Raw genomic sequence first — 144,179 nt, forward strand, 5'->3', positions numbered from 1 at the left:
TTCTCTCCACTTCTATTCAATATCCTACTTGATATTGCACTAACTGGTACAGTAAGGCAAGAAGAAGAAACAGCAGGTATCCAGACTGGAAAAAAAATAAACAGTCTTTATTTTCAAATGCCATGATCCTGAATGTAGAAATCCTATAGAATCTAAAACAAACAAACAAAACACAAAAAAACAAACTACTAGAATTAATGAGTAAATTTAGAAAAGTCACAGGATACTAGCTCAATATATAAAAATCAATTATATTGCTACACGGTAATAATGAATAATCCAAAAACGAAATTAAGAAAACAATTCTGTTCACAACAGCATTACTTAGCAATACTTAGGAACAAGTTTAACAAGAGAAGCACAAGGCCTGCACACTGAAAACTATAAAACATTGCTTAAAATTTAAAGATGACCTAAGTGAACGATGAGGTTGACCTTCTTCATGGGTTGGAAAGCTCATTATTGTTCAGATGGGAGTTCTCCCCAAACTGATCTATAGAGTAAATGCCATCTCTTTCTAAATCTCAGTAGCAGAAATTCTAGCAAACAATTTGCTTAAAGACATTTTTACGTCAGGGAATATATCAATTGGCCCTGAAAACATTTCCCTAAAAGAGTCTACAACTCTAAAAACTGCTTTTGTAAATATGATACTTGGAAGTAAAAGTATGTAAATATTAATCCCCTTTGACCCAGAAACCCCACACCTGGGAATTGATTGATTCTAAGGAAATAATTCAAATGAATGTTTTCATAGAGTAATTTGCTATAGAGACAAATCTGAAACAAACTCAAAGTCCATTGTTTAATAAATCATAATACACAAACCCAGTTGACTATTATGCATCCATTTGTAAATATGGTAGGTGAAGCAACATGGCAATGTATTTACAAAACAAAAATGAGAATCCATATAACAAAGCCTGGGAGGGAACTCAGAGAAGTGGAAATAATGATAATGCTGAGCATTAGGAATATGACCATGTTGACTTCTACCCTGGTTTTTTCTTAACCAGTAAATGCACATATTTTTCATATAGTGCCCAAGACTCAGGGTGGAAGGGGACTACACAAGGGCATAAACACAGAGGGAGAGAACTATGTCTACAGGAGAGAAGAGAATGGAAGCAAGAGGAAATGGGCGTATGGGCAGATGGATGAAAGAAAGTGAAGCTACTAATACATGAACAAGAAAGGGAGGCATGGAGGTAAGTCAGGACTATTAACTGTGTGGATCATTCATCATCACAGGAAGTGGGTCATTCAGATTTGTCAGTCTACGAAAGGAGCAGTTTAATTTGAAAGAAGAAAATTTCCTGGCATATAATTATGGAAACTCAGAGAATAAAAGAACAATTTATCCATGAGTTAAAAGAGACCTACTATATTTTAAAATAGCAAAAGACTAAGGAAAAATAGGTTGGTGCTTATGCAACTATGGTGGAAGCTTAGTAGGACATGCCCTTCGCATGGGATGGATGTTTCGGGGCACCACTGGGTGGGTGGACAGGATCTCCTGGATCTTGTCCTGGAAGTTCTTCTCTGCTGCTATTCCCGCTTCAAACTCTCGGCGCTCCTCTTCCTTTTCTGCTTCCCGGGCCTGCTGCTGGGAGCATATCTGCATCTGAAGTTGCTTCCTGTACTCCTGAGCTAAACTGCAGCGTCTAACATGTTAGAAATATCAAAGTATATAAAATTATCAAAGTAAGCATTTGGATTTATATAGGGCATTACAATTAAAATGTGATTTTCGAAGTCAAGTAAAGTTACCATTAAAATCAGGGTGAGTGGGGAAGAAAGATGAAAAATTCAATACTGTGTTTATCTCACAATAATAATTATGACAGTCTTAGAACAAATGATTGATTTTAGTGAGGGAATGTCTCTTTCCCATTCAAAAGATTTACTGAGAGCCCTTGGCCTCTCTGCATTCCCCGCCCCCCCCACCCCTGCACTCCCCTCCAAGAAGAAGTGACACCTATTGGTAAAATGGAACAGGCTGCTCTGCCTGTTTCTTTTCTGCTTTCTATCAAAAGGCGGCATGTTCTCCTTGCAGTGGGGCTTCCAGTGGTGTGGTACTGCTGGTGACTGGATTGGTAAGTCCACCTCATTCTGTTTAGTATTAACTAGATGATTTCCTCTATATGTTAGCTACATTTAAATTTTTATAGTGATTTTTTTCCCTTGTGGTAAAAGACACGTAATTTACCATCTTAACCATTTCTAAGTGAACAGCTCAGTTGTGTTAAGTATATTCACATTATTGTGAAACAGATCTCCAGGACTTTTTCATCTTGCAGATCTGAAACTTTATACCTATTAAACAACTCTTTCCTTGACCCTTCTCCCTGGCCTTCGGTAACCACCATTCTACTTGTTATCTTTAAGAATTTGACTACTCTAGGTACCTCAGGTAAGTAAAATCATACAGCATTTGTCTCTTTGTGACCAGCTGATTTCACTTCGCATGCTTCAAGGCTCACTCATGCTGTAGCATCTGAGAGGATTCCCTCCCTTTTTAAAGTCTGAATCATATTTCACTGCATGTACCTACCACACTTAATTTATCCATTCATCTGTTAATGGAGATCTGGGCTATTTCCACCTCTTGGCTATTATGAATAGTGGTGCTATGAACATGAATATGCAAACAGCTCTTTAAGGTCCTGCTTTCATTTATTTTGGATAGATACCCAGAAGTGAGACTGCTAGATCATATGGCGGTTCTAGTTTTAATTTTTTTGAGGAAATTTCATATTGCTTTCCACAGCAGTTTTATCATTTTATAATCTGTAAACCATATTATTACCAAATTTTATCAGAAATAAAGATTACAGCATGCCTATGCCTCTGTGGCAGATTCTATTTTCAGAGATGGCCACAGTGCTATCCTGCCTACCGTACACTCTTTGCAGTGTGAACCTCTACCCCTCTACCAGGAAACAGAGCGTTTCTCCATTCCATTGAAGGCAGATGGGCCCTGTGCGACGGAAGTGGTGTTAAACCAGCCCTAAGTGTAGTCCTTAATGGCCTGGCAGCTTCCTCGTTCTGTCTCTTGGAATGCTTGCTATTGGTACTCTTCCTCTCAGAACAAGACACCAGTCCATGAGAAGCCGAAGATGCATGGAGAGGGCACGTGTAGGTGTTCTGGCTAATACCAAATGAGATCTCCAAGCACAGTCAGCACACTCTACCAGCTGTAAGGTTAGGTATCTTAAGTGTCCATTCTAGCTGAGCCTTCAGATGAATGTAGCCCCAACCAGAACTGGCTTGAACCACATGAGATCCCAAGCAAGAACCACCCAGCTGAGCCTTATCAATAACAGAAGCATGAGACATCATCAAAACTCGCTTTAAACCACAAATTTTGGGGTGTTTTGTTACACACCAATAGGTAATTGTAGTAATTATAATACTTTCTGCTCACTCCTTTTTTTTTCTTAGTTGATTCAGAAGTTGGGTAGGGAAGAGAGCTGCTATTAAGTTCACCTCACATCTCCAACAAAAGGCTTTTCAAACGTGAGAAGGAATGACCTTCAGAGCAGAACAAGGAGCAGGAGGCCAGATGTTAGTGCCCAAAGAATTGATGCTTTTAAACTGTGGCGTTGGAGAACACTCTTGAGAGTCCCTTGGACTGCAAGGAGATCAACCAGTCCATTCTAAAGGAGATCAGTCCTGGGTGTTCTTGGGAAGGAGTGATGCTAAAGCTGAAACTCCAAGACTTTGGCCACCTCATGCAAAGAGTTGACTCATTGGAAAAGACTCTGATGCTGGGAGGGATTGGGGGCAGGAGGAGAAGGGGAGGACAGAGGATGAGATGGCTGGATGGCATCACCGACTCGATGGACGTGAGTTTGAGTGAACTCCGGGAGTTGGTGATGGACAGAGAGGCCTGGTGTGCTGTGATTCATGGGGTTGCAAAGAGTCGGACACGACTGAGCGACTGAACTGAATTAGCTCACATTATATTTCAGGATTTATTTCATGAGGAAAAAAATCTTATTACAATTTAGGGTTGGTGCCTATTTTACAAAAATTGTGTCAAATATATTTTAAGATGTTTGTCCAGTTTAACACTTAATGTCTGTAATCAGAATCTATATAATGGCAATAGAGTTGAATTTTACTAAATGGTTGGTGCTTATTTTTTTTCCTTTTGAACTAGGTGTTTATTTTTTATATGAAATTTTATAAACTGAATTGAGCTTTTGGGACAGATGGTCTACAGGTTGCGTTGGCCAAAAGATTCATTTGTTTTTTTCCCTTCAGATGGCTCTAGTAGCACTTAGTTTTCTCTAACTTCATTAAAAACAATTTTGTTAGATTGCATTGTGATGGTTGTCATATCAGTGTGCATTAAAAAAAATTATCAAGTTCAGTGAATTTTTGTATAGCCATTTTAATATTGAAGATAGAAGAAAAAAAGCAATATTTTTGGCATATTATGTTTACTTCAAGAAAGGTAAAAACACAACTGAAATGCAAAAAAAGATTTGTGCAGTGTATGGAGAAGGTGCTGTGATTGATAGAATGCATCAAAAGTGGTTTGTTAAGTTTTGTGCTGGAGATTTCTCTCTAGATGATGCTCTACAGTCAGGCAGACAAGTTGAAGTTGACAGCAATCAAACCGAGACATTGAGAACAATCAATGTTATACCAGTGTTATACCAATCAACATTACACCATGAGATAGCCAACATACTCCAAATATCCAAATCAAGTGCTGAAAATCATTTGCACCAGCTTGGCTATATTAATCACTTTGATGTTTTGCATAACATAACATAAGTTAAGCAAAGAGAAAAAAAAAACAAAAAAACCCTCTTTGACTGTATTTCTGTATGTGATTCTTTACTTTAATGTACAAAAGCATTCTGTTTTTAAAACAAATTGTGACAGGTGATGAAAAGTGTTCCATACAATATTATGAAATGGAACAGATATGGGGCAAGCAAAATGAACCACCACCAACACCAAAGGCTGGTCTTCATCCAAAGAAAGATGATGTTGTGTATGTGGTGGGATTGGAAGGGAGTCCTGTGAGTTCCTCTTGGAAAACCAAATTAATTCCCACAAGTACTACTCCCAGTTAGACTAACTGAAAGCAGCACTCGACAAAAAGTACCTGGAATTATGTGTTTTCTGTTGAAAACACATAATCTTCCGTCAGGATAATACAAGACTGCATGTTTCTTTGATGACCAGGCAACAATGGCTACACCTTGGCTGGGAAGTTCTGATTCATCTACCATATTCACCAGACACTGTACCTTCAGATTTCTATTTATTTCAGTCTCTACAAAATTCTCTCAGTGTAAAAGATTTCAGTTCCCTGGAAGACTGTAAAAGTCACCTGGAACAGTTCTTTGCTCAAAAAGATAAAAAGTTTTGGGAAGATGGAATTATGAAGTTGCCTAGAAAATGGCAGAAGGTAGTGGAACAAAACAGTGGATATGTAGTTCAATAAAGTTCTTAGTGAAAATTAAAAATGTGTCTTTTATTTTTACTTTAAAACTAAAGGAACTTTTTGGCTGACCCCAAAATACTGATGTAAAATAATATTAATAATACATGAATTCTGGCACATTGTCCTTTATGCTAAAAATCTCCCTTTTTAGGTAGTTAATAATCATGAAGAAAACAAAGCCATACCTTGTGAAATTCTCCCTCTCTTCACAGTTAAGCTCTCTAAGACCTTCATTCATACGTTCCTGTTCCATACTACGCTCTTCCTGTTCTTTTGCTTTCCGTTGCACTAAGAAAGACAAAAGTAATTTTTGCTAAATGACTTTTTTCATGAAAGACTTTGCCAGCATCATCTGGGCATCAATGCCATACTGTCTTTAGAAAGGCAGAGCTTAGAATCACTGGATTGGATCTTAGTTCAATAAGGTAGAAATAGTCATCCCCATTGGGGTTTGCCAGGTGGCATAGTGGTAAAGAACCTGTCTGCCAATGAAGGAGACACAAGAGACATGGGTTGAATCTCTGGGAAGATCCCCAGGAGTAGGAAAGGGCAACCCACTCCAGTATTCTCGCCTGGAAAATTCCATGGACGGAGGAGCCTAGCAGGACACAGTCCATGGGGTGCAAAGAGTCAGACACGACTGAGTGGCTGAGCACGCACAGCCATCTCCATTAAGGAGGGAAAAGGCCTTAGGCTCCTATGCACTATAATCTTCAGAGCTTTTCTCTTAATCATTTGCTACTGAAGTCTATGAACAGCCTTTTGCATAGCGGATTACCACTGTGAGAATACTTCTTACCTTTCTCTTCTTGAGGACAAACAGTTCTGTTACCATTCATGTTAATAGGAGAGTTTCTATGTTACAAAAAAAAAAAAACTACTGGAAAAGCAGTATATAAGGCTTTTATAAACTAAATAAGAAAAACCTAACCAATCCAGTAGAAAAAGATTGACAAAGAAAACAGAGTTCACAAAGGAATAAATAAATAAATAAACCAGGCAATATACATCTGAAATGCATTTATCTTTGGCCTCCAAATCCATTTACAGGAATTTATCTTAATTATATATGAGCCAAAATACCTATGTACAGAGATAGTAACCCACAATGCTACAACAGCAAGAAAAATTTCAAAACAAGTTGAAGGTGCATTGGTTGTGTTTAGGTAAAATAAATTATGGTCCATTTTTATAATGGCTTTCTAGCCAGCATTACAGATTTTAAAACTGAAGAAAAATGACCTGGAAAAATGTTATGATAAGTGGGAAATGCAGGCTGTAAAACAATATATACAACAAGATACTAATTTGTGAGAGGAAATTATATACATAGTAAAAATACTGGAAGGAAATGCAGGAAGCTGTGAACAATAGCTATTCCTGGGTGGTGAATTATGGTTGATTTTTACTTCCTTGTTTATGCTGCTGCTGCTGCTGCTACGTCTCCTCAGTCGTGTCTGACTCTATGCGACCCCATAGACGGCAGCCCACCAGGCTCCCCCATCCATGGGATTTTCCAGGCAAGAGTACTGGAGTGGGTTGCCATTGCCTATAAGTGGTTTCAAATACTTAAATTTTTCATGTTTTCTCAATGTATGCCAAAACATTTATCATGGTGGAATACAGAAATCTTTTCAGTATAGAAGCTTTCTTCTCATTTCTTAAAACTCAATCTAACACTAGCTTAACAATTTTCAACTGATGTTATAATTCCTGGAGTGGAGAATTAATCAATGGAACCAAGATGAGCTTTCTCTTACAAAGGCAACTAGTGTCAAGTCCAGTGGTATCCTACTAGTAAATGTGTCCATCTGGACAAAGAATGGTGGAAATCTTCTCAGTGATTATTTCCTTTTGTGAGCAAGCACTGTTTGAGGGAATTCAATGGTGTCCTAAGACAGAGATGTGAGCAAGAAATGATGAGAATCCCAGAAAGAAAATTATTTTATGAATAAGAGAAAGAAGGTTTATCATGAATAGGGGAACAGAGGGGGCCTCTCAAGAAATGTGACATTTGAGCTGGGCTTGAAGCATGTCCAGGATTTTCTCAAGATCAAAAGCATCATAGGGAGAGAAAACTACCCAAGCAAAAGGTATGCAGGTGCAGGCGTATGGAGACACTTGCCGAAAGATATTTAAGTATTTAATTAGGTAAGGTCCACAAAGCAGGGATCTTGCCTTAATCCCTTCTTCACGCCTCATGGTATTTCATACATGTGATGTGATGATGTGAAGTAGCTCAGTCGTGTCCGACTCTTTGTGACCCCATGGACTATAGCCTAATAGGCTCCTCCACCCATGGGATTTTCCAGGCAAGAATACTGGAGTGGGTTCCCATTTCCTTCTCCAAGAGATCTTCCCGATCCAGGGATAAAACCCGGGTCTCCCACATTGTAGGCAGACACTTTACCAGGGAAGTCACTATTTCATACATAGTATCTATTTAATAAATACTGAGGTTGCTACTTAAATTGAATTAGGCCCAAGTATAATATAACTGTAATTCATTTCCTTACACTTTTCTTGAACTTGAAGTTTTCTGGTACACATGACTTCATTCAGAAGTTGTTTTCTTGCCTCCTTTTCAAGTCTCAGCTCTTTGTCCTTCTCAGCAAACTTCTTTTCCTTCTCTTTCTCTAACATTCTATCCAATTCTTTCTCCTGAGCTTTTTCTTCTTCATGCCGCTGTGCCAAGTACTGATAATATATCTTCTGTTCTCTTCTCATATCCTCCTACATAAAATAAAAATTACCTCATGTTATTAAAACTTTTAGGTGTGATAATACTAGGGAGCATAAGTTTTAAAATCTTTTAGAACCATAATTCCTTAGAATTACATACCAAAACATTGACAGATGATGTATTATTTTTAGGGTTTACTTTTTAAGTATTCAATTAAAGTAGTAAACCCTAAAAATAATATATCATCTCGGGAAGATCTCCTGGAGAAGGAAATGGCAATCCACTCCAGTATTCTTGCCTGGAAAATCCCATGGAAGGAAGAGCCTGATAGGCTACCGTCCATGGGGTCGCAAAGAGTAGGACACAACTGAGCAACTTCACTTTCCCTTTCTAAAAATATTCAAGATGACTGTGGGGAATGGGTGGGAGGAATAGATAAAACAGGAATGGCCATTGGCTACTGGTTGTTGCAGCTAGGTAATGGAACCATGGGGATTCATTGTACTATTTTTGCATCTGTTTGAAATATTTTATAACACATTTTGAATAGTTCAAATAGTAATAATGCAAACACTTTCTCAAAGCGTTCCTCAAAGAAGTTCTCAGATAATTTTCAGTTATACAACTTTATTTTCATTTGTTTAAATTTAGGTAAATAAAGTGTTAGCATGACAAACAAAATATGTCACTATTATTATAGCACTGTCTCTGACTAGAAAATGATACATCACCAAATCTCAGTCTTAGCTACACTTTGGAATCACTTAGGGAGCTTTAAAAAGTACTAAGGGCTAAGTCTCACACCTAGGGATTCCTTTCCAATGGATAGCTTTTAAGTTCCCTAGGTGAGTTGAATGTGCAGCTCAGGCCCCAGACTGGCTTTATAATACAGTCATTTTCAGGTGGCTTCTGTCTTTCATGGTAGTATACTTGTGTTATTCCATCCAACCTCTGATATGATCTCTTTTGAGAATATCATAGATCTGAGGTAGAACTCTCAGAACCTAGCAAGGTCTGAGAGTGTAGCTGCACCCTCAGAATGGCTTGTATACATAGCTTCATACTTTTGGGAATAATTTAACAAAAAGTACATACCTTATACTCTGAAAACTAAAAAGTATTGCTGAAAAAAATTAAAGAAGACCTAAATAAATGGAAAGACATCCTATGTTCATGGGTGGAAGACAATATTGTTAAAATGGCAACTGTTCCCAAACTGGTCTATAAATTCAAAATATTTCCTATAGAAATGCCAATTTATTTCTTTGCAGAAATCAACAAACTGATCCTAAATTCATATGGAAATACAAGCGAGCCAGAACAGCCAAAACAACTTGAAAAAGAAGAACAAAGTTGGAAAATTCACATTTCCTGATTTCAAACTTACTACAAAGCTATAGTCATTGAGACATATAGATTAATGAAATAGAACTGAGAGTCCAAAATAAATTCTCACGTTTATTGTCAATTGATTTTTGACAAGAGTTCCAAGACAATTCAATAGAGGAAAAATTCTCTCTTCAACAAATGGTGCTGGGAAAATTGGATATCTACATGCCAAAGAATGAAGTTGGGCCTCTACCTCATACCACATACAAAAGTTAACTCAAAATGGAGCAAAGGCCTAAATGTAAGAGCTAAAACTATAAGACTTTAAGAAGAAAACATAGGACATCTTCAAGACCTTGGGTGTAAGAAAAGTGTTTCATTAGATAGGACACCAAAAGCATAAGCAACAACAGGAAATACAGATAAATTTTACTTCATCAAAATTTAAAACTTTTGTACTTCAAGGGACACCCACAGAATGAGAAAAATATTTACAGATGACTTATGTGATAAGTCACTCCATTATCCTTGCCTGGAAAATCCCATGGACAGAGGAGCCTGGTGGGCTGCAGTCCACGGGGTCACAAAGAGCTGGGCACGACTGAGTGATTAACACTAACACTATGTGATAAAGGATTTGTATCTAGGACATATAAAGAACTCCTACAACTCAATAATAAAAAGACAACCGAAAGACAACAATCGAAAACTAGGCAAATAACTTGAAGACTTCTTAAGACTTCAGCAACCTTTAGATAGATTAGTCCAAGGAAGATATACAGATGGCCAACATGCACAGAAAAAGAGGCTCAACATCATTAGTCATTAGAGAAATGCAAATGAAAACCACAGTGACATACCACTTCAGACAAACCAGGATGGTTAAAGTAAAAAAGACACACAACAAGCATGTGGAAAAATCAGAACTCTTGTAAGTGTTCAGTTCAGTTCAGTTCAGTTCAGTCGCTCACTCGTGTCCGACTCTTTGCGACCCCATGAATCGCAGCATGCCAGGCCTCCCTGTCCATCACCAACTCCCAGAGTTCACTCAGAGTCACGTCCATCGAGTCCGTGATGCCATCCAGCCATCTCATCCTCGGTCGTCCCCTTCTCCTCCTGCTCCCAATCCCTCCCAGCATCAGAGTCTTCTCCAATGAGTCAACTCTTTGCATGAGGTGGCCAAAGTACTGGAGTTTCAGCTTTAGCATCATTCTTTCCAAAGAAATCCCAGGGCTGATCTCCTTCAGAATGGACTGGTTGGATCTCCTTGCAATCCAAGGGACCCTCAAGAGTCTTCTCCAACACCACAGTTCAAAAGCATCAATTCTTTGGCACTCAGCCTTCTTCACAGTCCAACTCTCACATCCATACATGACTACTGAAAAAACCATAGCCTTGACTAGACGGACCTTAGTCGGCAAAGTAATGTCTCTGCTTTTGAATATGCTATCTAGGTTGGTCATAACTTTTCTTCCAAGGAGTAAGTGTCTTTTAATTTCATGGCTGCAATCACCATCTGCAGTGATTTTGGAGCCCAAAAAAATAAAGTCTGACACTGTTTCCACTGTTTCCCCATCTATTTCCCATGAAGTGATGGGACCAAATGCCATGATCTTCGTTTTCTGAATGTTGAGCTTTAAGCCAACTTTTTCACTCTCCTCTTTCACTTTCATCAAGAGGCTTTGTAGTTCCTCTTCACTTTCTGCCATAAGGGTGGTGTCATCTGCATATCTGAGGTGATTGAGATTTCTCCCAGCAATCTTGATTCCAGCTTGTGTTTCTTCCAGTTCAGCATTTCTCATGATGTACTCTGCATATAAGTTAAATAAGCAGGGTGACAATATACAGCCTTGATGTACTCCTTTTCCTATTTGGAACCAGTCTGTTGCTCCATGTCCCAGTTCGAACTGTTGCTTCCTGGCCTCCATACAGATTTCTCAAGAGGCAGGTTAGGTAGTCTGGTATTCCCATCTCTTTCAGGATTTTCCACAGTTTATTGTGATCCACACAGTCAAAGGCTTTGGCATAGTCAATAAAGCAGAAATAGATGTTTTTCTGGAACTCTCTTGCTTTTTCCATGACCCAGTGGATGTTGGCAATTTGATCTCTGGTTCCTCTGCCTTTTCTAAAACCAGCTTGAATATCAGGACGTTCACGGTTCACGTATTGCTGAAGCCTGGTTTGAAGAATTTTGAGCATTACTAGTGTGTGAGATGGGTGCAATTGTGTGGTAGTTTGAGCATTCTTTGGCATTGCCTTTCTTTGGGATTGGAATGAAAACTGACCTTTTCCAGTCCTGTGGCCACTGCTGAGTTTTCCAAATTTGCTGGGGTTCCCTAGTGGCTCAGAGGGTAAAGCGTCTGCATGCAATGTGTGGGAGACCTGGGTTCGATCCCCAGGTAGGGAAGTTCCCCGGCGAAGGAAATGGCAACCCACTCCAGTATGCCCCGTGAGGGTGAAGGGTGCCAGTCTGTCGTCCCCAGTGGTGCCGCGGGACCGCCCCTGTGCGGGGAGGGCCTCTGGCGGTGAGATCCCTCCCCTGGGTCGCTTTGAGCCGCTCCCCTCGCGGTGGCGCGCGCCCTCCACACCTCCGCCGCCGGTTCCATGGCGCTGGCCTCGCGTGGCCGCACCCTGTCGGTGCCCCTCTCCGTCTGTCCGTCCGCCTCAGTCCGCTCTCCGTCTGCTGCTCCCCGGGGTGTGTCCCGCTTCCCGGGCGCGCCGCGGCCCCGATCCGTTGCCCGTTTCGCCGCCGCCTGTCCGCCGCCGCCGTCGCGTGCTGGACGAGGGGAGCAACCGTGATCCCCGCCGCGCCCCCGCTCCGGTGCGCTCGCCCGAGCACGGGTCGGGTCCCCGGTCTTGCCCCCCGCGGGCCGGTCGCCATGTCCTCGCCGCCCGGCATCCCCCGCCCCACTCTGGGTTGTGGCCTGGGCCGGGGTCCCCCGCCCCGGTGCCGGGGCCGCCGCCGGGGCGGGCGGGGCGGAGGGGGGTTGGTGGGAGGAGGGTATGAGAATGTAAAACAGTGAAGCCACTTTGGAAAACAATTTGTAGATTATTCACAGGCTTAAACATAGAGTCAGTAATTCTACTCCTTGGTATATGCACAAGAGAAACAAAAATATATGTACAAAGAAATTCACATATGAATGCTCATATTAACATTATTCAAAATAGCAACAATGTAGACACAAATCAAATGTCAATGAAGGACAAACATATAAACAAAATATGATATATCCATACAATGAGATATTATTCAGTCATACAGTCTGCTGCTGCTACTGCTGCTAAGTCGCTTCAGTCGTGTCTGACTCTGTGCGACCCCATAGACGGCAGTCCACCAGGCTCCCCCATCCCTGGGATTCTCTAGGCAAGAATACTGGAGTGGGTTGCCATTTCCTTCTCCAATGCATGAAAGTGAAAAGTCAAAGTGAAGTCGCTCAGCGGAGTCCAACTCTTAGCAACACCGTGGACTGCAGCCTACCAGGCTCCTCCATCCATGGGATTTTCCAGGTACTGGAGTAGGGTGCCATTGCCTTCTCCAACTCATATAGTCTACAACATGGATAAACCTTAAAAACATTATGGATGTGAGAGTTGGACTATAAAGAAAGCTGAACACTGAAGAATTGATGCTTTTCAACTGTGGTGTTGGAGAAGACTCTTAACAGTCTCTTGGACAGCAAAGAGATCAAACCAGTCAATCCTAAAGGAAATAAGTCCTGAATATTCACTGGAAGGACTGAAGCTGAAGCTGAAACTCCAATACTTTGGCCACTTGATGCAAAGAACTGACTCATTAGAAAAGACCCTGATGCTGGGAAAGATTGAAGGCAAGAAACCTGGTGTGCTGTAGTCCACAGGGCTGCAAAGAGTCAGACATGACTGAGCAACTGAACTGAACTGAAGTGAAAGAACCCAGTCAAAAGATCCCATAATATATAATTTCATTCATATGAAAGTCCAGAATAAGAAATCAATAGAAACAGGAAGGCTATTAGTAGTTGCTCTGGTCTAGGGGTGAAGAGGAAGAGAGAAAGTGGGATAACAAAAAACGTTCTAAAATCAACTGTGGTGATGGTGGCACTAAAATCCATTGAAATGTACATTTTAGATGGATGAATTGTATGTTTTATGAATGATATCTTAATGAAGCTGTTAAGTAAAATAAGATGATCCAATTGAGAACAAAAAGCTGAACAACAAAAATAGTAAGAAAGAAAGGAACAGAGGAAGGGAGGAAGGAAAAGAAAGAGAAATAAACAATTCAATTAGAAAACTGGGCAAAAGATATCAGAAGATATTTCACTGAAGAGGATACAAGCAAGCATATTAAAAGTTGGTCAACATCATTAGCTATTATTGAAATGCAAATTGAAAACAAAATGAGGCTGGTTGGAAGGTCAAGTGTGGACAATTCTGAGTTAAAAACTCTAAGGGGACCCAGTGGCCCAGGGAGACCCCACAACTTTTGTGAATATTACCTTCTGGAGTTCTACCAGTTTCTCACAGTAAATATCTGAGAAAAATCCCTTCGTGTGTATGGCAAGCGGAGGGGAAAATGTACTATTCTGAAATACACTAGAGCATTCTATTCTTCTTAATGAGGTTTGCCCTCAGGGGAAAGTATTTAACCAAAGATTAACCCGCTGGGGTTTTATCAGAGCTTCACTCATCTGAGGGATCAAGCCTGGGCAACCTCTAGTCTTCCATGCAGGAAAAGTGAAATACCATAATCAAGGTTTCCAGTGACTAGTAGCAGTAGTAGTAGTAGTGAAAGTCACTCAGTCGTGTCTGACTCTTGCAACCCCATGGACTGTAGCCCGCCAGGCTCCTCTGTCCATGGAATTCTCCAGGCAAGAATACTGGAGTGGGTTGCCATTTCCTCCTCCAGTCCAGTGACTAGGAAGAGTCCAAACCTAAAGGTACCATCCTAAAGTTACAGAAAGAGAATACCTTCCCCTGTTTACTGGGATTCTTAAGGCTTGCTGCTGTTGCTGCTAAGTCGCTTCGGTCGTGTCCGACTCTGTGCGACCCCATAGACGGCAGCCCACCATGCTCTGCCGCCCCTGGGATACTCCAGGCAAGAACACTGGAGTGGGTTGCCATTTCCTTCTCCAGTGCATGAAAGTGAAAAGTGGAAGTGAAGTCGCTCAGTCTGCTGAGCTTACCCTTTACTGCGGTTATTACTACAAAGACTCAAAGCCAGTGGGAAATACTAGATGAGGCCTGACTCCCTCTCTGTAAGACAGGTTTTGTCCAATGAATCTATCACTTCTTTGAATAGAGCAACCCAGATGACCTAGATTTCATCTCCAGTCTTGAAGAGGCTCCAATTGACCCCCAATCCAGATAATTCTTCCTACAGAGAATCCCCTCAAAGTACAAGGCCATGCTTTTCCACGTTTTGGGGATTCAACCCAGCAGAGGTTCAATAAAGCCACTGAGGCCTTACTGTTAAAATAGAAATGGCACCTTCAGAAAAGGACTAAATCTGATGTCAAGGGTCTTTCCAAACTACAGGAAAATGTAATTTCCCCCCACGCCCAGCCCTTTGCTCACTGACAGCAAGGTGCAGCTAGTGGCACACTCATGCCAGTCCCTCTAGCCCCTTGGGGAACCCCTTACAACCAATTTCCTGCCACAGAAAGGGAGTTGATGTTCTTCACCATTGGAAGCACCACCATTGTAAACACAGGCCATGGTGCATCCCTAGTATAGGACAGCTCTCGTGGCTCAGCTCAGTTGGCAGAGTTAGGGGCAGTGTACCTGGATCTATAACAGGCCATAAAAATGAGACTCATAAGGGCACACATTTTTACTCACATCCGAGAGGTAGCCAAAGGATTCGCAGTCTAGTCTGGGCAATGGCAAAAGGATAATTTCACAATTTGGGGAAAGTATATACGGGGCGCCTCCATTTGGAAAGAAATAGCCAACTCACGCATGTCAGTTATGATCACCCAGGTCAATACACACAGATACGAACAACAGCAAACACCAGAAGCTTATAGTAACATGACAGACTCATCCAAATTACATCCCTGGACACAAAGTATCAAGAACAACCCTGGACATAACTATTCCTCAGTGCCATACCCACTAACAGAGTGGACCCATATTCTATAAGGCCACAGGGGACTGACAGCACTTATTGACAGGCAGGCAGGTGTAGCATGCCCTTTATCCCAGCTCTAACCAAAGTGGCGGTAGATAATTGCTTCCTTTGTCCCCCCAGAATGTCTGGAAATATCCTTGGTGGAGACATATGCCCTGGATGACAGACTATTCCAGATGGCATCTCGATTTTATCAGGCTGCTGTTGCCCTTCACAAGATCTAATAGGTATGCACCACCATCATCCATACCTTCACTGAAGGCCTGCTGGCTACTTTGCATTATGTAATCTCCTTCTTAATCAAGTATGTGCTCATCCCCTTTGACACACCAATGTAGATTCAGATCCAAGTACCCATCTCACCTCCCAGGTTGTTCTGTCATGGGCTCTAGCATATGGAATCTTGTGGAATTCTACTTAGGTTCAGCCTCAAGAGGTTAGACTCACAAAAAGGCACAATGGCCTCAGTTCAGTTCAGTTCAGTCACTTAGTCGTGCCCGACTCTCTACAACCCCATGAACTACAGCACGCCAGGCCTCCCTGTCTATCACCAGTTCCTGGAGTTTACCCAAACTCATGTCCATTGAGTCGGTGATGCCATCTAACCATCTCATCCTCTGTTGTCCCCTTCTCCTCCTGCCTTCAATCTTTCCCAACATCAGGGTCTTTTCAAATGAGTCAGCTCTTCGCATCAGTGGCCACAATGGCCTAATCAAAGACATATTCCTCAAGCTTTTATACAGTTATATATTGTGCCCCAGACAGAAATTTGGCCCCAGGCTGTGCTGCTGCTGCTGCTAAGTCGCTTCAGTCGTGTCTGACTCTGTGTGACCCCATAGATGGCAGCCTACCATGCTCCCCCGTCCCTGGGATTCTCCAGGCAAGAACACTGGAGTGGGTTGCCATTTCCTTCTCCAATGCATTAAAGTGAAAAGTGAAAGTGAAGCCGCTCAGTCGTGTCCGACTCTTCGCGACCCCATGGACTGTAGCCCACCAGGCTCCTCCGTCCATGGGATTTACCAAGCAAGAGTACTGGAGTGGGGTGCCATTGCCTTCTCCAATATGTACTTACCAGTCATCTCCAAAGACTTCCCTGTTAGTACTGAAAGCAAACCCCCACTCCTTTGACGTTAGAGAGGATGGCATTCACATCCACTCACCAGATGAGTACTCCCTTTACCATTTTGATTATTCAGTGTCTCTCTGTCTTCCACATGCTGGTGGTCCAGTCAAGGGTGGGTTGTGCATGCAATATGATTGAAAGCCTGAGAGGACAAACTCCCACCAAATTGCTTAGAATCATTTTACAGATTTTGTTGACCCAGAAGATAACTAGGGCCACTGGCTATGCCTCACTATTCAGGTTATAAAAGACTAGTTAATTAAAAATTCATCACAAGCTTTGCGAGAGATTGAAATTATAGCTCCAGGACCCCCTAGCTGAACTGTGTGGATCTCAGAGTGTGGAAAAGTGGCCCTCAACCTAGTGGTTGCCAACCACATTAGGATATGAAATCCAAAAAGGACCCTGGGATCTAGCTGTCTCTATCAGCAGGTGTGGGTTGGGCCCCTACTTGACATTAGATGAAGAGATAAATGACCTCTTGCTCCAAAGCAACTATCTCCTACCTTTGGCCAGTATCCAAATTGCTGGTCCAAAGAAGACCCCTTTGCATGGACATAAAAATATTTTAGTCTGTTTGTGTCTCTAGGTCTGAAGAGGGTCTCTTGTAGGCAGCAATGAGTCTTGTTTTTATATACATTCAGCCAGTCTGTGTCTTTTGGTTGGACCATTTAATCTATTTACATTTAAGGTGATTATCAATATATGTGTTTCTACCGCCATTTTCTTAATTGTTCTGGCTTTGTTTTTGTAGGTCTTTATTCCCTTCATCTTTTGTTCTCTTCTCTTCTGTTTCCTGCAGAGAGAATCCCTTCAGAATTTGAGGTAAAGCTGGTTTGGTGGTGCTGAATTCTCTTAGCTCTTGTGTAGTCTGTAAAGTTTTTGATTTCTCTGTCAGATCTGAATAAGAGCCTTGCTGGGTAGAGTATTCTTCATTGTAGGTTTATCCCTTTCATTACTTTAAATCTATCATGCCACGCCCTTCTGGCCTGCAGAGTCTCTGCTGAAAAAACAGCTCACAACCTTATGGGAATTCTCTTGCATGTTATTTGGTGCTTTCCTCTTGTTGGTTTTAATATTTTTTTCTTTGTTGTTTGATTTTTGTTAGTTTGATTAATACGTGTCTTGGTGTGTTCCTCCTTGGCTTTATTCTGTATGGGACTCTCTGACCTTCCTGGACTTGGGTTACTATTTCATTTCCCATGTGAAGGAAGTTTTCAACTGTAATCTCTTCAAATATTTTCTCAGGCCCTTTCTCTTTCATCTCTTTCACTTCTTCTGAGATCCCTGTAATGTCAATGTTGGTGCATTTAATGTTGTTCCAGGGGTCTCTGAGACTGTCCTCATTTCTTTTCATTCTTTTTTCTTTATTCTGCTCCAGGGCAGTGCTTTCCACCATTCTGTCTTCCAGCTCACTTACCTGTCCTTCTGCGTCGGTTATTCTGCTATTGATTCCTTCCAGAGTGTTTTTCATTTCAGTTATTCTATTGTTCATCTCTGTTTGTTCTATAGTTCTTCTAGGTCTTTGTTAAACATCTCTTGCATCTTCTTAATCTGTGCCTCCATTCTTTTTCCAAAATCTTGGATCATCTTTACTATCACTATTCTGAATTCTTTTTCAAGTAGATTGCCTATCTCCTCTTCATTTAATTGTTACAGATTTTTATCTTACTCCTTCCTTCATCTGCAGCAGATTTCTCTGTCATCTTATTTTGTCTAACTGACTGCTTGTGGTCTCCTTTCTGCAAGCTGCAGGACTGTAGTTCCTCTTGCTTCTGGTGTCTGCCACCTGGTGGGTGAGATGGTTCCTGAGCAGGGTCTCCCCTTCGCCCTGTGGTTGTCACTGCCCTGTCAGGCGCATGATCTGCTCATAGTTGTTGAGACAGAGGCCCTGAGATCTGTTTCTTAGCTGTGTTTCTTATCTGCAGTGCAAGGTCGGTGGGCTTGGAGCACTCCGCTGGGAGAGGGGCCTCTGAGAATTCCTGCTCTCGAGCTGTACACCTGGGAGTGTGCTCTGTTGTGTCGCTTTTCACACACTTGCAGGCTCAGAAAGTACACTGTTGTTGGCACTGTTCTCTCTTCCACCTTAACCATGGCTATGCTGACAAATGGCCCTGATGACTCTCAGGTCATTTTCACTAGGCCACTGGTGCAGATCTGCTGAGGTCATGTCCCAGAACTGCAGTAGTCACGTACCTGGACCCATTCAAGGGTCCCTAGGACCTATGGGGCTAGAGGAGGCTATGGCAGGGGTGGCGCTTAGGCCCACTGGGGCCAGGGCAGCCAAGGGAGGCTTTGATGGGGGCAGCGCTTGGCCCTACAGGGGCCTGCTTGGCCTGAGGATCAGGCAAGCACCCCTCTTAATGCCCACAGAGGCCAAGGAGAGGACAAAAATTAAGATCAGAAATGAAAGCCTGGACATCACTATATTTACAAACCCCAGGGCCATTAAAAAGGATAAGAAATACTATGAACAACTCTATGCCTACAATTTGATATCCGAAAGAAAATGAACCAATTCTTTGAAAGATACAATCTGCCAAAATTCACACAAGAAGAAAAGGACAATCTGAATAGGCCTATATCTATTATTAAAAAGCTGAATTAATAATTAATAACTTTCTGAAACAGAAAACACTGGTCCCTGATGAGTTCACTGGTGAATTCTACCAAACATTTAAGGAAGGAATTATACCAAATCTCTACAACCTCTTTCACAATGGAAGCAGAAGAATATTTCCTAACTCATCCAATGAAGCCAGAATTACCCTAATACCAAAAGTGAAAAAAGACATTATGAAAAAAGAAAATTATACACTTATCTTTCTCATGAACATAGATGCAAAAATTCTCAACAAAATATTAGTAAATTGAATCCAACAATGTGTAAAAAGAATTATACAACATGACCAAGTAAGATTTATCCTAGGTAGCAAGGCTGGTCCGATATTCAAAAATCAATTAATGTAATCCATCACATCAACAAGCTAAAGAAGAAAAACCATATGATCATATCAATAAATACAGGAAAAACATTTGACAGAATCCAACACCCATTCATCTTAAAAAATTATATATTTGATCTTTATCCTCGTTTCTGGCAGAGCTCCTAAAATCCTTAGAATTTCCTATGTAATGAAACCAATAAAGTTGTCTTTTGTTATGTTAATGAGGTGACTTCTGGATCACACCTAAGTTTGCCAGGAGAACCAACTGTGTGGTTATTGCACTGAAACTTTCAGTCCCACTTCCCTGATCTCTGGGCCGAGGAGAAGGTTTAGAGAGTCAATCACCCACCCAATGGCAATGACAATCATGTCTATGTAATGAAGCCTACATGAAAACCCAAAGGAGAGGGTTCAGAAAGCTTCAGCTTGGGGAACAAGGATGATTTCACCAGGCCATGCCCCAAACTCCGTGAGGACGGAAGCTCCTTTGTTCAGGACCTCCTCATCTTATATATCTCTTCATCTGGCTGTTTATTTGTATCCTTTAATATCTTTTGTAATAAACTGGTAATTTAGTGAGAAAACTGATTTCCTGAGTTCTGTCAGGTGTTCTAGCCAATTAATCGAACACAAAGAGGGGTCTGTGGGAACTTCTGATTTACAGCTAGTCTGTCAGGGAGAAACTTGGATTTGTAGTTGGCATCCTGAGTTGGAGGGTGATCACCTGAACGTTCAGTTTGTAGCCAGGTGGTCAGAAGCACAGGTAGCTATCTAGGCTCAAAACCGGCATCTGAGGTGGGGGGCAGTTTTATAGAACTGCTCCCCGTACTGTGGAATCGGATGCTACCTCCAGGTCGACAGCACCAGAACTGAGCTGAGTTATAGGACACCCTATGGATGTGAGAGTTGGACCATAAAGAAGGCTGAGCACCGAAGAACTGATGCTTTTGAACTGTGGAGAAGACTCTTGAGAGTCCCTTGGAGAGCAAGGAGATCAAACAAGTCAATCCTAAAGGAAATCAACCCTGAATATTCATTGGAAGGGCAGATGCTGATGCCTTTGGCCACCTGATGTGAAGAACTGACTCATTAGAAAAGACCCTGATGCTGGGAAAGATTGAAGGAGGGAGGAGAAGGGGACGACAGAGGATGAGATGGTTAGATGGCAATACCTACTCAATGGACATGAGTTTGAGTAAACTCTGGGAGCTGGTGAAGGACAGGGAAGCCTGATGTGCTGCAGTCCATGGGGTTGCAAAGGGTTGGACACAACTGAGTGACTGAACTGATAGGATACCCAGCTCTTGTCTGAGTATTGCCTGAAGTCTACTCCACACACTGGAACTGGGTTTGGAACCCTTAATCCTCAGTATCACATGACATCAGGGAAATTAAAATTAAACAGCAATGAGACACCGATACACACCTATTGGAGCAGCCCAAGTCTAGAAAACTGACAACACAAAATACTGATCAGGACGCTGAGCAACAGGAGCTCTCATTCATTACTGGTGGGAATGCAAAACAGTATAGACCATTAGGAAGACAGTTTGGTAATTAGAAAACTACATGTGTCTTACTACATGCTTCAGCAAACATGCTCATGTTATTTACCCAAATGAGTTGAAAACTTATGTGCACATAAAAATCTGCATAAGAATGTAAATAGCAACTTTTCATGTGCTGTGCTGTGCTAAGTCACTCAGTCATGTCCAGTTCTTTGCAACTCCATGAACTACAGCCTGCCAGGCTCCTCTGTCCATGGGATTCTCCAGGAAAGAATACTGGAATGGGTTGCCATCCAGAGGATCTTCTTGACGCAGGGATCGAACCTGCATCTCTTAAGTCTCTTGCATTGGTAGGGGGATTCTTTATCACTAGCGCTACCTGGGAAGCCCAACTTTATTCATAATCACCAAAACAATCAAGGATGTCCTTCAGAAGCTAAATGGATAAATATACTGTAGTACATTCCTACAATGGAATATATTCAGTGATAGAAGAGCTATGAAGCTATGAAAAGATATGGAGGGAACTTAGAAGTATATTAGTTAGTGAAAGAAAATATGAAAAACCTATAAACTATGTAATTCCAAAGGTATGACTATCTGGAAAAGGCAAAACTCTGGAGACAGCAAAAATATCAGGTTTCCGAGGGTTTGGGGTAGAAAGAGGGAAGAACATGGGGAACACAGAGGATTTTTAGGCTGCTGAAATTACTCTGTATGATACTCTCATGGTAGATACACGTCATCACACATTTGCCCAAACCTATAGATATACAACACCAAAGAGCAGACCTACTATAAGCTATGAACTTTAGGTGATCATGATGTGTAGGCTCATTGACTGTAACAACTGTACCACTCTGGTGGAGAATGTTGTGAATGGGGAAGGCTATGCATGTGTTGGGGCAGGAGCATATGGGAAATTTCTGTACCTTTTGCTCACTTTTGCTGTGAACCTAAAACTTCCCTGAAAAGTAAAGTCAACTGAAACAAAACAAAACAAATCGTAATATCTTTAGGAAAAATACAACACCCTAAAGAGTTCAATATAAATTTCAGAGGAACAGCTAAATAAATATTGGAATGATTTTCTCTACTCTCTTTGCTGTCAAAACTATACATCCTTCAAAGTCTAGCTTGAACGCCCGTTCTTCAGTGAAGTCTTCCCCAGTTTCTGGACATACTTAGTCACTCTACTTCCTGTGACACCATCCTGCTATCACAGTACTAACACCATGCTATAGAGTAGGAGTTCTCAAAATAGACTGAGCATCAGAATCACCTGAGAGAGCTTGTTAAAACACAGGCTTCTTATCCCTGCCATAGACCTGAATATGGGGATTCTGATTCTGGAGCCGATGAATTTCTGACATCCTTCTAGATGACACTGATGCTGTGGTTCATGGACCGCACTTACAAAAGCAGTGTTACGGTTTATTCTACCCGTGGCTGGCTCCCATAAGACTGACCCAAGGAACCTCTCCAGCACATAAAAGGCATTGAGTAAGCGTCTTACTTTTTTTTGCTTCTTTTTATCGGTCTCATCCTGTAAATTTTGAAGGGCATTTTGCATGAGCTTCATGTTCAAATCCTGCTCTTCTCTGTATTCCTGCTGCATACGCTCCATCTTCTCTTGGAGGGCTTTTTGCAAAGCAACCCTTATTTCCTGTTTTGTCTTCTGTTTCTTTAGCTTATCCTGTTCATTCTCAAGTTTCACCCGTGCATTTTCATTTTCCTAAGGCAGAACAATAATGAAGATAACGCATCAGGACAGTTGGACAAAACAAAAAAGTTCATGCATTTCATTTAAGAGGTGAGAATAAAGAGTTTCTTGGAAAGCATACACTCCTGGGTGTAAAGGGACTATGAGACATAAAACTTGACTTTTCATTGCTGAATCAACAATAAGGCTTTGTGAAATTGCTGTGTGTGATTATAAAGTAATAAATAGTGTGGAGTTCAAAATGCAGAAAAGTATAACGATAAATCACTTTTATTCTTAGTAACCATTCACCTACTACCATTCTCAACATTTTGGCGTGTTGACCTTCCCGACTTTAGTCTTCCATGCGTATCTGCATATCGAGATTTGGATACATTATTAACCAGCAATTAGAGTCTAAGAATGGAAATGTGCACATCAGTCAAATATACAAAAGTAAATTAAGCATTTTTTTCTTTAAAAGTACTTTCCATTCCTCTCATTTTCTTATCTATCTGACCCTCCTGGCTGGCTTACCTGCGTGACTAATCAAGCAGTTTTAACTGGGGCACCAACACTGCTGGGTGTTGGGAGTTTGGTAGAAAATCTGGGTATGGTATAAAGTGAAGCATTAATCCTCCCACCAAAGGCATTTGAACTCTCCTGGAAGGATAAGTCCTTTCTCAGCTGGGACAGGAGATGACACAGTTATAGTGAGGAGAGATACAAGTCCCAGCTGACTTGATCTGAGACTCACAACAGCCATGAATACCACGATTTTTGGCTTTCCATTAATGCCATGAGCAGTAAATCCACACTGAATTGTGAGAGTCAAATGAGGTAATATAAGTGAAAATGCTCTGCAGTATTTAAGGCAAAACAGTGGACATCAAACATAAAAGCCAGTGGTATAGCAGGCCACATTTTTTAAAAAGTAAGATTGACTACAGGAAGCAGCAATCATCCAACTCAAACTATAAAACAGGCAGAGATGGAAATAGGAGAGAATTGTTCAAGACTAAGAAACCGACAAGTAGTTTACTATGTCTTGGTTTCCCCAGGTTAGTTCTGATTTTACACTGTTATGCTGAGGCACTGAATTAACTACACCCCCTTTCAATCTCAAATATGCCCAGATTTGAATGATAAATAGTCACTCTTTCAAAAAGACTTATGACAGGACAGTAATGTTTGGATTCCAATTTAAACGTCAAATAACTTAGACAATAGTGGAAATTTGATACTGATTTTCGATGATAACAATGAATTATTATTAATTTTTTTAGGTTTGAAAATGTATAAGAAAAGTCCTTAATTATATTGTTGTTGAGATGCATACTCAATAACAAGAATGTATTTAAAGGGGAAATGACATGTGTGGGGCAAATTGTAAGTCAAAAATGGAAGGGGGTAGAATACAGGAAATCAATATATCAAAATATAACAGCTGTTGAAACTGGGAGATTGGTACACAAGGGCTCATGGGACTCTCCACTTCTGTTCATTTGAAAATGTTCATATTATTACCATTTAATATAACAGTATTGCTATAACACATGTTATTATTATAACATTTAAAGGGTGAAATTTATATAACATATAAATTACAAAATAATAGTGTTAAAGAACCTATCAGTGGCTGCTAGGGGTTATGGTTGAGGATAGTGTTTTTCTTTTAGAAAATTTATATTTTGAGGCTAAACAAGAAAATTTAAACATAAAACTCTCTGCCAGTTAGGGCCTCCTCCCTCCCTCTTTACAGTGCAATATGCATCTTCATTACACATTAACCAGACCTCCTCAAAGATGAGAATGCCTTCTTCACAATAAAGATCAATTTTTATTTCCTTTCTTCTGACACTAGTAATGGAACTTCTTAGATTAGTATTCTTTCCGAATTCTGTAAGGGGCCATGGTGACTTACTGCTTGCTTTGTATGTGCTTATCTAGACTATTTATATTTGATGAACTTTATGTAAAATACCAGTGTGTCATTTTGATGTATGACCCTTTGACTTGAAAAGGTATATGAATGTGCCTTCAACCACTAACAGGCAGAGCAATTCTCAGAGCTTCTGAGAGTCTGTCTCCCATATTATAATCCTTGGTTTGGCTTGAATAAAATTCTCCTTTTCTTCTTAAGCAGGCCTGCAAACCGGGTATTGTACCCACTGAGTTCACCATTCTACCACAAGCAGAATTTGAAAAAACCCACCACAAGGCGTGCCTCTTCCTCCCTCAGCCGCTGCGCGGCCTGCCTTTGCGCCCGGATGCTAGTGACCTGGGCGTTTAGCCCCAGGCGCGTGTTCTCCACGAGCTCCTTCTGCCTCCTCTCCTCCTTAGCCTCTCGCCTTTCTTTGGCCAGGCGGTCTTCCTCCCAGAGCTTTGAGAACATCTGCTCTTCCACCACCTTCTGCCTTTTCAGCTCCTCGTTAAACGCTATCTGAGCTTTCCGATCCTCGCACACCGCCTTCTGATGGATACAAAACAGCTCAGCGCGTAGCTCCTGGCAGCGTTCCCTGAAAGGGCAATTTAAAAAAGAAATCGGGCCTTTCATAAGACATTGCTCTCTTTAGGCACAAATCTGCACTGTCAGACACTGAAGTGAGCAAGTTAAAGAACTGGATATACGCCATCTGAGCGCGGATACACATCGGGGAGCAGCAAGGAGGAAGATGCCAGGATGCCACAGACAAAATCCAGGCTCTGGAGTCAAGCGGAGCAGCCTCTGAATCCTGGTTCTGCCGTTTCCTGTGTGACCTTGGGTCACAAACTCTATCTATCTGAGCTTATTTTTATATCTGGAAAAGAACTGTCTTTAAAGGTTCTGCTAAGGTTCAGAGATAAATGGATGTAAATACCTGGTAGATAATAGGAACTCAGTAAACGGTAATTACTGTGATTACTATGGAGGAAACAGGAGAGGAACAAGTCCCTGCAACATTACAGTTAGATTAAGGCTTTGGTAGAAAGAGACCCTGCGTGTACACCCAAGAAGAGATCCAAGGATAGAGTCTGCATGACCACGGTGACGCTTCCCTATTGCCTCTGGATTCCAGGCAGGACAGGACACATGTCCACTAAAGGGCTTACTGTTAGAGTTGAGAAAACAGTCCTATTCTTGCCTTTTGGCAACCAGGTTTATGTCACTATTCAAGAGGAAATGTTATTTCAGTAAGTGTTTAGACTTATCCTTTCTTCAGCTTTCTTCAGATGTTCTTCATTGAGCCCATTTTTAATATAAGAGCTGTAAAATTCAACACTGACTGTACTTTAGAATTATTCAGCTATATTTTCTAAACTTCACTCTTCCTTTCCTCCAGATCAGACTTGTTAAACTAGAATATCAGGGGATAAGTCCCATCTGTAATTTTTTAAGAGTGCCTCATGTGGTTCTGACATTTAGACAAGTTTGAGAGAACATTTGATGGGAAGGCTTTAAAAAAAAAAATCAATTCTTCCTGTCTTCTAAATCAAATTCTACATGAAGAAGCTAAAGTCTGGAAAATGAGCTCAACAAAGAATTTTAAAGAAATTTGAATTGCTAAGACTGAAAGAAAGGATGAGCTCTAAACTCTTATTACCCAAGGGTGGCCAATGTCACACAAAATGACATTTATCAGATGCAGTTGAGTATTGTTTACCATTTGATGAGGATTAGTCTCATTTCTTTAAACGAATCTCTGTGAGAGCTGGGATTCAGGATATATTTCAGAAACATGACCCATACTACTTACCCAATGGCCAATAAATAATTGTTGGTTTAACTGATACATAATTATACTGATTAGCAACATACCAGCCATCCACATTCTGCGGAAGGTGCAAAAGGCAACAGAAGCTGAAATTACTAGGTTACAAAAAAGAAAAACAAACCACACACTTTAACACTGAAAAAAAAAATTCATCTGTCTAGAATTCATCAGTGAAATTCTCAGATTTGGCCATGATAACTTACTAAAGTCCTTCTCAATCCCATGATTCATATTCTAACAAAGCTATTCAATTAATGGAAATCTAAAACCTAAGAAATATGGCTTATATTTAAAATTATTTAAAATAAAATAAACTCTTTATTCCTAAGTATAAAACTAATACATGCTCATTGCAGAAAAACTATAAAATAAAATTATGAAGATACTATAAATAATGCTAGTCCTACTATCAAGAGATAAACACTATTAGTATGTTAATATATATTTCTTTCCTATGTATGTATCTTTTTACTAGAATTGGGGTCTTTCTGCATATCTATATCTCCTGTATTTTAAATTTTCCACCTATCATTTTATTGGGAGTGTTTTCTCATGAAATATTCTTTAAAATATTTTCTAACTTCAAAACTTTATTATAGTTTAATAAGCTGCATAGTAGAAACTAGAGTCTATAAATACATCACAGTTTACTTAAACACTCCCTTGTTTGATAAGCATAAATGTTACTTCTGGCTTTTATTACAATGTTGCAACAAACATGGTTTCTGTCACTCTTTCTGTTTATTGCTAATGCTTTTTTTAAGGTAATTCCTTCCTTAATATAAAACCAGAGTACAAAAACATTCTTAAGGCAGTTAGTTGATGATACCTGCTGCCAAGAAGGCCAGAAGTGATACCATATGAAAGAGCTCATATCATATTCATTTTTTTCGATCAGTAGGTCTTCAAACTTTTTTGATTATTCATGTCTTTCAGTAAAAAAATTCTAACCACCCATAATATTATTTATAAATTATATGAGGTTATTAATATGTAACTATATCATATAAATTAGCTAGCTACAAAAATTAAAATGAGCTGAGCTAAAAAGCATCATAGAATACTTACCTATTTTAATGATAATAATTACTGATAAGAGGAAAACTTTTTGTCAGTGCTTTACATGGTACTTTTACATATAAAATCTTATTTCATCCTCATAAGGACCTTATAACTTAGATGGGGCAGCAAGTATTATCCCCATTTCAGAGTTAAAGAAATCAAATATCAGGAAGCCAAAATTTCTTTCCAAGTCACAAAGCCAGGAGTAATAATATTATAAACTATAGTTATTAAGTGCCTATTATTTGCCAGGCACTGTTCTAAGCAGTTTACATGTCTGAACTCTTACAATCTTCATAACAACCAATATTGCAACAAACACTATTGTAAGCTCATTATAACTATTATTTTATCTTCAGTTTGCAGATGAGGAAATGAAGGCACAGAGCAATATTGGGTAGCAAAGGTATCCACTGACAAAATGAAGGGAAAGCTACTGAATAGAGAAAACATTTGCAAATGGCATGACTGATAAGGGGTTAATATCCAACATATAAAAACAACCCATACAACTCAATTAAGAAAAAACCAATTTAAAATGGACAGAGGAACTGAAGACATTTTTCCAAAGAGGACATGCAAATAGTCAACAGGCGCATGAAAAGATGATTAGCGTATCATCAGGGAAATGCAAATCAAAACCACAGTGGGAGAACTCCTTGGCAGTCCAGTGGTTAGGACATCACGTTTTCACTGCCGAGTGCCTGGTTTCAATCCCTGGTCAGGGAATTAAGATCCCATAAGCGACACAGTGTGACCGAGAGAAAAAGGAACAAAACAACAATGAGATTCCAGTTGCACTTGCTTGTCCGAATGGCTATCATGAAAAAGAACACAAATGACAAAGTTGGCAAGGATGTTATGCCGCCACGGAGGAAGACAGTATGAACGCTTCTCAAAAAACTAAAAATAAAACTAGCACATGACCCAGCAATTACACACCTGTCTACAATATCAGAAAAAAACAAACAACAACAAAAAAAATCCAAAAGCTAAAAACACTAATTCAACACATGCACCACAATGATAGCAGCATCATTTATAATCGTCAAAACATGAAAGCAACGTAAGTGTCCATTAACAGATGAATGGACAAAGACGTGGCACAGATAGACAACAGACAACGCAGCCAGGAAAAGGAGTGGAGTTTTGCCGTCTGCAGCAAAATGGATGGACTGGAGGGCATTATGCTAAGTAAAATAAGTCAGAGAAAGAGAAATACTGTATGTTACCACTTGTATGTGGAATCTAGAAAATACAACAAGCTAGTGATTATAACAAAAAAGAAGCAGACTCATGGATATAGAAATCAAACTAGTAGTTACCACTGGAGAGAGGCAAGTGGGAAGGGGCAATACAGGAGGAGGGGATAAAAACTTTTTTTTTTCACAATGTACTCAAAAGCATGATCCGTAAAAGAAAAATCGATAAATTGGATTTCATAAAAATTAAAAACCTTTTCTATGTGAAAGACCCCACTAAGAGGATTTAAAAAAAAAACAACAACAATAACAAGCTACAGACCAGGAAAAAATATTTCAAAACTATATATCCTACAAAGGACTCATATCTGGAATATACAAAGAATTCTCACTATTCAATAGCTAATCCAATTAGAAAATGGGCAAAAGACATGAAGATATATTTCACCAAATTGAATATACACATGGCAAATAAGCATATGAAAAGTTGTTCAACATCACAACCCATTAAGAAAATGCCAATTAAGACCACAATGAAATATCACTGCACACCTCTGTCCTAATAATGACAGTATCAAAAACTGGCAAAGATATGAAAAAAACTTGATCTTTTATACATTACTGGTAGAAATATAAAATCATACAGCCATATTGGAAAATAATTTATTAGTTTCTTACAAAATTAAGCATACATATAAGACCAGCTCATGGCAATTATGTGAGAGAAAGGAAAACTTATGTTCACACAAATATATGAACACAAATGTTCATATTAGATTCATTCATAATAGATAAAAACTAGAAACAATCAAAATGTATGTCAATGAGTGAATGGTTTACAGAAGTTTAAATACATCCACACAATGGAATACTACTCAGCAATAAAAATGACTATTAACACATGCAACAATTTAGATGAACTTCAAAGACAATTCATTGACTGAAAAGGCCAATTTTGACAGGTCACCTACTGTACAAGTTCATATATACAATGTCAGGAAATTATGAAGATGAGGGTAAGCATGGTAGTTGTGACTATAAAGGGAAGCACAGGAAGACCCATGTGCTGACTGGATAGTTCTGTATCTTGATTGTGTGGGGTATTAGATGGATCTACATAGATGATAAAATGGCACAGAACTATACATATACATTATGCCAATGTCGATTTCCTTGTATGATATTGTGTTGTAACCACTGAAGGAAAACTGGGGTAAGAATATATGATATTTCTGTACTATCTTTGCAATTTATATGAATATCTAATCATTTACAAGTAAAAAGTTTTAAAAGTCACTGGTTATCTTGTTGTTATTATTCATTTCCTTTCATTATTGTTACTGAAAGTAATTTTGCTGTTTAGAAGACCTGGACCAATAAAAATGATCCATTCTAATTATCAAATATTTCAGGTATGCCACTAAATATACTGAAAGAAATGAATGTACTTATCTGCCGGAAAACATGTACAAGAATGTCCACAGCAGCTTTATTCATAAGGATCCCAAACTGGAGATACATGAAATGCCTATAACCTGGAGAATGAATAAACTGTGGCATATTTACACAATGGGATACTAAAAGGAAGAGGAAGGGGAAGCAGAGGAAGAGGGATAATTTCATCTTGCTTTATATGTACATTAAAGCTTCAGTTATATTTGCAGTAATGGGGCATAATTTAGTATCCTTGATCAAAATTTAATCCTGGCCTTTCACTTTTATAATGAATTTAAACTGTATTTATGTTGCAGTTCTGTTAGAAGCACTGCATTAAAAAACACTGAAAATGGTTTGCTTTCAAGTAAATTATGGTAGTCTCCCTTATCCACCATTTCACTTTCTACAGTTTCTATTACCCATGGTCAGCTGTATTCTGAAAACATTAAATGGAAAACTCCAGAAATAAGAATTTAAAATGTTTTCAATTGCACATTGTTCTAAAGTGTGATGAAATTTTGCACCACCCAGCTCCATTCCGCTTGGGATCTCCAGCAACTGACATCCTCTGCTCCTGACATTCAGTCATCAGCTTCATCACAGATCAGTGATCCAGAATCACCCAAAGCAGGTGACCTGTAGTCAGGTCAATAGCCTAATGCTACATCACAATACGGGACTTCCCAGGTAGCACTAGTGGTTAAGAACCTGCTTAAGAGGCTTAAGGGACCGGAGTTTGATCCCTGGGTCAGGAAGAGCCCCTGGAGAAAGGTATGGCAACTCACTCCAGTATTCTTGCCTGGAGAATCCTATGGATAGAGGAGCCTGGCAGGCTATGGGCCACAAGGTCACAGAGTCAGACAACTGGAGCAACTTAGCACACACACGCGTGCACGTCACAATACATCATTCATCTTACTTACCATATAAACATTTTATTGGGCTTCCCTGGTGGCTCAGATGGTAAAGCGTCTGCCTACAATGCAGGAGACTTGGGTTCAATCCCTTGGTCAGGAAGATCTCCTGGAGAAGGAAATGGCAACCCACTCCAGTACTCTTGCCTGGAAAATTCCATGGACAGAGGAGCCTGGTAGGCTACAGTCCATGGGGTCGCAAAAGTTGGACACGACTGAGCAACTTCACTTTCACTTTTAGACATTTTATTAATCTCACATCATCACAAGAAGAAGGGTGAGTATAGTACAATAAGATATTTTGAGACACAGAGACAGAGAGGGAGACCACATTTATAAGTTTTATTACAGTATATTGTTATAACCACTCCATTTTATTATCCTCAATTGTTACTGATCTCTGAAATGTAACTAATTTATAAATTAAACTTTGTCAGGGATGTATAGGAAATGTATAGGATGCATAGGAAAAAAACAGTGTATACAGAATTCAGTTTCAGACATTTACTGGGTATCTTAGAATGTATGCCCTATGGATAACATGGGTGACTGTTGCAGCATATAACTATTTCTTCTAAAATTCTAATTAATTCACCTAATAGCAAAGTATACAACATGAAGTTGTATACTCAGTTGTATAAGATTTCTTTATAAAATCTTTATAATTGTTACCAAATTAATAAGCATTTTAAGAATCCAAACCACTTATGAAACTTCATTTTTCTTATTGTGTAAAAAAGAAAAAAAAAAACCATTTACTAGAAAGTGGGAAATATACTAATGGTCCATTGAAATTCACTTCCTAGTTTCCCTTTTGCCCCTTACAGCATTTTCTCCTCCAGTAGCCAGTAGGGAGTATCTAGATCCTAACAAAGACAGGAGGTGAGGCGATGCTTTACATGGGTTACAGACAACAAGTGTAGATCAGGTGCATCCACAGAAAGGGTATGAGAAAGTCTTAGAATCGCTAGCTGGGCTGATTGGTGAAGGTATTTCTTTCCTGAAGTCAGTTAGTAAAAACTGGAAGGGGTAAATACTACTTCACATGCAAACATAGCCATACAAGACTTCAAAGAATACAAAAATGAAGGAAAATATACACCAACAAAGGAATACAATGCTTTTCTAGTAGTCAATCCCAAAGAAATAGAGATGCACAAATTACCTGCTCAAGAATTCAAAACAACTGTTTTTAGGAAGATCAGTGAGTTAGAATACTGACAGATGACTCAACAAAATCAGGAAAACAACATAGGAACAAAACGAGAAGTTCAATAGAGATGAAAATCATCAAAAAGAACCAACCAGAAATTCTGGAGCTGAAAAATACAATGCATGAAATAAAAATCCAAAAGATAGCATCAACATCAGACACGAGCAAACAAGAGGAAGAAAAAATCTGAGAATTCAAAGACAGAAGGGCCGAATGGATAAAAAACAAGATCCAACAACATGCTGCTTTTAACAGACCTGTTTCAGGTTTAAGGCTGCTGCTGCTACTGCTGCTAAGTCCCACCGGGCTCCGCCGTCCCTGGGATTCTCCAGGCAAGAACACTAGAGTGGGTTGCCATTTCCTTCTCCAGTGCATAAAAGTGAAAAGTGAAAGTGAAGTCGCTACATACCTTTAAAGTCAAGGGATGGAAAAAGATACTCCATGAAAGTAGAAACCAAAAGAGAGCAGAAGTAGCTATACTTAGACAAAATAGACCTTAACTCAAAAGATGTTACAAGATGTAACAAAAGACAAAAGATGGAACAAGAGACAGAGTCAATTCATCAAGAGGATATAACAATTATAAAGTCATCCCTTCATACCTGTAGCAGATTCACTTGAGGATCTGCCACAGATAACAAAATCCACAGATGCTCAAATTCTATAGTCAACCTTCCATAACCATGGTTCCACATTTGCAGATTCAACTAATCCCAGACCATATAGTACTACATTTATTGGGAAGAAAACACATTTAAGTGGACTTTCATAATCTGTGTTGTTCAAAGAGTCAGCAGTATATGTGCTCAATATCAGAGCACTTAAATACGTTAAACAAAGATTAACAGATATCAAGGGAAAAATAGACAGCCGTGCAGTAATAGTAGGAGACTTCAATATTCCATTTCAGCAGTGCATAGATCATCCAGACAGAAAATCAATAAGGAAACAATAGACTGAACTATATTTTAGATCAAGTGAATCTCACATACATACACAGAACGTTCCATCTAATAGCAGAATAATCTTCTCAAGTACACATGGAGCATTTTCCAGGACAGATCACATGCCCCATCACAAAAAAGTCTTAAATTTAAAAAGACTGAAATAATGTATCTTTTTTTTTTGCCACAATGGCATAAAAGTAGCAATCAATAACAGAAAGAAAGCTGAAAAAATTAACAGATGTGTGGAAATTAAAAAAACACACTCCTGAACAACCAATGGGTCAAAGAAGAAATCAAAGGGGAAATTAAAAAAAAAAACCTTAAATGAAAATGGAAATACAACATATCCAAAATTATGAAATGCAGCAAAAGCCCCTTTAAGAAGGAAGTTTATAACAATAAACACCTATATTAAGAGAAAAGAAAGATCTCAAAAATCTGACTTTAAACCTCAAGGCACTATAAAGAAAAAACTAAGCCCAAAGGAATCAGAAGAAAGGAAATAACAAAGATCAGAAAGGAAGTAAATGAAACAGAGACTAGAAAAATGATAAAACATATCAATGAAACTAATAGCTGTTTTTTCAAAGAGGTAAAATTGACAATCTTTAGCTGGACTAGCTAAGAAACAATGATTCAAATAAATAAAATTAGAAATAAAAGAGGAAACTTTACAACTGACACTGTAAAAATACAAGGGATCATGAGAGACTACTATGAACAATTATATGCAAACAAATTAGATAATATAAAAAAATGGATTAATTCCTAGATACATATAACCTACCAAGACTGAATCATGACAAAACAGAAAATCTGAAAAGACCAATAATGAGTAAAGAGACTGAATCAGTAATCAAAACTCCCCGAAAAGAAGCCCAGGACCAGACGGTTTCACTGGTGAGTTCTACCAAACATTTAAAGAAGAATTAATACCAACCTTTCTCAAATCCTCCCAAAAAAATAAAGAAGAGAGAACACTTCATTATCCCTAATGAACACAAATGTGAAAATCCTCAAGATAATACTAGCATATTAGAAGAATCACATACCATAACCAAGCACAATTTATAGTTCAGTATATGCAGATCAGTAAATGCACCACATCACATTAACAGAATGAAGGATAAACATTATACGATCATCTTAATAGCTGCAAAAGAAATGTGACAAATCCATGATACAAAAAACTCTCAACAAATGAAGTGTAGAAGGAATGTAGCTCAATACAATAAAGGCTATCCATAACTAGCACACAGCTAACACCATGTTCAAAAGTGAAAAATTGAAGGTTTTTTCTTAAAATCAGGCATAAGACAATGGTGCCCACTCTTGCCACTTTTATTCAACATAGTACTGGAAATCCTAGCCAGAGCAGTTAAGCAAGAAAAAGAAATAAATATATCTAAAATGAAAAAGTGGAAGTAAAACTGTCTGTTTGCAGATGACATGATATTACTTTATGTATATAGAAAACTCTAAAGATTCCATCAAAAAGTGTTAGAACTAATCAGTGAATTCAGTAAAGCTATAGGAATTGAAATTAATAAACAGAAATCAGTCGCATTTTTATACACTAAAAATGAACCATCTGAAAGAGAAATTAAGAAACTAATCCTATTTCCAATAGCTTCAAAAACAATAAAAATAGGAATAAATTTAAGCAAGGAAGTTAAAGATCTGTACACTGAAAATTATAAGATACTGATGAAAGAAACTGAAGATTCAAATAAACGGAAAGATATCCTTGGTCCTTGGATTGGAATATTAATATTGTTATTAATAAAATGTCCTTACTACCCAAAGTGACCTACGTTCAATGCAATCCCTATCAAAATTCCAATGGCATTTTCACAGAAGGAGAAAAAATTCCTAAAATTTCAATTGAATTACAAAGGATCTCAAATAGCCAAAGCAATCTTGATAAAGAACAAAGCTGGAAGTATCACACATTTGATTTCAAACTCTATTACAAAGCTATAAAAATCAAAACAGTAATGATAGTGGCATAAAAACAGATGAATAGAGCAACACTCAGTTGGTAAAGAATCCGCCTGCAAAGAAGGAGACCCTGGTTTGATTCCTGAGTCAGGAAGATCTGCTGGAGAATGTATATGCTACCCAACTCCAATATTCTTGGGCTTCCCTTGTGGCTCAGCTGGTAAAGAATTCACCTACAATGTGGGAGACCTGGGTTCAATCCCTGGGTTGGGAAGATTCCCTGGAGAAGGGAAAGGCTACCCACTCCAGTATTCTGGCCCTAGAGAATTCCATGGACTGTATAGTCCATGGGGTTGCAAAGAGTGGGACACGAATAAATGACTTTCACTTTCAGAGCAGTGGAACAGAACAGGGGGCCCAGAAAGAATACCACGTATCATATATATGGTCAACTAATCCTTCATAAAGAGGCCAAGAACACACAATGGGGAAAGGACAGTCTCTTCAATAAACAACCTTGGTGAAACTGGATGACCATAGGCAAAAGAATGAAACTGGATCACCATTTACAGAAATTAATTCAAAATGGATTAAAAACTTAAACATTAAGACCTGAAACTGTAAAATATGTAGAAGAAAACATAAGGGGAAAGCTCCTTGACACTGGTCTTGACAATGATTTTTTGGGTAAGACACTAAAAGCAAAGGCAACAAAATAAAAAATAAACAAGTGGGACTATATCCAATTATTAATAAAAAGTCTCTTCACAGCAATGGAAACAACAAAGTAAAAAGGCAACCTACAGAATGGGAGAGAATATTTTCAAATCATGTATCTGTTAAAAGTTTAATATCTAATATATGTAAGAAACTCATATAACTCAATAGCAAAAAAACAAATAATCTGACTATACAAATGAACAAAAGCCCTGAGTAGGCATTTTTCCAAGAAGACATACAAATGGCCAAAAAGTATGTGAAAAGGTACTCAACATCACAAATCACCATAAAAATGCCAATCAAAGCCACAATGAGATTATCACCTCACACCTGTTAGGACGGCTATTACAAAAAAAAGATAAAAGAGAAGACAAATGTTGGCAAGGATGTAGAAAAAAGGACACCTTTGTACACTGTGGTGGGAATACAAATTGGTAGAACCATTATGAAAAACAGTATGGAGATCCCTCAAAAATTGAAACTAGAACTACCATATGGAAACAAACTGTTTACTGAGGTATGAATGGATAAAGAAATTGTAGAATGGAATATTGTGCACTCAGTCATGTCTGACTCTTTGTGGCCCCATGGACTGTAGCCCACCAGGCTCCTCTGCCCATGGAATTTTCCAAGCAAGAATACTGGAGTGGGTTGCCATTTCCTACTCCAGGAATGGAATATTACCCAGCATAAAAAGGAAAATTCTGCTCTTTGAGACAACATGGATGAACCTATAGGATATAATACTAAGTGAAATAGGCTGGACAGAGAAAGACAAATACTGTATGATCTCACTACACATGGAATCTAAGGGGCAAAAAAGGTTTGACATATAGAAACAGAGAGTAGGATGTCAGTTCTCAGGGGCTAGGGGATAAAAGAAAAGGGAAGATTTGCTCAAAGGATATAAATTTTCAGTAATAAGATGAATGAGTAAGTTTTGGGGATCTAGTATAGAGTATGCTTATTTAACTTATATGCGGAGTACATCATGAGAAACGCTGGGATGGATGAAGCACAGGCTGCAAACAAGATTGCTGGGAGAAATATCAATAACCTCAGATATGCAGATGACACCACCCTTATGGCAGAAAGTGAAGAGGAACTAAAAAGCCTCTTGATCAAAGTGAAAGAGGAGAGTGAAAAAGTTGGCTTAAAGCTCAACATTCAGAAAACGAAGATCATGGCATTTGGTCCCATCACTTCATGGCAAATAGATGGGGGAACAGTGGAAACAGTGTTAGACTTTTATTTTTGGGGGCTCCAAAATCACTGCAGATGGTGATTGCAGCCATGAAATTAAAAGACACTTACTCCTTGGAAGGAAAGTTATGACCAATCTAGACAGCATATTAAAAAGCAAAGACATTACTTTGCCAACAAATGTCTGTCTAGTCAAGGCAATGGTTTTTCCAGTGGTCATGTATGGATGTGAGAGTTGGACTATAAAGAAAGCTGAGTGCTGAAGAAATGATGCTTTTAAACTGTGGTGTTGGAGAAGACACTTGAGAGTCCCTTGGACTGCAAGGAGATCCAACCAGTCCATCCTAAAGGAGACCAGTCCTGGGTGTTCATTGGAAGGACTGATGTTGAAGCTGAAACTCCAATACTTTGGCCACCTGATGCGAAGAGCTGACTCATTGGAAAAGACCCTGATGCTGGGAAAGATTGAGGGCAGGAGGAGAAGGGGACTACAGAGGATGAAATGGTAGGATGGCATCCCCCACTCAATGAACACGAGTTTGGGTAGGCTCTGGGAGTTGGTAATGGACAGGGAAGCCTGGTATGCTGCAGTTCATGGGGTCGCAAAGTCAGACACGACTGAGTGACTGAACTGAACTGAACTGAACTGAATGTAGAGTACGGGGACTACCGGTAGTAATACTGTATTGTATACTTGAAATACATTGAAAATAAATCTTATGCATTATCACCACAAAGCAAACAGACAAAACTTCTTAGTGCAATGATGTATGTATAATTACCAAGACTTACATGTACAACTGCTGTGCTCTGTTAGGGCTACACTTTATTGTAAATCAGTCTTTCTAAATAATTTTTAATATACAAACTTCAGATTCTATGTGTATGTTTTTCTGACATCATTACCTGAATTGCTGGTCTAGCTTTTCAGCCACAAAATCCTGTCTCTCTTTTTCTTTCTTCTCTCTTAATAATCTTATTTTATCTCTCATTCTATCTTTTTTCTCCTCAATTGTTTCTTCTTTCAATTGCATTTCAGCAAAATACTCATTTTCTTCTGATGCTAAAAGTTCACGTAACCTAGGTTCACAAAACAAAATGACAACAACAAGCAAAGGAATTAAAACTGTCATGCTACATGCACCATTTCATTAATTGGTTTTTATTTTGTTAAATTCAACTTCAGAAGTATATGTTCAGTTGTAAATTTTGTAAGAAGGAAAGATCATTACAGTATTCCATAAAATAAGTTGTCACCTAAAGCAATAAAGAGACTAATCTATGCCACATTTTATTTGATCACGTACAGATGAGATATGTGATTTATATTTCAAGAAAAAAAGCAAAATGAGCAAGCTTTTAATTATAATAACAAAATATGATACAATATGTTCTTTTGATTTCTATCAATAGGTTATCACAAGTGAAAATAAAAATAAGCTATTGGTTTGGTAGGAATAAGAATAGCTCAGGCATGATCCTTACTATAAAAATTCACTTGATTTTTGATTGGTCAATCTCAGGCTCTGGTTTCAGCAATATCTCAGAGTCTGGATGAGCCAGGTTTAAGCCTTACTTATTCCGTCTTTCTTCAGTGTTGATGATAAACCCTTGCACGGCATCCTTGACTCTTGCTTTCACAAGACTGTCCACAAACTTGCGGTCATTGTGCTGCTCCCACTCAGTTTTCAAGCGATCCCGCTCGATTGACTTAATGGAGGCCAAGAGAGCATGATGTTTCTGATGACTGTGTTGGATTCTTTCCAGATGATGCTCAGCTACTTGGACTTTGGGAGGCTTGGCTCTCTGGAACAAAAAAAGAAAAGCAAGTATCACTTACGATAGACCCAAAATCCACTGTATATTTTCAGTTAATCCAATACCCATATTAAACAAAACTTGGTATATAAAACTAATATCCTGCTGTAACTGTAAACAACTTAAGTGTCTAAGATGTAAGTTGTTTAAATTATTTGAAACCTGTACCTAAGATGTCATCAAATCAGTCTCAAATATTTCTCAAATAAATAAAATTCATTTGAATAAAAGTTGAATAAAAGTTCATGGAATTATAAAGTCAAAAATTTGAATGGGACTCCAGAGGTTATCTAATCAAATCAGAGACTTAATTTATTTGCCCAAAGTGCTCTGAGTAGTGAGGGTAGAACTGGGTAGAACAAGAATTAAAGGTCTTCTAATTCCTGACCTTAATCTTGCCACGTATTATCCCACCTTGCTTTTCAGGGCTCTGACAACATAGTTACCACCATCAAAATTCTTTCAATTAAAGTAAACTACTCACTAAGTATATAGGATATCCATAACAAGTTGTAACAGTGAAATATGCTTTACTAAGAAGGAAGTAAGGAAGACAGAAAGGGAGAAAGGGAAAGAAGGAAAAGAAAAAAAAAAAAACCCAAAAACTAATGGTAGAATTTGATTCCTATTTCTACTGTCCCCAGAAGTTTAATGTAAGAGCTGTGCTCCTGACATTCTGGGATTAACTTGAATTTCTGTGAATATGTTCATTTTATACAAACTTTCACCAAAAGAGTTGGAAATGCATACACCATTGTGAATAAATATTGACACATTTGCTAAAATCATATGCTATATCTTTTCTATTTCTGCATTGCTAGCATGAAGCATGTCTACCAGCATCAAGTTCTCAATACGAATGAAGAGGAAAGATGAATGAATGAATGAATGAAACTGTTCATGGGTGGGCTTGATGTGACTCTTGCCCCTCCTGGGGCCACCATGAAATCCATGGTTTTGAGCTTTGTATTTTCAGCCAGGTTTATTAAATCACCCTTAGGTGAGCAGTCAGACTCTGGTGTGCTGATGCACCACAACAAATGTTTTAACTCGAGGCACAGAGTCAGTCTGATCATTTACACTGAGAGCATCGTTGTCAGGTTACCAGAATACTGGCATTGAAACTTGGTAAAGGAGTCTCCTAAGGAAAGGAAATCAACATTTGAAGATAGCCTCTTGAAAAGATTCAAGGTTTGGGGTATACACATGGGTGCCCAGAATAGTTGAACAAGATAATACAAAGCTGAGGTAGGTTGGAGACAGAAGGTGATGTCGAAGGTTACATCATGGGAAGTAGCTAATTCATACTGAAATTATTTACAGCCTAGATGTAGTTAAACTACTGTTCTCTAATATGTATGGCATCCTATGAAGGCAGATTCAGTGATAACAAAGCAGAGTTGGGTCAAGGCTGCACCCTGAGCAGGACACACTCAGGCTCCTAGTAGAGACAGATGGGCTGAGAACAGGAACCAAGCACCAAGGTCATCAGGAGTCAACTGTCTTAAGTCATCAGGGCAAGAATCAGGCTCTGAGGTACATTTTGACTAAAGAGGAAATAGCAGCGGAGGGCAGCGAGAAACAGACTGAGCAGTAGCAGGGAATTAGGAAGCCCTTTAAGGCTGTGGCATCCGGGGTAGGAAGGACTTTGTGGTCAGCGAGGACCTTGTCTCTGGATGAATAAAGTAAGATCTGCAGTTTCCAAACAAGATGGTGCCAATCCATGCAGTCTCAGCATTATGTACTCAAAACCTGTATCTTTAAAAGAAAAAAAATATAAACTAGATCTGCAATTTAACATTTTGATGTAGCTATATTTTTAAAAATAAAGGGAAACAGGGGGAACTAATTTTAATATATTTTTATTTAACCAATATATCGAAAATATTATTGTCTCAATATGTGACTCTAGACATATTACAAGTGCTCAAATTTGTGGCTAGTGGCCACCATACTGAACATTGCAAATCTTAAACCATGGTAAAATTGGAATAATGGGTTTAATAACTACCCTGTACCTTCAAGGTCACCGAAAGCTTTTGTCACTGTAACCTCTCAAATTAGTTTCTCCTATTACAGTTTAATGTCTTAAAGAATAACATCTTACAAGCTGAGGTTTGATTCTGGTCTCTACTGATAACTGTGGGATCTTGAGCAAGTTACTTGACCTCTTTGAGTCTCAGTTTTCTCACCTGTCAAAATGAGCAAAACAAATGGCTTCCTAAAAAAAAATTATTTCAAGAAGTAAACAACTGGGTCCCTAGGAGGCACTCACCGAACAGCTGCTCCTTTTGCTGCTTCATCACCTCAGACATTACACCTTTCACCACCTTCTCTTGAAGAAACTGTTTAGCATTCAAGTCCCATCTCTGGTGGCTTCAACTCTTCTCCCGTCACAACTCTACAACCTCTAACATCCACACTTTTTATCACACTCTGATATCTGAGATACACCAGCTCTGACCTTTTCCCTTTCCTCTTTATTCTTCTATAAACGTAAAATATTCAGTAGGCCTGCTTCTCTGGTTGGGTGGTATGGAAATCCTTATTGGTTTCGGACACAAGGAATGTCACCTGACCAGGACCCCAGCTGAGCTCAGGGTTCAGATACAGAACCCAAAGAACATCCACTTCTGTCCCTCATAAAGAAAATAATAATCACCTCAAACCCTACAGACTGTAGAAGACTCCAGTCTACTGATTTCCAAACCCAGAGCCTACAGTCCCTGGACCTGAAGAAGAGGGAGCAGGTCTATAACTGACTGACAACTGCTACGTGCACTACAGAGCACAAGATTATATCGTTATCATTCTGATCTTCCTTCCAGTGTCCCGACACAGACAGGACAGCACACCGTTATCAATTGTGCTGGCACACTGTGTTAATCTTTAACGATTTGGGGCGTGAGCAAGTTGTTTCTGCAGTTAGATGATAAGCAGTTTGAAGGCAAGGATCAAACTTTTAGAGAAAGTGAAATCTCCCAGGGTCAAAGTATTCACCCCTGTATCTTCCACAGAGCTGTGCACACAGCCGGGACTCACGTGATACCTCTATCGTTGCTTACCTACACATGGAGGGTTTCCGGCCTGTGGAAACTAGTGTGTAGAAGCAAAGGAACGCAGGTGCGTGGACCAACCGTCTGAGGTTCTGGGCAGCGCTCATCAAATTCTGCAGGACAGTGTTCCCCTGGTCTCCTACCACCACTGCTGCCTTAAAGGCAACCAACCTCCTATTCCCAGGCCGGCAGGTATGCTTCTGTTAAAGCTAAGTCAGCAGAGGAAGGGCCCTAAGACCACTCAAAACCTCCACAGTCCAGCACTCTTCAACAGACGGTTTTCCTAAGCTTATGGAACTAGTCCCGACCGTACAGCTGAATCACTGCCAGCCCAGACCCCAGATTTCCTGCCACCTGACCCAGCGCCCTTTCCTTGACACACAGTCCGCATTTCAAGGGGACGACCTCTTTTAAAAGTCTTGCGAGATCTTCAACCTTCAAGATCGCCAGTGGTGATTCTCCAAATACAGAAGCTAAATACAACTGACGCGGGGACGGGAAGGGTAGGGAGAGCTAGGCAAGAGACCTTTTTCTTCCCTCGTTCAAAATTCAAACTACTGCCTCAGGCACCTGCTTCCCTTGAGAGAACCCCTGCTGGGGGCCAAGGCTGGGTTGGGTCCTGAGACGGGGGAAGATACAGAAAACGGTGGGATCCCACACACATATCCCGTGCTTACCACGATCACCACTTTGGGAGTGGGCCCCTTAACCTCTCTCTGTACGATGCCAAACCGCTGGCTGTGCATTTTGGAGCTTCCTCGGATTGGGGACGGTGTCCGCCGCGGTTCCCCAACCACAGCTACCGGCGGGACGAGCTTGTGAGATGCACAGGTCTGGTTGCGCCTCGGGGGGCTAGGGACAGGTGAATGGGGCGGAAGTTGGTTCCGTTACCATGGTGACCACAGACGCGGGCACTCGCAACTTCCTCTTGGAGTGGAAGAGCTGAGTCTGCGCAGTCCTCACCCCGCCCTTGACCAGGCCTCCCGCCGACCTCGCTCCCTTTCTAGGATTCATCATACAGCAAAAAAAAAAAAAAAAAAAAAAACCTCCTTAACCCGAAGCAGTCGAAGATCTAATTACATTCCAACTGACTTTGCTATTTATATCCTGTAATGTCTAAAAGCATGAGAAAAGTTAGCTGACACTTTGTATGATGGTCAAATTTTGAGGCATCTCTAAGTTAACCTTCAGGGCAAATCATCACTGGACCACCTTATTCGTGTAGTTCTTTACAGGAATTTGTAAGGTATTTTCACACATAAAGCCTTTCAGTCTCACAAATACCTGACTGATGGAGCAGCGGGTTATCCTCATCCTACAGCTAAAACAAGCTGAGAGCACCTAACTGGTTTGTCAGCTAACCCAACCAGTAGTGACAAATTTGTTAATAAAATCAGGAAACCAGGGCTTACACTTGAGGAACCCTAGGAGGGGGGCGCAGAGGCACGACCTGACTGGGCACAATAAAGACCGGGGCCAGGATGTGGATCAGAATTTCGGTGATCAGGCTCTGGCATTCCGGATCCCAGGCAGGAAAAAAAAAAAAAAAAAGAACACAGGTGAGGCAACCTAAAAGGGGCCCTCAACACAGGTGGGGACTACAGCTGAACTTCCGCTCAAGAGCAAAGTGGTGAGTCAAAGTCGAAATCTTGCCCGACTCTTTGCGACCCCATGAACTATGAGTTCATGGAATCTCCAGGCCAGAATACTAAAGTGGGTAGCCTCTCCCTTCCCCAGGGGATCTTCCCAACCCACGGATCGAACCCAGGTTTTCCGAATTGCAGGCGAAATCTTTACCAGCTGAGCCACAAAAAGTAGTAGGTAATACCTAAAAAGTCAAATGACACTTTGGTACTCTTTCTGCAACGGGGATGAACATAGAGCTTTAACAGGAAAAAATCAGCACCTAGTAGGTCACTGACGTGTAACAAAAGCACAACTAGTACTGCGTATCCCAATTTAAGACCGCAATTTACTATAAATCAGCATTCCCTAATCATTTATAATCCGCCCACTTCGGATTTTGCATGCGGCATGTTTCTAGGTTTGGGCTCCATTTCCTGAATTGTTCGTCCAGCCTTTCAGCCACAAAATAACGTCTCTTCTCTTTTGAAATTTCTTTTAATAATCCTCTCATTTTGCCTTTTATCTCCTAGAATGCTTCTTCTTTTAATTGCAGTTCGGTAAAATACTCATTTTCATTTACTGTTAAGAGTTTACGTAGCCTGAAACAAAAGAAAAAAGAAATTAGACGATCGTCTCCGCTCCCTGGACCGGGTCCTGAGGGCTAGATGCTGGATCTTCGATTCCCACGGGTGCCTGGCCCGCTGGCTGGTCTGGTCTGGTGACACCACACCCTCAGAAGGGCGGTGACGCCCTCGGCCTAGGGGCGGGGTTTGGTAACCGCCAGATTCTCGGGCGCCCGTTGGGAACCTCCGAGGTCCACAGCCTGGAGGGTCCCGTCAACGTGAATTTTCAGCGACATGGGAAGCGGACTCTCGGCGACACCCGGCGGCCGTGCAACGTCCCGGCGCCGGTCTTCAGCTCTTCGCGCTGCGTCCTCACCCCGGGCGTGTCCCGTAATTTAATCCCGCTTCAGTTTCCCCCGTGGAGCCACCGTGAAGAGGGGAGTCGGCTTCCCTCTGCGCTGATTCTGGACCGCCTCGGCCCAGGGGAGGCCACGCCCCAGGGACAGGGAGTTGAGGGGCCGCGTCTGTCCAGCCCTGGCCGGAGGACCAGGGTCCGGGCGCCAGCGCCCCCTGGTGGGCGTATTCGGAGGGTGGCGGGACCGGCCCTGGCGTGACAACCAAGTCTCAACCTCCACGGGGATCTAGGAGAACTGATTCACCCAAGATCCTCGAACAGAACTTGACTTTGATCTTGCCACCCACTTTCTATACCAGTTTCTCAGAGGCAGTCTATCAATACTTAAGCACCATTAAGATACTCCCCCCCAAAACACTAAGTATATATAAATCAGTAAACGGGACAATAAAAATCATTTAAAAATAATTTTAAAATAGAATAAACTATATTTCCAATGTCTATGTGCCCCAACAAGGTCACGCAAGGGCTGTCCTCCCAACAGTTTCCTCAATTCTGTATTTTCACCATTAAATTCCACGATAAAGTTGGAAATTCATTCACCATTTGTAAATACATATTGATGTATTTAATAAAACTGCATGGACTATATCTTTTTCATTCCTGAATCTCAGTATTAAGTATAGTGCCTACCATGGATCAGGTTCTCAATACCTGAACGAATGACACAAAAATAGCCCAGAACAGCAAGTTTTTTTCTGGATGGGCTTGACAGAATTTCTGTACTTGCTGGGGTCACCACGAAATCCATGGTCTTCAGCTTTGCATTTTCAGCAACGCAGCTTTACCAAGTTATCCTCAGGTGAGTTGTGAGACCCTTAGGAGCTGATTCATGGCACGGTGGCTTTGTAACATGTCACCTTGACTAGGTTACGTTGCCCAGTATCCCCTTCCCTGCATGCTTCCAGTCAGGACAGGCCACGAGAGATTCTGCTGGTAACTGGATGGCAGGTGCGAAGCAGCAGCACGCTCGGAAGGTTGATGCAGGAGCACCAGGCACTGTTGCAGTTCACACGTCATTATCTGCTGGCTCACCTCGTTGGCATGGGGCAACACCAGGCCTGCGGCTGCTCCACCTTCCCCAGGATCTTCCTTCAGATTCTCTAATTCCTGGACCAGATGCCTATTTAACTCTGTGATGAAGGGCACCAGCTTCTTCTGCAGGACACCCACATCACTGAAGTTGGAGGTGGTGAGAGGCTGACATGGCTTTCAGGCCATCCTTGTGGTTTCCAGCTCGTGCACGTGGGCGCTAGTGTGTCCTCCGTCTCCCACATTTTACATCCATCTTTCCTTCTCGATTGCCTGCCCTGCAGACTTCAAGCTCCAGCATTAGATGCAAAGACAACAGCCTTATACAGACTGTTCAACCAGCTCCCACAATTGCATAAGATCAAATCACCTACAATAAATCCCTTAATATACATATTTATATATACATATACACACATATATGAAATCTTTATATTAGTAGTGCTGCTTTTCTGATTGTATCTTGACACACACAGTAACCAGACTTATCTCATGAGTCAGAATGCTATTCTCAAATTTCATTTAGGGCACCGCTGTCAAAATACCACCAGAATATGAGAATTGGATGGTTGGATCCTGGGAGGGAGCAAAACAGTATGAGAAAATTATCCAGTCTTGAGTCTGGCTGAAATAAGTAGGGTAAGGCAAAGGAAGGAGCAGAAAAGGATGGCAGAGGGCTGTACAATGAGTTAAACTAGAGAAATGCTTAATCTACCTCTGAATTATCTAAAGCTGCAAGGCTGGGACTACAGTAAGCAAGGGAGGCACATAGGCTACAAAATTTAGGAGGCCGGCACTCAGTCCCAGCCCAGTAAAGCTAAGTAATGAATCACACATGTAATCTTTTTGGCACTTTATGAAGAACTGGAAAGTGAGGCAGGGCTGAGCCAAGCCTGGCCCTTAGGCGGGACTTGAAGCAGGAGCTCAGACTCCTAGAAGACAGGATGAGAGTAGAAACCAAGTACAAAGGTCAGCAAGGGAGAGGGGAGGCAAGCTGCGAGGGAACAGGAGCCAGGCCGGGAGCTTTCACTCTGAAGACTGCTTTGGCTGAGGATAGGGAGTGATGGTAAGTATCAGCCGTGGGGAAAGATGCCCTTTTGGGTTTGAGGAACCCTATGTGGCACCCAAGGCCTGGGAATAACCCAGTCTCAGGAGGCATGCGTGCTTTGACAAGGTGGCATGATCCACATTGTCTTGGTGTTTCCTATGCCACCCCAGGGGCAGCAGCTTTGTAAGGGGTTTGTTATTATGCTTACAAGAATCCAGCTTTGTAACATCACTGGAAACTTGTTAATATGACACTATTACACACTACTGGATATAGGTTACAGTTAACAGTTTAGTGGCTTAACTTAAAAACAAGGCTTTTACAACCTGGGCTTGACCTTGATCCTAGGCTCTATTGATACTAGCTGTTCGACACTGGACAGATTATTTAGTTTCTCTGAATCTCATTTTCCCTTCTGCAAAAATGGGCACAATCAAGCCGTTCTAAAAAGATGTTTTTGAGGATTAAACCAGGTCCATGGGAGGAACTCAACGAATAGCAGTTCCTTTCCTCATTTATTCACATTACATTCCCAATACATTCCGAACTGCTGTCTCCCTGAGGAAATGTTTAGAGACACTACCAGGTCTCATCCAAATCCATTCAGAATTATTTATGATGATGGCTTGTTTAGGCCGAAGGTGGCTTTAATCACGTCAGCTCTCCCATCCCAGCTCCCCCATCTTTAATATCCACACTTCTTATGACACTCAGGCTCCTGGGGTTTACACTGGTTGGAGGAGATGCACAAGCTTCCTACTCTTTGTCTTCCTTTTCTGCTTATTTCCTCTATAAGCTCAGAGTACTGAACAGGCCTGCTCCTCTGGCTTGCTGGTAGGTTTTCCCAGTTCCTACTGACTCCCACACAAGCCCTGGCAATCCATCTATGGTCCAGCCTCTGAGCAGATCAGTGTTGTCTCTGATAAAGTCGGTCTGTAAATATCACCTTGAGTCCTACAGTCTGTAGAAGCCTCCAGTCTACTGTTTTCTACCTCCAGGTTTTTTAAGGTCCTTGGACCTAGAGAAGAGGGAGCAGGTCTGTATGTTGAATGAGGTTCCCTATGTGCAAAATGAAGCATCACAAAACCATTTCCTACTCTTCCATTTCCCCCTAATTATCCCTTCCCTCTCTTCTGCAATCTTCCATTGCAGACAACACAGCCCATCATTAGTTTTCTGTTTATACGTAATGATCTCATGCGTAGGGGAAACGGCGTCACCACTTGGATTATAAGCTCCCTGAAGGCAGGAATCCTATGTCTCCTGAAAGATAAGCCTCCCAGGGTTATTGATTCACCACTGTGTGCCCAGCAGGGTCTCAATCAGTACCCCACTACTCGCCCAAGTACAGGTGGAGCAGTTTCTGGCCTGCAGACACTAGTCTGCAAGAACAAAGGAATCCAGGGGTCAGGTCAACAGTTTACGTTGCCTGTCTGGGCTCTGGTCAGGGCTCTCAGCAGTCCTGCAGGAGGCAGCGTTCCCCTGATCTCCTCCCACCAGCCCAGTCCTACAGTCCTCCCACCTCCCTATCCTTCCTTCCACTGCCACACCTGTAGGGACAGTTCTGTGCAGCAGCTGAAACAGTTAATGACCTCAACAGGCTCCAGAAAATCTCAAGAAACACAGCCTGATTCCTTCCACTGAGATTACTTCAGTTGTGTGTGGGCCCCAATCACAAAGCCATCTCAGGACCAGATCTCCTCACTACTCCTCACTGACCAGCCCACCCATTCATCTCTTGGAAACTCCACAGGCCTTCAAGACCCCAAATGATGATTCTCTGAATAAGAATTTATAAGTCTGACCCCTATGGTTTTTCTTAATACAGGGGAAAAGCTTTCCTTATCTTCCCTTTTCTTTCCAATCTTATCACAGGGCACCGACTCCTCTCCCACCATCACCTGCTGTAACCCTTCTCAAGGAGAGCCCTGGCCCAGACCTCAGGAGAAATCTCTAAGGTCCTGCACACACTCCATCACTGACGGTGACCAGTCGTATGGGGCCTTTACCTCCCACTACCCCATGCCAAAATGCTGGCTGCTCTCACGACTCAGGGGCCACATCTGGCCAGAAGCCTGCCCCCCAACTGCCATCCCGACCCCTCACAGTGTGGGGCACACCTTGGCAACCAGACTGCTGTGTCCCGGAGGCGGGTTCCACCCAGGCTGAAAATCTCCGTGATCTGGGGAAGAATTAACATCAGGGTCAACATGACTGGTGGGCCTACAGCAGGGTCAGGACAGGGTGGGGCATCCCCCAGCACTGACCACGGGCGTGCCAGCCCCTCCTGCCTCCTCCTCTGGGGCCAAGTCAGAGGTGGAGTCAGCCTTGCTGTCGTCCTTCTCCTCCTCAGGGTCAGGTGGCTCTTGCTTCACTGATGGCAGGCCTGGGTCTACTGCCTGGGAGAGGTGGGAAACGGGCAGCTGTCAGAAGGGCAAGGCTGGCCTGGGGAAAGTGTCCCTACCAACCAACCTGTCCCTGTGCTGACACTCCGTCACACCTGAGCACAGAAAAACCATCTCTGTCTACAGACCTTTCCCATTCCTCACAGATTTCCATTTTCCTGTTAACTGGGCAGCAAAGCAGGCCAAACTAGTTGCCTGGGGAGGGTGAGGCACCTGTCAGACAGGCAGGATAATTCTGTGAGAGGCTGTCATCAGCACGCCTATTACTGTGCTCAAAGAATCACCATCACGGCTCCCCATCACTCTGCTCACAGACCACCCATCACTGACCCCCACCTTGCTGGGGCAGCCAGGCAGCAATACAGGAGAAGTCAGGATGGCTGTGCCCGGTGTCCAGTCTTCCTGGGCATCCGCCTTCTCTTGCTTCACCTGGGGTAAGGCCACGACCCAACTCAGGCCAGGGCACTGGGCCTCCTGTGTGAAGGAGGATGGCAGCAGACTTGGTCCCAGCTTCCCTGCATGAGGCTGGGCAGGGTTGGGAAGGGCAGGATAAGGCGGGACCCTCACCTGCAACCGAGTTTCTGTGGAAGCCGGGGCTGGGCCAGGCACCTGCACGGGACTGCTTGCGCCCTCCCGTAAGAACACAAGGTCAGTGCCAGGTGGGGGCAGCACAAAGCCACTGCCTGCTTCCTCCTTCACTGGAGTTTGGGCTCGGTCTGGTTGAGCTGCCGGTGTGGCCAAGGGAGGCTTCAGGGTCTGACCCAGATGAGGCCTTCGAGTAGAGCCAGGCCTCTTTCGATGAGGGTGAGCTGGGGGCGGCGATGCCCCATCTTCGGACTCTGCCCAGACACTTGGCAGAAGTCGCTTCTGTGAGGAGAGGTGGCGTGTTATGGCCACCAGGTACAATACTACCCTGCCCCGATTGACGCGCCCAACCCCGTTAGTCCCAGCGCGGAATCTCCTTATGGACAAGCCCCTCATCACACAGGCTGTGAGTCTCCTATTGGCAATGACAGTACCTCCCAGTTTCCTCATTTATCCCAGCACAATGTCTGCTAATTGGTGACAAACCCACTGCCCCACCCACCACTCTGAAGCTGCAGGACCCACCAGGCCGGCCCGCCCCTCCCAGGCATCGGGTGGCGGGGGCATGAGGGGGAGACTGGCACTATTCCTCCCACCCACCAGCCCCTTCCTGCCACACCCACCATAGCAAACTGCAGGCACTGGCGCCAACGACACTTCTGGCGCTTCTGGTTGCTGCCCCCAAACTTGGGCTTGTCACAGCAGAAGTCACAGTGGCCACAGTCCGTCCGCCTCAGGCAGGCTGCACAGGCCCCACACTTGCGGTTCTGCCGACGGTTTGTGTAAGGCTGCTGGGAACAGGGGGTGCGGGGTTGTCACTAGGATAGTAACAGTACTGCTCCTGTTGCTCGTCCACCAGCCCTGCTGGAGGGAACTGGCTCCCACTAGTCACACCTCCTGTCTGCGAGTCCAGCGCCAGGCGGTATCACTGTCCTGGAAGGCCCTTGATACCATGAGGACGGTGGCTGCTTCAACATGGTATCCATCGTTCTATCTGCTGGTCCCCCACTAGCTACCAAGATAACGTCTCTGACCCCCGCCTCCAGCAGAATTTTGCAGACGCTCCATTAGTTCCCATCGCTGCGCCCGCTCATCCTATGCAGACTTCGGGCACTGTGCCAGCTTTTCCTCTGCGAGCCCCAACAGAGCGTTGGTTCATCTGACACCAGGTCCTGTCACCTCACCTGGGGGTCCCATATTAGTTCCTACCCCACTGTCTGCTCAGCCCATACTAGCATCCATCACTGTACTTTACTACTCCCCTACTAGGCCCATTGCAGCATCTGCTTCTTTGGGTTAACCAAGCGCCCTGGGAGAGTCTAGGCTTATTCAGATAGGGTGAGGCCACTCACTAGCTCGTCCTCGTCTACACAGTAATAGATGAATTCAGCAGGAGGCGAGGGGGCCAGGGCTCTGGGGTGCTGCAGAGGCAAATGGGGTGGGGTCAGGGCAGGTAGCCGGTGAGGTTACGGTTGTGCCATCCCCCTGCCCACCAGGGCCTCACCAGCTCCGGAGACTCTGGAGGCTGCGGTGGGGGAGGTGGAGGCGGTGACTGGGCTCGGGGTGGACGCCGCCGGGCCACCACCTTGGAATCGCAGCCTCCCCTACGGCGGCCGTGTTTACCCTGAGAGAAAGGCAGAAGGCAAGTTTAGGCTTGGCGGCACCAGGCAGACACAGACCACCGCCCTCCCCTCAGGTGTACAGATAGCATGCAAGGGGGACAGGCAGGCAGAGTGAGGGCTGGGGCACTCACAGCAGGAGGAGCCACAGCGAGGGAAGGGCGTCGTTGACATCGCTGATGGTGGCGACGGAGACGGTGAGCAAGGTGCTGGCAGACAGGGGCAGGCAGGTGAAGCCAGAGAGGTGAGTGTGAGCAGGGGGAGAAAAGAAGACATGAGGAGGGCAAGGCTGGTTGGAAAAAAGGAAGCAGCAGCAGCTTCAACAGCAGAGTAAGCTCTGCCCCACCCCGCACCTGCACCCCCCACTGGCCCCTCCATTCTGACTTACCCGGAGGCAGCGCCGCTGGACGCACTTCCATTGGCGCCGGAGCCCAGGGCGGGGAGGGCGAAGGCAGACTCGACAGCGGCCACAGTCCTCTCGGGTCTGACAGCCCCGGCACACTCCACACCCTCGGCTCTGTGGGGGCCGGAGGTGTGAAGCGTGGGGCCAGGGCTGAGGGCCAGGAGCACGGGTGAGCCTGGGGCCCACCCCAGCTGCCTGACTCACCCTTTCCACAATGCGGAGGCACCGTCTTCGCTCACACTTGCAGAACAGCCCCGAGGCCACATCATGGGGCAACTGCAGGAGGCAGGTGGAGCAGGCCCCACAATCTTCCTTTACCTGGCAGGCCGTACACTCCCCGCAGCCCACACGCTGCCAGGAATGGGTGGGGCAAGGTCACGGGTCCAAGCGGAGTGGCTCCAGGAGCACTGCCCCTCACGTGTCTGCTGACCCCACATTGGCCCCCATCACCACGTCTGCTGGTCCCCCGTCTGCCTCATCACTGTCTAGTAACTAGTGACTAGCCACCATCACTGAGGCCGTAAACAACGTCTACTCTCCCCTGTGACCCTTATCACAGTGTCTACTGATTAACTTCCATTACTGTCGACTGCCTGCAGCCAGCTCCCTAAAAAATGACCCTGACAACCCAGAGGATCCATCACTGTTCCTTCAGACTCCGACCAGCCCCCGTCACATCCTGCTCCCACCGCACACTTGTGAGGAGGAAGTAGGCTGTGCTTACCTTAAACATCCTCTGCTCCCGATTGAAAGCGATCCTCTGTGCTGCAGGGAGGGAGAGAGAAATGTTAAAGGAGCATCAGGTATCTGACCTCATGACTCCCTCTGCCCTGTCATCTACCATTCAGCCCCCAGCCAGATATCTGTATGCCAGCCTGACACCGAGGCTGCTCCAGCTCTACCTCCCAGTGCCCCAGGGGCCACTCACCTCGGCAGTCCTTGCACAAAGTCTTGAGCCGCTGCCTTCGGGTGCCATCTCCTGAAAAGCTGATTCCACAGTTCTCACAGCACCTAGGATGGGAAACATGGGTGTGGGGCCGAGTGCACCCCCAAAAAGAACCCTCACGGACTTGGCTCTAGCTCAACACTCACCCAGGGGCAGGAAGTGAAGCTGGGACTGTGTCAGTGTCAGCCTTGGTGTCATCCCTTGGTGCCTCCTTCCTGACTTCACTCTTCTGAGGTCCAACCTGACACTTCCGAGCCTTGGCTGGCTTTGAAGGCTTCTTCCGCTTCCTGCTGGTGATGGCCAAGGAGTGGGCCTGGAGATAAGAGCAAGGGCAGGAGACCAGTGGGCGGGTGTCAGGAGGCTCAGCACCCGCGCCCGAGTATTCCAGACTGTACAGTACCTTGGAGGATGGATAGCAGAGGACGCCCTGTTTGAAGTCGAAGAGGGTGAGATCACATGCAGGGCCCAGGTATCGGGTCAGCTCAACTTTGCTTCGGATCCTGTCTCCTGTGGGGCTGGGGATGGGCCAGGACAGGTTGGTACCTAGATGGAGCTACTGCCACTCCACCCACACAACACTCCCACAGGGCTGCTGAAGAGGCCTGTAGAGCTGGTGGGATACAGGAAGCAGCCTGGGATCAACCTATGAACCCCAACCAAGAAACTACCCCAAATAACTCCAAACAGCTGGAATATAAAAGGTGTATAAATGCCAGCATGTAGACAAAGATTAATAAATAAGATAAATGTAAATGGATATGCACAGATTTATAATGTGTGCTACTACCGGCATTCAAGTGAAAGGAAATACAAGTAGCAACACCAATTAATTAAATAACATACATATATTAACATTACATACTATGTACACAAAATTTATACAAGAAAAAAACATGTTTTAAATATAGCTGGCTCTTGAACAACACATGTATAAACTGCATAGGTCCACTTACACATGAATTTTTTTTCAATAAATTTACTGAAAAAGTTTTTGGAGATTTGTGACTACTTAAAACAATTCGATGAATCATGTAGCCTAGAGATATTGAAAAAATTAAGAAAAAGGTGTGCCATGAATGCATAAAATATATGTAGATACTAATCTATTTTATCATTTACCACCATAAGATACATATATGAAGTCTATTATAAAAAGTTAAAATTTACCAAAACATGTACACAAATACTTAAGATCATATGTGGCAACCATTTGCAGTCAAGAGAAACGTAAACAAAAATAAAGATGCAATATTACATCATATCTGCACAAAATCAACTGTAGCACGTGTCATACTACTATAGTCATCTCACAGCCACCTCCTGTTGCTGCTGCAGCAAACTCAGGTGTTGAAGTATTTACTTTAAATGCCATGGAAGGCTAATCATCTCTGTGAGCAGTTTGTTTCTCCATAAAATTGAGCATCACAGCAGAAAGTGACCGCTTGCAGTAGTTTTTCTCATGTCATTTTCACTGTATTTAGTGCAATACTGTAAGCTTTTAATAACACCTTGGGATCCGTAACAGTGTCACTTGTGATACTGGAAGTGCTCCCAAGAAGCAGAGAAAAGTCATAACATTACAGGAAAAAGCTGAATAGCTTGACATGTACCACAGATTGAGGTCTGCAGCTGTGGGTGCCCACCAATTCAAGATTAATGAATCCAGTATAAAGTGAAAGTGAAAGTGTCAGTTGCTCAGTCGTGTCTGACTTTTTGCAACCCCATGGACTACAGCCTACAAGGCTCTCCTGTCCATGGAATTCTTCAGGCAAGAATACTGGAGTGGGTTGCCATTTCCTTCTCCAGGGGATCTTCCTGTCCCAGGAATGGAACCTGGGTCTCCTGCATTGCAGGCGGGTTCTTTACCATCTGAGCCACCAGGGAAGCCATCCACTGGTAAGGACTATTATTTTAAAAAAAAAAAGGAAGGAAGGAAAACAAAATTCAGAAACTGTCGCTGCAACTATGCCAGCAGCTCGAAAACCTTGTACTTTTTGCAAAATATGTTTTTATCTTGTACTGGAAATGTAGCTTTTATGTGGATGCATGATGGCTATAAGAAAGTCATACCTATAAATTACAAGTTTTGAGAAAAAGTCAAGTCATTATATGACAACTTAAAGCAAAAGCAAGGTGAAGGCTCTAAAGCTGGGGAATTCAATGCCAGCAAAGGATGGTTTGGCTTTACAAACACCAAGATAACAGAAAAAGAGGCTTCTGCCAACCAGGAAGCAGCAGACAAGTTCCCAAACGCCACTAAGAAAATCACTGAGGAGAAAGGCTCTCTGCCTGAACAAATTTTTAATGGAGATGAAAGTACCCTATTCTGAAAAGTAAAAAAAAAAAAAAAAAAAGGTGCAAAGGACATTTATTAGTAAGAAAGAAAAGAGAGCACCAGGATTTAAGGCAGGAAGGGATAAACTAACTCTATAGTTTTGTGGAAATGCAGTCAGGTTTATGATCAGGACTGCCCTTATTAATAAAGCTGCTAACCCTCAAGCCTTGAAGGGAAAAGATAAACACCAGCTGCCAGTCTTTTGGTTGTACAAGAAGGTCTTGATAGTGAGAACCATTCTTTTTTTTTTTAATGGTTCCATTGATGCTCTGTTAGGAAGTCAGGAAGTACCTCACCAGTTAAGGGACAGCTTTTAAAGTTCTTTTGATACTGGGCAATGCCCTGCCCACCCAGAACCCCATGAATTCAACAGCAAAGGTGTCGAAGTGGTTTGTTTGCCACCAAACACAATGTCTCTAATTCAGCCTCTAGATCAGAGGGTCATAAAGGAACTTTATGGCTCCTTACTCGCAGAATTCTATGAAAAGAACTGACAACACTATCGAAGAGAATCTTCATAGACAGAACATCCTAAAAGTCTGGATGCCATTGAAGATGCCATCGTCGTTATAGAAAAGAGTGTGAAAGTCATCAAGTACAAAACAATAACTTCCTGCTAGAGAAATCTGTGTCCAGATGTTGTGCATGACTTCCCAGAATTTACAGCCAAGTCAATCAAGGAAATCATGAAAGAGATTGTGGATATGGCAAAAGTCCAGGAGGGAATGAAGAGTTTCAAGACATCGATCTTGGACTCAAGCTAATAGACACCACACCAGAGGAATTAACACAAGACAACTTGATGGAGATGACTGCTGCTGAACTAGTACCAGATAATGAAGAAGATGAAGGAAGGGTACCAGAAAAAAACTGTTATTAGACAATCCAGCAGAAGGGTTCTGATATTCAAGACCACTTTTTATTTTATATAACATGGGCACTAAAATTAAAGCGAACACAGGAAGAAAGATTGAGACAACGTAGAAACATTTTTGGAGAATTGAAAAAGCAAAAAACTCAGAGAGAAATTACAGTGCATTTCTATAAAGTTACACCAAGTGTTTCTGCCTCTCCTGCCTCCCCCCACCTCCTCCTTTTGCCTCTGCCACCCATCCTCAGTAAGACGAAACCCCCTTTCTCTTCCTCCTTAGTCTACTCAACGTGAAGATGACAAAGATGAAAACCTTTGTGATGATCCACTTCCACTTAATAAATAGTAAATATTTAACCAGGCTGTACAGTTAATACTGTTAATACTTACACATTTGTGGGTGAGAGTCTTTGTGTGAAAATCTAACAATTTTAAGGCAAGAACTGTATGAGAATTTCCCTAGTAGTCCAGTGGTTAAGAACCTGCCTGCCAATGCAGGGGACATGGGTTTTGATTCCTTGTCCAGGAAAATTCCACATGCCGTGGGGCAACTAAGCCCGTGTGTTGCAACTACTGAAGCCCAGGCACCTACAGCCTGTGCTCTGCAACATGAGAAGCCACCACAATGAGAAGTCCATGCCAGCAACAAAGAGCGGCCCTCACTTGCCACAACTAGAAAAAGCCCCCGAGCAGCAACCAAGACCCAGTGCAACCAAAATAAAAGAAGAACTGTATGAGACATTTCTGTGTCACCATCATCATCATGGCCCAAGTATTCATCTATGCAAGACTCGAAATGGATAGCCTATCTTTATTCAGGTATTTATAAGTGAATGGTATTTAACATAAAATTAATAACATGATAATTTTCTTACTGTTTTATAACTATGCTGTCAAAGAATTACATTACCATACAGTGTGCCTCGCTCCCTGTGCCTATCATCACAGGTAAGTGGCTTGAAAAAACCCAAAAATGCACCAATGTAACAACACTGTATCATAAATATGATTATAATACTGTATGCCATATAAACTTTTAACAATTTATTCATTAGTGTACAGGCTAGGCTACCAGAAAGAACCATATTGCTCCTTCTCAGTTATCAATGCATGAATTGTTATACCTGTAAATAAACATAAATTTTTCATATTATGTTTTCATTTTTGATATCTGGTATTAGTAATATGTATAAGATCTACGATGCCTTGTGTCATGTAAGATAATATTAATGTAGGCACTTGACAGTCAGACAACTTATCCTGTAAACAGATGATGTAAATTTAATGTATTGCTAAACACAGTACAGTGCTGTGAATGAACTTTTTCTTCCTTATGATTTTCTCCTTTTTGGGCTGTACCACTCAGTCTATGGGATCTCAGTTCCCCAAACAAGGACTGAACCTGGGCCATGGCAGTGAAAGCCTGGAATCCTAACCACTAGGCAACCAAGGAACTCCCACATGATTTTCTTTAATCTCTTCTCTAGCTTATTTTCCCACAAGAATACAGTATGTAATACATACACCATACAAAGTATGTGTTAGCCAATGATTTGTTATTGATAAGGCTTCCAGTCAACAGTAGACTATTAGTAGTTAAGCTTTTAAGGAGTCAAAAGTTATATGTGTATTTTTGACTGCACAGGGGATTGGCTCCCCTAATCCCTACATGGTTCAAGGGTCAAGTGTATGTGTACAAACAATATACATACAAATACAGGTGTAAACAAATAAATGCAACTACATACAAAACAAAGCATAAGTCACTGATGTTGGGAGACAACACTCCACAGGTCACTCACATTTTTGCATGTCTTGCAAGAGAGGCATTGACTACCCTTTGCAAGCAGCTATCTTTTCAAGGATGTGTGTACAGCATCAGCCTTGGAAGATAAGAGATAGGGTGTTCTTCCACAGCAAGGAAGGCATCCTTACTGTCCTACATTATTAAAGATTGGATTCCTTAAGCTCGGAGTTCCTTTCCCACAAGAGTGCATGTGCAGATGCTAATTAAGTAGCCCTCTTCACGTCACCCTGTGGGAATTGGCATTTGGGGAACTGACACAAGAATGATGACGTAAGGATACTGCTGATGTAGTGAGGAATGAACTGTCAGTCACCTCTGACCTAGGGGTCCCATATCTCCTACTGGCACCTCCAAAACTGAAACACACTCACTTGTTATCTTGCCCTAATTTGGGTAAAACCTCTGGCCTCTTCTATTCTCAATCACTGCACTCATTTTGAAAGTTCTATAAAAACTGTAAATACATGAATAAATGTACAATATAGACATAAAAATGCTTATTTATAAGCATATAAATAAATGTAATTCTAGTTACAATTTTACTATATTCCTCTAAGCAAAGAACAACTTATACACAAAAAAGTTTAGAAAATTTAATAACTACATGACTAACATATTCTAAAAGACCTCAAATCCTTAAATGTAACTTTTTTATAAACACATATTTTCATGTGTTTATAGTCAATTTCCATTATTCACAGTAATTCGGTTCTATAAAGTCACTTTGAACACTGAATTAGTGAGTACAGAATCACTGCTCCTAGGGGAACTACAGGTTAGGGTCCTGTAAGCCTCTGGTCACATTTTTGTCAACCAATCAGTATATTACCTTGTTTTGTGTATTTCTGTTTAAAGACACCTCATTTAATATAGTCCTCTTACAAATAATTAACTACATGGTCTTTGAATGATTTAACAATAGCAGTTTTGGAAGCCATCTGTGTTATACAGGTTCCGTTGTCAATGTCCTTGTAAACCAAGCCAGCCTCATCAGCACTGAAAACCTACTCTTCCTCATAACCCTTTTCCTGTATAGCACCTATCAGGTGTTTTTAAAAATTCTTCCATGGACTCTTTTATCTTCAGAACCTGCCTCACTTGCAAATTTAACACTTTTCACAAAGTATCACCTTTGGAAACGTGTGAGCTAGCCAGGACCAGGTGAAACAGGCTTACTGTTTCCCTAACCCTGGGAACATGACAGCCGTTGTCCTTTGCTTTTGGCTTCACCACACTGTCCACGAAACCCTGGTCACCATCTCATGGATCCACAGATTTAGCCACTTTTTCACCTTTTCCTTAGCTTCATCATGTACTATAGACGTTACTTTAGCATTTCCTGGAGCAGCCTTACATACTAATTGGCTAATTTCCTCTTTTTTTTCTAGATATACTGCCTTTTTGATTCATTAACATTGAACTCACAGCCAACAGCACTGCGACTCATGCCTGAACAAAGCTTATTTAACATGCATTTTCTCCATATAGCACAAAACAGACTTCCTGCACTTAGATCACTGACAGCACTTCAACACTACACTCGGGGGCAACTCTACAGAGCAAAATCACCACTAAAAAGTGCAAAAAAACAGAACACTAAGTAGCCCTCAATAAGGATACTTGTTTACAGCTTGAGAGCTAATATAAGAAATCTTCATTGAATCTTAGCTGGGAACGCAGGCATCAGGCGACCTATTTTTTGCTGCTCTGTGCATATCCACAAATGATCATGAAAACACAGTTGAGTATGACTTCGGGGGTACAAACAACAAATCTTAGTGAATAACCAAATCTTCAAATATAGAACCTTTCAGATAATAAGGATCAACTGTACATGCATACCCATAAATCTAATCACAAACCCCTGATTCCACCCTGCCTAACCAGGTTCAGCCCTAACCCCTTTGTCCACAACCCACCCAGTACCTCTGGTAGTAGGTGTCTGAGCGTCCACAGGTGGCACCTGACTTGCGAAAAACTTCACGGCGCTTCCAGCCAGGGCCCAGAGCTGGGCAGTCCAGCCAGTCCTCAGCCATGGGGACCACGGAAGAAGTAGCCGCCTGCAACACAGAAGGGGCAGTGGGAAAAACTGAAGCTTTAGAACAGGACATGTTGTGCCCCAGGCCACACAAACCTGTGTTTCTATTCATGCTTGTTTAAGACTAGGACCTGCCACAAGCAACTGGCCAACATAAGGAAGGGTAAAGCCCCATTCCCACTTCATTCTTCCCTGTCCTGGGCCCAGGAGCTTGTCATCCCCCCCGCTTCTTGATCTGGCAGCCCCATCCTCAACCCAAGGGTCCCCATCCTCAACGCATTCCTCACTCTCACCGTCCTAATCCCCAGTACCTCCCTAGCCTCAGCCAGAGAGACCGCATTCCTCCCATCTCTAGTGCGAAAGGCCTCCACAGGACTTGCCTAGCTCAGTATCCTAACCTCCCATTCATTCCCTTCCTTGACCCAAGAGTCACTAGTTTCTGTTAGTCTTTTAACCCTCCCATTCCTTTCCTGTCTGCTGTCCTCTTATCCTTCTACCTCAGTAGTACTGCCTTCATTTCCCTGTCCTCTGCCCAAGAATACCCAGCTCCCCTGCATCCTTGACCTGAACAGCCCCTCATTCCCTCGGTCCCCTCTCCTAACGCCTCCCCATCTCACTTTCGCTCTGTCAGTGTTTTGAGTCCCAACTGCTTCCCAAGTCTCCGAACACTCCCTGTTTTCCTCTTCTGCAGTTAACAAGTTTCCTTTGGAGTCCTCACCCTCCGTTACTCTCATCAGCTTGAGACACTCTGATTTCTCCCTTTAGCATCTGAACCCCCCACCCCATTCCTCTCCTCTTGGTCCAAGACCAAGCCATCCCTAACTGTTGGCGTTCTGTCCCCTATTTCTTATCGTCCTTCATACGAGACCCCCGTCCCTCCCTTTCAGCGTTCCAACTCCTCATTTCTCCCCGTCATTAGCCCGAGGGCCGCTCATTTCTTCCCTTTAGCATCCTGGACCCCCATTTCTCTCTCCTCAACCCGAGAGGCCCCGATATCTCCCCTCAGCGTTCGGATCCTCCCCATGCCTCTGGGTCCTTGTTCAAGAGCCCGACACTTCCACCTGTCAGCCTTCGGGGCCCCTAGTCCTCCCTGTCCTCCGCCTAAATCTTCCCAAGACTCCCTTCAATATTCCGAGGCCGCCATTCCTCCCACTCATAGGCCCGAGGGCCCTTCATTGCTCTCCGTCAGCGTTCTGAGCCTCAACCCTTCCCCATTCTCCGCCTGAGCGGTCTCCATTTCTACCCCCCTTGACCGTCTCACCAGCTCGGCTCCCGGCCGGAACCTTCCACCGTTCTAGGTCCGTGGACCCATGGCGAGAATCCCGCCAGTGGCTCCCGCCTTCTCCGGCTCCTCGCCTTCCTCCTCCGCAGCCGCTTCCTCTGAAGCTGTAGCTGTCGTCGCCTCGGCCGTTCGTTGCTCCAGGAACCGGAAATCCGCTGTCCCTCTCTCGGGTTCCGCCCCCTGGCGGGACGCCTGCGCCCTAATACCCCGGAGCGTGGGTCGTGAGCAGGAAAGCTCCACGCCTGCGTGTTGAGTCCAGCGGCGGAGCGCGCCCCTTTAGACGCGGCCTGCTGCGCTTGCGCACTGACGTCCTAAGAGGCTCGCGCCTCTTTAGAAAGCCGCAGAGCTTGCGCACCCCGCTTGAGCTCCTCCGCCCAGCTTGTGGTCACGTGTGCTTTCCTATCCCAACTTGAGGGGAGGAGGAGGATTGGGATTGGATTTAGTCTGTTAGTGGCGGTCCCTACAAGAGGTAACTAAGAGGGAGGGGTGGAAAAGGCTGGGTCTGTAAGCCCTCTTTGCCCACTTTTTAGCCTTGTTTGCACATGTGCTCTATCCTTCCTCCTTTCAAGGAAAAATGAAGCAGTAGTCGGTCTAAAGGAGAAATAGGAAATTTTATTTGTTCCAACCTGAGGGCTCTAAACTTAAAGACAGTGTTTCGGAAGACTCTACGGATTGTTCCACTTGTTTTCATTGGAAGACACAGTTACATACATTTTTGAATCGAAGGATATATATATCACAGTGACACATTTTATGTAAAGTTCAGAAGAGATATTGTGTAGCTGGACCACGCTGACTCCGTGTTTTTCAGCTCCATCGTAGGACTAAGACACAATTCTGCCTCTTCCCTTTTCTGCATGATTGAGCTTTAGCCTACTCAGAAAGAATGCGTCCTGCCAGAGAAGCTCAGTATCAGCTTTTACCCTTGCCTTCATCTGATAGGAAAATTGGAAGAATGCCTTTTGCTGATCCAGACGGTTAATGATTTTTGAGGAATAAAAGTTATGAGACCCCTGGGGGAGGGGGAAAACAAAAATCTGCTTCCCATTGGCATGATGTGCTTCTTGGTTAGTAATGAAACCAAGAGCTAACCTGAGAAGACCCGCCAAACCTAACCTGCCATGCTTACTTTCAGTTGCCTGCTTTTAGTTGATTTTAAACTAAACTTCCTCTAGCTTTTCTATATGTAATACCTCTGACATTTGGATCACTGTAGTAACAGTTGGTTAAATTGTTTTTCAGTAACATGGAGCCGGTTCTTGGCCAGTTCAGACCACTTGAGACTACCGACTATCCAACTGGGCCTGCATGAGCGTCAGATGGATGATGTTTTAATAACAAAGGGTGAAAAACTCCATCCTCAGAACATGCTAACACTGCCATCTTATGAACAGGTCTCCTATGAAGAGCCATTAAGCTTGACTACACCACTCTAATTACCTCGCTTTCCTTACTTCCAATCACCTTTGGCCATGATGAGACCTCCCTGCCTCTTTAACTCATAAGTGTTCCTAAAACCTGTCTTCAAAAGAAGATGCTACACCTGGACATCACCAGATGGTCCATACTGAAATCAGATTGAGTGTATTCTTTGCAGCTAAAGATGGAGAAGCTCTATACAGTCAGTAAAAAGAAGACTGGGAGCTGACTGTGGTTCAGATCATGAACTCCGTATTGCAAAATTCAGACGTGAATTGAAAAACTAGGGAAAACTGCTACACCATTCAGGTATGACCTAAATCAAATTGCTTATGATTATACACCAGGAGTGACAAATAGATTCAAGAAATTTGATCTGATACAGCGCCTGAAGAGCTATGCACAGAGGATTGTAACATTGTACAGGAGGCTGTGATCAAAACCATCCTCCAGAAGAAAAAATGTAAAAAGGCAAAATGGTTATCTGAGGAGGCCTTATAAATAGCTGAGAAAAGAAGAGAAGCAAAAGACAAAGAAGAAAAGGAAAAATATAGCCATCTGAATACAGAGTTCCAAAGAATAGCAAGGAGAGATGAGAAAGACTTCCTAAGTGAACAATGCAAAGAAATAGAAGAAAACAATAGAATGGGAAAGACTAGAGATCTCTTCAAGAAAATTAGAGATCTCTTCAAGAAAATTACCTTCCAGAGGCATTGCAAGGGCTCAAAAAAAACCTTGTGCCCCACAGAAACTGAGCCAGACCTGTCTTTGAATGTTTGAGTGTCTCCTCCAGAGGTACGGGTCAGCAGTGGCCTGCTGCAGGGGCTCTAGGTGCAGCAGACCTGGATATAACATAAGCCCTATTGGAGGAGGTTGCCATTAACTGCACCATAGAGTCACCAGAATGTACATAGGACTGGGGAAACAGACTCTTGGCACAAACAAAAGCTTGTGTGCACCAGGACCCAGAAGAAAGGAGCAGTGACCCCACAAAAGACTGACTCAGACTTGCCCAGGAGTGTCCAGGAGTCTCTGGAGGAGGTGTGGGTGGTCTGCTACAGAGTCGGGGACACTGAATATGGCAGTGCCTGCACCAGAGCTTTTGAAGGAGGTTGCCATTATCTTCATGAACTCCACCATAGTTGGGCCTCAGGTTAAACAACAAGATGGGAAAACAGCCCCACCCATTAACAGAAAATTGGATTAAAAATTTATTGAGCATGGCCCTGCCCATCAGAACAAGACCTAATTTCCCCCTCAGTCAGTCTCTCCCATCAGGAAGCTTCCATAAGCCTCTTATCTTATCCATCAGAGGATAGATAGAATGAAACCCACAATCACAGAAAACTAATCAAACTGATCACATGGACCACAGCTTTGTCTAACTCAATGAAACTATGAGCCATAACATGTAGGGCCAACCATGACGGACAGGTCATGGTGGAGAGTTCTGACAAACTGTGGTCCACTTTAGCATTCTTGCCTTGAGAACCCCATGAACAGTATGAAAAGACAAAATATAAGACACTGAACTATGAACTCCCCAGGTTGGTTGGTGCCCAATATGCTACTAGAGATCAGTGGAGAAATAACTCCGGAAAGAATGAAGAGATGGAGGCAAAGCAAAAACAACACCCAGTTGTGGATGTGACTGGTGATGGAAGTAAAATGTGATGCTGTAAAGAACAATATTGCATAAGAACCTGGAATGTTAGGCCCATGAATCGAGGTAAATTGGAAGTGGTCAAACAGGAGATGGCAAGAATGAACATTGACATTTTAGGAATCAGTGAACTAAAATGGACTGGAAGGATGAATTTAACTCAGATCATTATATCTTCTACTGTGGGCAAGAAACCCTTAGAAGAAATGGAGTAGCCCTCATAGTCAACAAAAGAGTCTGAAATGCAATACTTGGCTGCAATCTCAAAAATGAAAGAATGATCTCTGTTCATTTCCAAGGCAAACCATTCAATATCACAGTAATCCAAGTCTATGCCCCGACCAGTAATGCTTAAGAAGCTGAAGTTGAAGGGTTCTATGAAGACTGACAAGACCTTCTAGAAGTATCTCCAAAAAAAAAAAAGATGCCCTTTACATCATAGGGGACTGGAATGAAAAAGTACGAAATCAAGAGATACCTGGAGTGACAGGCAAGTTTGGCCTTGGAGTACAGAATGAAGTAGGGCAAATGCTCACAATTTTGCCAAGAGAATGCACTGGTCATAGCAAATGCCCTCTTTCAACAACACAAAAGAAGACTCTACACATAGACATCACCAGATGGTCAACACCGAAATCAGATTGATTATATTCTTTGCAGCCATAGACGGAGAAGCTTTATACAGTCAGCAAAAACAAGACTGGGAGCTGACTGGACTCAGCTCATGAACTCCTAATTGCCAAATTCAGACTTAGAGTGAAGAAAGTAGGGAAAACCACTAGACCATTCAGGTATGACCTAAATAAAATCCCTTACAGTTATACAGTGGAAGTGACAAACAGATCAAGGGATTAGATTGGACAGAATGCCTGAAGAACTATGGATGGAGGTTCATGACATTGTACAGGAGGCAAGGATCAAGACCATCCACAAGAAAAAGAAATGCAAAAAAGTTAAAATGGTTGTCTGAGGAGGCCTTACAAATAGCTGAGAAAAGAAGAGAAGCGAAAGGCAAAGAGAAAAGGAAAGATATACCCATCTGAATACAGAGTTCCAAAGAATAGCAAGGAGAGATAAGAAAGCTTTCTTAAGTGAATAATGCAAAGAAATAGAGGAAAACAATAGAATGGGAAACACTAGAGATCTCCTCAAGAAAATTAGAGATACCAAGGGAAAATTTCATGCAAAGATGGGCACAATAAAGGACAGAAATGGTATGGACCTAACAGAAGCAGAAGATATTAAGAAGAGGTGGCAAGAATACACAGAGTAAGTAAGTAAATGTTAGTCGCTCAGTCGTGCCTGACTCTTTGCAACCCCATGGACTACAGCCCACCAGGCTTCTCTATCCATGAGATTTTCCAGGCAAAGATACTGGACTTGGTTGCTATTTCCTTCTCTAGGGAATCTTCCCAACCCAGGAATCAAACCCAGGTCCCCTGCATTGCAGGCAGATTCTTTACTGAGTGAGCTACAAGGGAAGCTCATATACACAGAAGAACTATTTTAAAAAAAGATCTTCACAACCCAGATAATCACAATGGTGTGATCACTCACCTAGAGCCAGACATCCTGGAATGTGAAGTCAAGTGATGCTTAGGAAGCATCACTATGAACAAAGCTAGTGGAGGTGATGGATTCCAACTGAGCTATTTCAAATCCTAAAAGATGATGTTGTGAAAGTGCTGCACTCAATATACCAGACAATTTGGAAAACTCAGCAGTGGCCACAGGACTGGAAAAGATCAGTTTTCATTCCAATCCCAAAGAAAGGCAATGCCAAAGAATGCTCAAACTACCACACAATTGCACTCATCTCACATGCTAGTAAACTAACACTCAAAATTCTCCAAGCCAGTCTTCAATAGTATGTGAACCATGAACTTCCAGATGTTCAAGCTGGTTTTGAAAAGGCAGAGGAACCAGAGATCAAATTGCCAGCATTCGTTGGGTCATCAAAAAAGCGAGCGAACTCCAGAAAAACATCTACTTGACGCCACCCTTATGGCAGAAAGTGAAGAGGAACTAAAAAGCCTCTTGATGAAAGTGAAAGAGGAGAGCGAAAAAGTTGGCTTAAAGCTCAACATTCAGGAAACGAAGATCATGGCATCCGGTCCCATCACGTCGTGGGGAATAGATGGGGAAACAGTGGAAACAGTGTCAGACTTTATTTTTTGGGGCTCCAAAATCACTGCAGATGGTGACTGCAGCCATGAAATTAAAAGACACTTACTCCTTGGAAGAAAAGTTATGACCAACCTAGATAGCATATTCAAAAGCAGAGACCTTACTTTGCCAACTAAGGTCCGTCTAGTCAAGGCTATGGTTTTTCCTGTGGTCATGTATGGATGTGAGAGTTGGACTGTGAAGAAGGCTGAGCACCGAAGAATTGATGCTTTTGAACTGTGGTGTTGGAGAAGACTCTTGAGAGTCCCTTGGACTGCAAGGAGATCCAACCAGTCCATTCTGAAGGAGATCAACCCTGGGATTTCCTTGGAAGGAATGATGCTAAAGCTGAAACTCCAGTACTTTGGCCACCTCATGAGAAGAGTTGACTCATTGGAAAAGACTCTGATGCTGGGAGGGATTGGGGGCAGGAGGAGAAGGGGACGACCGAGGATGAGATGGCTGGATGGCATCACGGACTCGATGGACAAGACTCTGAGTGAACTCCGGGAGATGGTGATGAACAGGGAGGCCTGGCATGCTGCGATTCATGGGGTCGCAAAGAGTTGGACACGACTGAGTGACTGAACTAAACTGAACTCTGCTTCATTGACTATGCCAAAGCCTTTGCCTGTGTGGATCAAAACAAACTGGAAAATTCTTAAAGAGATGGAAATACCAGACCACCTGACCTGCCTCCTGAGAAATCTGTGTGCAGTCAGAAAGCAACAGTTAGAACCATACTTGGAACAACAGACTGGTTCCAAATTGGGAAAGGAGTATGTCAAGGCTGTATATTATCACCTTGCTTATTTAGCTTATATGGAGAGTGCATCCTGAGAAAAGCTGGGCTGAATGAAGCACAAGCTGGAATCAAGATAGTTGGGAGAAATATCAATAGCCTCAGGTATGCAGATGACACCACCCTTATGGCAGAAAGTGAAGAAGAACTAAAGAGCCTCTTGATGAAAGTGAAAGAGGAGAGTTGGCTTAAAACTCAACATTCAGAAAATGAAGATCATGGCATCCGGTCCCATCACTTCATGGCAAATAGATGGGGAAACAATGGAAACAGTGACACACTTTATTTGGGGAGCCTCCAAAATCACTGCAGATGGTGGCAGTAGCCATGAAATTAAAAGACACTTGCTTCTTGGAAGAAAAGCTATGACCAACATAGACAGCATATTAAAAGGCAGAGACAATACTTTGCCAGCAAAGGTCCATCTAGTCAAGGCTATTTTTTTTTCCAGTCGTCATGTATGGATGTGAGAGTTGAACTATAAAGAAAGCTGAGCACCAAAGAATTGATGCTTTCCAACTGTGGTTTTGGAGAAGACTCTTGAAAGTCCCTTGAACTGCAAGGAGATCGAACTAGTCCATGCTAAAGGAAATCAGTCCTGAATATTCACTGAAAGGACTGATGCTGAAAATGAAACTCCAGTACTTTGGCCACCTGATGGGAAGAACTGACTCATTCAAAAGACTCTGATTCTGGGAAAGATTGAAGGCATGAAGAGAAGGGGACAATAGAAGGTGAGATGGTTGGATGGCATCACCAACTTGATGGACATGAGTCTGAGCAAACTCCAGGAGTTGGTGATGGACAGGGAGGCCTGGTGTGCTGCAGTCCATGGGGTCACAAAGAATCAGACAAAACTGAGCGACTGAACTGAAAGCCTTTGAATGTGTGGATCACAACAAACTGTAGACAATTCCTACAGAGATGGAATACCAGACCACCTTACCTGCCTCCTGTGAAACCTATTAGCAGATCAAGAAGCAACAGTTAGAACCGTACATGGAACAATGGACTGGGAAATTCCAATACAGGAGATTGGAATCCCAAATTGGGAAGGAAGTTCCAAATTGGGAAAGGAGTACGTCAAAGCTGTATATTGTCACCCTGCTTATTTAACTTATATGCAGAGTACATCAAGCGAAATGCCAGGCTGGATGAAGCACAAGCTGGAGTCAAGATTGCCAGGGGAAATATCAATAACTTCAGATATGCAGGTGACACCACCCTTATGGCAGAAAGCAAAGAAGAACTAAAGAGCCTTTTGACAAAGGTGAAAGAGGAGCATGGAAAAGCTGGCTTAAAATGCAACATTCAGAAAACTAAGCTCATGGCATCCAGTTCAATCACTTCATGGCAAATATAAGGGGGAAAAATAGAAACAGTGACAGATTTTATTTTCTTGAGCTCCAAAATCACTGCATATTGTGACTGAACCATGAAAGTAAAAGAGAATTGTTCCTTGGAAGAAAAGTTATGACAGACCTAGACAGCATATTATATATATTATATATAGGTATATAATATATAGGTATATATAATATACATGTATTATAAGGGACTGGAATGGCAAAGTAGTAAGTCAAGAAACATCTAGAGTAACAGGCAAGTTTGGCCTTGGAGTACAGAATGAAGCAAGGCAAAGGCTAACAGAGTTCTGCCAAGAGAATGCACTGGTCGTAGCAAACACCCTCTTCCAACAACACAAGAGAAGACTCTACACATGGACATCACCAGACGGTCAACACCGAAATCAGATTGATTATATTCTTTGCAGCCAACGATGGAGAAGCTCTATACAGTCAGCAAAAACAAGACTGGGAGCTGACTGTGACTCAGCTCATGAACTCCTTATTGCCAAATTCAGACTTAGAGTGAAGAAAGTATGGAAAACCACTAGACCATTCAGGTATGACCTAAATCAAATCCCTAACGATTATACAGTGGAAGTGAGAAATAGATTTAAGAGACTAGATCTGATAGGTAGAGTGCCTGATGAACAATGAATGGAGGTTCATAACGTTGTACAGGAGGCAGGGATCAAGACCATCCACAAGAAAAAGAAATGCAAAAAAGCAAAATGGCTGTCTGAGGAGGCCTTACAAATAGCTGTGAAAAGAAGAGAAGTGAAAAGCAAAGGAGAAAAGGAAAGATATACACATTTGAATACAGAGTTCCAAAGAATGGCAAGGAGAGATAAGAAAGCCTTCCTCAGTGATCAGTGCAAAGAAATAGAGGAAAACAATAGAATGGGAAAGACTAGAGATCTCTTCAAGAAAATTAGAGATACCAAGGGAACATTTCATGCAAAGATGGGCTTGATAAAGGACAGAAATGGTATGGACCTGACAGAAGCAGAAGATATTAAGAAGAGGTGGCAAAAATACACAGAAGAACAGTACAAAAAAGATCTTCACGACCCACATAATCACGATGGTGTGATCACTCACCTAGAGCCAGACATCCTGGAATGTGAAGTTAAGTGGGCCTTAGGAAGCATCACTACAAACAAAGCTAGTGGAGGTGATGGAATTCCAGCTGAGATATTTCAGATCCTAAAAGATGATGCTGAAAAAGTGCTGCGCTCAATATACCAGACAATTTGGAAAACTCAGCAGTGACCACAGCACTGGAAAAGATCAGTTTTCATTCCAATCCCAAAGAAAGGCAATGCCAAAGAATGCTCAATCTACTGCACAATTGCACTCATCTCACATGCTAGCAAAGTAATGCTCAAAATTCTCCAAGCCAGGCTTCAGCAATACATGAACCGTGAACTTCCAGATGTTCAAGCTGGTTTTAGAAAAGGCAGAGGAACCAGAGATCAAATTGCCAACATCCGCTGGATCATCAAAAAAGCAAGAGTTCCAGAAAAACATCTATTTCTGCTTTATTGACTATGCCAAAGCCTTTGACTGTGTGGGTCACAATAAACTGGAGCAAATTCTGAAAGAGATGGAAATACCAGACCACCTGACCTGCCTCTTGAGAAATCTGTATGTAGGTCAGGAAGCAACAGTTAGAACTGGACATGGAACAACAGACTGGTTCCAAATAGGAAAAGGAGTACGTCAAGGCTGTATATTGTCACCCTGCTTATTTAACTTCTATGCAGAGTACATCATGAGAAATGCTGGACTGTATGAGACACAAGCTGGAATCAAGATAGTTGGGAGAAATATCAATAACCTCAGATATGCAGATGACACCACCCTTATGGCGGAAAGTGAAGAGGAGCGAAAAAGCCTCTTGTTGAAAGTGAAAGAGGAGAGTGAAAAAGATGGCTTAAAGCTCAACATTCAGAAAACGAAGATCATGGCATCTGGCCCCATCACTTCATGGCAAATAGATGGGGAGACAGTGGAAACAGTGACAGACTTTATTGGGGCAGGGGGTCTCCAAAATCACTGCAGATGGTGACTGCAGCTGTGAATAAAAAGATGCTTACTCCTTGGAAGAAAAGTTATGACCAACCTAGAGAGCATATTGAAAAGCAGAGACATTACTTTGCCAACAAAGTTCCGTCTAGTGAAGGCTATGGTTTTTCCAGTAGTCATGTATGGATGGATGTGAGAGCTGGACTGTAAAGAAAGCTGAGTGCCAAAGTATTGATGCTTTTGAACTATGGTGTTGGAGAAGTCTCTTGAGAGTCCCTTGAACTGCAAGGAGATCCAACCAGTCCATGCTAAAGAAAATCAGTCCTGAGTGATCATTGAAAGGACTGATGTTGAAAATAAAACTCCAATACTTTGGCCACCTGATGCAAAGAACTGACTCATTTGAAAAGACCCTGATACTAGGAAAGATTGAAGGCAGGAAGAGAAGGGAACAACAGAAGATGAGATGTTTGGATGGCATCATCTACTCAATGGACATGAGTTTGAGTCAACTCTGGGAATTAGTGATGGACAGGGAGGCTTGGCATGCTGCACTCCATGGGGTCACAAAGAGTTGAGCACAATTGAGCAACTGAACTGAACTGACTGAACTGACTGAGACAGCATATTAAAAAGTGGAGACATCACTATGCTGACAAAGGTCTGTATAGTCAAAGCTATGGTTTTTCCAGTAGTTAGGTATAGATGTGTGAGTTGAACCATAAAGAAGGCTGAGTGCTGAAGAACTGATGATTTATAATTGTGGTGCTGAAGAAGACTCTTGAGAGTCCCTTGGACAACAAGGAGAACAGACCAGTCAGTCCTAAAGTAAATCAACTCCGAATATTTATTGAAAGGACTGATGCTGAAGTTGAAGCTCCAATAGTTTGGCCACCTGATGAAGAAGTTGACTTATTGGAAAAGACTCTGATTCTGGGAAAGATTGATGGCAAAAGAAGGGAGAAGCAGAGGACGAGATGGTTGGATACCATCACCAACTCTATGGATATGAACTTGAGCACATTCTGGGAGATAGTGAAGGATGGGAAGCCTGGCATGCTGCATTCTATGTTGCAAAGAATCAGACATTAACTTATTGAATGAACAATAACAACAGCAAGACTTGGCCATTCCACAGCTAGTCAGGGAATTACAATCTTGGGTGGGGGGAGATTACCAGGTTATTGGCATATTTTCATACCTCATTTGGCACTAATGAGGCCAATAGTCTCTCATTTGCCACTAATAAGAGTCTCTATACTCTCTAAAAGGGACAAAAATGGAAATGAGACTGCCCCACTATAACCTGCAGCAATGATCCCTGAGCTATATCCTTGGTTCCATTGGCTGAGCCACTGATCCACTGATCAGATGAAAGGTGGACTATATCGACCCATACTACCCTTATCAGAGGGACACAACCACACATTAACCTTGCTGCTACTGCCACCAGTCTGATGCAATCCTTGGCTAGTAAAAGAGCAAATCAAACAGTCACCATTACGGGCTTGACCAAGTTGGAAAATGTGTACAAAGTCCTACTCACATAGATAGCAACCAAGGGACTGATTTCACTGGACATGATACACAAGAATAGTCAGAAGCCCATGAGATTTCATGAACCTCCCGTCGGCTGTATAACCCAACGGCAGCAAGATGGGTAGAAAGAGCCAATACAGTATATTAACACATATATATTAACACATATATATGGAATTTAGAAAGATGGCAATGATGACCCTATATGCAAGACAGCAAAAGAGACACAGAGGTAAAGAACAGACTTTTGGACTCTGTGGGAGAAGGTGAGGGTGGGATTGAAAGGTCAGGGCGAGGTCAGGATGAAAGGTCAGGGAAAGGTCAGGCGTGCTGAGGCATGCCCGGGCATGTCGGGACATGCCCCGGCAGAGGGCGCTGCACACACACCCCGGAGACGGGCTGGCAACCAAGCCGACCAATCAGGAGCCGAAACGAAGCCCTCGCCGTCCAATCAGGAACCGACACGGAGCCCTTGAACACCAATCACCGCTGAGCTCGCGTTTTCTTCCTTATATGGGAGCCCCGGCCCGGGCTATAAAACCCCTTCCCCACCCCTCACACCTCGCAGACTCTACAGACTCCCTTTACCCCTCAGACTCCCTTTGCTTCGCAGACCCCCGCCTCGCTCCTCTGCTTACCCACCCCCGGGAGTTCTGCCCGAGAGCGACCGCCCAATAAAAGGCCCTGTTCAACAGTCCATAGGGGTGGTTCCTTCTTCCCGAGGCGTTTCTTACATCTGGCTCCCAACGTGGGGCTCGAGGTGAGGGCTTCCGGCACTCGCCGTAGAGGCCCCCTCGAGCTCCACCGCCTCGGTAGCCCCCTGGACCCAGGCGGCTGACCAACCCCGCCCCGGACGGCAGGATACGGGGTAAGTCCCTTCGGCTTTGGAGTCCGCCCTCCCTGGCGACCACTTCCTAGGACCCGGTAACCAGTGGCCACTTACTGGGTCCTCCCGGTCACCAGCTCGTGAGGGAGACGTCCCGAATGGCTGTGTAGACCTCTGGCTTCGGCCTTCCTCGGTCCCCAGCTCGGGAGGGAGACGTCCTGAATGGCTGTGCGGATCCTCTGGCTTCGGCCTTCCTCGGTCCCCCAGTACGGGAGGAAGACGTTCCGAACGGCTCTGCAGATCCCCGGCTTCCCTTGGCACCCGAAGACGTTCGGGCAGTGAGGGTTAGTCTCCGTTTGGTGATCACCATGGGATCAACGGCCTCCAAACCCGATCCCCAATATTCCACCCCCTTAGAGTGCCTGCTGGCTAACCTGCGGACCCTAAAACTAAAGGGATATATCCGCTCCAAGCAGCTCACTTTTCTGTGTTCACAAGCCTGGCCTCAGTATCCCCTAGATAATGGCTCACAATGGCCAGCCACAGGGACATTTGACTTTGACGTCCTCTGTGATTTAGATAACTACTGCCGGAGAATGGGAAAATGGTCTGAGGCCCCCTATATTCAGGCCTTTTGGGCGTTGCGCTCTCGCCCCACCCTGTGCACCACGTGCACTCCCCGGCAAATCCTGCTTACCATGGCTCCCCCTATTCCACCCTCCCGGGCCAAACCAGCTCCTCCCGTCTCTGAGTCCTCTGCTTTCTCTGTTCCTCCAGATGATCTGGTGGCCCCTCCTCCCTATAACTCTCCCACGGCCCCTGCCCCTTCCACTCCGGACTCTCCTACCTCCACTCCCGCCCCCGAGACTCCACCACCAGTCCCGGATCCTCCGGCCCTTAACCCCATCTTGTATCCTCCTCTTCCCCCCGTCACTCCCTCCCCTTCCCCGGTTAGCTCCCACACTCGTTCCCACAGCAACCCTCCGGGAGCCTCCCTTCCCCCTCCCCCAGCCCCGCTATTCCCTCTCCGACAAGTAGCTGGAGCTGAGGGTCTAGCCCAAGTCCATGTCCCCTTCTCCCTCCAAGACTTAGCACAGATTGAGGCCAAACTGGGTTCCTTCTCCTCCAACTCCACTCAGTACACTAAGCAGTTTACTGGTCTGACCCGCTCCTACGCCTTGACATGGCAGGACATATATGTCATCCTGGGGTCTACCACCACCCCCGAGGAGAGGCAGGCTATCTGGACGGCAGCCAAGGCTCAGGCCGACCAGCGGCACTATGCCAACCCCTCCCCCGAGCGCCCCCCAGGGGCTCAGGCGGTTCCCGATGTAAGAAACGCCTCGGGAAGAAGGAACCACCCCTATGGACTGTTGAACAGGGCCTTTTATTGGGCGGTCACTCTTGGGCAGAACTCCTGGGGGCGGGTAAGCAGGGGAGTGAGGGGGGGGTCTGCGAAGCAAAGGGAGTCTGAGGGGTAAAGGGAGTCTGTGGAGTCTGCGAGGTGTGAGGGGTGGGGAAGGGGTTTTATAGCCCGGGCCGGGGCTCCCATATAAGGAAGAAAACGCGGGCTCAGCGGTGATTGGTGTTCAAGGGCTCCGTGTCGGTTCCTGATTGGACGGCGAGGGCTTCGTTTCGGCTCCTGATTGGTCGGCTTGGTTGCCGGCCCGTCTCCGGGGTGTGTGTGCAGCGCCCTCTGCCGGGGCATGTCCCAACATGCCCTGGCATGCCTCAGCACGCCTGACCTTTCCCTGACCTTTCATCCTGACCTCGCCCTGACCTTTCGTCCTCACCTCGCCCTGACCTTTCATCCTGGCCTTGCCCTGACCTTTCACCCGACGCTGACCCTGATTGGAACTACCAGGAGAGGGGTGGTGGCCAGCTGCAAGTACGCTATATGATCGAGTGTATCCTCAATGGGATGGAAACGTCCTTTCATAAGGTTGTAAACCTCCTCAAACTAGATGAGGTGACCCAGGGGCCCGACGAAAACCCAGCCATGTTCCTTAATCGGCTGACCGAGGCCCTCGTCCAATACACCAGGCTGTCACCTGAGTCCCCCATCGGGGCGGCCACCTTGGCCAATCGTTTTATCTCCCAGTCTGCCCCCGATATCCGGAAAAAGTTGGCCAAGGCCGAGGACGGCCCTCAGACCCCTATCCGAGACCTGGTAAAAATGGCTTTTAAGGTCTACCATGCCCACGAGGAAACTGCCGAGGCCAGCCGAAAGGCAAGGCTCAAGCAAAAGGCCGAATTTCAGGCAAGCCTCCTAAACCAGCAAACCCAGACCTTGGTTGCGGCCCTGCGGCCGGCGGCGGGCTCGGGGCCCCAAAACCCCCCTCTGGGGGCCTGCTTCATGTGCGGCCAAGAAGGGCACTGGGCCAGGATATGCCCCAATCCACGACCTCTTTCCAAGCCGTGCCCATTGTGCAAACGACGCGGACACTGGGCTAGTGACTGTCCCCAGGCCTCTCGGGCCTCGACCTCTAGGGGCCGGGGACCAGAGCGCCCCAGGGAGACCTCCCGCCCTCCTTCGGCTTTGGAGCTGCTGAATTTCGATGGTGACTGATGCCGCCCAGACTCGGGGACCCCAATAACCCAAGCCAAGCCCAGGGTAACGCTCCAGGTAGCGGGTAAGTCCATCAAATTTTTGGTTGATACGGGGGCTACCTATTCGGTCCTTCCCTCTTTCGGAGGCACTTTACGTCCTTCCCAGGTTTCGGTTATGGGCATTGACGGCCAACCCTCGTGTCCGCTCCAAACCCAAGCACTATCCTGTCAGTTAGATTCCTGTCTATTTACCCACTCCTTTCTGGTCATCCCCTCCTGCCCTACTCCTCTCTTGGGAAGAGACATACTTGCTAAGCTGAAGGCCACTCTTCAGCTAGCTCCAGGATCGGCTCCCACGTCAGGGGCCTTCCTAATGCTACTGGTTGACCCTCCAACCCCTTCTGTTAATCCTGAGGTCTGGGACACCTGAGTCCCGGTGGTGGTTCGGCACCACCCTCCAGTCCTCATCCGGCTAAGGGACCCCACCTGTTTCCCAGCCCAGTCCGTTTCCTTTGTCTACTCGCAACCTCAGGGGGCTAAAGCCCATCATCGACCGTCTCATGGGACAGGGTCTCCTGATCCCCAAGACCTCCCCCTGTAACACGCCTATCCTCCCTGTTCGGAAGGCTTCAGGAGACTACCGGCTAGTGCAGGATCTCCGCCTGATCAACGCGGCGGTAATCCCTGCCCATCCTCTTGTCCCTAACCCCTACACCCTCCTTTCTTCCATACCTCCTCAGACTTCTCATTTCACCGTTATTGACCTCAAAGATGCCTTTTTTACCATCCCACTCCACCCCGACTGCCAATCTCTCTTTGCGTTCACCCGGACTGACCCCGACACCCAGCTGACCACACGACTCACATGGACCGTACTCCCTCAGGGGTTCAGAGACAGTCCCCACTACTTCGGGCAAGCTCTGTCCCAGGACCTGGCTAGGTGCTTGCTCCGCCCTAGCACCCTCCTCCAGTACGTAGATGACTTGCTCCTTTGCAGCCCCTCAGAAGAGACCTCCCGACAACATACTGCAACCCTCCTCAATTTCCTTGGTTCCCAGGGTTACAGAGCCTCACAATCCAAAGCCCAACTGACTCAGACTTCTGTCATCTATCTGGGTCTCCAAATCACTCCGACCACTAAAGCCCTGACAGCCGACCGGTGTAGCCTCCTCCGGTCCATTTGCCCTCCGGCCGACGGAAACCAGATATTGTCCTTCTTAGGACTGACAGGATTCTTCCGACACTGGGTCCCAAATTATGCTACCCTGGCCAAACCTCTATATGCGGCAGCCAAAGAGACTCCCACAGGGCCGCTGTCTTCCCCCACCGAAGTGATTCGGGCCTTCCACACTTTACGCTCAACTCTATTGGCTGCACCCCCTCTCTTTCTCCCAAATCCCAACTATCCGCACCATCTATACTCTGATGAAAAGGGAGGGATAGCCTTTGGAGCCTTGGTGCAACCGATTGGTCCCGAATTGCTGTCTATTGCTTACATATCCAAACAACTTGACCCCACAGCCAGGGGATGGTTCCCCTGCCTGCGGGCACTAGCAGCAGCGACAACGTTGTACGCCGATGCAAAAAAGCTGATTCATGACCAACCCCTGACCATTTTCTCGCCTCATCGTCTTGGTGACCTTTTAGCCTCTAGATTTCTTTCTGAACTCAGCGAATCCAGGCTCCAACAATTTCACCTGGTATTTCTGGACAATCCTCAGGTTTCCGTGGGCCACTCCCCACAATTAAACCCGCTTTCCTCACTACCCTCACTCCCTCTCTCCTCAGAACCCCCAACCCACTCATGCTCGGAGGTCCTTGAGTCCCTTATGCAACCACCCCACAACCTGTTCTCCAAACCTCTCTAACTTTGTTCGTCGATGGGAGCTCAAAGTGAGACCCCAATGGAAACCAAAGGGCGGCCTATGCTGTGGTAACCACCCGGGAAGTCCTGGAGGCTCAGCCCTTGCCACCTGGGACGACTTCTCAGAGGGCTGAACTAACAGCTCTGACTAGAGCCTTACACCTAGCAGAAGGAAAAAGGGCCAATATTTACACAGACTCCAAATATGCCTTCTTGATTGCCCATTCTCACACGCAATCTGGAAAGAACGGGGCTTCCTGACCACTAAAGGATCCCCCATCTGTAATGCCCCCCACATTACTCGACTGTTGGATGCCTTATCCCTGCCCAAAGAGGTCGCTATCATACATTGCAAGGGACACCAAAATACTCATGACATTGTCGCTCTGGGTAACAACATGGCAGATCAAGTGGCTCGACAAATTACCTTACAACAAGCCCCCGAGCCCCTGCTGACTTTGAGATCCACCCTCCACCCAGATCATTCGAGCAAGGAAGCCAGAGCCTTGCTGGCGCAAGAAGGAGCTCAGAGGCACCCGTCGGGATGGATACTGCTCCATAATAAACCGGTGCTTCCTGAGCGCCAGGCTAAGACCATAATATCCCAAATTCACAATACCCTCCACATCGGACCAAGAGCTCTCTTTTCCTTTCTCAGCCCTGTCTTTTCTCCCCCACATCTCAGACAGACCATATATGCTGTCCACCGATCCTGCCTAACATGCGCCTCCACCTCTCCTCAAGGAGGACTCCGACCCCCACAGGAGACTCACCAGTTGAGGGGACATATGCCCGGACAGGATTGGCAGATAGACTTCACCCACATGCCCAGACATCGAGCCTACCGCTATCTGCTGGTCTTGGTGAACACCGTTTCAGGATGGGTCGAGGCCTTCCCCACAGCCCGGGAGACAGCAGCGGCAGTGGCGGAGGTCTTGACAGCCCATCTCATTCCCAGGTTTGGGTTGCCAAACTCTCTCCAGTCTGACAATGGGCCTGCATTCATCTCGCAGATCTCTCAGCAGGTAGCTGCGGCCCTAGGTATCGGCTGGCATCTTCACATCCCCTATCGGCCCCAATCATCAGGCAAGGTAGAGCGGGTGAACGGCATCATCAAGACGCATCTGACCAAGCTAGCCTCAGAACTGCGGCTATCTTGGGTCGACCTCCTTCCTCTGGCGCTCACTCGCATTCGCACCACACCACACTCCAAAACAGGTTTGACCCCTTTTGAACTGCTCTACGGCAGGCCCTCTCTCCTGACTCACCTCCCCGAGGGAGAGGCTCCCCAACTCGCGGGATACCTCCCCCTCTTCTCCCTCCTACGATTCTTGCTGAGGGAACACGCAGATCGGGTCCTGCCACAACCGACAGACGATGCAGGGCCCACCCAGCCTCTAGCACCAGGAGATCAGGTACTGCTGAAAACCCTGAGTCCCCGCCCACTACAGCCTCGCTGGACGGGACCCCATATTGTAATCCTCACCACTCCTACAGCCGCCAAACTCCTGGGACACGAGCCCTGGTATTACCTGACCCACCTCAAACGAGCTCCCCCAGGTCTCCCAGAGACAGGGGTGGCCCTGGCCCCGACCCCTCCTCCTGATCACTCCTACCGCTCCACCCTCACGGGGCCGACCAAACTGACCATTACCCGAACCCCTCTGTCGCCGATTCCTGAGTGACTGAGAAACCACCGCCCAAATCTTTTATTAAGAGGAGAGGGAGGAACACCTTAGGGAGAGCACCAGAGAGGACAGAAGGAATAGGACAGAGAGGAGGAGACGCAGAGAAAGGAAGGAAGACGAGGGAAGGAAAGAACCAAGAGAAATGGAACCAGAGAAGGAAAGAGGAGAAAGTCAGAGAAAGCAAAAGAAAGTCAGAGAAAGGAAAGAGAAGAGTTGAAGAGCGAAAAGGAGAGAAGGCAAAAGAAAGTAGGAAAGAGAGATAGAGTGGCGGAGAGAGTGAGAAAAGGAAGGAAGAGAAAGACTGAAACTGAAAGAGTGAGAGGAAAGAGAGACAGAAAGGAATTAGAGAGTGTGACAGAAGAGAAAGGAGAAAGCAAGGCAGAGAAGCAGAAAAGAGAGACAGAATCGAAGGAAAAGAGAGGGAGACGAAGGCAGAAACTGCCAGGAAGGAAGGCAAAAGGCGAGAGAGAGAGGCCCAGCAGGGCTGGTTCGAATCCTGGTTCCAGAGCTTCCAGAGCTCCCCTTGGCTGACAACTTTGCTATCTTCCCTAGTGGGACCGATCATCATTCTCCTACTGCTCCTGACTTTCGGGCCTTCATCAAACAACGGCTCAACACAGTCCAGCTGATGGTGATGCGACAAGAGTACCAAGGGCTTCCAACAAGTACTCCGTGGCAAGATTAAAGGCAGACGCCCCCTGTCATCCCGACCGTACCCTACCCCTCGTCGCCCCCGTTCAGCAGGAAGTAGCCAGAGAGAGTCGGCTACTATATCAAAAAGTTGTCCTATATCAAAAAGGCCGGGATGAAAGGTCAGGGCGAGGTCAGGATGAAGGGTCAGGGCGAGGTCAGGATGAAAGGTCAGGGAAAGGTCAGGCGTGCTGAGGCATGTCGGGACATGCCCCAGAAGAGGGCGCTGCAGACACACCCCGGAGACGGGCCGGCAACCAAGCCGACCAATCAGGAGCCGATATGAAGCCCTTGAACACCAATCACCGCTGAGCCCGCGTTTTCTTCCTTATATGGGAGCCCCGGCCCGGGCTATAAAACCCCTTCCCCACCCCTCACACCTCGCAGACTCCACAGACTCCCTTTACCCCTCAGACTCCCTTTGCTTTGCAGACCCCCCCCTCGCTCCCCTGCTTACCCGCCCCCGGGAGTTCTGCCCGAGAGCGACCGCCCAATAAAAGGCCCTGTTCAACAGTCCATAGGGGTGGTTCCTTCTTCCCGCGGCGTTTCTTACAGGGATAATTTGAGAGACTAGCGCTGAAACATGTATATTACCATATGTGATAGAGATCGCCAGTCCAAGTTCGATGGATGAGACAGGGTGCTCAGGGCTGGTGCACTGGGATGACCCTGAGGGATGGGATGGGGCGGGAGGTGGGAGGGGGATTCAGGATGGGGAACACATGTACACCCATGGCTGATTCATGTCAATGTATGGCAAAAACAACAACAATATTGTAAAGTAATTAGCCTACAATTAAATTAATTTTTTTAAAAAAGAAGAGAAACCAAAAAAGAAAAAGTTAATTGGTTACTGAAAGAGGGAGTGAAGACGATTTCTCTGGACAAGTCTTTATGAGAATGGTCTTCACAATCTAACCTGGATCTTAGAAGACATCCAGCAAAGAAACACAGCAACCTGCAGCAGGCTATACACCAGTTTATGCGACACTGACTGTACCTGCTCTGTCAGCTCGGGCCTTAAAGTTATAAGACTTAGAAGGAGGACTGAGAACCATTTAGCATGCTATGGATATTATATTAAGATTGCCACAAGACTTCCCACCTTGGAAACTATCTTAGATTGGAGACTTAGATGGTATCTCCCTCCCAGGTGGCTTGATATCCTTATACCTTTGTAGGAAGGCCCAGCCCCTGGCATAGTATTTCCTCAAACTTTCTAATTGAAGCCCCACCCATAAACAAGGTGATCTCCTCCTTGAAATTATGTGGGGGACTCAAGGAGTGTTCCTCTCATGGGTGCTACCAAAATTCCCACATATAACAGCTCCCTGCCCACTTCTGACATAAAGAGAAGACATGTCTGGCATTGTCCTCTGAGAAAAGTGCCAATGCCTGGGGTGATCCCTGTACATGGAGACCAGACTTGTATGGTGTTTCTGAATGGAGAAATGCTTATCTATCATTCTTGGTCTTTCCCTTCTGAGATTCATGCCACCTGCCTCCAACAATGCGTTTCTGTCCTGGGCTACTGCTTACGCTGGAGTCCATAACTGCTCTGACTGCTAGGGGTGTGGATTGCTGCCAGTGTCTAGCGCTGAAGGAATGTCGTGGGTCAGTCTGCCTGTCAACCTCACAGCACGGGGACAGTGGGTGGGCAAGTAGGTAAACTGTTGGGAACACTAGATGTCACCATGGCTCACGTTTTCCCCTTTGACAGGAATGATAGTATTAATAAAAAGTATTTCCTCCTCAGCTTGAACCCAGCTCCTCTAGACTTAACACTGCCTTGGTCATTATCTAGGATGGTCTGGGGTGGTTATGTGTTAAATACAACCAACTTGTACTTACTGCTTTTCTTGTAAACAAATGTTGGGGCCAGTGTGAGGAAAGCAGGAGAGACTTCTTCTTGAAGCCTGTCATCCATCTTAAAGACAGGATGTGAACTGGGTCTGAACCCTGCCCAAGAGTGAGAAAACAATTGCTAATGAAAACCAGGTCTCCTGGAGACTTCCCTCCCAATAGATGACAGAGATTGTAGTTGAGGTCAGGCTGCCCCTGTTAGATTAACCGTGGAGACATCCCCCCTTGATGCATAATCATTGTTCCCCCTACCCTTTAACCTTAATTGTTTGTTCTCCTAGCACCTACTTATAAAACTCATATACAACAAAGAGGTTGCTAACATGTAACCAGTCATGTGGGGGAGAGGGGTATAAAACGGCCTCTCAGAAACATCAGGGTCCTTTTTGGGAACTGATTCCCCTTGGACCCACTGGCGTAATAAACTGCTTCACTGTCTTAAGTGTCCTCCGAGGTGTGTTTTGCGACTCTGGATTCCACAGCCAGAGGACAAAAACACCTGGTTGGCCAAATGTAACCATATGGAGTACTACCACTGTCCTCTCTTTCTTTTGTCCACCTGGTTTTTCAACTGAATGGACAAGTCAAGGAAAGAAGACTCTTAAAGCAAGGACTTTCTTATCACCCAAAGGTGTCGCCTGAATATGTGACACCAGTCTTTGGCTTTATCTCCCATATAGGTGGACTTTCCCCTCTTTGTCTAGAAAGGTCTATTCTTCTTCGTCAGACACTTTCTGAAACCTGCTGACTCTCAAAACTGGGTGGAGTTATAATCTCTCCTTGTGGGGATGGCTCGTCTCCATCTTTCTCCCTCAGTATGGAGACATTCATGGTGGCTGGCTTGCATGCTCAGTCATGTCCAGCACTTTGCCACGCCATGGACTGTATAGCCCGCCAGGTTCTTCTGTCCATGGAGTTTTCCAGGCAAGAATACTGGAGTGGGTTGCCATTTCCTCCTCCAGGGGAATCTTCCTGACCCAGGGATCGAATCCGTGTCTCCTGCATTGCAGCCAGATTCTTTACCGCTGAGCCATTGCAGTGCCTATGGGCATTCATGTTAAATTAGAAATACAAGCTCTAGCCGAGCTCCCCGCCTTTGTATTAAATAATTCTAGGTAAAGCGTTTCTCTACTAAATCAGGAAACTAAATGTTCCTCATTTAATTCCAGTTTCCTAGTGGTTTTCCAAAACTATATGGCTCTGGACATGTTGACAGAGGTACGTGGGGAAACATGTCCTAATTCAACAACAATATTGTACTTACAGCCCCTCTTATCAATCTAGCATCACTGATTTATCATCTCATATAAAAAAGGCTATTAGCCATGAAGAGAACATTTCTCTTGCAGATGACTGCATCTGTTGGTTGACCTCCTTACTAGGCAAATGTGCCATGGCCCTGCCAGGCACTCTTCCTTGTCTAACGGATTCTTTGTATGTTGCTGTTGTGGTACAGGCATGCAGATTACCTCCCAATATCTGGCCCCAGAGTATTCAGCAAAGAATGGTGGATAAAATTGCATGGGCCATATAGATGTCTGGGTGAAATGTGTGGCTGAACCACACTGACTCCATTTTTTTTTCAGGTCCATCATAGGCCTACAGTCCTGACTCCTCCCCTTTCTATGTGACTGAGCTTTCAAGTACTCAGAGGGGAATGCACCTGAGCTAGATAATCTCCTTATCAACTTGAACCCTTGCCTCCATCTTATATGAAAACTGAAAGAATGGTGCTTAGTTTGTCTATTTGTTTGTCTGTTTGCTAACATAGATGGTTAATGGTCCATGAGGAATGCTAGTCATAAGACCCCCAAAGGGAAGGAAAAACCCCAGATCCCATTCTATGGATGTATTTCTGTCTTAGTATTTAGATTCTACCTTTAGTTTTGACTCTGTTAAATGCTCTCAGGAGAGCCAAGTGAAGCTGCTGATGCTCCCAGATTGTTGGGTCATCATGATCCTATGAAGGATTAGGGGAGAAAAAGATTAATGTCTAAGGAGTTATATTGCTAGCACCAGAAGAAGGAAAAAATTATCTTTATGTTTGAGCAGACATTCCTGCCTTCGAGGAGATCTGTTTAATGTATAATGCAGATATACATTGCCCATTAGGGAGGGACAAATATGGGTGAGGAGTATGTTATATTTAAATTTTCTTGTTTTGCTTCAAGAAATAAATTTTATTCTCTCTTTTCCCTCTTTTGATCATCAATCCTTCAACAGAAAACATTAGGTGATTAAATACTTGGTTCTTCAACACCAGAGTGGTTTCTTACCTGCCTTGGATCCGTTCTGTCCTACAAAGCCAGATCCCAATAGGCCAGTTTCTTCTTTCAGGAGTTTATGTGTCAATAAATTACCAAGCCAAGGACTCGACTAATAATGTTGTGTTGAACATGTTCAATATAACTCATGCCAATTATTGTCCAATCATCCTCCTATGGACATTATGCATGTCCAGCATTTTGCATCAGTTCAGTTCAGTTCAGTCGCTCAGTCATGTCCGACTCTTTGCGACCCCATGAATCACAGCACACCAGGCCTCCCTGTCCATCACCAACTCCCGGAGTTCACTCGACTCACATCCATTGAGTCAGTGATGCCATCCAGCCATCTCATCCTCTGTTGTCCCCTTCTCCTCCTGCCCCCAATCTCATCAGAGTCTTTTCCAATGAGTCAACTTTTCTCATGAGGTGCCCAAAGTACTGGAGTTTCAGCTTTAGCAGCATTCCTTCCAAAGAAATCCCAGGGCTGATCTCCTTCAGAATGGACTGGTTGGATCTCCTTAGAACTATACATATGATCAATAATTTCAAGTCACTTAGACATCATTATTTTACTAGCAAGTTTGGATATGCAGCAAAAATCACAATAGTTCTCCATAAGTGGTACAGAACACAATCAGTATAACCAACAACATTAAAGTCAAGCTGAGATTTAAGCCATGAACCCTCAGAACTGAACCATTTACCCAAGATGTAACCTAGACTAGGAAGGGGATCCAGGATCCCTTAATGCATAAATTTAATTTTCCATGTGATGAAAACTAAATGAAAATTTAATTTTGGTATGAAATTACAAAATTCAGTCTGGGTTGTAGTACAGGTTCCTCCTTGCCAAGTGGTTAAAATGCCAAGACGTATTTGGTTTTGCAACTTTGCTTTCCTTAACATAAGATTTCAGAATTAAACAAACTAAGGGAAAAATCAGTTAATTGAATGCAGTGAACAATACAGGGATATATGCTAACAGAGAAACATTCTACAGGCTATACATGTTGTCGATCATCTTGACTGTTGCACAAATATTGTGTGTGTACCTTTAGCAGTGCAATTTAGAAAGCAGTGGTACATGCCATCAGTAACGTGAATAGCTATGAAAATTATAATAATACAATGAAAATAATAATCATCTATACAATAAAGTGAGAAAAATTACCTAGGCCTGCAGGGAGCCAACTAAACAGATTATCCAAAGGGTCTGGGTTTTTGTTTTGTTCGTTTTTTACTCTTATAACCATTTTGCTTTTCGGAAATTTTATCTAGGAATATCTCTACTTCTGCAGAGGTATTGATATAAAGGCCACAAGTCAGGTGAGCAACAGGAGAAACAACTCCTTGGTTACCTCTTAGAAAATCGAAAGTAACTGTATTATCCAGTACTACTTGGGTTAAGGAATTGAGGGCTGTCCAATAGATTTGCAGTCTCTTCAAATGGTGGCTGATAGATTTACAACCATATCTCTATTTATACTCCTGCACCAGGAATCAAGATTCTCAAAAGACTCTGCTACCAGGTATCTTGGTATCCTAATAACATAGGTCTCTTGATCCCTTAATGGAGAGAGAAAGGTGATCCAGCTGTCTCTTTTGTATAGACATAGCATCCCAACAAGCATAAACCTTTTAACTGCCAGCAACTAGGATATTTATGTGCCCATTCATGGGAAGGTGGGTCAATTCCAATGCCACATCTGAAGACAAAACCTGGGGGAGCTAAAGTCATCCTTCCAAGAGAGCTCTCATTAATGCATTCATCAATAGAAAGTGCTGCTAACATGGTATTAAACCATGGGTCACTTCTCTTGCAGGCTTTCCAAGAGCCATCCGTGTGGTATTGGACATAAGAGAGTTTCTGGCACAAGTTACGTGTCTTTTTCTCTTCAGGACATTCGTTAATTAAGTAAGAGATGGAGCAGAAAGGTCCTAGGCTAAGCTGTGCTCCGTCTCTAAGGGCCAAGGACAGTATCAGACAAGGAATGGACATATTACTAGGCTGGGGGATTTGAACCTGAAAGGCCAGGAGGAGGTGGATCCAAGTAAGTGATGACATTAGGAATATCTGAAAATTCCGTGACAGGAATTATGAGGGGCCTGTATCAGTCTTGTATTGACTGAAGAATTTGATGACAAATCCGACAGTTGGTTAAATGACCCGCAGTAGCTATTCTCTGTGACGACTTTACTGAAGAACTAATTCTCTTTCCAATCTAAACACTGGAGCAAAAGGATAGCTAGAGGTAAAACAGTAACCGGAGAAAGCAATGGCACCCCACTCCAGTACTCTTGCCTGGAAAATCGCATGGGCGGAGGAGCCTGGAAGGCTGCAGTCCATGGGGTCGCTAAGAGTCGGACACGACTGAGCGACTTCACTTTCACTCTTCACTTTCATGCATTGGAGAAGGAAATAGCAACCCACTCCAGTGTTCTTGCCTGGAGAATCCCAGGGACAGGGGAGCCTGGTGGGCTGCCGTCCATGGGGTCGCACAGAGTCAGACACGACTGAAACGACTTAGCAGCAGCAGCAAAACAGTAACTCTCAATGTTGACAGAGAGACAGACAGTTGGTAAACAGTACAATTGAACCAGTAGGATGAGTCCAACAGGGCTGGTCTGGATTCTTGGGTTACCTGTCTACCGCTGTTACTGACTTCTCATGCCAGCTTGGTGATGCTCGTCTGAGTCAAAGCCAGGTGTGAGAAACAGAGTTCACAGTCCACGTAGGAGCAGAAGCCCTTTTTAAAAATTGAGAGATAGAAACCCAGGGTTCACTCCTTTGAGCTTTACAACACAGGAGTTAGTTAATAATACATGATAGGGCCCTTTCCAACACAGCTGCAAAGAATCTTGTATTTGATACCTTTTCCAATAGACAAAAGTCTCCAGGTTGCAACCCATGATCCATAAGGTCTTCATCTCCCAGAAGCTAGCTGTGAAAGGAATTAGTTCCCAGCTTTTCATTTTCTTTAAGTGCCTTAAGAAATCGAACAATGCAGCATATCATCACTCATATAATACTGGTTTGTACACGCCTTCATCTGGTGCATAGATCATCCAGGGGTTATTTCAAAAGGAGACAATTGACACTTGCCAAAAGAAGTAGACTTAAGGTTGAGAAGCACCAACAGAAGAGCTTTTGGCCATGAAGATGAAAAGCCCCTGAGAGTTTTGCCAGTTGAGTTTTGACAGTCAGTTAGTGCTTTCTATCAATCCTGAATACTGGGGGTGACAAGCACAGTGAAAATGCTCTTATTGACCAGAAATCACAAATTGATTTAATTATTTATCTGACAAAGTAAATTTCTTTGTCCCTATGCAACTCAGAATGAATTCTCCAAATAAGATTTATTCTTTTTAATAGTGATTTACCTGCTATTAATGTTGCTCTCTTTCAAAGAAATGCTTCTACCCAGTGTGGAAATGTTACCAAGATACATTTGCGTCATTGAGATGGAGGCATTTGGACAAAATCCAACTGCCATACCTCAAAGGTTTCCTTAAGAAGGGCTAAGTGGTATTGAAATGCATGAAACAGTTTTCTGGGATTGTATTTCAGGTAAATAGTGCATCGACTTATGCTCTGTGAGCCAGTGTAAGGAAGGGAGTCCAAAAATGCTGTTTTCCCCACAAAATCATTTTTTCAAGAACCCTGTGGGTCAGGGAGTGCACTGCTGGAATAAAGGCAATTGAACCCCTACAGACACTATAAGTCTCTTATTTGGTCCAAAACATATTTGTGAAGTGGGGTTAAAAAATCCTCCTTTCCTCTCCTGCATTTGCTTCTCACCTTCTGAGGCTACTTCTCGAGCCGGTAAAAGAAGTTTCTTGACAGTTTTGTCCAGGTTAGGTTTGAGTAGCGGACATTCTCAGAACTGGCTAGAAACAGAACTTACAGCAGGTTGTTTGGCTGCTGACTCAGTGGATTGATTCCCTTTGGGCTCTAGTGAAGCAGATTTGGAATGTCTAGGTATTTTAATAATGGTCTATTTTAAGGCATTTGTATAGAGTCTAATAATTCTAAGTCTATTTTCCCATTCTTTATGGGTTTTCCTAACGACATAAAACCCTCTCTTATTACAGAGCACTCCAAATCATGTCACTTTGAAAGCATTGCAGCTATCATCGTACATGTTTGCTCTTTGGTCCTTAGTTCATTGACAATCTCTGATCAGAGCAATGAGTTCAGCTTGCTATGCTGACTTTGCTTCTGATAGGTGAGAGCTCCCAGCTGCATCTACAATTAATGTTATTAACGCAGACCCAGCTCAGTATTGCCCCTGCTGCTGCTGCTGCTAAGTCACGTCAGTCGTGTCCGACTCTGTGCGACCCCATAGACGGCAGCCCTCTAGGCTCCCCCGTCCCTGGGATTCTCCAGGCAAGAACACTGGAGTGGGTTGCCATTTCCTTCTCCAATGCAAGAAAGTGAAAAGTGAAAGTGAAGTCGCTCAGTCGTGTCCGACCCTCAGTGACCCCATGGACTGCAGCCTTCCAGGTTCCTCCATCCATGGGATTTTCCAGGCAAGAGTACTGGAGTGGGGTGCCATTGCCTTCTCCGCAGTATTGTCCCTGCTCTTCGTTTAAGTAAGATCCATCTCTAAACCAAACTAAATCAGCATAACTAATAGGGATTTCCTGAAAATCATTCCTAGAAACAAGAAAATAATCAGTGAAGTGTAATTATGGTTGCTGTCATCTTGGTGTTATGGGGGTAAGTTGTGGGGTTAAGATTATTGCACTGCAGCCAAAGTAATATGAGGTGAAGAAAGCAGCAATATCTTGTAAGAGGCCAACTTACAGAACAGCATTGACTATGATGAGAATTCAAGAGACTCGGGTGCGGAACATAGTCAAAGCAGAGATCCCATCACTATTTATTCAGTCCCTTGTATTGGCAAGCTGTCCCTGAAATATTAATAGTTCTCAGACAGGATGAGAGTCCTCTCACTATGAATCTAATTGACAACTATAGCATCCTCCCAGTAGATGTTGATCACCATGACTCTCTATTAATATCCCTAAGACACTACCTTTCTCTTCATGTAAAGAGAGAAAAACCTGTAACTTGTAATCAGAATGGCCTAATGCCACAGCTTGGTTAACATGGACTTCAAACTCCAATGGCTATTTTCTCCTTCTGTTGTTCTTCAGTTGGGTCAGGTCCACTGGACTGAAGCAGTGCATAAAAAGGTTGATAGAGGAAAACAACAGATTGGGAAAGACTAGAGATCTCTTCAAGAAAATTAGAGATACCAAGGGAACATTTCATGCAAAGATGGGCTTAATAAAGGACAGAAATGGTCTGGACCTAACAGAAGCAGAATATATTAAGAAGCGGTGGCAAGAATACACAGAAGAACTATACAAAAAAGATCTTCACGACCCAGATAATCATGATGATGTGATCTCTAATCTAGAGCCAGACATCTTGGAATGTGAAGTCAAGTGGGCCTTAGAAAGCATCACTATGAACAAAGCTAGTGGAGGTGATGGAATTCCAGGTGAGCTGTTTCAAATCCTGAAAGATGATGCTGTGAAAGTGCTGAACTCAAGATGCCAGCAAGTTTGGAAAACTCAGCAGTGGCCACAGGACTGGAAAAGGTCAGTTTTCATTTCAATCCCAAAGAAAGGCAATGCCAAAGAATGCTCAAACTACCGCACAATTGCACTCATCTCACATGCTAGTAAAGTAATGCTCAAAATTCTCCAAGCCAGACTTCAGCAATACGTGAATTGTGAACTCCCTGATGTTCAAGCTGGCTTTAGAAAAGGCAGAGGAACCAGAGATCAAATTGCCAACATCCACTGGATCATGGAAACAGCAAGAGAGTTCCAGAAAAACATCTATTTCTGCTTTCTTGACTATGCCAAAGCCTTTGACTGTGTGGATCACAATACACTGTGGAAATTTTTGAAAGAGATGGGAATACCAGACCACCAGACCTGCCTCATGAGGAATCTGTATGCAGGTCAGGAAGCAACAGTTAGAACTGGACATGGAACAACACACTGGTTCCAAATAGGAAAAGGAGTACGTCAAGGGTGTATATTGTCACCCTGCTTATTTTACTTCTATGCAGAATACATCATGAGAAACACTGGATTGGAAGAAACACAAGCTGGAGTCAAGATTGCTGGGAGAAATATCAATCACCTCAGATATGCAGATGACACCACCCTTATGGCAGAAAGTGAAGAGGAGCTAAAAAGCCTCTTGATGAAAGTGAAAGAGGAGAGCGAAAAAGTTGGCTTAAAGCTCAACATCCAGAAAACGAAGATCATGGCATCGGGTCCCATCACTTTATGGGAAATAGATGGGGAAAAAGTGGAAACAGTGGCAGACTTTATTTTTTGGGCTCCAGAATCACTGCAGATGGTGACTGCAGCCATGAAATTAAAAGACACTTACTCCTTGGAAGGAAAGTTATGACCAACCTAGATAGCATATTCAAAAGCAGAGACATTACTTTGCTGACTAAGGTCCGTCTAGTCAAGGCTATGGTTTTTCCTGCGGTCATGTATGGATGTGAGAGTTGGACTGTGAAGAAGGCTGAGTGCCGAAGAATTGATGCTTTTGAACTGTGGTGTTGGAGAAGACTCTTGAGAGTCCCTTGGACTGCAAAGAGATCCAACCAGTCCATTCTGAAGGAGATCAACCCTGGGATTTCTTTGGAAGGAATGATGCTAAAGCTGAAGCTCCAGTACTTTGGCCACCTCATGTGAAGAGTTGACTCATTGGAAAAGACTCTGATGCTGGGAGGGATTGGGGGCAGGAGGAGAAGGGGACGATCGAGGATGAGATGGCTGGATGGCATCACGGACTTGATGGACGTGAGTCTGAGTGAACTCCAGGAGATGGTGATGAACAGGGAGGCCTGGCGTGCTGCGATTCATGGGGTTGCAAAGAGTCGGACATGACCGAGCGACTGAACTGAACTGAACTGGAAAAGGTTGGACAATACATTAAAAATTAAGTACCCAATTCCTACAACATCAGTCAGACCCAGAAATTCCCTCAATTGTTATTCTGGGTGGAGGTGGGGAGAGTGGTGAGAAAATAATAATTATTTTATTTTTTTTGTTTCAATCAATAGTCCTTCCTGAGATATTAAGCGGCCCATATATTTTGCAGTAGGTAGGCAAAGTTGGAGTTTATCTTTAGACAACTGTGTCCCTGAGAAGGGGCTTCCCAGGTGGCTCAGCGGTAAAGAATCTGCCTACCAATGCAGGAGACACAGGAACTACAGGTTCAGTCCCTGGGTTGGGAAGATCCCCTGAAGGAGGAAATGACAACCAACTCAAGTATCCTTGCCTGGAGAATCCCATGGACAGCAGAGCCTAGAAGGCTACAGTCCATAGGGTCACAAAGAGTTGGACATGAATGAAGCGAATGAGCATGCATGCATGCATGTCCCTTAGAAGCTAACTTGGGTAACTAACTGATGGATAGTATCTTTTTGAGAATCCAGTTCAGTTTTAGAGCATAATATCAAATTGTCTATGTATTGAATTAAAGTATAACCACCAGGAAAGTCTACATCAGTTAAATCAGCTTTAAGCATTTGAGAAAAGTAGGTGGGGTTCTAACTGGTAGCCTTGTGCATAGCTGTCCAGGTATATTAATGATTTTCCCACATGAAGACAAAAAGTCATGTGATTGTCCTTCTCTACTGGGATGCTAAAGAAGGCACTGCTTTTAGTAGGAATGACTGAGAGTAAAGTGCGTGGATTTGGGACCAAAGGATATCAAGGAATTGCAATATTATTTATTGCTCACAGATCTTGAACAAATCTCCAGCCTTTTCCATTCAGCTATCTTGCTTGCAGGGTAGGCATGTTTCAAGGACTAGTACAGCAAATTACTTTTTAAAAGACATTCCTGAATAACAGGCGATGGCATAAAATCTATGTTTTGAAGCAGGACAAGAAAATTTAACTGTAACATAGTCTCTGTCCATTTTGTGCCTTTCCTAATGGGCAATGTGAATCAGTATTTTACATTAACCAGACCTCCTTAAAGGCAGGAACCTCTGCTCAACCATAAAGATCATTTTTTTCCTTCTTCTGACATAGCAATGTACCTCCAGAGAAGATTCATTTTTCCTTTCCTAATCCTGTTAAGGGTTGTGGTGACTGCTTGTCCTGTATGTAAAGATCTGCTTTATGTAACTTTGGTGAACCTTATATAAAATGTCAGTGTGTCATTTTAATGTATGATCCTTTGTCTTAAATGTGTATATAACGGTGCCTTTGACTTCTAACAGGTGGAACAATTCTCTGCGTTTTCCGAAAGACTGTCTCCTGGGTTATAATCCTCAGGTTGGCTCAAATAAAATTCTCTGTTTCTACTGAAGATCAGTATTGATTACTTTTTTGTTGACATTTGCTGGGTATAGTTAGTAGGATATCAGAGACTCCCACCAGAGGACACCTGGAGTCTACTCTAAACCAGTGCTCACACCAGCACGGGCTCTTTGAGCCCCTCTGGCTTTTTGGTATTTCTCAGATGGTTTGGAATTTTCCTGATATTCGGACCTCATCGATTTGCATGATGATCCTGAATTTTTATCCCATCTGTTAAAATTTTAGGACTTGTAGTCTTAACAGGGTACCAGTACATTTCCAGGTAAAAGGGACCAAGGGGAAATTTCCTAGGCAATGGCCTAGATGGAATTTCCTAGCAGGGGAAATCCAAGAAGGAAATTTAGAGTGAACTGGGTTGGCTGGTCCTTTTTAATCTGGCTCAAGTTTGAAAGATTTTGTATAAATGGTCTTTTAGCTCCGAAGAAAAGGGACATTTCTCTGGTGACTGAGAACCTAGAAGAAGTGTCTGAGGTGCCGTGCTCAGATGCTCAGTTGTGTCCGACTCATTGAGACCCTGTGGACTGTAGCCCGCCATGCTCCTCTGTCCACGGGATTCTCCCAGCAAGAATACTGGAGTAGGGTGCCATGCCCTTCTCCAGGGGATCTTCCGGACCCAGGGATCGAATCCAATTCTCTCACTTCTCCTGCATTGGCAGGTGGATTTTTTACCACCAGTGCCACCTGGGTACTAGAGATTGTGACTACACAACGAAAACCAAACAAAAGAAAAGGGAGGGGGGTGGGAATTGTGCTTTTAAAGCCGACCAACTCCCAGATGGGCAGCCACCCACTGGAACTTGGAGGGCTCCATGTGCAATATATATGGAGCCAATATTTGTAAGAACTGGGTAAAATGGGAAGATCTAAAGAAAAATAATTTAACTCTTAAATGGCCAAAGTGGGAAACTTACCAAAATTAGTTAACTTGTGTGCCCAGTTGGAAAATGTTGGCTATGAAATTACATAGACAAGATGGGAAGCATCCTTCAATTGGAACTTTGAAGCTTTGAAGCATGGTAATGAAAAAATGGCATCTTTACAGGAAACTAACTGAAAACCACTAGAAATAGTTGTTGTTAGAGAAAAGCTCAGGAGTTTACCCTACCCCTTCCTTTTCCTCCTTCCCCTCCTTTCTGAACTTTATGTGTCCATGGGTGTGTGCTCAGTCATGTTCAACTCTTTGGGATCCCATGGACTGTAGCCCACCAGCCTCCTCTGTGCATGGGATTTTACAGGCAAGAATCTGCAGTGGGATGCCATTTCCTCCTCCAGGGGATCCCTCTCCTTTCTGAATGTCCATATCTCGATTTGTCTGCTCTACCTTTCCCGTAAACTCCAAAGGAGAAATGAACTGGACCCCAGGGATTAAATGTTGAGAGCCCACAAATCATTACAACTCCCTTTAAAGAGAAGCTTACTGAAGAGTTGAGCCTGCACTAACTTCTACTACCTCGACTAGCACAGAACTTAAATTTAACGAAGACTTTCCCAGGCCCTTTACAAGATCCTCTCAGTTCAGTTCATTCAGAAGCTCAGTCGTGTCCGACTCTTTGCGAACCCATGAATCACAGCACACCAGGCCTCCCTGTCCATCGCCATCTCCTAGAGTTCACTCAAACTCACATCCATCGAGTCCATGATGCCATCCAGCCATCTCATACTGGGCCGTCCCCTTTTCCTCCTGCCCCCAAACTCTCCCAGCATCAGAGTCTTTTCCAGTGAGTCAACTCTTCGCATGAGGTGGCCAAAGTACTGGAGTTTCAGCTTTAGCATCATTCCTTCCAAAGAAATCCCAGGGTTGATCTCCTTCAGAATGGACTGGTTGGATCTCTTTGCAGTCCAAGGGACTCTCAAGAGTCTTCTCCAACACCACAGTTCAAAAGCATCAATTCTTCGGCACTCAGCCTTCTTCACAGTCCAACTCTCACATCCATACATGACCACAGGAAAAACCATAGCCTTGACTAGACGGACCTTAGTCGGCAAAGTAATGTCTCTACTTTTGAATATGCTATCTAGGTTGGTCATAACTTTTCTTCCAAGGAGTAAGGTCTTTTAATTTCATGGCTGCAGTCACCATCTGCAGTGATTCTGGAGCCCAAAAAACTAAAGTCTGCCACTGTTTCCACTGTTTCCCCATCTATTTCCCATAAAGTGATGGGACCCGATGCCATGATCTTCGTTTTCTGAATGTTGAGCTTTAAGCCAACTTTTTCACTCTCCTCTTTCACTTTCATCAAGAGGCTTTTTAGTTCCTCTTCACTTTCTGCCATAAGGGTGGTGTCATCTGCATACCTGAAATTATTTATATTTCTCCCGGCAATCTTGATTCCAGCTTGTGCTTCTTCCAGCCCACCATTTCTTATGATGTACTCTGCATAGAAGTAAAATAAGCAGGGTGACAATATACAGCCTTGACATACTCCTTTTCCAATTTGGAACCAGTGTATTGTTCCATATACAGTTCCAACTGTTGCTTCCTGACCTGCATACAGATTTCTCAAGAGGCAGGTGAGGTGGTCTCGTATTCCCATCTCTTTCAGAATTTTCCACAGTTTATTGTGATCCACACAGCCAAAGGCTTTGGCATAGTCAATAGAGCAGAAATAGATGTTTTTCTGTACCTCTCTTGCTTTTTCCATGACCCAGCAGATGTGGGCAATTTGATCTCTGGTTCCTCTGCCTTTTCTAAAATCAGCTTGAACATCAGGGAGTTCACAGTTCATGTATTGCTGAAGTCTAGCTTGGAGAATTTTGAGCATTACTTTACTAGCATGTGAGATGAGTGCAACTGTGCGATCGTTTGAGCATTCTTTTGCATTGCCTTTCTTTGGGATTGGAATGAAAACTGACCTTTTCCAGTCCTGTGGCAACTGCTGAGTTTTCCCAACTTGCTGGAATATTGAGTGCAGCACTTTCACAGCATCATCTTTCAGGATTTGAAACGCTCAACTGGAATTCCATCACCTCTACTAGCTTTGTTCTTAGTGATGCTTTCTAAGGCCCACTTGACTTCACATTCCAAGATGTCTGGCTCTAGATTAGAGATCACATCATCATGATTATCTGGGTCGTGAAGGTCTTTTTTGTACAGTTCTTCCGTGTATTCTTGCCACCTCTTCTTAATACCTTCTACTTCTGTTAGGTCCAGACCATTTCTGTCCTTTATTAAGCCCATCTTTGTATGAAATGTTCCCTTGGTATCTCTAATTTTCTTGAAGAGATCTCTAGTCTTTCCCATTCTGCTGTTTTCCTCTATTTCTCTGCATTGATCGCTGAAGAAAGCTTTCTTATCTCTTCTTGCTATTCTTTGGAACTCTGCATTCAGATGCTTATATCTTTCCTTTTCTCCTTTGCCTTTCGCCTCTCTTCTTTTCACAGCTGTTTGTAAGGCCTCCCCAGACAGCCATTTTGCTTTTTGCATTTCTTTTCCATGGGGATGGTCTTGATCTCTGTCTCCTGTACAATGTCACGAACCTCCATCCATAGTTCATCAGGCACTCTATCAGATCTAGACCCTTAAATCTATTTCTCACTTCCACTGTATAATCATAAGGGATTTGATTTAGGTCATACCTGAATGGTCTAGCGGTTTTCCCTACTTTCTTCAATTTGAGTCTGAATTTGGTAATAAGGAGTTCATGATCTGAGCCACAGTCAGCTCCCGGTCTTGTTTTTGTTGACTGTATAGAGCTTCTCCGTCTTTGGCTGCAAAGAATATAATCAATCTGATTTCAGTTTTGACCATCTGGTGATGTTCATGTGTAGAGTCTTCTCCTGTGTTGTTGGAAGAGGGTGTTTGCTATGATCAGTGCATTTTCTTGGCAAAACTCTATTAGTCTTTGCCCTGCTTCATTCCGCATTCCAAGGCCAAATTTGCCTGTTACTCCAGGTGATTCTTGACCTCCTACTTTTGCATTCCAGTCCCCTATAATGAAAAGGACGTCTTTTTTGGGTGTTAGTTCTAAAAGATCTTGTAGGTCTTCATGAATCCTTTAGAGTTTATTTATTTATTTATTTTTTGGGGGGTGCCACACCATGTGGCATGTGAGATCTTAGTTCTCAGACCAGGGATCAAACCCATATCCCCTGCGTTGGAGGCATGGAGTCTTAACCACTGGACTGCCAGGGAAGTCCCCTTTTAGGATTTTTATGAGAATTCATTCTGTAAGGACACATGAGCCAAGATACTCAGATTTGTAATAACTTGAGCATCTGCTAGTATCCAATCGATCTCTGGGTCCATTCGATCCCCTAGAGAAGCAAATGGCAACCTAATCCAGTATTCTAGCATGGGAAATCCCATGGACAGAGGAGCCTGGCAGACTCCAGTCCAAAGCGTCGCAAAGAGTCAGACACAGCTGAGTGACTGAGCACACACGAACAAAGGTATGACTACAAAAGGCAGAGTGGGAGTGGAAGATTTTCACAAGCATGCGGACATTCACAGGCGTCAAGAATGTGCTTGTAACTTGTAACAAGTAATCCCCCAAATTTTTACTGAGAAAATTGAGTGGACAGTGGTTCACCAATGTAAACAAAAGCTCAAAGAAATTATTTTTCATTACTTTGAGAGGTTGGAGAAAAACCTTCCAACAGGACTCTGTAATGGCCCCTGAAAGTTTTCAAAATCATCAAAATGATCCAATTCTAAATTCAATCTTTAAGAGGGATAAGATGAAAAAAATAGTAAAGCTAATTAAAAAATGTCCACTGGACGGGGCCACAGTACATGCTAGTGTTTTAGTGGCCCTATTGGAACATGGTTTTCTAACTCTGGCCCAAAGCAAAGTACTCACATTTGTTTTTATTGCAAAAAGTCTGATCTCTTCAAATGAGAATGCCATAAGTTTAAACAGAACTTGAACCAAAGCAAAACTAAAAAGGACTAGGGCTGCTTTGATGATTATGAGAAGGAACCTCCCCCTGCTCCTCACCAATAGTGAAAGTCACTCAGTTGTGTCTGACTCTTTGCGGCCCCATGGGCTATACAGTCCATGGAATTCTCCAGGCCAGAATACTGGAGTGGGTAGTCTTCCCTTTTCCAGGGGATCTTCCCAACTCAAAGACTGAACCCAGGTCTCCTGCATTGCAGGTGGATTCTTTACCAGCTAGCCAAGGCTCCTCACCAATATCTTAGGGGAAATGGAAACACCAGTTGGGGGGAAATTTAAAGGCCTTTGTAGATACTGGGGTTACAGTCCCTGTTCTTTACCCTGCCCTATTCATTGCCCTCTCCCTCAAAATAAACAGTCAAGTCAAATATTAATAGTAGGGGTTTCTGATGTACCTATGCAAATTTTAAAATCAGATTCGATAAGCATTCAATTAGGAATTATCACAGTGAAACTTGTGTTTCTCCTAGTAAAATGTGCCCCAATTCATTTGATAGGAAGAGAACTTTTAGAAGCCAACAATATCCATACTGCCTTTTCACAAAAAAAGGGAAATGCTTCTAGATTTAGAAATTTTAATGTTGAACAAAATCTAGTTACTGAGAGATAGATGGTTATAAAATCAGTGACTCAAACAGACCAAGAAAAATTAATGACCTGTTATTGCCAGCACCTAAAGAATTATGGCCACCTTCTTCCTTAGATATTGAAATATTTAAAATGGCCACCCTATCAAGGGGACTGTTGACAACTCTAAGCCTCTACCTGATATTTGACAGTATCACTTAAATCAGTGGCATTAAATGGGACAACCTATTATTCAGGGATTCCTTAAGGAGGGACTTACAGTTCCCCGTATGAGACCTTGTAACATACTGATCTCACCGGTGAAACAAAGTCTCACCCACGGAGCTAACATGATGCCTGGGACTTTTTCCCGACTGGGACTCCAGATATGCTGTTACACAAGACTTCCCAGTGCTGTTTAAGTCTGGTTGTTGGTCAAAACCCAATTTGATGATGTATCCTCTGCTCTTTCTATTTCTCTTTTCTTTTAATGTTAGTATATTGAAAGTAAGCTAGATAATTCTCTAATAAATATTTGTATTATTTATTTGCATATAACGGCTTCCCTGATAGCTCAGCAGTAAAGAATCAGCCTGCAATACAGGAGACGCAGGAGACGCAATTTCAATCCCTGGATTGGGAAGATCACCTGGAGAAGAAAATGGCAACCCACTCTGGCATTCTTGCCTGGAAAACCCAATGAACATAGGAGCCTGGCGGGCTTCAGTCCAAAGGGTCAAAAAGAGTTGGACATAACTAAGCACGCAGGCAGGTACCAGTGAAAAAGGAAAATGGGAAAGGTTGGAGGTTAGTTCAAGATCTGAAAGCTATAAATAACACTGTGATTCCTGCACATCTTCTGGTCCCAAATCCACATACATTCTTCTCAGCCATTCCAGCTGATAACAGCTATTCTTCATAATTGATTTATGTGGTGCCTTCTCCACTAGTATGGAGAATAATTCAGTTCAGTTCAGTTACTCAGCCATGTCAGACTCTTTTGCGACCCTGTGGACTGCAGCACATCAGGCCTCCCTGTCCATCACAAACTCCTGAAGTTTACCCAAACTCATGTCCATTGAGTCGGTGATGCCATCCAACCATCTCATCCTCTGTCCCCTTCTTCTCCTGCCTTCAATCTTTCCCAGCATCAGGGTCTTTTCAAATGAGTCAGCTCTTTGCATCAGGCGGCCAAAGTATTGGAGCTTCAGCTTCAACATCAGTCCTTTCAATGAATATTCAGGACTGATTTCCTTTAGGATGGACTGGTTGGACCTCCTTTCAGTCCAAGGGACTCTCAAGAGTCATCTCCAACACCACAGTTCAAAAGCATCAATGCTTGGGCACTCAGCTTTCTTTATAGTCCAACTCTCACATCCATACATGACTACTGGAAAAACCATAGCCTTGACTAGACGGACCTTTGTTGGCAAAGGAATGTCTCTACTTTTTAATATACTGTCTAGGTTGGTCATAACTTTCCTTCCAAGGAGTAAGCGTCTTTTAATTTCATGGCTGCATTCACTATCTGCAGTGATTTTGGAGCCCCAAAAAGAGTCTGCCACTGTTTCTACTGTTTCCCTATCTATTTCCCATAAAGTGATGGGGCCAGATGCCATGATCTTAGTTTTCTGAATGTTGAGGTTTAAGCCAACTTTTTCACTCTCTACTTTCACTTTCAAGAGGCTCTTTAGTTCTTTGCTTTCTGCCATAAGGGTGGTGTCATCTGCATATCTGAGGTTATTGATATTTCTCCTGGGAATCTTGATTCCAGCTTGTGCTTCATCCAGCCCAGTGTTTCTCATGATGCACTCTGCATATAAGTTAAATAAGCAGGGTGACAATATACAGCCTTGATATACTCCTTTCCTGATTTGGAACCAGTCTGTTGTTACATGTCCAGTTCTAACTGTTGCTTCCTGACCTGCACATAGGTTTCTCAAGAGGCAGGTCAGGTGGTCTGATATTCCCATCTCTTTCAGAATTTTCCACAGTGTATTGTGATCCATACAGTCAAAGGCTTTGGCATAGTGAATAAAGCAGAAATAGATGTTTTTCTGGGACTTTCTTGCTTTTTCGATGATCCAGTGGATATTGGCAATTTGATCTCTGGTTCCTCTGCCTTTTCTAAATCCAGCTTGAACATCTGGAAGTTCACGGTTCACATATTGCTGAAGCCTGGCTTGGAGAATTTTGAGCAGTGGAGAAGAACAGTCAGTATCTTTTTGCCTTCACATGGGGCGATAATCAATATACCTGGACAGTCATGCCACAGGGCTATAGTAAGAGCCCCACTTTCTTTTCTCAAATGCTTAAAGCTGATGTAGGCTTCCCTGGTGGCTCCACTTGAATTCAATGTGTAGATGATTTGTTTTAATGTTCTAAAACTGAATTGAATTCTCAAAAAGACACCATATCTGTTACTACAACTAGCTTCTAAGGGACAAAAGTTGTCCAAAAATAAACTCCAATGTGTCCACCTATTGTAAAACTTTGGGCCACTTAATATCTAAGGAAAGACTATTAACCAATTCCAAAATAACTAACAGGATTTTAGCTTGCTTAATTCCCCAAAGAAATAATTGAGGGGTTTTCTGAGTCTGACTGAATACTGTAGCAATCAGGTACCTAATTTTCCACTTGGTTCTCAACCTTCATATGCATCACTTAAGCCCAACCAGCCTGATCTGATTGAATGAGTGCTGAAAGGAAAAGAGACCATGAACACTTTAAAATCCATCTTAACTCAGGCACAGGCTTTGGGTTGCACTAATTATAATTTGCCTTGTTCTCTTTGCACTTGAAGAAAAGGAACTGTTTTAGGTGTATTACTCAAAAACGTGGTGATCAACATTGACCCATAGGATATTAGAGTCAACAATCAGACTTGGCAGGAAAAGGACTTCTACTTTGTATGAATGTTATTTCAGCAAAGCCTTTGTTATATTAGATTATTGAAGAAATAATAATGAGGTCTCCTTTGTTTATGTCCCACCCTCGACTGAGTCTTCTCTAAGCTCTCACAGACAGTCAGCATTGTTCTGTAAGCTGACTAGCTTCTTATGAACTATTGTTGCTTTCTGTACCTAATATTACCTTTGTTCAATGTAACAATCTTTTTTTTTTTTAATACTCTTAATCCTGCAACCTTGCTTTCAACACCACAGGAAGAAAACAACCAGGACTGCATTTTCTTTACTTATTTATTTTAAATATTTTATTTATTTATTTGGCTGCACCAGGTCTTATTTGCAGCACACAGTGTCTTTGTTGTGATATGTGGCTCTTTCCTTGCAGTGCATGGACTCTCTCCAGTTGCAACGCATGGGCTCCAGAACATGTGGGCTTCAATAGTTGTGGGGCAGGGGTTTAATTGTTCCAGGGCATGTGGGATCTTAGTTCCCCAACCAGGGATGGAACCCATGTCCCCCGCATTGCATGTTGGATTCTTAACCACTAGACCACCAGGGAAATTCAGACTGCATTTTATCAACAGACTAAATTCTTGTTCCAGGTATGACTTACAAGAAATTCCTATTGATAATGTTGATTTAATTTGGTTTACTGAAGGACCCTACTTAAGGCATGAACGGGGACATTAGTGAACTGGATATGCGATGACATACACAGGGGACATAATTGAAAGCTCTTATTTACCAGCAACAAAGTCGGCACAGCAAGCGGAATTAATTGCTTTAGCCCAAGCTTGTCAACTAGCTAAAACCCAGATAGTAAATACATATATATTGGCTGTTGTTATGCCTTTGGAGTGGCACACAACATTGGATGTGATGGAAATGAGGGCTTTTAACCTCTTCCAGACAGCCTATAAAAACAGGTTGCAGTTATTAAATGCTATACAACTACTAAAACAGTTGGCAATTATTAAAACACTGGGACATCCCAAATCTGACACTAAGGAAGCTAAAGGAAATTAGCCTGCTGACGCTGCAAACGGACAACTTTAAAAATTCCTCCTGTTCAGCTTTGAGAATGTCCACTGCCCTCTGTGAACCCTGCTAACCCAGGGAGAGTTTCTTCCACAGGCTTAAGAAACCACCACTAAAGAAGATAAACAGATGTGACAACAAAAAAGGGGGAATTTTTTACCCCATCACACAAATATGGTTTGGACCTGATTTTAAAAAAGACCCTGACAGTACTTGTAAGAGTGCAATGGCCATTACTGCAGCGTGCATTTTCTTTAATTCACTGGGCAACTGAGAGGCAATTTCATGGGGAAAACAACCGTTTTGGAAACTTCCTGCCATGAAGACTTGTAAAGTATGTACTTGCTGTAGTCTATGCCCTAAATGTAATCCCAGAAAACCACTACATGGGTCAGAAGGCCACATTCCCCTTCCTAAGGGACCCTTTGAAGTATGGCCATTTATATCTCAAGGATATAAATATATCTTGGTGATGATCTGTATGTTTTCACACTGGGTTGAAGCTTTCCCTGCAGGAGAGCAAGGGCTATAGCAGCAGGTAAATCACTGCTGGAAAGAATAATTCCTGTTTGGGGAATCACTTTCAAGTTATGTAGTGATGCAGTTATATAGGGACTCACTTTACTGGACAAATAATTAAATTAATTTGTGACATTTAGCCAACAGTGCAGCATTTTCAAAGCACTTATCACTCCCGATCTTAAGGATGGAAAGAAAGAACCAACAGCACTATCAAAATGCAACTGACAAAACTCTCAGGGGCTTTTAACCTTTCGTGGCCAAAAGCTCTCCCATTGGTGCTTCTGTCTTAGGTCCCCTCCTTTTGTTGTTGTTTAGTTGCTAAGTCGCGACTGACTCTTCTGCAGCCCACCAGACTCCTCTGTCCATGGGATTTCCTAGGGAAAACTACTCGACTGGATTGCCATTTTGCTAAGCATCAACTGTCTCTTTTTGAAATAACCTCTGGACGGCCTATGCACCAGATGAAGGAGTGTACAAATCAATATTGTGTACGGGTGATGATATGCTGCACTGTTGTCAGGGACTTCTTTTATTTTTTGATGATTATAGTGGCTTTTTATTGTACCGGTTCATACATTTTTCATTCCTGCACTGTTATTTTCCATCAATGGAAGCTAGAATTCTGTTCAGTCACCTCAATTATCTTCTATCAGGCGACTCAGGAAATTTTTCTCTATTTTGTATTTCAGTATGATGTATGGTAAAGTTATTGCAAATTCTCACAATGACGCTTCTTACTTCTCTAAAGGGCATGTCCTGTGTCAGTCACAAATACCATCTACCTAAATTAAAAGGCGCTTACTCCTTGGAAGGAAAGTTATGACCAACCTAGATAGCATATTGAAAAGCAGAGACATTACTTTGCCAACAAAGGTCTGTCTAGTCAAGGCTATGGTTTTTCCAGTAGTCATGTATGGATGTGAGAGTTGGACTGTGAAGAAAACTGAGTGCTGAAGAATTGATGCTTTTGAGCTGTGGTGTTGGAGAAGACTCTTGAGAGTCCCTTGGACTGCGAGGAGATCCAACCAGTCCATTCTGAAGGAGATCAACCCTGGGATTTCTTTGGAAGGAATGATGCTAAAGCTGAATGCTGTCTTGCATACAGGGTTATCGTTACCATCTTTCTAAATTCCATATATATGTGTTAATATGCTATATTGGTGTTTTTCTTTCTGACTTACTTCAGTCCGTATAATAGGCTCCAGTTTCATCCACCTCATTAGAACTGATTCATATACATTCTTTTTAATAGCTGAGTAATATTCTATTGTGTATAGGTACCACAACTTTCTTATCCATTTGTCTCCCGATGGACATCTAGGTTGCTTCCATGACCTAGCTATTGTAAACCATGCTGCAATGAACATTGGGGTACACGTGTCTCTTTCAATTCTGGTTTCCTTGGATGGTATGCCCAGTAGTGGGATTTCTGGGTCATATGGCAGTTCTATTTCCAGTTTTTTAAGGAATGTCAGGGACTTCTTAAGGCACTTAAGGAAAATGAAAAGTGAAAGAAAGTGAAGTCACTCAGTCGTGTCCAACTCTTTGCGACCTCATGGACTGTAGCCTACCAGGCTTCTTTGTCCATGGGATTTTCCAGGCAAGAGTATGGAGTGGGTTGCCATTTCCTTCTCCAGAGGATCTTCCCAACTCAGGGATCAAACCCAGGTCTCCCCCATTGCAGGCAAATGTTTTACCCTCTGAACCACCAGGGGAGCCCCAAGTGAAAAGCTGGTAACTAATTCTTTTCACAATGAGTTCCTGGAAGATGAAGACCTTTTGGATCATGGGTTGTAACCTGGAGATTTTGTCCATTGGAAAAGGTATCAAATACAAGATTCTTTGCTGCCGCTTTGGAAAGGGCCCTATCAGGTATTATTAAATAACATCTGTGTTGTAAAGCTGAAAGGAGTAAACCCTGGGTTCCTATCTCGCATTTTTCAAAAAGAGCTTCTGCTCCTACATGGACTGTGACTCCAATTTCTGACACCTTGTCTTTGGCTAAGACAAGCTGGATTGAGACAGCAGACAGCTAACCCAAGAGTCCAGACCAGCCCTGTTGGACTCATCTACTAGTTCAATTGAACTGTTTACCAGCTGTCTGTCTCTCTGTCAACACTGAGTATTATTGTTTTACCTCTAGCTATCCTTTTGCCCCAGTGTTTAGGATGGAAAGAAAATTCTTTAGTCAAGTTGTCACAGAGTATAGATATTGGGGGTCATTTAACCGACTGTTGGATTTGTCACTAAATTCCTCAGTCAATACAAGACTGATACAAGCCCCTCATAATTCCTGTCACTGAACTTTCAGATATTCCTAATGTTATCACTTACTTGGATCCATCTCCCTCTGGCTTACCCTTTCAGGTTCAAATTCCCCAGCCTATCAATGTGTCCATCCCCTATCTGATACTATCCTTGGCCCTTAGAGATTGAACATGACTTAGCCTAGGACCCTTTTGCTTCATCCCTTAACAAATGTCTTGAAGAGAGAAAGCAACTAACTTGTGACAGCAATTCCCTATGTCCAATACCATACAGATGGCTCTTGGAAAGCCTGCAAGAGAAGTGACCCATGGTTTAAAGACATGTTAGCAAAATTTCCAATTGATGAGTCCATCAATGAGAGCTCTCTTGGGAGGATGACTTTAGCTCCCTCAGGTTTTGACTTCACATGTGGCATTGGGATTGACAGGCCTGTCCATGAATGGCACATAAATATCTTAAGAGCTGGCAGTTATAAGGTCTATGCTTATTGGGATGTTATGTCTATATAAAAGTGACAGCTGGACTGCATTTCTCTCTCCTTTAAGGAATCAAGAGACCCATGTTATCAGTATACCAAGATACCTGGTAGCAAAGTCTTTTGAGACTCTAGATCCCTAGGGCAGGAGTATAAATAAAGAGAGATGTAGTTGTATATCTATCAGCTATCATTGGCCAGCCAAAGAGTCTCCAAACAGTATAATATCCTTTAATTCCTTAACTCAGTTGTACTGGATAATACAATTTCCTTCCATTTTCTTTTCATTTTTGATGTTTTTGTTTATTTGGCCATGCTGCTTTCAAGACCTTAGTTCCCAGAGCAGGGATGAAACCCATGCCCCTGTACTGGAAGCTCAGAGTCCTAACCACTGGACCACCAGGGAATTCCCTACCTTTCATTTCCTACTGGCTAAATAAGGTGTGCTATTTATCACTCACCCTGCTTGCTGCACTTATATAAATACCTCTGCACGACTATAGATGATCCTAGATAACGCTCCCAAAAGACAAAATGGTTATAAGACTTTAAAAGAAGAAAGAAAGAAAGGAAGAAAAGAGATCCTTTTAATGATCTGTTTAGTTGGCTCCCTTCAGGACTAGGTATTTTTTTCACTCAGTTTTACCGATGATTATCGTTTTCATTTTATGTATTATCCTTTCAAGCTACTCATGGCGTGTATCACTGCATGCTTTAGTTCAACTTCTAAAAGTACACGTACAATGTTTGTGCAACAAATCAATATGACTGATAACATGTGTAGCCTATAAAATGTTTCCCTATCACCATATAACCTGTGTCAGCCACTCCTATTAAAATGACTGCTGACAACTCCAAGCTTCTTTACCTAATAGTCAGCCATATCCACTTCAATGAGAGGCACAGAACAGAGGAAGACTTACGTTGATGAAAAATTAATCAGTAGTCGATCTAAAGGAGAAATAGATGATTTTCTTTGAGCCAACCTGAGAATCACAACCCTAGAAATAGTCTTTCAGAAAGCTCTAAGCACAGAAGTCGAAGGCACAGTCATATATATATTTGAGACAAAGGATCATGTATCAAAATGACACACTGACATTATACATAAAGTTCACCAAAGATACATAGTCCAGATCTACACATAGGAAGCAGCCGCAGGTTACAAAATTAGGAAAGAAGAAAGTTATAATCTAAGGATTACATTGCTGGCATCAAAAGAAGGGGGAAAAAACATTGATCTTTATGGTTGAGCAGACACTGCTGCCTTTGGGGAGGTCTGGTTAATGTATAAGGCAGGCGCACACTGCTCACTAGGAAGGCCCAATACAGGCAAGCAGCATGTTATGCTTAAATTTTATCTTCTCTTAAAACTTAAGATCTCCTCCACAGCAATTTTGCCTCCCTCTCTCCCTGCCACCGCACCCCACCACCACTTTCCAAGATGAACAGCCACTGGAGCACCCAGAAAAGTCACGCCCCCTGATGGCCACAGCTCTTTCTCCCACAGGGGGAGATGCCAATACTGCTCTGCAGATAAAAGACCAGGTCCGTGGAACCCACGAGGGTGCATCCATCCTGGAAAGGCAGTGCCTGGCGCTGACTGGCCCTGACATTGGGGGTGGTGTGGGGGGTGCCTCTGGTGTATGTGCACCCCAAGAGAGGGGTTTGCAGGGAAGAGGAAGGCCTTGTGTCCATCATTTAATACAACTCTGGTCTGGAGAATATGCGTAAGACTAAGAAGATTCCTGTTCACATAGGAATGATAAATCAGCCATTCATGGAAGGAATGCTGATCTAACACCTAGTCTCACAATAACAAGATGGCAGTGGAGGTCACTGGACTCTCATTCAGCAAGCCAGATCCCCACGCCCAAGGTGGGGCCTGCAGAGCACCAAATGGGCACCAGCTGAATACATGCAGCCTCGTGCAGTCTACACCTGTACACAGCCACTCTGAAACACAGGTGCGCCCCTCTACTCTAGGACCGTGGGAACGTATTTGCAACTGAAAAGTTTGGAGACCACCAACAGTTATCTTTTTTGTTTCATCAAAATTTTATTAACAAAACCAGAGTTCGGGGAGGCACGGGTGAGCAGACTCCACAGTCCCACCCAGGCACAGAGAACGGAGAGATGTGAAATTCCGAGGCCCTCTGGTAAGGGCAGACAGGCAGTCAGACGGTGGACGGATGCGCACAGGGACTCGGGACTCAGGACTCGGGAGAAACATGAATGGCAGACCAGACAAACGGGGGTCCAGGGCCGGGCCGCCCGCAGCGCAGGGAGAGAGGACGTGTGGGCCGCCGAGGCTCAGCGCTCGGCGTTTGACCGCAGGTCGGTGGTGAGCGGGTCGTGCTGGATGGTTTGGTGCAGCATCAGGGCCAGTAAGCCCGCCCGGTTGGTCATGGCTGTGCGAACGTTGCGCTCCTGCTCAAACAGCTCGTCCAGCTTGTACCACTGCGTGGGGAGCAGAAGCCTTAAGAAGCGGTTCTGGAGTCCCGCTCCACCCGACCGCGGCCGCATCCACATCGGCATCCGCACATCCACGGTCAGGGCCAGGCACGTGGTCAGGACCTACCACGCGCACACGCTCCAGGTCCACCTCGGCGCGCCGCAGCTTCTCCCAGCAGTAGTGCCGGTTGCACTGGCGCTTGGGCAGGCGGCAGAAGTCACCCGTGAGCTCAAAAACATCCCTTACGAGGGGGCACCCGCATACCTCGTCAGCTGGCACCTGCAGGGAGGCCGGGGTGGGTGGGGGAAGTTGCAAGTTCGGAGGAGAGTGGGAAGGAACCAACAGGTGGGCAGAGGGAAGAGAGGAATGCAAGGAAGGGGTGCCCCAGAAAAGAGAGGGATGACGGTGAGGAGGCCGGGCAGCGGAAGGGGCAAACATGGGCGGAGGAAGGGAGCGGGGATGGGAAAGCCTTACTTTGGGGTCCCGTGAGTGCTCGGGGCATAGCACCTGGAGCCGCTTACAGTACGTCTTGCTCTGAGGGTTGTAGACATCACAGAAGAGCCGTGTGGCCCTGGGGGTGTGGAGCGGAGGGCGTGGAAGAGGAGGACGGCAGCGCCCCCGCCTGCACCGGCGGCGGCCACCGACCCCGCCGTAACCCCGCGCTCACCCCGCACGCGCCCACACTCACCCCTCGATGCGGGTGGGGTACATGGACCCAAAGGACGTCTGGCTCTCGTACTGGAGGGGCGAGCACAAACGACGGAACTGTGGGTGTGCGCTGCGGGCCCTCGCCAGACGGCCCACCTGCCCCCCACGGACCCCACGATGTCCCCACACCGTCCACCCCCTTGGGCCGACACCCTGACCTTGGCGTAGCAGCGCTCCATGTGGCGCAAGGCAACACGTGGGTTGATGGGGTGCCCGCAGGAGACGCAGAAGATCTGCAGGTCCGTGTCGTCACTGTCGCCCTCATTGCTCTGCGCGGGCGGAGGGGACCATGAGGCCGGACAGGGCCAGGCACGTGGCCCCGCGCCGGGCTGCCGCGGCCGCGGCCCTCACCTCCTCGTCCTCGCGCACGGCCTGCTGCTTGGCGCGCAGGATGATGGCCTCGAGCTCGTGGAAGCGGCGCTCCATCTCCTGGAGGCGGGTGCGCGCGCTCTGCTGCTCCCGGCGGATGCGCTCGAGCAGCTTCTTGCCGTGCTCCTCGGCGATGCACGGGCTCTGCTGCCACTGCTGGATGCGCTGCGGGAGGATCTCGTAGATGCGGCTGCAGGGACGTGGGGAATTCGGTGCGCAGGGGAGGAAGCCAGCAAGGAGGCGGGTAAGTGGGGTGCTCCAATGCAGGATGGAAGGGGACTCAAGGGTGAAAGGGTGCTTAACCAGGGGAATGAACGGGCAGACAGAGGATGGGTGCGTGAGCAGGTGGATGGACAGGTGGGTGCTTGGTTGACTGAACGGTGGCCACGTGACTGACTGCGGGCTCCGGTCATGCCCTACCGTGTCCTCCCCAACACCCCCAAAATGACTCACTTGGCTGCCAACTTCATGCCGCAGTCATCGGAGCAATACTTGGAGCCGGGCTGGGCGGCGCGCACGCAACCAGGCCCCAGGCACTGCGGCAGCGACGCGGGGTCCTTGGCGTCAGCCCGCTCTGGGTGTTTCCATTTGTCCTTGTGCTTCTGCTTCTGTCGATGGCGCTTGTATCTTTCGTCCTTCTGTGGGACAACACGCGTGGGGTCAGGGCAGGGCTGAAGTCGTCTCTGGACCCCTGACAGCCCCGGTGCCCCAGCCCGTCAGGCCCTGACCTTTCCCTCCTCACACCCACTGCACCCTGTCACCTTCTTCTCAGACTTCTTCTCCCGCCGCTTCACGTGCTTCACTTTCACCGCCCTCTTCCGCAGCGCTGGGTCCAGGTACTGGGACTCCTCCGTGTCGCTCATCCAGGGCTGCCAGTGAGGCAAACGCTGATTGTCCTGCGCTCCTGGTGACCTCCCCACGACCTACTCAGTCCCCACATCAACCTTCCATACCCTCTGCCTCCTCTCTCCTCATTACGGATACTCTCTGCTTCTGTAACCTCTACTTGATGCGAAGAACTGACTCGTTTGAAAAGACCCTGATGCTGGGAAAGATTGAAGGCAGGAGGAGAAGGGAATGACAGAAGATGAGATGGTTGGATGGCATAACGACTTGATGGACATGAGTTTGAGTAAACTCAGGGAGTTGGCGATGGACAGGGAAGCCTGGCATTTTGCAGTTCATGGGGTTGCAAAGGGTCAGACGTGACCGAACAACTGAACTGAACTCAACTGGGCTGACCCTTCCACCATGGGACGCTCTGCCTGCTCACCAGGCTGTGGTCATCGAAGGCCCCTGCACAGAAGTCCTGGTACAGTTCAGAGTCCAGTGGGAGGTCCTCATCCGAGAGTGGCTCGGGTGTTGCCGTAGCCTCCGGTGGCTCCTTGACTGCCGCAGATGCCACTGCCCCCTCGTCCTCTCGGAGGCGCCCCAGCTTCTGCGACGGCTGTGGCTGCGGCTGGGTGGGCAGGGGCCGGCGAGGCCTTGGCAGGGACTCTGAGGGCGTCACCGGCGAGAGCTGCGGGGCAGAATCTCAGGACTGGCCCTGACCGCCCGGCCCGCATGCCCCGCCCGCCCTGGGGGGCTGGACTCACCGAGGAAGGGAAGTACTTGTACGATTCCTGTGCCGGCAGGAGGAAGGCCCAGGTCAGCCCCAGGTGGAGGGAGGGGGGCCCTGCCCTCGCCCTGCCAAGTGCCTGACCCCACACCAGCCTTGCCTCACCTCCCCAGACACACCAGCCTGCCCACAGCTCATCAGCAGGACACATTCAGCCCTGTCCCAGCCAGGCCCGACCACCTAGAAATGCCTGGCCCTACCCTGTCCACCTGGAGCTGGAGGTTCCCCTGCCAGCCCGGCACATCTGGTCACACCCCGCTCATTTCGACAGGACAGGCCGCTCGCCACCTGTCTGAATGCGGTTAGACCCCACCCCGCCTAGCTTCCGGCGGCTCTTCCTGGACACGCTGGACCCCCACCTGACCTCGCCCAGCTCTGCCCATGCTCACCCGGGCCCGAAGCTGGCACTGACGCAGCCGGCACTTCTGCCGGATCTTGTTGGGGCCCCCAAACTTCTTCATGTCTCGGCAGAAGTCACAGTGACCACAGTCCTCCGTGCGCCGGCAGGCCTCGCACTCGCCACACATGCGGGCTGATCGTTTGACCTGCTGCTGGTGCTGCTGCTGCTGCTGCTGCTGGTGATGCTGACGGAGGGGCCCAGAACAGAACTCAGGGACCAAGCAGGGCCTCCCAGGGGAGCCCCTCACTGATCCCAGCCATCACTGCCACTCACCTGGCTGGGCGTGGCCACCAGGGGCTGTGGAGAGGATTTGTGGGGCGAAGCAGATCCCCGAGCAAGCATGGTCCCAACCCCTGTCCCTGCCCCTGCCCTGCGCTGCAGGTCCGGATCCGGGGCAGGCCTCTTGCGCCCTCCACCCTCATCCCGGGGCTCACTGCCGTCTCGCTCGGAGCTGTCTCGCTCCCGTGACTTCTTATGCCGATATCGGATCTCCAGCTTGGGGTCCTTCTCTGTGGGGCAGAGGGCAAGGCCAGTGGGGGTTGTTATGGGGTGACCTGGAGGGGTCCCAGAACTCTTTCTTCCTCCTCTGGCCCACCCACAGGCTCTGTCTCCCTACTCCAGGGCAGAGCTGCCCTTTCTATCACAGCTCACAGGGCACCAACCCGCAGTCACTCCGTCCACAGCCGCCCATCCACTGCTCCCCATGACCCACCCTCCCATGAAGGCTCCTCTTCCTCCCTCGAAGCCCCAGCTGCCTGCCCCTCACCTCGGCACTCACGACAGTACCACTCCCGGATGGCCTTGGCCATCTTCTCAGTGATCCGGATGCAGTCCCCGTGAAACCATTCATTGCAGTTGTCACAACCGCTGTGGAGGACGGGGCGAGTGATAGGAGACGTGAGGGGCGGGACCCACCGGCCTCACCCCACCTAGCCAGGTGTCCGTCCCGCCCGCCTCTCCCGGGCTCACATCATGAAGCAGTTGATGTCTGGTTTGCGGCAGATGCAGTAGATGGGCGCATTCTCCCCGTTCTCGGACTTGCTGTCCTCCCCGGCATCTGGAGGCTCTGGATCTGAAGTGTCGCCCTCCTGTGGGACCCGCCCCCCATCATGGCACCTCATCCGACTAGTACAGCCCCATCACGGCTCACCACACATCTCAGGTCTCCCAGTGCAGACTTCCCACCATGGCTCCTCATTAAATCTCTCCGTCGTGGTCCCCGTAGACCACTCCCCATCGCTCACCCGTGACACCTCCTTTATCGGCTTATTCACTCTTGTCTCAGACTTTCCAATCACTTACCCCACTGACACCCCATCACTAGGCACCCACTCATATAATGGCTCGCTGCAAACACCCCGCCACTCGCCACATTTTGCCCCTGTCATGGCTCTGCATGGGCCCCCCATCACAGGCTCTCATAGGTACTACTTTATTCATTCGGCAGACTGCCCTTCAGGTTCTGGAGTGATCAACTTCACCGGCGGCCCCGCCCCCCCTGGATCCCTGATACGGACTCATCACGGCTCCCTCCAGACTGCCCCAACACAACTCTTCGAAAACCTCCCCATCACTCTGCACAAAGAATCCCCCATCGGGACCCTGAAGGCACTGCCATCAGGGATCCCCGCTAAACTTCCATTACAGACCCCCATGATGGCTCATGAGAGAACTCCCCGATGGTTCCCCCACGAGCAAAAATTCGGACCATCAGACCCCCGTCATTCCACCCAGGGACCCGGGTTAAGGCTCACAACAGACCCTCCCCCTCCCCCATTCTGCCCACAGTCCCTGGTTATGGATCACCACAGACCCCCACGAGCCTGCCAATGGACTCCACCATTTCCTACCTCACTGACCTCTAACCGCCGACTCCCTCCTGGGACCGCGCACTTACCATCTCTTGGCTCCCGACGCACCCGTTCGCGAACCCCGCCAGTGACCCGCGAACCTGCACAGACCACTCGGCGGCGTCCGCGGCCGTTGCAAAGGCGCCCACAAGCACTTCCGCTTTTCCTGGTGCCTCCCAGGCACCATACTCCTACTGCGCAGGCCCAGTGCGTCGGTTCCGCGACCCGCCAGTTGGTGTCTCCCGGCTAGAGCTCTGACTGTCTCCGAGGTGCCTCCATCTTGACTACAGACACCGTACGGCAGCCGAGCTCGTGTGCTCTCAAGTGTTCTCGGGAAACAGGGCGGCGCCTATAGTTCAGCTTTACCAAAGGCGCCGCCATCTTGTTGGCTGGGCTTGTCCGTACAGTCACTACCTGTACGGCCGCTAAGTTTAGGCAATATGGTCGCGCCTACTGCGCGACTTCCATGCTGACGCCGCCATTTTGGAATCGTACGCTCAGTAGCAGCGTCCTAATCGGCCACCGAGAGGGCGCCGCCATCTTGCCGGTGGATTCTGGCGCCGGTAGCTGGTATTGCCTAGATGTCTGTAGGGAAGGGGATCCTCTTTTAGGAACACTACCTGGATTAGTGTTCCTAAAATAGTAGCTAAGTGTTCCTAAGATAGTAGCTCTTTCCACTCTTCAGTCGTCTTTCCTTTCCGCGTCTACTAATGGACGTCCGTATACTGTGTGCCTTATGCTGGGAAGGAAAGAAGTCCCTTCGTTATGCGTCCCACATTACCTCTGACAGGTAATTTTTGCCTATTAGGGGCAGGGGAAGCCCAGTCAGGCTTATATTTCATTTGGCCTAAACTTTATGTAAAACTGGAACAGCCTGATTTATATGTCAAGTACACGTTGTGGAGAAGGCAGTGGCACCCCACTCCAGTACTCTTGCCTGGAAAATCCCATGGGCGGAGGACCCTGGTAGGCTGTAGTCCATGGGGTTGCTGAGGGTCGGACACGATTGAACGACTTCACTTTCACTTTTCACTTTCATGCAGTGGAGAAGGAAATGGCAACCCACTCCAGTGTTCTTGCCTGGAGAATCCCAGGGACCGGGGAGCCTGGTGGGCTGCCGTCCATGGGGTCGCACAGAGTCGGACACAACTGAAGCGACTTAGCAGTAGCAGCAAGTACACGTTGTACATTTGTGCTAACCACTGCGATTAAAGAATGCCCTCTTTCCAATAGGGAGAAACGCCTCCCTTTTGTGGTTAAGCAAACCTGCTTTCTCCAGTAATTATTAACTTACAGGAGTTTCCCATATTTTTCTACTTAGAATCTATCCCCTAAGGGGGATTAACTACTTAATCACCTATTTTGTCCCTTCATTCTTTTTTATTATTCCTGTGACACCAATGGCAGTACTTCTTGGAGGATAAGGTTCCTGTCCCACATGCCAAGGTCATGCTCACTCACTATGTGTCTGCTAGTTTGTAACTACACATCGCAGTTGAAACCTCGAAGGAACGTACCTTTGCCATGTTTGATGTATTAATATGTTCTTTTTTCTGATGCTGTATCTGTTCAGGTCAGTTCAGTTCAGTCAGTCATGTCCGACTTAGGGTGACCCCATGAATTGCAGCATGCTAGGCCTTCCTGTCCATCACCAACTCCCAGAGTTCACCCAAACTCATGTCCATTGAGTCGGTGATGCCATCCAGCCATCTCATCCTCTGTCATCCCCTTCTCCTCCTGCTCCCATCCCTCCCAGCATCAGAATCTTTTCCAATGAGTCAACTCTTCGCATGAGGTGGCCAAAGCATTGGAGTTTCAGCTTTAGCATCAGTCCTTCCAAAAAACACCCAGGAGTGATCTCCTTCAGAATGGACTGGTTGGATCTCCTTGCAGTACAAGGGACTATCAAGAGTCTTCTCCAACACCACAGTTCAAAAGCATCAATTCCTCGGCACTCAGCTTTCTTCACAGTCCAACTCTCACATCCATACATGACCACTGGAAAAACCATAGCCTTGACTAGATGGACCTTTGTTGGCAAAGGAATGTCTCTGCTTTTCAATATGCTATCTAGGTTGGTCATAACTTTCCTTCCAAGGAATAAGCGTCTTTTAATTTCATGGCTGCAATCACCATTTGCAGTGATTTTGGAGCCCCCCCAAAATAAAGTCTGACACTGTTTCCACTGTTCCCCCATCTATTTCCCATGAAGTGATGGGACCAGATGCCATGGTCTTCGTTTTCTGAATGTTGAGCTTTAAGCCAACTTTTTCACTCTCCTCTTTCACTTTCATCAAGAGGCTTTTTAGTTCCTCTTCACTTTCTGCCATAAGGGTGGTGTCATCTGTGTATCTCAGGTTATTGATATTTCTCCTGGTAATCTTGATTCCAGTTTGTGATTCTTCCAACCCAGCGTTTCTCATGATGTACTCTGCATATAAGTTGAATAAGAGGGTGACAATATACAGCCTTGACGTACTCCTTTTCCTATTTGGAACCAGTCTGTTATTCCATGTCCAGTTCTAGCTGTTGCTTCCTGACCTGCTTATAGGTTTCTCAAGAGTCAGGTCAGGTGGTCTGGTATTCCCATCTCTTTCAGAATTTTCCACAGTTGATTGTGATCCACACAGTCAAAAGCTTTGGCATAGTCAATAAAGCAGAAATAGATGTTTTTCTGGAACTCTCTTGCTTTTTCCATGATCCAGCAGATGTTGGCGATTTGATCTCTGGTTTCTCTGCCTTTTCTAAAACCAGCTTGAACATCAGGAAGTTCACGGTTCACGTGTTGCTGAAGCCTGGCTTGGAGAATTTTGAGCATTACTTTACTAGCATGTGAGATGAGTGCAATTGTGCGGTAGTTTGAGCATTCTTTGGCATTGCCTTTGGGATTGCAATGAAAACTGACCTTTTTCAGTTCCGTGGCCACTACTGAGTTTTCCGAATTTGCTGGCATATTGAGTGCAGCACTTTCACAGCATCATCTTCCAGGATTTGAAAAAGCTCTACTGGAATTCCATCACCTCCACTAGCTTTGTTCGTAATGATGCTTTCTAAGGCCCACTTGACTTCACGTTCCAGGATGTCTGGCCCTTGAGTGATCACACCATCATGATTATCTTGGTCTTGAAGATCTTTTTTGTACGGTTCTTCTGTAATGCTGTTGAAAACTGTTGAAAACTATGCTTCTCTAGAGTGCTTTCTTCCTTGGTGGAGGCTGCACTCCTGGGCCAGTCCTCAGCTTGGTTCAAATGAAACTCTCTTCTATTCTTTAATATAGATTGTTTATTGATTATCTGTGTTGACACCTCCCACCACTGTTTGCAGCTGTCACTCCTCCCAGCAGTGCCTTAGCCAGGCCTACCTGATGATTCAGCCTCTGGGCCTCTACAAGAGCACTCATCCATCAGAATTAGGCAACAACTGAAGGCCATGCATGATAGTGACCTGACCATCTCTGGGGAGAATGGCTGGACCAAAGTAGATTTTTAAATCAGCAACCACCAGCTTCGTCAAGTCTTCCCTTGAGCAGACACAATGGGTCTGTCATTTGGGTTATTTAGCCAATGACCACATCAAGAACTTCCTTGTCACAAGTAATAAATAATAAAGCAGAGGCATTTATTATTTGTTACTTGTGACAAGGAAACAAGGAGATAGTTTTCAAAGCACTGTGTCCCTGGGGGCGTTTTAAGTTAAGCGACAAGAGGCATGATCATTATAATGAAACAAAGGTTACTCTAGTTTGCCCAAAACTGCAAGTAAGTAGGCACTTGGTTACTTGTTCTCACTGTAGTATCTTGTTGACTGGAATACACTGTAACCTTTTTGTAACATCTAGTGGCTGCACCTTTCTGCAAAACAAAACTCACTTTGGTTTAAACCCATCCTATCCCTGCTGCTCCCTAGCTAACACCCACCATCAGAGTGTCACTTCTTGGCGATGTCCACTAGGGTTCTCGTTTCATATGTATTCACTTTTCTCCCCCATAAATTTAATTTTAAAGTTTTTTTAAAATTTATATTATGTATGACAAAAAATCCTCTGACTGGAGAGCCAGAGTTTCCCCAGGGTAATGCTCTAACGTGGGCCACCCTGAAAATCAAATAAGATACAAAGTATCAGTACAGCCCCTCCCTGCCCCACACACATACACACACTGAAAGGGGAGGTTGTGGTCATTATAAATGTCCTCATGTCCACATTCAAAGCCAGAATGACTATTCATTTCCAGTTTAAAAATAAGGGATTATAATTCAGATTTAAATTAAATCTAATTGCATGCATGCATGACAGAGGATGAGATGGTTGGATGGCATCACCAACTCAATGGACTTGAGTTTGGGTAAACTCCGGGAGTTGGTGATGGACAGGGAGGCCTGGCGTGCTACGGTTCACAGGGTCGCAAAGGGTCGGACACGACTGAGCAACTGAACTGAACTGAACTGAACTGAATGTTCAGTCACTTCAGTTGTGTCCAACTCTGTGATCCTATGGACTGTAGCCCGCCACACACCTCTGTCCATAGGACTCTAGGCAAGGATACTGGAGTGGATTACCATGCCCTCCTCCAGGGGATCTTCCCAACCCAGGGATTGAACCTATGTCTCCTGTGTTTCCTGCATTACAGGCTGTTTCTTTACCCACTGAGTCACCTGAGAAGTCCTAAATTTGATTACTCAAGCTAAATTTAATTTAACATAATTGAACTTGGATTTATTCATGCAGGCAATTTGCTTTAAAATAATTTAATATTAATGTATGAAATTCAATGTCTTACATATTTAATTTCAATTTAATTTTAGTTCAATTTATTATATGACATTTTATTTAATATGGTTTAATTTAATTTTACATGTTTAAATTTTAATTCAAATTCACGTTAATTCATTAAACAAATTTAATATCATTGAGTGAACTAAATTTATAGTCAATTCTATATTTTTGAAATATATTTTATTAAAATATTTATTTAATTATAAATTAAATATTTATTTAAATATGATTTAATTTAATTAATAAACACAGTGAAAAAACAGAAATCACCCCCATGACGAATGAATAAAGAGCCATCAGTACAGATCGAACAGACACTGACTAGAGAATATTATTCACTCGTCTATACCACTTAATTGGAGAAGGAAATGGCAATCCACTCCAGTACTATTGCCTGGAAAATCCCATGGACAAAGGAGCTTGGTAGGCTACAGTCCATGGGGTCGCAAAGAGTCGGACACAACTGAGTGACTTCACTTTCATACCAACTTAATATATTTGACAACTTAGATAAAATGGACAAATTTCTTGTCTTTAGCAAGACAATTTACCAAACTAACAAATGAAGAAATAGAAAATATGAGTAGCCATATTGATATAAAATTATTTGAATTTATGATTAAAGACCATCCCACAAAGAAAGCTTCAAGTCCAGATTAGTTCACCAGCAAATTGTGTCAAATATTGAAGGTGTAAAATAGTAATCCTAAATAAACTTTTTGAGAAAACAGAAGAGGAAGGAATACTCCCCAATTCCTTTTGGGAATCATTTCTCTGACACCAAACTAGAAATAGACATTACAAGAAAAAATAATAGATAAATATACCCCATGAACATAAATGCTGCAAAATTTGAGAAATGGTGTCCAAGAGACCACCTTTATTTCTGAAATCATTGCAGGGTTTAAGGGTTATCCAAGATGGGCTCGATAAAGGACAGAAATGGTATGGACCTAACAGAAGCAGAAGATATTAACAAGAGGTGGCAAGAATACACGGAAGAACTGTACAAAAAAGATCTTCACGACCCAGATAATCATGATGTTGTGATCACTAATCTAGAGCCACACACCTTGGAATGTGAAGTCAAGTGGGCCTTAGAAAGCATCACTACGAACAAAGCTAGTGGAGGTGATGGAATTCCAGGTGAGCTGTTTCAAATCCTGAAAGATGATGCTGTGAAAGTGCTGCACTCAATATGCCAGCAAGTTTGGAAAACTCAGCAGTGGCCACAGGACTGGAAAAGGTCAGTTTTCATTCCAATTCCAAAGAAAGGCAACGCCAAAGAATGCTCAAACTACCGCACAATTGCACTCATCTCACATGCTAGTAAAGTAATGCTCAAAATTCTCCAAGCCAGACTTCAGCAATACGTGAAGCGTGAAGTTCCTGATGTTCAAGCTGGTTTTAGAAAAGGCAGAGGAACCGGAGATCAAATTGCCAACATTTGCTGGGTCATGGAAAAAGCAAGAGAGTTCCAGAAAAACATCTATTTCTGCTTTATTGACTATGCCAAAGTCTTGGACTGTGTGGATCACAATAAACTGTGGAAAATTCTGAAAGAGATGGGAATACCAGACCACCTCACCTGCCTCTTGAGAAATCTGTATGCAGGTCAGGAAGCAGGAGTTAGAACTGGACATGGAACAGACTCGTTCCAAATAGGAAAAGGAGTACGTCAAGGGTGTATATTGTCACCCTGCTTATTTTACTTCTATGCAGAATACATCATGAGAAACACTGGACTGGAAGAAATACAAGCTGGAATCAAGATTGCCGGGAGAAATATCAATCACCTCAGATATGCAGATGACACTACCCTTATGGCAGAAAGTGAAGAGGAACTAAAAAGCCTTTTGATGAAAGTGAAAGAGGAGAATAAAAAAGTTGGCTTAAAGCTCAACATTCAGAAAACGAAGATCATGGCATCCGGTCCCATCACTTCATGGGAAATAGATGGGGAAACAGTAGAAACAGTGTCAGAATTTTATTTTTTTGGCCTCCAAAATCACTGCAGATGGTGACTGCAGCCATGAAATTAAAAGACGCTTACTCCTTGGAAGAAAAGCTATGACCAACCTAGATAGCATATTCAAAAGCAGGGACATTACTTTGCCGACTAAGGTCCGTCTAGTCATGGCTATGGTTTTTCCTGTGGTCATGTATGGATGTGAGAGTTGGACTGTGAAGAAGGCTGAGCGCTGAAGAATTGCTGCTTTTGAACTGTGGTGTTGGAGAAGACTCTTGAGAGCCCCTTGGACTGCAAGGAGATCCAACCAGTCCATTCTGAAGGAGATCAGCCCTGGGATTTCTTTGGAAGGAATGATGCTAAAGCTGAAACACCAGTACTTTGGCCACCTCATGCGAAGAGTTGACTCACTGGAAAAGACTCTGATGCTGGGAGAGATTGGGGGCAGGAGGAAAAGGGGATGACAGAGGATGAGATGGCTGGATGGCATCACGGACTCGATGGACGTGAGTCTGAGTGAACTCCGGGAGTTGGTGATGGATAGGGAGACCTGGCGTGCTGTGATTCATGGGGTCACAAAGAGTCAGACATGACTGAGCGACTGAACTGAACTGAGCTGAAGACCATGTTTACTTCTGACACCAACTGCAAATCTGGGGATCCCTAACTAATTTGCAAGAAGGACTTACCAAACTCACTGAAAGTTGTTACACCCATAGTTATCCAGGAAGAAGATACAGATTAAAATCATTCATAGGATAGAGTCCAGGAGGGTTTCAAATGCAGAGCCTCTAGTTATCCTCTCCCTGAGGAATCATGGATAGGCTTAGCTGCTCCCAGGGACAATATGCACGGAATTGCCAACTAAAGCTCACCTGAGCTTTGGCATCCAAAATCTTTACTGTGGTTCCATTACATAGACACTGTTGATTGCCCATGTGCCTGATCTCAGTTTTCAACCCCTTAGGAGGTTGAGATAATACCATGTGACCCAAAGTCCTCATCCTAAATGACATTGTTAGACTTTGTGACATGGCCAGCCCCAAACTGAATTACTATATTGACTATCAGTTCAGTCAGTTCAGTCACTCAGTCATGTCTGACTCTTTGCAACCCCATGGACTGCAGCATGCCAGGCCTCCCTGTCCATTGCCAACTCCCGGAGTTTACTCAGACTCATGCCCATTGAGTCAGTGATTCCATCCAACCATCTCATCCTCTGTTGTCCCCTTCTCCTCCTGCCTTTAATCTTTTCCAGAATCAGGGTCTTTTCAAAAGAATCAGTTCTTCGAATCAGGTGGCCAAAATATTGGAGTTTCAGCTTCACCTTCCAGTGAATATTCAGGACTGATTTCCTTTAGGATGGACTGGTTGGATCTCCTTGCAGTCCAGGGGACTCTCAAGAATCTTCTCGAACACTACAGTTCAAAAGCATCAATTCTTTGATGTTCAGCTTTCTTTATACTCCAACTCTTACATCCATACATGACTACTGGAAAAACCATAGGTTTCACTAGATGGACCTATATTGACTATAAAGTGACTAAAACATGCCCAGGCAAACAAAGACACTCCTGTGAGGAATAACACCTTGGGGCTTAGATATTGCCACCCAAAGCCAAGTAGGGAAGAAGGCAGACCTCTCTTTGTTTAGTCACTAAGTCATGTTGACTCTTTTGTAATATTTGTAAAATGTAATATTATTCCATTACATAAAAGAGTGAAGTACTCATATACCATGCTATAACATGCATGAATCTTGAAAACACTGCTAAATAAAAGAAACACACACAAAAAGTCACATATTATATGAGTTCATTTACATGAAATGTCTAGAAAAAGCAAATCTGTAGAAACATAAAGTAGACATCCTTGTTGTGTTCCTGCCCTTGAGGGAAAGTATTCAGTCTTTTACCAGTAAGTATGATGTGAGCTATGGGCTTTTTTGGACTTTTTATCAGAATGATGAAGTTCCCTACTATTCTTTGTGTGTTAAGTGTTTTGTTTTTTGAATCATGAAAGGCTGTTGAATTTTGTCAAGTGCTTTTCAGTGTCTGTAGACGAGGCTAATATTCTATAAATATTGATTTATAAAGATGGATTTTTTTTAACGTTAAGCCACGCTTGCGTCCCTGGAATACACCCCACTTGATCATTGTGTATGATCATTTTATATGTTGCTGGATTTGATTTGCCAGTAATTTATTGAGGATATTGCTTTGTACTCATAAGATATCTTGGTCTGCAGCTTTATTTTCCTGTGATATTTTTGTCTGGTTTTGGTATCAGGGTAATGCTAGCCTCTACCTCTGATGAGTTGGAAGTGTTACTTCCTCTTCTACTTTTTTTTTTTTAGGAGTTTGTGAAGGCTTGATATTAATTATTCTTTAAATATTTGATAGAATTCACCAATGGAGTCATGTGGGTTGGCCTTTTCTTTGTGGGAAGTTTTAAAATTACTAATTTAATCCTTTTGCTTGTCATAGGTCTACTCAGATTTTCTATTTCTGTTATAGTCATATTTTGTAGTTTGTGTCTTTCTAGGAACTTGTCCATTTCATCTAAGTTATCTAATTTATTGGCAGTGATTTACACTATTTTAAAAAATAATCGTTTACTTCAGTAAAGTCGGTATTTCATTTTTGATTTTAGTAATTTGAATCAATCTTCTGTGTTTTTCCTTCTGGTCATTCTAGCTAATTCATCATTTAAAAAATCTTTTTGAAGACCTAACTCTTTGTTTTTTGAATCTTTATTAATTTGCACTTTAATCTTTATTAGTGTTCCTTGTGATTGCAGTGGGTTTAATTTTCTTTCCTTTACCTATTTATTTTAAGCTGAATAACTAGGTTGTTTATTTGAGTGTAAGTGAGTGAGTGAGTGAAGTCGCTCAGTCGTGTCTGACTCTGTGACCCCATGGACTGTAGCCTACCAGGCTCTTCCATCCTTGGGATTTTCCAGGCAAGAATACTGGAGTGGAATGGACTCTAAAAAGAGAAACTAAGCAAGTGAACAATCAAAAGTCAGTTTTCCAGCAAAGCACACGATAAGATAGGCAGTAATGTAGGAATTCTAGAAGCATACTTCCAACGGATAGAAAGCTCAGCCTCATGGTTGAGTATGGGAATAAAAGATTATATATGATCTTTTTATGTGTTTGACAGGGGTTGTGTTCAACTGGTAGATCAATTTTGGGCAGGCCAACACAACCCTTATCAAACCCTATCAAAAATCCTACCTTATTTATTTGAAAAATTAAACAAGCTTATGGAAATTTAAGGAATTCAGAATATCCAAAGCAATTTTGAGTGAATAACAAAATTGTTTGACTCACAATTCCTGCTTACCAGGGGCTTCCCTGGTGGCTCAGTTGGTAAAGAATCTGCCTGCAATGAGGGAGATGGCTTTCAGCACAGGGGGCCTGGGTTCCATCTCTGAGTCTGAAAGATCCCCTGGAGAAGGAAATGGTAATCCACTCCAGGATTCTTTCCTCAGAAGCCTGGTGGGCTGCAGTCCATGGGATCGAAAGAGTCCGATACGACTTAAGTTTTTCCCTTTACAAACACAGGATGTCATTCTTTACTCTTCATGAGTCCTGACTGCAGGTCCAGCTGGGCTAAGCTGGGCCTAAGAACTGGAGGCGGCTTGGACAAATGTCTGGAATCTAGGGCCCAAGTAATTAACTCCCTTCCTTTTCCCCTTCCTCCTCCCGTGTCCAGCTCCCTGCCCTCCAACTCCTCAGTTGCCCGGGTTGCCAAGAGAGAGTGTTATGCCTTTCACCTCCCAGTGTCCCAGAAAGCCAGGAAGTTGTCTTTACATTTTCAGAGTACCGGGTACCTTCAGCCGCCGCCGCCTTGGCAGGATGCCTCAAATCGCAGAGACTAGTGAGGAGTGTTTCCAGAAGCGGCGTTCTGGTTGCCCCGGGCTACCCACTCTGCGCGGTTTGCACCTGGCCGGAAAAAGGGCAGCGTGACCATGGCAACGTAGGACGCCGAAACCAGCTACTTCCTCTCGGTTGAGGCTTCGAGATTCTCTGCTCCCTCTCTCTGGATATTTTCCAGTTTCTGCTCGGAAGGCAAACTATGTAGTATGCCTTTCCTCTTGGAAAAGTTGAAGGCCAAAATACAACTCTAATTTATACAGCTAGTTGTATCTTATAATGGGAATAAAGGGTTGGTTACATGCCATCTGATCCTAAGAGTGCACAGTTCAGCCTTTCTTAGCACGTCGGGAAGACTTTTGTGATTTTTTGTTATTTAGTGTACTGGCTTAAAATGGGGGGAAGCAGGAGTGCCCCTCCAGATCAGGCGAAGGAGAGCGAGGTTATGGTAGTGGCCGTGGCCCCTCCGCCGCCTCCATCAGCAGCCGCGGCCCCGCCCGCGCCGGGTCCCTTCTGCTGCCTGCTGTTGCCGCGGCTTTGGCATCGGCGGCAGGGGCCCCAACCGGAGACCCCGGGGACTCCTAGAGCTCCTCATCCCGCCAAGGAGCCCCGGAAGTCGAGTCCCGCGTGAGGTCCGTCCGCCCTCTGCAGTCGTCCAACCTCGGAACCCGTTCTTGGGAGGGAGGGTTTTCATAATGGAAATCCTGCATCCCTCGGCGATCAGGGCGCGCCAGGAGCTGGAGGGGCCTCAGCTCAGCAACAAGAGGCCCGTGCTGTCCCAGAGCCCGGCACTCCCCTGGAGAGACTTCGCCATACGCTACCCACCGCCAGGGCGACTCTTAGCCGTGCCCCGGAGACGGGGTGGGGCTTCTGCGCTTTCTGGCCGGGTCTGAAAACGGCTGCCGGGCGGCCTTCACTCCGCGGGGAAACCCGTGTCGACATATGGAGAATGTCACTAAGCTACTCCTGGGTATTGTTGCCTCCTCGTGCATTTTGTTTGGCCAAGCGGTTTGCAGAGACCTTAAACTGACATCAGCCCCCTCACACAAGCACGCACCCCCTATGGCCTCTACGGAGTCACAAGAAAACCTAAGTTCCTGAAATGCCTTCGCCAACAGCTCCTGTGATCAACAGTCTCTCCTGCATCCCAGCGCCTGGATGCCTTATGCACCTCCTTAGATAGACCTTCTGTGGCTTGCCAAAACTCTGGTCTGAATGGATCACCGGGACCCTATCTTAGGAAGCCCAAAGCACTCCACCCAGGGACCCTTATGATAAAGGCATCCGGCCTCTCTGCACCCTGTCTTGACTTGAAGACCACTGGAGAGACGAAGTGTACCTTCTCCAGGACCCGTGAGTAATAAGCTTATCTATTTTAATTACTCTTGTGGTCCTGTTGCCACCATCCTGCTCCTATACTCCACTTGTGTGTGTGTGTGTGTGTGTGTGTGTGTGTGTGTGTGTGTTAGTCATGCAGTCGTGTCTGACTCTGCAACCCCATGGACTATAGCCCACCAGGCTCCTCTGTCCATGGGATTCTCCAGGAAAGAATACTGGAGTGGATTGCCATGCCCTTCTCCAAGGGATCTTCCCAACCCAGTCATCTCCCACAATGTGGGCATTCTTTACCTTTTGAGCTACCTGGAAAGCCCTATACTCCACTTAACAAATGTTAATTTAATAAAGTCACAAGATTGGTGGCATAAGACAGAAGCCCACGGTCTCTTCCTCCTCAAGGACTCAGCCCTTTACCTCTACCTAGGAAGAGCCAGATCACAGAGCCCTGGTCCAGCCAGTTCATCTCGGGAGACAGGCAGCGTGAAGAGCATGCTGCCTGGGAACTGGGTCACCCTCAGTAAGCCAGGAAGTGTATCATGGGTCCCTGGGGACTGTGACACCAGGAGGAGCAGGAGTCTGAGAAAACCTGCTGCTTTGGCAGGTTGGGGTTTGCAGCTCATCAGGAGCAAGGGTCACCTGGACATGTTGCAGGAAGGGAGTTTGCTCTCCAGGGCCCAGACTGGGCTCTTGTCTAACACTTGGAAATGAATTGTCCAAGGAGACACACGTGCTGACCAAGCGAGAGACTTTACTGGAAAGGGGTGCCCGGGTGGAAGGCGGGAGGGTGAGGGAACCCAGGAGGATCGCTCTGCCTTGTGGTTCGCAGTCTCAGGTTTTATGGTGATGAGATTAGTTTTGGGTTGTCTCTGGCCAATCATTCTGACTCAGGGTCCTTTCTGGTGGCATGCACATCTCTCAGGCACAATGGAGTCTAGTCAGAAGGTTTCTGGGAGGTTGGTAGGACAGGCGGACTGATGTCTCCTGTCTCCTTTTGACCTTTCCTGAATTATTCCTCTTGGTGGTGGCTTGTTAGTTGCATATTCCTTACCAGGATCTCCTGTCATAAGTCACTCATGCAAATGGTTACTGTTATGCCTGGCCAGGGTGGGCAGTTTCAGTCCGTGTTTCCCCTAACAGCCAGAGGACCTGAGACTGCTTTCTCAGGTATCTGACTGTTTGTCAGCCTGTATCCTCATTGCCTTTGTGGGTCCTCAGTACTAGGATAGATAGAGAAATCTTTCCGGCATCGGGAGATATGCTGGAGGCCTTTGTGTGACAATTGTTCTCTCCCAGGCATGGCCTTTCAAACCACAACTGAAGTAGAAGTTATCATCACCACTTGCCAAATTGTGGGTTTTTTTCCCCTAGTATTGTGATATGACTTTGTTTTCTTCCTGTGTCCCCAAATTACCATTTCCTCCTCCTGATGATTTAGGAAGATAAAACCAATGTTTGCAGTTTTCAGAATGCTTATGGTAGGCTACCACGTTATGGCTCTGTTTTGTGCTATTTTAGAAATGGTAATTGTCCCAACATTCTTTTGGTTTCAAGCATAGGAGAGAACTGTGTGAAAACAAAACAAAGAAACCTGCCCCCAAATTCTTGTGTTTTTGAAATTGTTTTAAATAATTTTTTCGTGTTTTACCTTAATATGGACAGTGTTTTTGTTTACATTTCAAAAAACAAATGTACCTATAAAACATATTTTTTGTTCTTAAATGTGCTTGTAATCTTTATGAATTTATAATACATGTGTTTACATTTGCTAATTATATAAAGGATTTTCCTTTATATAATATATAAATTATATATTATATGTATAATATATAAATTATATATTATATGTATAATATATAAATTATATATTATATGTATAATATATAAATGTATAATATATAATTTTATATTATAGGGAAGCCCCATGAATATATATATATATAATTTTATATATGTTATATATATTATATATTATATTAATTATATGTAATAATATATCATACATTATTATATTATATATAATATATTCATATATTATGTGTTATAAAATACTATTATATAATATAATAATATATATCTATATAAAATAAATATAAATATATTAATAATATATAAATAAATATATAAATAAATATAAATAAATAAAATATATACATTAATATATATATAAATGAATATAAATAAATATAAATATATATTCAGATAAATATATTATATATGATATTATATAATATCATATAATATATATTATATTATAGCTTCCCCAGTGGCTCAAATGGTATGAATATAAATATATATAATCATTTATTTATTATTTATATAATTTTAGTTATGTAATATATAAATATATTTTATAATATTAATAATATAATTATATATATAATTAATTATATATAAATAAATTATAAATGTAAATTATAAATTTATATATAATTATATATAAATATATAATATATATTATATTAATTATATATTATATAATATATAATTTTATACATTATGCATATAATATATAATTTTATATATTATACATATATTCATAGGGGCTTCCCTGATAGCTCAGTTGGTAAAGAATCTGCCTACAATGCAGGAAACCCCGGTTTAATTCCTGGGTCAGAAAGGTCCGCTGGAGAAGGGATAGGCTACCCACTCCAGTATTCTTGGGCTTCCCTTGTGGCTCAGCTGGTAAAGAACCTGCCTGCAAAGCGCAAGATCTGGGTTTGATCCCTGGGTTGGGAAGATCCCTGGAGAAGGGAAAGGCTACCCACTCCAGTGTTCTGGCCTAGAGAATTCAGTCCATGGAGTTGCAAAGGGTCAGCAGCGACTTTTAGTTTCTTTCAAATGTATTATGTAATCTTTATGAATTTACAATATGTATATATTTGCTCATTATATAAAGGATTTTTTGAAAAATCACTTGTATGTTACAAAGAAGAATGGCAAATACAAAGGTTATTGTTTTGATTTCATGAATGTTTTCCTTTGATTTGACAAATATGGGAGAAGAGGATTTTTTTCTCTACCATTAAGTTGCCTGCAGAGTATCAGTCTCATAATCTGAAGGTCCTGAGTTCGAACCTCAGAGGGGGCAACGCAAAGCTTTGGGCTTCCCATGTGGTGCTAGGGGTAAAGAATATCCCTGCCAGTGCAGGTACAGACTCAATTCCTGGATCAGGAAGATCCTCTGGAGAAGAAAATGGCAACCCATTCCAGTATTTTCTCCCCCATGGACAGAGATCCTGGCAGACTACAGTCCATGGAGTCATAAAACAGTTGGACATGACTTAGCAATGAAACAACAAATTACTGATTCGCTTTGCTGTACAGCAGAAATTAACACAACATTGTAAGTTAACTATCAGTTCAGTTCAGTTCAGTCGCTCAGTCATGTCCGACTCTTTGCAACCCCATGAATCGCAGCACGCCAGGCCTCCCCGTCCATCACCATCTCCCGGAGTTCATTCAGACTCATGTCCATCGAGTCTGTGATGCCATCCAGTCATCTCATCTTCGGTCATCCCCTTCTCCTCCTGCCCCCAATCCCTCCCAGCATCAGAGTCTTTTCCAATGAGTCAACTCTTCTCATGAGGTGGCCAAAGTACTGGAGTTTCAGCTTTAGCATCATTCCTTCCAAAGAAATCCCAGGGCTGATCTCCTTCAGAATGGACTGGTTGGATCTCCTTGCAGTCCAAGGGACTCTCAAGAGTCTTCTCCAACACCGCAGTTCAAAAGCACCAATTGTTCGGCACTCAGCCTTCTTCACAGTCCAACTCTCACATCCATACATGACCACAGGAAAAACCATAGCCTTGACTAGACAGACCTTAGTCAGCAAAGTAATGTCTCTGCTTTTGAATATGCTATCTAGATTGGTCATAACTTTCCTTCCAAGGAGTAAACATCTTTTAATTTCATGGCTGCAGTCACCATCTGCAGTGATTTTGGAGCCCGAAAAAATAAACTCTGACACTCTTTCCCCATCTATTTCCCATGAAGTAATGGTACCGGATGCCATGATCTTCGTTTTCTGAATGTTGAGCTTTAAGCCAACTTTTTTATTCTCCTCTTTCACTTTCATCAAGAAGCTTTTTAGCTCCTCTTCACTTTCTGCCATAAGGGTGGTGTCATCTGCATATCTGAGGTGATTGATATTTCTCCCAGCAAGCTTGATTCCAGCTTGTGTTTCTTCCAGTCCAGTGTTTCTCATGATGTACTCTGCATATAAGTTAAATATGAGGGTGATAATATACAGCCTTGACATACTCCTTTTCCTATTTGGAACCAGTCTGTTGTTCCATGTCCAGTTCTAACTGTTGCTTCCTGACCTGCATACAGATTTCTCAAGAGTCAGGTGAGGTGATCTGGTATTCCCATCTCTTTCAGAATTTTCCACAGCTTATTGTGATCCACACAGTCAAATGCTTTGGCATAGTCAATAAAGCAGAACTAGATGTTTTTCTGGAACTCTCTTGCTTTTTCCATGACCCAGCAGATGTTGGCAATTTGATCTCTGGTTCCTCTGCCTTAAAACCAGCTTGAACATCAGGGAATTCACGGTTCACATATTGCTGAAGCCTGGCTTGGAGAATTTTGAGCATTATTTTACTAGCATGTAAGATGAGTGCAATTGTGCAGTAGTTTGAGCATTCTTTGGCATTGCCTTACTTTGGAATTGGAATGAAAACTGACCTTTTCCAGTCCTGTGGCCACCGCTGAGTTTTCCAAACTTGCTGGCATATTGAGTGCAGCACTTTCACAGCATCATCTTTCAGGATTTGAAACAGCTCAATTGGAATTCCATCACCTCCACTGGCTTTGTTCATAGTGATGCTTTCTAAGGCCCACTTGACTTCACATTCCAAGATGTCTGGCTCTAGATTAGTGATCACATCATCATGATTACCTGGGTCGTGAAGATCTTTTTTGTACAGTTCTTCCGTGTATTCTTGCCACCTCTTCTTAATATCTTCTGCTTCTGTTAGGTCCAGACCATTTCTGTCCTTTATTGAGCCCATCTTTGCATGAAATGTTCCCTTGGTATCTCTAATTTTCTTGAAGAGATCTCTAGTCTTTCCCATTCTGTTCTTTTCCTCTATTTCTCTGCATTGATCACTGAGGAAGGGTTTCATATCTCTCCTTGCTATTCTTTGGAACTCTGCATTCAGATGCTTATATCTTTCCTTTTCTCCTCTGCCTTTCGCCTCTCTTCTTTTCACAGCTGTTTGTAAGGCCTCCCCAGACAGCCATTTTGCTTTTTTGCATTTCTTTTCCATGGGGATGGTCTTGATCCCTGTCTCCTGTACAATGTCACGAACCTCAGTCCATAGTTCATCAGGCACTCTATCTATCAGATCTAGGCCCTTAAATCTATTTCTCACTTCCACTGTATAATCATAAGGGATTTGATTTAGGTCATACCTGAATGGTCTAGTGGTTTTCCCTACTTTCTTCAATTTGAGTCTGAATTTGGTAATAAGGAGTTCATGATCTGAGCCACAGTCAGCTCCCGGTCTTGTTTTTGTTGACTGTATAGAGCTTCTCCATCTTTGGCTGCAAAGAATATAATCAGTCTGATTTTGGTGTTGATCATCTGGTGATGTCCATGTGTAGAGTGTTCTCTTGTGCGTTGGAAGTTAAGTATACTCCATTAAAAATTAATTAAAAAAAGAAAATCCCAAAGAATTCACAAAAATAAGCCATGGAATCTAATAAACAATTTAACCAAAGTTGCAAGATGTGTGGTACAAGATCAACTTTTTAATGTGATAAAATGCATCCATTAAAAAGCCTAGAACTAACATCATACTTAAATAGTGAATGACTGAATGCTTTCCTCTTATGACTTGTTGAGAAAGGCAGTCAAATGCAGCTCTTGCCCCTTGCAGTTGCATAAGAGTGACCTTGGGTCTGGAATATGTTGCAAGCGAAATGACACAAAGACGAAACACACGAGACACACAAAAGACAGACAATACACACTCCGGCCGGAGGAACAGAACTGCGCAAACAATTTGCGGTTTATTATTATAAAGCCCCCTAGGCAGAATTCCAGACTGCATGAATAAGCCTTTTCAGTACAGTGCAGGTGCATACATGTTATCGTACAGCAAGGGGAGTGAAATCCCTGTCTACTGCAGAGTCTGTCCAAAGCTCTCTTTTCCTTCTTATCACAAGAAGGGAATGCTCCCTCGTTTGCAGGGGACCATTAAACTCAAGGGTGTGTCCAGACTCTTTGGCAGAATGCCTTGTTTGCAAGCACGTTCAGCCCGAGCAGAGAGACCCGTTTGCAGGCACATCTCTGCTACCCCATTAACCCTTCATTTCCCCCTTTTTTATTTGCTTTTATCAATTGTAGCATGGTCTGGATCTTCTCTGCTTCGCGCTTTAGTTGTTTCTCTTTCCGCCACCGCCGGAAGACTAGAAAAGCAATACAACATAAAAGTAATATAAACACAGTGTTCCCACAGGTAATCCCAATTAGTGAGGATACATGCCCTAATGGATTTAAGTTATTCATTCCCTCTTGAAGACTTTTCAGCAAATCAGACCCCGTAATGTCAGGTAAAGTCCTGCTAAAAGTAGACAAAATTTGTCATTCCAGGTCCATAATCTCCGTAGTGAGATTTTGATGCCCAGTCAAGGATCGTTTTACTTTATCCCATCCTTCACTCATGTTTAATGGTACAGGTGTTATACAAAACTGAGAAGAATTCCAATCACATTTCAACACACTTCGTGTAGATAAAACAGCCAATTGATCTCCAAGCCAGGAAACGGTGTGTTGAAGATTGAGCACATCGGGTAGCAAGTTGTGCATCCAAATCTCGCTGTTGTTGCCATAACAAATGAGAGTCTTTATGCCAGTCCCGAACAAAATCAGCTGTTTGAATTCCTTGGTGTAACGCAAGACCTGCTACCGCCGCTGTTGCAGTTACTGACGCAACTGCTAGAATCGAAGCAATGACCACACCAAGCATACGTCGAGATCGGTGTAGCAAAGTCTGTACAGCGGTTACTAGATGAGAAACAGCAAAAGAATCTGACCACGGGCGAGTCAGATTTATAGGTAACCATACTTCTGTCCGAGCCTTAACAATTACTAACGAGAAATTGGAGTTATAGGCTTGTCTTTCAAATTCTTCCCACCAAGACTGATTTACACATTGAGTTAGATTACAATAGTCACATGACACAGACCCCACAGTATCATTCTAGGTCGAATTCCCATATAACAATGCAAAAGGATATTTTACACATGCCATTGCGGAATAAGATTTATTTACATGTAAATTAACATGGAATGGACCTGAAGAGTCACCACTGTCCAAAGTATAGTTTCCTGACCAGATAGTGAGATTACCAGAAACTGCCCATAGTTTCCAAATATCTCCTTGAATGTGCGGATATCCTTGCAATTGTAATTGAGGAGGGACAAGCGCAAATTGCTGTCATTTAACCGTTTCATTACCATTACCCATCAAAGTGCTATTTGCACGATGCCACCTAAGAGATTTATTTAACCATTTTTCTAAGAATTGCCCATGATCTGGACTGCAATCTACAATGATGGCCCCAGAATAATTCATGACTTTAAAGGGTCGATGACCTCGGCAACGTTCCCACTCCAAAGATTCTAGAGAAGGAACAAAAAAGTTAACAGGACATAGCGACATGTGTTTTCCATTATGAATGTCTATCGGTTCTGTCGAGGTGTTAAATCCCCTGGTGGAAACAAGCACAGTAAAAGTAACAAAATGGTAATTATTGTACTTTACCCCCCATGTATTATATGGATGATGAGAATGTTCCTTGGTGGACAGACGAAAGGGGTGTCCTCCTATACACAAGGGAATACCTTCCACTGCAATGGTCAAATTACTAATATTATATTGTTGTTTATGATGAGATAGTTGTTCTATTCCCCCGCAAGCTGGCAGGGGAAAGAAGGCAGTCTCATTAGTACATACCTGCATTTCTGGTTCCCCCCAGGAAACTGCTCTTACTAATGGGGGATTAGGTATATATGCCCAATATATTGCCGATAACCGATTACCTGACATGTCATTACCGCCATCATGGCAAGCAAAAGATTGGTAGAATTCAGAGGCTGCCCTGCCTTCATTAACGTCTTCTCTGCTTCCTGGGTCAACCTCTTCATTTGACCCCACGTAGGAGGTGTTGCTTCCCTTGTACAGAAAGTAAAGCTTCTCTGCATAGTAAGCTCTTCGAATTTTTGAACAAAGGGATCAGCCATTGTTGATTTTGATCGATCTCGCTGGGGTCCAAATCCTGTAATTATTAACAGAAATGAAAGCATACCCTGTCCCAAATATATTAATGATGCTGGGATCCAACCTTTCTCTTTATCTTTATACCAAATAGGCGTATTCAAGATCTTCTTATCCTCTTCTTTCCCTTGAAAATGCAACTCTGCTGCTGATAGATTTCCCTTGCTCCAAACATTCAAAAAATTTAGGGTAAGTAAGGTTTCATTCAGAATGTCTTTAGGTTTCATAAATCTCTCTTGTTCCCCCTTTTTATTTTTTCAAGATAATCATGCAAGGTACGATTAGCTCTTTTAATGATAGCTTGCCCTTGACTGTTATAAGGAATACCAAAAGTATGAGTTATATGGTATTGAGATAAAAAGTGAGCTAATTTTGCGGATTGGTAGGCAGGTGCATTATCAGTTTTCAATTCAATTGGTAATCCCATAACTGCAAAACAAGATAACAAATGAGTAATAACAGCGTCAGCCTTTTCAGAATGTAATGCAGTGGCCCATTGAAAATGTGTGCAAGTATCTATAGTATGATGCACACATTTTTGTTGTCCAAAAGAAGAAATGTAAATTACATCCATTTGCCATATCTGATTTGCTTGTTGTCCTCTTATGTTGACACCTGGTGGGGTAAATGGCAAAGCAAAGGGTGCACATATGGAACAAAAACGAACAATATTTTGAGCTTGTTTTTGAGTAATAGCATGAGATTTTTGTAACCCTTTGGAGTTGGTATGCTGTAAGAGATGTTCTTGTTTTGCTGCTTCTATAGGATAAAGTAAGGCATCAATTGTAGCATTTCCGAATGATAAGGGTCCAGGAAGGGCAGAATGTGCACGAATGTGAGTAAAGAAAATTAACTCTGAACGCTGCAAGAGCAATTGTTGTACTTGGTAAAACAATTTATCAATAGCTGTTTTAAGGGTCAGTGGAAGGGAGACATGGGGAAGCTGTAGGCAAGAGAGAACAGCATATCGAGAATCTGAAACAATGTTAATAGGAAGTTGGGGGAAATCTTGCAAAACTAAATAGATAGCCCACAATTCAGCGGGCTGTACAGAAGAAAATGAGTGGGGGAGACCTTGGAACTTTCCGGGGTCCAATATCCAGCAGTATTTTTATTTGCATCTGTAAAAATAGTGAGTCCCTCAACTGGAACATCTGAAATTCCGGAATGAGATATCACAGCATTAGTCCGGAGAAAATCAATCAATTTAGATGATGGATAATGATTAGAAAACGAACCAGGATACGAGGCAAGAGAAATTTGCCAGTTTTCATTAAATTGTAAACATCAAGATATTTGAGCAGTTGTTAACTGAGTAACAGTCTGGTGTGGTTCACATCCTGACAGTTGTAAAATACGATGGCGACCTTTCTGTATAAGGAAGGCTAATTTATCCATATATGTAGTCAATTTTTTTGAAAAACTGTTAGGTAAGAAAACCCATTCTATTAATCCTTTTTCTTGAGCAATTACACCAGATGGAGAATAAGGGGTATGAAATAGTATAAACGAAATAGGTTGAGACGCATGTAAGTAAGTCAAAAAGCCGTCATTTAGTCGTTGCTCAACAAATTGAAGTTCCTGTAAAGCCAATGGGGTTAAGGTCCGGGGGCTATCCAGAGCTGTATCTCCTTCTAAAGTAGAAAACAAATGTTGTAATTGATAAGTAGGAATCCCAAGTACCAGGCATAGCCAATTAATATTTCCCAATAACTTTTGAAAATCATTTAAGGTTTTAAGATGGTCTCCTAATTTGCAACTTTTGGGGCCTTATTCTATGTTGTTCCAATCTTGTCCCTAAATATGAAATAGGAAAGTCCTTTTGAATTTTTTCTGGGGCTATTGCAAATTATATAGTCTTAAAGCCTCCTGTACTTTTAAAAAGAATTCATCACGTTCAGCAATACTAGGAGCTGCTAATAGGAGATCATCCATATAATGATAGAGAACATAATTGGGGTATACTCGACGGAGGGATTGTAAAGAGCGAGCTACGAATTCTTGGCATAAGGTAGGACTATTTATCATTCCTTGTGGTAAGACTGTCCATTGATAATGCTTAACAGGCTGAGCATGATTAAGAACGGGAACTGTAAAAGCAAATTTATCTCTATCTTGCAATTGTAGGGGAATGGTAAAAAAAAAACAAAACAGTCTTTAAGATCTAGCACCATTAAGGGCCAATTCTGAGGAATAAGAGCTGGAGAGGGGAGTCCCAATTGTAATGCTCCCATAGGTTCAATACATTTGTTAACTTCTCGTAAATCAGTTAACATTCTCCATTTTCCAGATTTCTTTTTTATAACAAAAACAGGAGAATTCCAGGGGGAGGTAGAGGGCTCTATATGACCAAGTTGGAGTTGTTCTTGTGCTAATTGTTCTAACGCCTCGAGCTTCACTTGTGGTAATGGCCACTGCTCAACCCATTTTGGAGTATTAGTTAACCATTTTAATGGGAGTGCTCGAGGAATTTGAGCAGTGGCTACTAGTTTTCCGATGGAATGGTTACAGAAGCCCCCAAAGGAGAGAGAAGATCTCTTCCCCATATATTAATAGGTATATTTACAATATAAAAGGTAACAAACACTGATCTTCCATTATGGAATTGGCATTGCAAGGAATGGGTACTCTTCCAGACATCTGCAATGGAGCCCAATCCCGTCAGCATTAAAGGGCTTTTTTCTTTTTCCCAATCTTGGGGCCATTGTTGAGAAGAAATGACTGAAACATCCGCCCCTGTGTCTACTAGTCCCTCAAAGTTGTTTCCTTGTATAATCAAGGAGAGAACAGGGCGAGAATCTTTGATAAGCATTTCCCAAAATATATGTCGCCCAGTACTTCCAAATCCTCCTGTTCATTCATTAGGAAGAGCCAAAAAGGGGTGATAAGGTAGGAGAAGTATTTGAGCAATACATTCCCCAGCTAACAAGGAAAGCGTGGTAGTAGTAGAGACCATAATTAAAATTTCCCCAACATAGTCAGAGTCTATTATCCCAGGAATTATGGTTAAACCTCTCAAAGCCGCACTGTTACGGCCTAATATCAAGCCAAAAGTGCCTTTAGGCAGTGGTCCAAATACATTTGTTTTTAATTTATAAATGCCTCCCCCTGGTGACAAAAGAACATTATCAGCTAGTGGCAAATCAGCAGCAGCATTCCCTGAAGTAGCAGACCGTAAGTCCGAAATCATCATCTGAGGTCCTTTTAATGGGGCATCGACTCGTAACGGTTGCTGGGAGGGAACAGGGTTGGGGCAGGTGGGATGGCAAGAGGGCAAGGAGGAGAAGTCCCCGGTATTGTTCCTGGGCCCCAAGGACTTAGGCCCACAGGATAGTTTCCCAGTATCGGGTTGCCCATTTTGTCTGTTTTAGATCTGCATTCATTAGTCCAATGAAACCCCTTCCCGCACCAACGGCAAAGTCTAGGAGGAGTCTTATTCTTCCCAGCAAGAGATCTGTCTTTAGGAATTGCACCTTGATCAGCTTTTAATTTCTGATACTCTCTTTTCATATGACCAGGTTTTCCACAATGGAAGCAGTTACCTCCCTTTTGTGGTCTCATAGCTTTGGCCAAGGCTGTAGCAAAGACATTAGCCTGATGCTCAGTTCCTCCTACTCCCGAGCAGGCTCTGATATATTCAGCTATAGATGCACCCTGTCCCTTTAATGGCCCCAGTATACGCTTGCATTCAGGATTTGCATTTTCAAATGCTAAAGTTTGTAATAACATCTCTGAAATCTCATCCCTCCCTACAGCCTGTTCCACAGTTACCCTCAATCTTGCTAGAAAATCAGTATATGGCTCATTGGGGCCTTGCATTGTTTTAACAAAGGAGGGCTAGGCATGGCCAGTAGGCGCCACACGGCGCCATGCTTATAAAAAGACCTGGTGGACTTGTTGTAAGTCCTGATCAGAGTACTGGGCCTGTTCTCTTAAAGCCCGACAAGGGCCCTCTCCCATTAGCTTGTCCTCGAGAGGACCAGGGGGATTCTGTCCTTCATTAATCTGAGCCTGCTTTCTAGCTTCTTCTTCCCACCAGCTGCGCTACTGCAGCTTTAAGATCTTTAAAAAATTTATATTCCAAAGGAGTGTATTGAACATTTATCACATTGTCATTTTGCTGTCTCTGGATGGGAAATAATTGTGGGGGATCGATAAACCCACCAGGGGAGCAGGCAAGTCATCATCATGAGGCATAGACAAAGGAAAGGAGAACCGACAATGTTCCCTGCCCACATCGGGCCGATCAACCACAGTGGGGAAAAGAGAAGCACAAGGAGGAGCAGAAGGTGTAGATTTCTTCTCCTCCTTACGGGATTTCCACCACTCCTGGAATAGATGGGTCATTTCTTTAATCTCTTTGCCCTCCTCTGACGAAACCGAAGAAGCCTCCGAATCTGATTCTGAACTATCAGATGTTTCACCATTTACAGGAGGAGGCTCATTTGTATCCTTGCCTTGAAGTGATGCAGAAGCCCCACCAACGTCTGACACATCCTCATAAATTATTTCTCCCCTCCTTGAAGCATTAGATTTAGTTTCATTATCAGTAGAGAGCAAGGTCAAAGCCTGTGTTATAGCACTACACAAAGTCCATAACTTCAAAGGGATCACATTACCCTTCTGATGTTGCTTTCTCAATTCCTTTTGAATTATTTTCCATTCCTTTAAGTTTTACTGTAACTTAGTTTGATATTGAAACCAATGACAATATTGCTCCACCAAGCGAAAGAGCTCACTCAATCAACGAGTCGAGGCTTTAACGCCTATGGAGTGGAGAAGTCCTTTGACTGACTCCATGTATTGTGTCCGTAATGATGATGAGGAATTACCCATGATTTTCTGAAAGTTCCCCTGCTAGGGTGAGGAATTCCCCATGATTTTCCCAAAAGTTCCCCTGCTATGGATTTAAAATCCCCCCGGGGTTACTCACCCTTTTGGTTTCACTCGAGCCCCACGTTGGGCGCCAGATGTTGCGAGCGAAATAACACAAAGACAAAACACACGAGACACACAAGAGACAGACAATACACACTCCGGCCGGAGGAACAGAACTGCGCAAACAATTTGCAGTTTATTATTATAAAGCCCCCTAGGCAGAATTCCAGACTGCATGAATAAGCCTTTTCAGTACAGTGCAGGTGCATACATGTTATCGTACAGCAAGGGGAGTGAAATCCCTGTCTACTGCAGAGTCTGTCCAAAGCCCTCTTTTCCTTCTTATCACAAGAAGGGAATGCTCCCTCATTTGCAAGGGACCATTAAACTCAAGGGTGTGTCCAGACTCTTTGGCAGAACGCCTCGTTTGCAAGCACGTTCAGCCCGAGCAGAGAGACCCGTTTGTAGGCACATCTCTGCTACCCTATTAACCCTTCAGGAATATTTCTTAGCAAAGAGACAAAGAGCCCTCACAGGCTGAGCTATGCATATCGCTTTGGGAATATTTTTCCCTGATCCAGACTTAACGTGTACTTCTTCGTTCTATTTATGGGTGTGTGTCCTATAGCACCTGGCTAACCCCATTGCTATGTCTGTTCCTGGAGGAGAGGTAAAGGGGTCCTTCAGCTGCAGCACAAGAAGGGGTGTGCAGACCATCTTCTTGTGCCAGTGGTTTCTTGTGTCCCTGCTGACCATGAGGGACAGACACTCAACTGTTGAAGCTGGTCTTCCTCTGTCTCTTCTCTACATGAGGAAAGCAGTGTTCCGTTCAGCACCTATGTGAGGCGTGTCTTTCTCTGCTCCCCTAAACCTGCAAACCATGGAATTGTTGCTGCTAGGCAACAGACATCACTTGTTCAACATTTGGTCTCACCTCTCCTGTTACACATCATACTTACATCTACTCAGTGAAATGAGACAAGAGAAAGAAGCAAAAGGCATACAGATTGGAACAGAAGAAATGAAACTTCCCCTATTCTCAAACAACTTGATTTTCTACATAGAAATTAAAAAAGAAAAACTTAAAAGAAATAAGCTCCAAGAACTTATAAATACTTAGTTATGCTGCAAGATAAAGGGCCAATAGACAAAATGAATCATATGTCCATAAGAACGTCACACTAACTTGAAACCAGAAAAATTCAAATAATACCATTTAAATAATTTCAAAATAATGAAACATAGGTATAAATCTAACAAAATACTGTGCTGTGTCTGTATGCTGAAATCTACAAAACACTAATGGGAAAATAAAAGAAATATAGTTAAATGGTGAGACGTGTCAGGTGTATGGATTAGATGATTAAGTACATTTAAGATGTCAGTCATTCCAAAGTTCGGAGAAGGCAATGGCAACCCACTCCAGTACTCTTGCCTGGAAAATCCCATGGACGGAGGAGACTGGTAGACTGCAGTCCATGGTGTCGCTAAGAGTCAGACATGACTGAGCAACCTCAGTTTCACTTTTCACTTTCATGCATTGGAGAGGGAAATGGCAACTCACTCCAGTGTTCTTGCCTGGAGAATCCCAGGGATGGGGGAGCCTGGTGGGCTGCCGTCTATAGGGTCACACAGAGTCGGACATGACTGAAGCAACTTAGCAGCAGCAGCAGCATTCCAAAGTTGAATGACAGACTTTACACAATTCCATTCAGAATATCAGCAGAATTTTCAGTGTATATATACACAAGTTTATTTTAAATTTTTATAGAAACTTAGGAACTAGAATACCTAAAATAATTTTTAAAAGAAGAAGAAATTTGGTGGGTTCACACAACTTCACTTTAAAATATGAAACTTCGGTGATCAAGGCAGAATGGTATTAGTGAAGGGACAGGCATCATGCCACAGAATAGAAAGCCCAGAAATAGATTCACTCAAATATGACTAATTGACTTTTCACAAAGTTACAAACACAATTTAATGGAGAAAAGATAGTATTTTCAACAAATAATGTTGGAACAATTGGACACCCACCTATAGACACTGAGAGAACTCCAACCCCAACCTCACACTGTATACAAAAAGTTACTGAAAATTTACCTTACGTTTGAATGTAAAACATGGAACTATAAAGCTTCTAGAGAAAACAGAAATATGGGAGAAAAATCTTCATAACCTGCAGCTCAGCAAACAGTTCCTAGACATGACATCAGGTGTGATCCATTAAATACAAAATAGATAAGCTGAAATTCATAAAAATTAAAAACTTATGCTGTGTGAATGATACAGTTCAGAGAATGAAAAGGCAAGACAAAAGCTGGGAAAATATATATTTGAGAAATACATATCCAACAAAGGACATCTATCCAAAATGCATAGGAACTTTCAAAACTCAATAATAAGAAAAACTAAACAGTCCAATCTTAAAATATAAGCAACAGATTTTTTTTTGGCTGTGCTGGGTGTTCGTTGCTGTGTGTGGGCTTTCTCTAGTTCCTGCACGTGGGCTCTACTTTCTAGCTGTGGTGCAGGGGCTTCCCATCGTGGGGGCTTCTCTAGGCCCTTGGGCTCGGGAGTTGTGGTGCTCGGGCCTACCTGGCCCACATCATATGAGATCTTCCCAGACCAGGGATCGAACTAGCGTCCCCTGCACTGCAAGGTGGATTCTTAACCACCGGACCGCCCGACCACCAGACAAGCCCTGCAGGCAACAGATTTGAACAGACATTTCACCCAAGTCTAATTTCTCTGTGACGTTTTTTCAGATGTCAGTGCTTTTACATATATTTAAAAACGACAGGTTATCAATTTTGCAACGATCGTTACCTGGTGCTGCGGTTGTCTTAAGATTTGATTTCCACGGTGGACATTGTGAATGGTGAACGTAGCTTTTCATCTAAGAGTGCTAACAAATTTTTAAAAATAGCCATTATACATTTAAAGGGGAGATTGTGTTTTGGGGGTTAAGGTTGGGTTGGAGTTGGGATTATGGTTAGGTATGGGTGAAACTCATGGTGAGTGAGGGAAGAGAAAACTCTGAGCAGGGGGTATTTACAGAGAATACTGGAAATGGTCCACATTTACCCCTGTTACTCTAGGAGCAGCACCTGGACCCTATGTTTATTTCTGACAGGTGGAATAATGAGCATTTTCATTTTATTCTTTGTCCTTTTCTGTGTTCAAATTTTCAATTAAAAACATGTGCTTCTTTTATAACAGGAAAAACAAGTGCTAGCAAAGAAGATGATGGGGGCATGCTCAGTCGTGTGTGACTCTTTGTAACCCCATGGACTGTAGCCCACCAGGCTCCTCTGTCCAAGGGGAATTCCCTTGTGAGAATACTGAAGTGGATTGTCATTTCCTCCTCCAGGGAATCTTCCCAACTCAGGAATCGAACCTGCACCTCCTGCATTGGCAGGTGGTCTTTACCATCGAGCCACCTGGGAAGCCCTTACTCAGTCGTGTCCCACTCTTTGCGACCCCATGGACTGTAGCCTATGAAGCTCCTCCATCCATGGAATTTTCCAAGCAAGAGTACTGGAGTGGGTTGCCATTTTCTTCTTCAGGGGCTCTTCCAAACACAGGGATTGAACCCGGGTCTCCCGCATTGCGAGCATATGCGTTTACCCTCTGAGCCACCAGGGAAGCTTAAACAAAGGAGATACTGACGTTTAATTTCATCAACTTTCAGAGCAGGTGGACTGCGCATCTGTGGCCACAGGGGCCTGATTTTCTGTGAATGGTGCTGCCCTGGCATCTAGTGGCCATGTGGCATGGGAGCCTTCCAACCAGCATTTCAGTAAAGAGGAAGTCTGTCTTTGAAGAAGGCAAAAAATATACCATATTTTAGGTAAAACTTTGATTTGGTTGAGTTTTTTAAAAATGAGTAAAAATGATTGATGTGAAAAATGAAGAGGAACGTAGACAGGCCGTTGTGAGCAAAGACACAGAGGGGATGAACCACAGGGAGGGGCTGGCAGGGTCTGTGCATGTCTTGGCAGGGGCCATGCCCCGGGGCCCAGGTGCATCCCTATGAGCAAGAGGTGCTGGGAGATGAAGCTGAGGGGCAGGCAGGGCCCAGGTCGAGGGTGGACTTGGGCATCAACTTCAGCATTTCAGCAGGGCAGCCTGGAGACCCATCTCGATCACCACACTCACTCCTGACCTCATCCCTGCCTCCCTGACTTGGCTGCCCTCCGGTTGGCTGAATCACGATTCTGAATCTACTTTTGTAACCAATGACAAGTGTGAGTCGAATGATAGGAAGGAGAATGCTGTTACCACACCCAAAGCTGCTGTGGATGGCTGGGATTCAGGGTAGAATAGAAGGGGCAGGACAACATCAGGGCAAGATTCATGGAGCATAATGATGGTGAAGAGATGTGGGCCAGACGAGCAATAGGGTGGATAGTGCAGAAATGCATAAGCGAGTGCCAAAATGTAACCATATGTCCTGGCTCCCTTCTGCCTGCCCCTCAATACCCACTCTCCATGAATTTCCATTTGGCCCTGGAGCCAGATGGCCTGACCTATACGAACTGCTTCAAGGGTTTCCTTTGCCTTCTGACTTCAGGAGTGGGGAGGGGAGGTGAACAGCTGGGCCCAGACATTGAGGTGAAGGGCGTGGTAGAGGGACCTATGCTGGATACGAGGGGAAAGGCCAAGGGGAAAGTCTGGGCTAGTGAGAGTCCTGGGAGCACCTTCACTGGTATGTGGGGAAGGGGAGCAGAGCCACTCGATTGCAGAATGTGCACAATGGCTAAGCTGTGGATGGCGGAGGGCTGAGCTTTGCACCAGGCGCAGGCATGGCGCAGGCACACGTGGGCTGGCCAGATTGTGTTGCTCACTGTGAACGCGGCGGGGAGCCTTCAACTGCGGCTCAAATTCCTGAAGGCCTCAGGGTCTCAAACGTCAATAGTAACTGAGAGGGTAATGGTGCTGGGCTTGGGTTTGTTGACTCTCCTAAAACAACAGTATCATGATGCATCGTGAGAGATTTCTGATGCAATCTGACCATTTTCTAGATTATCCAGAAAGCTTATCTGGAGGTTTGGGGGGATACAGTAAATCCTAAATGTGTTCTGATTTCTGATAAATCTTTGAGGCAATGATGGAAAATCTTGCAATTTATTAAAAGCGCCTTTGAAACGTATGAAAGTATCAGTTGCTCAGTCGTGTCCAACTCTTTGCGACCCCATGGACTGTAGCCTGGCAGACTCCTCTGTCCATGGAATTCTCCAGGCAAGAATACTGGAGTGGGTTGCCACTTCCTCCTCCAGGGGATCTTCCCCATCCAGGGATCAAGCCTGTGTCTCCCACATTGCAGGCAGATTCTTTACCACTGAGCCACCAGGGAAGCCATGAACTATTATTAATTTAGCTTTAAATAAGGCTTACATGGGCTTCCAGGTGGTACTAGTGATAAAGAACCCACCTGCCAATGCAGGAGACACAAGAGACGTGGGTTCGATCCCTGGGTCAGGAAGATCCCCAGGATTATGGCAACCCACTCCAGCATTCTTGCCTGAGAAATCCCATGGACAGAGGAGCCTGGCAGGCTCCGTGGGGTCGCAAAGAATCGAACATGACTAAAGCGACTTAGCATGCACGCACAAATGTTCCACAAGATTTGTAAACATACCTGCTATACCAAATGCACTTCAGTGTGTTTGGCTGCATCCACACAGACAGAAGTTATCCAAAACAGGGAAATTACTTCATCATATAGACTTGGACATCATAATGACGGTTAATAAAATGAAATTCTCACTGTGTTTTCCTTTTCATTGCTAAGTTTTTCTTAAGGAAAAGAACTTTCAGAAGGTAAGCAAGATAAACACCTTAGTGCCAGGAAATGAGAACGTATTCAGCAAAATGAACACCTTGATATAAATGATACCCAAACGTCTTTTCTGGCTTTCATTAGACCTATTATGAGATCTGACTGGCAGCTATTTCCACAATTAATTGATCCTGGAAAAATTGGCAAGCCTTACTCTTCTCCAGTTCAAGAACTGGACAACTGCCCACTTTGTAAGTATCAATATAATAGTTATCTATTAAGTGTTTTAAAAGCTTTGGGAAAAGCATCTGTCAAATAAAATAAACAGTTATGTAACTTATTATAGTAGTTGATTTCAAATATTTATATGTAAATATTGATGCCTGTTCTAAGAAATATTTTATGAAATTCACAAAGCATGTCAGTACGTGAGTGCCATAATCTAACTGCGTGTCCTGGCTGCCTTCTGCTTGCCCCTCAGTATCCACTCTCCATGGTTTTCCATCCAGCCCTGGAGCCAGGTGACCTGACTATATGAACTGCTTCAAGAGTTTCCTTTGCCTTCTGACTTCAGGATGGATGTGGTCAACAGCAGTGGGAAGATCCACAGGTAGAAAGAGAGAGGAAGTAGGTACTTACGCTCTCAGCTTCCTTCCTGCTGCACAGGCATGCTCTGAACCTAACCAGAGGCCACAGCTCCTGCCAGGTCACCCCTCCATACGGCCTCCACCCCAGGGTCACATGACCGTTAGTCTTTGTGCTTAGAGGTACTACCTGGTCCTTGAGGTTGTGAACCCCAGGGAAACTCACCATCATTTGTTACCTTCTATAATCTCTGACTGCACATTGTGGACAGCCCTTTTTATTAATTCTCCTCCTTCTGATTCTTGCCAGGATATTGAACGATAAAATGTAAAAAGTTAAGTGCACCCTGACATTTTCCTTTCTTGTAGTCAATTTGCTTATCACCTTAATGCTTAAAGAACTCTTT

At 43.9% G+C, this 144,179-nt stretch overlaps 2 protein-coding genes across 20 annotated transcripts; both read right to left on the minus strand.

The window, feature by feature from the left end:
• Window positions 1–1,435: 1,435 nt before the first annotated feature.
• MBD1 (methyl-CpG binding domain protein 1) lies at window positions 1,436–61,224 on the minus strand. 17 transcript variants are annotated; one of them, XM_068993798.1, is made up of 24 exons: window positions 61,098–61,224; window positions 59,725–59,858; window positions 53,186–53,300; window positions 52,932–53,098; window positions 52,768–52,850; window positions 52,564–52,604; window positions 52,044–52,190; window positions 51,825–51,953; window positions 51,571–51,645; window positions 51,322–51,441; window positions 51,170–51,238; window positions 50,441–50,608; window positions 49,800–50,099; window positions 49,569–49,706; window positions 49,095–49,226; window positions 48,948–49,009; window positions 42,821–42,995; window positions 38,846–39,075; window positions 38,176–38,349; window positions 25,091–25,394; window positions 22,690–22,908; window positions 7,984–8,200; window positions 5,653–5,755; window positions 1,436–1,664 (listed from the first exon to the last, which is right to left on the minus strand). In XM_068993798.1, exons 2-24 carry the CDS (start codon window positions 59,832–59,834, stop codon window positions 1,436–1,438), a joined length of 3,507 nt encoding a protein of 1,168 aa, XP_068849899.1. In that variant the 5' UTR covers window positions 59,835–59,858; window positions 61,098–61,224. The 17 variants fall into 17 exon arrangements, with proteins under 17 accessions (XP_068849899.1, XP_068849904.1, XP_068849900.1 ...); XM_068993803.1 differs by lacking the exons at window positions 1,436–1,664; window positions 5,653–5,755; window positions 7,984–8,200; ... (3 more) ...; window positions 38,846–39,075; window positions 42,821–42,995 and adding an exon at window positions 44,249–44,368; XM_068993799.1 differs by lacking the exons at window positions 1,436–1,664; window positions 5,653–5,755; window positions 7,984–8,200; ... (3 more) ...; window positions 38,846–39,075; window positions 42,821–42,995 and adding an exon at window positions 45,239–46,064.
• Window positions 61,225–106,972: 45,748 nt separating this feature from the next.
• On the minus strand, window positions 106,973–112,413 carry CXXC1 (CXXC finger protein 1). 3 transcript variants are annotated; one of them, XM_068993639.1, is made up of 15 exons: window positions 112,327–112,413; window positions 111,399–111,517; window positions 111,196–111,296; window positions 110,703–110,938; window positions 110,419–110,613; window positions 110,007–110,033; window positions 109,685–109,930; window positions 109,140–109,280; window positions 108,865–109,046; window positions 108,394–108,601; window positions 108,201–108,311; window positions 108,023–108,072; window positions 107,809–107,905; window positions 107,461–107,613; window positions 106,973–107,339 (listed from the first exon to the last, which is right to left on the minus strand). In XM_068993639.1, exons 1-15 carry the CDS (start codon window positions 112,327–112,329, stop codon window positions 107,193–107,195), a joined length of 2,016 nt encoding a protein of 671 aa, XP_068849740.1. In that variant the 5' UTR covers window positions 112,330–112,413; the 3' UTR covers window positions 106,973–107,192. The 3 variants fall into 3 exon arrangements, with proteins under 3 accessions (XP_068849740.1, XP_068849738.1, XP_068849739.1); XM_068993637.1 differs by lacking the exon at window positions 112,327–112,413 and having other exon boundaries at window positions 111,399–111,661; XM_068993638.1 differs by lacking the exon at window positions 112,327–112,413 and having other exon boundaries at window positions 108,865–109,049; window positions 109,173–109,280; window positions 111,399–111,624.
• Between the last annotated feature and the right edge of the window lie 31,766 nt (window positions 112,414–144,179).

Source organism: Capricornis sumatraensis, chromosome 21 (genome assembly GCF_032405125.1).
Source record: "Capricornis sumatraensis isolate serow.1 chromosome 21, serow.2, whole genome shotgun sequence".
NCBI lineage: Eukaryota > Metazoa > Chordata > Mammalia > Artiodactyla > Bovidae > Capricornis > Capricornis sumatraensis.

Bases quoted from the DNA above. Each gene is read 5' to 3' on its own strand.
- MBD1 (XM_068993798.1), bottom strand. From the start codon at position 59,834: ATGGCTGAGGACTGGCTGGACTGCCCAGCTCTGGGCCCTGGCTGGAAG. The intron at 53,301-59,724 runs GTACTGGGTGGG...GCCCATCCCCAG, and splicing joins TCAGACACCTACTACCAGAG to CCCCACAGGAGACAGGATCC. The intron at 51,442-51,570 runs GTGAGTGCCCCA...CCTTTCTCTCAG, and splicing joins TCGCTGTGGCTCCTCCTGCT to GGTAAACACGGCCGCCGTAG.
- CXXC1 (XM_068993637.1), bottom strand. From the start codon at position 111,550: ATGAGGTGCCATGATGGGGGGCGGGTCCCACAGGAGGGCGACACTTCA. The intron at 110,939-111,195 runs GTGAGGGGCAGG...TCTGCCCCACAG, and splicing joins GTACTGTCGTGAGTGCCGAG to AGAAGGACCCCAAGCTGGAG. The intron at 110,034-110,418 runs GTGAGCATGGGC...CTGCCGGCACAG, and splicing joins AGTGCCAGCTTCGGGCCCGG to GAATCGTACAAGTACTTCCC.